The 144179-nt window shown below is 35.0% G+C and overlaps 9 protein-coding genes and 1 pseudogene across 12 annotated transcripts; 6 read left to right on the top strand and 4 right to left on the bottom strand.

Moving 5' to 3' along the window:
* Positions 1–16505: 16505 nt before the first annotated feature.
* Positions 16506–17203, top strand: LOC140808316 (mavicyanin-like). The gene is made up of 3 exons (XM_073165409.1): positions 16506–16617; positions 16740–17080; positions 17195–17203. The coding sequence occupies exons 1-3, from the start codon at positions 16506–16508 to the stop codon at positions 17201–17203; spliced, it is 462 nt and encodes a 153-aa protein (XP_073021510.1).
* Positions 17204–36624: 19421 nt separating this feature from the next.
* LOC140831648 (DAR GTPase 3, chloroplastic) lies at positions 36625–39863 on the top strand. The gene is made up of 9 exons (XM_073195396.1): positions 36625–36765; positions 36940–37083; positions 37183–37299; positions 37536–37679; positions 37766–37852; positions 38233–38348; positions 38477–38658; positions 39161–39218; positions 39363–39863. The coding sequence occupies exons 1-9, from the start codon at positions 36625–36627 to the stop codon at positions 39493–39495; spliced, it is 1122 nt and encodes a 373-aa protein (XP_073051497.1). The 3' UTR covers positions 39496–39863.
* A 460-nt stretch (positions 39864–40323) lies between these two features.
* Positions 40324–41063, top strand: LOC140831636 (photosystem II reaction center W protein, chloroplastic-like). The gene is made up of 2 exons (XM_073195384.1): positions 40324–40534; positions 40633–41063. Exons 1-2 carry the CDS (start codon positions 40441–40443, stop codon positions 40953–40955), a joined length of 417 nt encoding a protein of 138 aa, XP_073051485.1. The 5' UTR covers positions 40324–40440; the 3' UTR covers positions 40956–41063.
* A 9365-nt stretch (positions 41064–50428) lies between these two features.
* LOC140831620 (NADH dehydrogenase [ubiquinone] flavoprotein 2, mitochondrial-like) lies at positions 50429–54722 on the top strand. 2 transcript variants are annotated; one of them, XM_073195373.1, is made up of 10 exons: positions 50429–50645; positions 50762–50794; positions 50889–50954; positions 51634–51750; positions 53241–53318; positions 53413–53518; positions 53651–53697; positions 54053–54130; positions 54222–54287; positions 54354–54722. In XM_073195373.1, the coding sequence occupies exons 1-10, from the start codon at positions 50580–50582 to the stop codon at positions 54459–54461; spliced, it is 765 nt and encodes a 254-aa protein (XP_073051474.1). In that variant the 5' UTR covers positions 50429–50579; the 3' UTR covers positions 54462–54722. The 2 variants fall into 2 exon arrangements, with proteins under 2 accessions (XP_073051474.1, XP_073051466.1); XM_073195365.1 differs by having other exon boundaries at positions 50889–50963; positions 51643–51750.
* Positions 54723–55271: 549 nt separating this feature from the next.
* On the top strand, positions 55272–70314 carry LOC140831609 (tryptophan synthase alpha chain-like). The gene is made up of 9 exons (XM_073195354.1): positions 55272–55528; positions 55853–55999; positions 56116–56181; positions 68449–68557; positions 68878–68954; positions 69310–69387; positions 69645–69722; positions 69840–69899; positions 69986–70314. The coding sequence occupies exons 1-9, from the start codon at positions 55340–55342 to the stop codon at positions 70118–70120; spliced, it is 939 nt and encodes a 312-aa protein (XP_073051455.1). The 5' UTR covers positions 55272–55339; the 3' UTR covers positions 70121–70314.
* Positions 70315–70669: 355 nt separating this feature from the next.
* On the bottom strand, positions 70670–80581 carry LOC140831577 (uncharacterized). Of its 3 annotated transcripts, XM_073195321.1 has the most exons (16): positions 80217–80580; positions 79359–79461; positions 79032–79101; positions 78905–78943; positions 78703–78820; positions 78536–78593; positions 74714–74911; positions 74540–74600; positions 74275–74334; positions 74162–74181; positions 74015–74080; positions 72591–72758; positions 71924–72181; positions 71640–71852; positions 71294–71565; positions 70670–71162 (listed from the first exon to the last, which is right to left on the bottom strand). In XM_073195321.1, exons 1-16 carry the CDS (start codon positions 80303–80305, stop codon positions 71030–71032), a joined length of 1926 nt encoding a protein of 641 aa, XP_073051422.1. In that variant the 5' UTR covers positions 80306–80580; the 3' UTR covers positions 70670–71029. The 3 variants fall into 3 exon arrangements, with proteins under 3 accessions (XP_073051422.1, XP_073051430.1, XP_073051437.1); XM_073195329.1 differs by lacking the exon at positions 74162–74181 and having other exon boundaries at positions 74015–74100; positions 80217–80581; XM_073195336.1 differs by lacking the exons at positions 79032–79101; positions 80217–80580.
* A 12371-nt stretch (positions 80582–92952) lies between these two features.
* LOC140831566 (uncharacterized) lies at positions 92953–95167 on the bottom strand (annotated as a pseudogene).
* Positions 95168–104259: 9092 nt separating this feature from the next.
* On the top strand, positions 104260–105453 carry LOC140831555 (histone H2A variant 1). Its single transcript, XM_073195304.1, has 2 exons — positions 104260–104380; positions 104944–105453. The coding sequence occupies exons 1-2, from the start codon at positions 104267–104269 to the stop codon at positions 105238–105240; spliced, it is 411 nt and encodes a 136-aa protein (XP_073051405.1). The 5' UTR covers positions 104260–104266; the 3' UTR covers positions 105241–105453.
* A 425-nt stretch (positions 105454–105878) lies between these two features.
* Positions 105879–107762, bottom strand: LOC140831546 (berberine bridge enzyme-like 8). The gene has a single exon (XM_073195296.1). The coding sequence runs from the start codon at positions 107743–107745 to the stop codon at positions 106159–106161; it is 1587 nt and encodes a 528-aa protein (XP_073051397.1). The 5' UTR covers positions 107746–107762; the 3' UTR covers positions 105879–106158.
* Positions 107763–125777: 18015 nt separating this feature from the next.
* On the bottom strand, positions 125778–128889 carry LOC140831535 (uncharacterized). The gene is made up of 4 exons (XM_073195286.1): positions 128639–128889; positions 127155–128552; positions 126853–127045; positions 125778–126475 (listed from the first exon to the last, which is right to left on the bottom strand). The coding sequence occupies exons 1-4, from the start codon at positions 128786–128788 to the stop codon at positions 125877–125879; spliced, it is 2340 nt and encodes a 779-aa protein (XP_073051387.1). The 5' UTR covers positions 128789–128889; the 3' UTR covers positions 125778–125876.
* Between the last annotated feature and the right edge of the window lie 15290 nt (positions 128890–144179).

Here is a 144179-nt window from a genome sequence, read left to right as displayed (position 1 = left end):
TCTTTCTAGTTGTGAGATATGGAAAATATGGGTGAAAATAAAAGATTTTTGAGGGATGATAGGGGTGTATTAGATCGAAAATTGAGTCTAGGTGCGAAGGAAAAATTGTTTAATTAGGGATTGATAGTGATTTAAAAGTTGAGAGAATATATCCATCTAGAAAAGTTTAAGGGGGAATAATTAAAGAATGAGTTGAAAAATCACAATTAAATCTTTTAAAATGGGGAGAGGGCCGATTTTCTTATCAATCAAATGAGATGGAATATTGCTTAAATATTAATTAAGTGAGGATTTAAATTGAGGGAATTATTTACCATGAATGGATAGGGAAAGCTATTAATTAAATGGGTTGCCAACAAATTTTTAAATTAAATTAAAGGGGCCGAGAATTTCATATAAAATGGAGGGAAAATATCTCTTAAATATTGCATTTTTAATCTTTAGTGTTTCGTATTGTTGCGACTTTGATTGTTGCACTCCCAAGAGCAGGTTGTCCACAAGTAGTATAATTCGGTGAGTCCGAATATCGTATCCACAGGGAAGCTAAGGTAATTACAAGTCCACTACAATGTCTTTTTGTTTTTGTTTTTGTTTCTTTTTAATTTTAATTGAATCTTTAATGGGTAAATTTTAATTGTTCAAATTTAAATTTAAGTAGTTGAGATTAAAGGATCCACTCTTGGTATTTTAATAAAGTTAACATTAACGAACAATATTGAAATCCACTTAATAAAATGGTTCCAATATATTAAATAATCATATTTATATTATGTTATAAATTATAATCTTATAAGTACATAATATATACCAAAACTTATAAATGTGGTCAAGTATTTATTGTGCTATATATATTTGTAAACACTAAATCAAGGTTCCCACTTTAAATGGTTGGTAAAACCAAACAAACATTTAAATGGTACCAATAAATTAATACTATAATATATTCATATATAATAAATCAAGGAATCCAAGTTAAATGGTTGGTAAAACCAAACTAACATTTAAATGGTTCCAAGAATTTAATATTATAATATATTTATATATAATAACTCAAGGCATCCATTTTAAATGGTTGGTAATACCAAACTAACATTTAAATGGTTCCAAGAATTTAGTGTAACATATAGCAACAATAAATCAAAACTCCCACTTATAAGTAGGGTATAAAAATGCTTAAAGAAATAAATATAACATAAACAATAAATAATGATTAAATAATATAAAACATAGATTCTTACCTTATAATAACCTTATTATCATGCCAAGAGCTTCACCTTATCATCTCAACTTTAGGAAGTTAGCTATTCATTATTCAAAGTGTAAAACTTTGAATATGAAATTAACATGCTAATTATATTTAAATGAAGAAATAAAAGAAAAATATAGAGAGAAATATTATGAACTCAAAGATTTGTTCATAGAATGAGGGATATCTCAATACATTACAATGCACCCCTATTTATAGCCAAATTTGGGGAGACAACCACAAATAAAATATTATTTTTTACACATAAGTCTTCATTGGTGTTCCAAGAAATTAATATTATATTGCACATCACTTTTGACAAGCATCTTCTCCGAATTTTCTTCTTCACATAAAATGAAACATGTGGATAATTGAGTTGTCTAGTTGTGGTATTTTTTTCAGAATATTTGACCAAGTAGTTTGAGAGATATGGTCAAAATACTAGAGCATGGTAAAACTGCCACTCCTTCGGTAACTTTAATTGTTGCTTAATTTGATCCCAATTGTGAGAGGATTTTTATCTCATGCTTGCCACCAATATTGTAGATATTAACATCAACTTTCTACAGGTCCAAGAATCATCTTAATCCCATTTGCAACGCCAAGGTTATTCTTGTTTTATCGAACCTGTAAAAATAGTAAAAACTTATAATTACACAACAACTTATATTTTATACAATTTATTATAAAACATATAATATTTAAAAATTTAATAAAACAAAAACTATATATTTATATTATAAAACATTTAATTAATGTACAATTTTTATGTTTATCACACCTCCCAACCAGCTTATTGCTAGTCCCTAGCAATTTAAGCGTTAATAGCAATACAAAACATATTGATTAATTTAAATAGAAATGTAATCAGAACTATCTAAGTGTTTAAATAAAATTTGAAAACTGTCAAAGTTATATCAAGATCATCATAATTATAATTTATGAAATAATTTGAGATGATTAATTCAAAGCTTATTTTAGGTAGTTAAATGTACACGGCCTTCAGAAATTCCTAGTAAGAGTCTCAACTCCATATCCTCACAGGTTAATAAATGTTTCAATTTATGGCAACGATTTCTCTCATGGAGTTGGAATACAGATAAATGCTCAGAAAAATGGTTTACAGAATGCAGACAGACAAACGAGCCAAACTAATCAAAAGATAGAAAATCAATTGATTTAAAATCCAGTTGTTCTTATTATATTTTTTTTTTCCTGATTTTTTTTTTTTTTTTTACATCATGGAATCAGACTAAGTTTATGCTTTTTGACCACATATTTATTTAATTTGTACAATGTATTTCTCTCTTTCTTTTTTATTTTTTTTTTTATTTTTTTATTCTTATGAGAGAAAAATGGGTCGCAGCATATAACTTAAAAATTACATAGATCTTCAACATCTTTCTTTTTGTATTTTTCTTTTTTTTTCTTTTTTTTTTCAGGAAATATATATTTTTTTTTTTCAAAATAAGAACTCAAGATCTAAACAATAGATAGTCTCTCTCATGATCAATAAAGGCTCGAAAGCTGTTTTCTCAGTCCTCTCCACTCACTCACAAAATATGTGTGAGTTCAAAAATTTTAGGCACTCTTATAAGGTATATCTTGGGCCATATACTTTACTACCTAATTTTATCACAATGGTTAATCACTCAAAAAGATTTCATAAATCATATTTTTATATTGATCAGAATATTAAAAATGACCTTTTTTCAAATAAAATTTAAACATTCTTAAGTAGATTAATGCATGTTCTAATTTAAATCTTTCAAATATGTAATGTATGACATTTTTGCAAAAAATTACTAAGGTACAAACAATAAACATGGTTTTATTTTAAAATAATATTTAATTTTTTTTTAAATTTGTTTTTTTTTTTTTTATATGTGTTCTCCCCCCAATCAGAATATGACATTGTCCCTAATGTCAAAATAGCTATTAATAAAGAGTACATAATGAAAGAGATATCACCTGGAACTTTATTGAAGATAACAAACTGAAACAAACGCAAACCAATCCACGACTTTTGAATCAATGATCCAACTTCCTTTTCTTACTGCTTGATTGCGACCAATTGATCTTTGTTATCATCGGATCAGGCTTATGAACAAAAGCTTCCAAATCATCAATTAATTGATCGGCAGTCGAAGCACAGATGAGCATCCGTCGTGAATTTTCTGAAATGAAATTCTGTTCCACAGCTTTATCAAGAAATGTCAACAAACTGTCATAATAATTATTGATATTCAACAAGCCCACGGGTTTATTATGGATATTAAGTTGTGCCCAAGAAACAGTGTGAAAAATTTCTTCTAATGTACCAAAACCACCTGGTAGTGCGATAAAAGCATCAGAATTTTCAATCATTTGAGTGATTCTTTCATACATAGAAGAAACTTTTAATTCCTCCCCAATCGTAACACCTGTAATATTTCCTTCAGCTAAAGCTATAGGAATAATACCCAATACCTGACTACCTCCAAGATGAGCAGATGTTGAAACAGATCCCATTAACCCAATATTACCTCCCCCATATACCAAGTGAATTTTTCTCTCAGCCAATATCTTTCCAGGATTATTCGCTGCTTCTACAAACACTTCATTTTTTCCAGGACTCGACCCACAAAATACACAAATATTTTTCAATGTTTGTGCAGAGGATCCAGTCATGTTTTTACTTTCCTTTTTTTTTTTTCTGCGAAAGTAGAAAGAAAGATGAGAGATTTTATAGGGGTAATATGTTATCATGACAAAACTATGGGTCACAGCTGTAAACAGAATAAATAGTAAAAAAAATAATGACACACATGCTTATAAACAGTAGTGTGATTGTGGCTCACAATTTTCCTCTGGTTTTACGTCCAGAAACGGCTTCAACGCCTTCTATGAGTCGAGGATATGCTTCCCATCCAATTTTCTTATAAATTGGCAAACAGGGTCTTTTTTAGTCAGATTCCCAAGACTATGACGCTCATCTTGAAATTGTTTCCATAAACGGAGAAGTTCAATATGCACATGTCCACTAGAATGCGTCTCAAGAGTCAATAAGATGTTATCTAAAGACTCCTTACTCAGCCCATTCTTAATGAAATCAATTTTATCTTCTCTGTTATTGGAAACACATCCCAAAGATCTGCATCGTTTGTCACAAGTCCATCTTGCACACTTATGACAAACCCCTAAACTTTTGGCTCTTCGTTTTTTCGCATAAGTGCTTTTTCCTAATCCAGGCAAATACCGAATAAGCAATGATTGTGGAACTTCTCCTCCTAATCGGACCTTAGCTTCTATTACAAGACGAATATCTTCTGGAATTCCTTTTTGCATTAGTAATCTCAATCTTTCACACCTTCCTGCATAAATTTTTCTTAGAACATTTTCAGAAACAGAGGGAAAATATTTACAAATTTTTGAGAGAATTTCATCCATTTTGAAAAGAAAAGAAATGATTTTTTTTTTTAAAAATTTTTGTATCAGCAATTGTGGGAAACTGATTTAACCGACTATGAGAGTCACGGAGTACCGTTATCCGCCATTTAACCGGGAAAATAAAAAGATTAAGAAAACCTGAAATAAAAACAAACAATAATCAAATGCAACACAAAAAAAAAAATCAAGGATCAGAAAGGGAAATAAACTCTTCTTGAAAGATTTCATTTTCCAAAAATGGTTTAAGCCTTTGTCCATTCACTTTAAAAACATCACCATTTTTAGGATTTTCAATATCCACAGCTCCATAAGGATACACATGCTTTATAACATATGGGCCTGTCCATCTTGATCGTAATTTTCCTGGGAATATGTGAAGTCGAGAATTATAAAGCAAAACTTTTTTACCAATCTCAAAAGATTTTCTAAGAATTGTTTTATCATGAAATGATTTGATTTTTGCTTTATAAATCCTTGAATTCTCATACGCATCATTTCTGAGTTCATCAAGTTCATTAAGTTGCAATTTACGCAATTTGTTGGCATCATCCATGCTTGAATTTAAAGTTTTTATCGCCCAATAAGCTGTATGTTCCAATTCCACAGGCAAATGACAATGTTTTCCATAAACCAACCTATAGGGAGACATATTCAATGATGTTTTAAAAGCTGTTCGATATGCCCACAGTGCATCATTAAGTCGCAGAGACCAGTCTTTTCTATTTGAGTTAACAGTTTTTTCCAAAATTTGCTTTATCTCCCTATTAGCTAATTCAACTTGTCCATTTGTTTGAGGATGATAAGGAGTTGTTACTTTGTGAGTAATACCATATTTTTTCATTAATGAAGCAAATGGTTTATTAACAAAGTGAGTTCCCCCATCACTTATCATAGCTCGAGGAATTCCGAATCTACTAAAAATATTTTCTTTCAAAAATTTGATGACGATTTTATGATCATTTGTTCGACATGGAATTGCCTCTATCCATTTGGAAACATAATCAACTGCAACTAAAATATACAAGTATACAAACGACGGTGGAAAAGGTCCCATAAAATCTATTCCCCAACAATCAAATATTTCAATTTCAATGATAGGATTCAAAGGCATCATGTTTCTTTTTGAAATCGCACCCAATTTTTGACAATTTTCACAGATCTTGCAGATTTCGTGGGTGTCTTTAAACAAAGTGGGCCAATAAAATCCACACTGCAAGATTTTTGCAGCTGTTTTCTTTGAAGAAAAATGTCCCCCGCATGCTTCTGAATGACAAAATTTAATGACACTACTTACCTCATTGTCGGGTATGCAACGTCGAAAAATTTGATCCGGACAATACTTGAACAGATACGGATCATCCCAATAAAAGTTTTTTACCTCATTCAAAAATTTTCTTTTATCTTGGGAACTCCATTGCGGTGGCATTTTTCCTGTCACAAGAAAATTTACTATGTTAGCAAACCAAGGTGTAGTAGTAACTGAAAATAGATGTTCATCAGGAAAATTATCGTTAATTGGTGTCATTTCAAAAGATGATCCTGTTACTAGTCTCGATAAATGATCGGCTACGACATTCTCGGTTCCTTTTTTATCTTTGATTACAATGTCAAATTCTTGGAGCAACAAAATCCATCGTATCAGTCGTGGCTTTGCATCCTGTTTGGTCAACAAATATCTAATAGCAGAATGATCAGTAAACACGATAGTTGTTGATCCAATCAAATAAGAACGAAATTTATCTAATGCAAATATTACAGCAAGTAGCAGTTTTTCAGTTGTGGAGTAATTCATTTGAGCATTGTTTAAAGTTCTACTTGCATAATATATCACATAAGGCTTACCGTTTCTTCTTTGACCCAATACTGCACCGACTGCATAATCACTCGCATCGCACATGATTTCAAATGGTAAAGACCAATCAGGAGGTTGCATGATAGGAGCTGATGTTAAATGTCGAATGATTTTATCAAAAGCATTTTGACATTCTTGAGTCCACTCAAATGCACTGTCTTTTGTTAAGAGGTTACAAATGGGTTTAGAGATTAAACTAAAGTCCTTTATAAACCTCCTATAAAATCCAGCATGTCCCAAAAATGAGCGAATTTCTTTAATGGTTTTTGGAGGGGGTAAATTGGCAATGACATCAACTTTTGCTTTATCGACTTCAATTCCATGAGATGACACGACATGTCCCAAAACAATTCCAGAAGTAATCATGTAATGACATTTTTCCCAATTTAAAATAAGACCTTTTTCCTCGCATCTTTTTAAAACTTTTTCCAAATTTTCAAGACAATTATCAAATGTATTCCCAAAAACAGTTAAATCATCCATAAAAATTTCCAAACAATGTTCAACCATGTCGCAGAAAATGCTTAGCATACATCTTTGAAATGTTGCTGGGGCATTGCATAAACCAAATGGCATCCTTCTGAATGCAAATGTTCCAAAAGGACATGTGAATGTAGTTTTTTCTTGATCTTCGAGTGCAATGGGAATTTGATAATAGCCTGAATATCCGTCAAGAAAACAGTAGTAGGGATGACCTGCTACTCTTTCTAAAATTTGATCCAAAAATGGTAATGGAAAATGATCTTTTCTAGTGGCGTCATTTAATTTTCTATAATCAATACACATCCGCCAACTAGATGGGACTCGACTTGTTAACAATTCACCTTTTTCATTTTTTATCACTGTGATGCCAGATTTTTTTGGAACTACTTGTGTTGGGCTTACCCACTTACTATCAGAAATAGGGTAGATAATTCCAACATCAAGTAGTTTGAGAACTTCAGTTTTCACAACATCTTTCATGTGTGGATTTAATCTCCTTTGTGGTTGTTGAGATGTTTTTGCATTTTCTTCTAAGTGAATTTTGTGTGTGCAAATTAGTGGATTAATGCCCTTAAGATCTTTTAGTGTCCAACCAATTGCATTTTTATGTCTTTTAAGCATATCAACTAATTTACCTTCTTGATTACTTGAGAGTTTGGAAGAAATTACCACCGGATATGTTTCATCTTCTCCAAGAAATGCATACTTCAATTCTTCTGGCAAGGGTTTTAACTCCAATACTGGTGGTTCGTCTTTGTTCTCATATTTTTCATCAAATTCTTTCTCTGATCCTGGTAACGAGTGATACCTGAAAAAATCGTCAAGATCAATTTCAATATTTTCTTTAACAGTTTCAATTGAACAAATATCTAATTGATCACGAGTACTCCCTTCTTGAATGTTTTCTTCCACAAGAGTTTCAATAAGATTTTCATCTTCACTTTCATCTCCTTTGTCATGTGGTTGCTTACAAAGATTAAAAACATTGAGCTCCAAGGTCATGTTACCAAATGACAACTTCATTATTCCATTCCTGCAATTTATAAGAGCATTAGAAGTTGCTAAAAATGGACGACCTAAAATTACAGGAATTGCATTACAAGCTTCAATAGGTTGTGTATCTAAAACTATGAAATCGACAGGATATACAAAGTTATCAACTTGGACCAACACGTCTTCTACCATACCTCTTGGCACTTTAACAGATCTATCAGCAAGTAAAAGTGTTACCGAAGTAGGTTTTAACTCGCCTAGATTGAGTTCTTGATAAACTGAATATGGAAGTAAATTCACACTAGCTCCAAGGTCAAGCAAGGCTTTTTTAATCTTTCGTTCTCCAATAATACACGAAATAGTAGGACAACCAGGGTCTTTGTATTTCAAAGCATTATTATTTTGAATGATTGCACTTACTTGTTCGGCTAAAAATGCTTTCTTTTTCACATTCAATTTTCTTTTCACAGTGCACAAGTCTTTCAAAAATTTGGCATATGATGGTACCTGTTTTATTGCATCTAATAAAGGAATATTAACTTTTACTTGTTTAAAAATATCATATATATCAGAATTCAAATTTGATTTTTTTGTATTTTTCAATGCATGAGGGAATGGTGGTGACACTGTCTGTTGAACCTCCTCTTCGCAAGTTATGGGTTCCACTTCCTTACCCTTTGGAGTTGATTTATCATCATCTTCACAAGGTTCAAGAATGGATTTTTCCACAACCTTACCACTTCGAAGGGTAATAACAGATTTTACCTGATCCATCGGTTGAGTTCCAGAAGTTCCAATTTGTGTATGATGATCCTTGGGATTAGGCAGAGGTTGTGAAGGAAATTTACCTTTTTCATGAACATTAAGTGCAGATGCAAATTTAGCAAGAGTATCTTTCAAGTCTGTCATGGTTTGAGCAGTTTGAGTATTGATAGACTCTTGCTTTGCAATGAAAGAATTCAATGTATCTTCCAAATTTCTTTTCGGCGGAGGAACATAAGGTGCATAATTTTGAAAATTTTGTTGATTTTGAAAATGTGGTTGCGGAAATTGTGCAGCATTATCATTCCTCCAACTAAAATTTGGATGATTTCGCCAACCTGGATTGTAATTTTGAGAAAATGGTTCAAAATTTGGCCTTTTGAAATTGTTCAAAACATTGGCTTGCTCATGGAGACATTCTTTAAAAGAGGGCAAAGTGGGACAATCTTTTGTAAAATGATCACTTGTATCACAGATGTGACACACAATTTCTTGAACAGATTTTAATTGACCATTCTTTTTCAATTCAAGTGCCTCAACTTTTCTTGCCAAAGAGGTAAATCTAGCTTGAAGATCATGTTCATCTTTGAGAGTGTACATACCTCCACCAGATGTAGGAGATTGAATCTTGTTTGATGGTTCGATTGTACCTATAGTGTCCCAATTTTGAGCATTTTCAGCTAATGAATCGAGATACTCAATTGCCTCGTTCGGATCTTTATCTTCAAATGTTCCATTACACATAAATTCAACCATTTGCCTATCTTTAGGTGTTAAGCCTTCATAAAATTGAGAAACAACTCTCCAAATTTCAAAACCATGATGTGGACAAAGATTAAGCAATTCTTTGTATCTATCCCAACACTGATAAAAAGTTTCTCCTTGTTTTTGAGTGAAAGTGATGATTTGCCTTTTGAAAGAATTTGTTCTATGAGATGGAAAAAACTTTTTCAAAAATTGTTGTTGCAATTCATCCCAAGTTCGAATGGATCCCGATCTAAGATTTTGTAGCCAAGTTTTAGCTTTATCTTTTAAAGAAAAAGGAAAAAGCTTAAGGCGAATGGTGTTCATGCTACAATTTAGATCATTATATGTGTTGCACACTTCTTCAAACTCTCGTAAATGCATGTATGGATTTTCAGAATCTAAGCCATGAAAGTTGGGTAAAAGTTGGATAATACCAGGCTTAAAATTGAAATGAGATGCATCAGGGGGAAAAACTAGACATGAAGGTGCACTAGTACATGTAGGATTCATGTGATCTCTAAGTGTTCTTCGTCTATCATGATCATGTTGAGATTGAATTTCATCTTCATTTTCTTGGATGGGTTCTTCCGCCATGTTTTGTAAAAATAAAGGGTTATTTCGAATGAGTCGACCACTAAGTATACGTGACCAAATGCTCATGCAAATGCAAAACAAAAAGAAAAAAAAAAAAAAAAACACACAAAAGCAATAAAAAGAAAAATAAACTTTAAACAATATTAAATAGACTTGAAATTAAATTATACTTCCCCGGCAACGGCGCCAAAAACTTGTTGCGACTTTGATTGTTGCACTCCCAAGAGCAGGTTGTCCACAAGTAGTATAATTCGGTGAGTCCGAATATCGTATCCACAGGGAAGCTAAGGTAATTACAAGTCCACTACAATGTCTTTTTGTTTTTGTTTTTGTTTCTTTTTAATTTTAATTGAATCTTTAATGGGTAAATTTTAATTGTTCAAATTTAAATTTAAGTAGTTGAGATTAAAGGATCCACTCTTGGTATTTTAATAAAGTTAACATTAACGAACAATATTGAAATCCACTTAATAAAATGGTTCCAATATATTAAATAATCATATTTATATTATGTTATAAATTATAATCTTATAAGTACATAATATATACCAAAACTTATAAATGTGGTCAAGTATTTATTGTGCTATATATATTTGTAAACACTAAATCAAGGTTCCCACTTTAAATGGTTGGTAAAACCAAACAAACATTTAAATGGTACCAATAAATTAATACTATAATATATTCATATATAATAAATCAAGGAATCCAAGTTAAATGGTTGGTAAAACCAAACTAACATTTAAATGGTTCCAAGAATTTAATATTATAATATATTTATATATAATAACTCAAGGCATCCATTTTAAATGGTTGGTAATACCAAACTAACATTTAAATGGTTCCAAGAATTTAGTGTAACATATAGCAACAATAAATCAAAACTCCCACTTATAAGTAGGGTATAAAAATGCTTAAAGAAATAAATATAACATAAACAATAAATAATGATTAAATAATATAAAACATAGATTCTTACCTTATAATAACCTTATTATCATGCCAAGAGCTTCACCTTATCATCTCAACTTTAGGAAGTTAGCTATTCATTATTCAAAGTGTAAAACTTTGAATATGAAATTAACATGCTAATTATATTTAAATGAAGAAATAAAAGAAAAATATAGAGAGAAATATTATGAACTCAAAGATTTGTTCATAGAATGAGGGATATCTCAATACATTACAATGCACCCCTATTTATAGCCAAATTTGGGGAGACAACCACAAATAAAATATTATTTTTTACACATAAGTCTTCATTGGTGTTCCAAGAAATTAATATTATATTGCACATCACTTTTGACAAGCATCTTCTCCGAATTTTCTTCTTCACATAAAATGAAACATGTGGATAATTGAGTTGTCTAGTTGTGGTATTTTTTTCAGAATATTTGACCAAGTAGTTTGAGAGATATGGTCAAAATACTAGAGCATGGTAAAACTGCCACTCCTTCGGTAACTTTAATTGTTGCTTAATTTGATCCCAATTGTGAGAGGATTTTTATCTCATGCTTGCCACCAATATTGTAGATATTAACATCAACTTTCTACAGGTCCAAGAATCATCTTAATCCCATTTGCAACGCCAAGGTTATTCTTGTTTTATCGAACCTGTAAAAATAGTAAAAACTTATAATTACACAACAACTTATATTTTATACAATTTATTATAAAACATATAATATTTAAAAATTTAATAAAACAAAAACTATATATTTATATTATAAAACATTTAATTAATGTACAATTTTTATGTTTATCACGTATCATTTCTATATTGAGGTGATATCGTAGAAGCAAAAGTGATATCGTATAAGGCTATAAGCCCATATTGAGGTGTTTTTAAATTTATTAGCCCATACGTTTTTTTAAGCCCATATGAAGTAAAATGAGAATGGTAGAAGTCTAAGTCTTCCGGTCATTATAAGCCCATAGGTTTTTTTTTAAAAAAAAATCGGGTACCTGATCGTGTAATTCGGGTACCAACTCAATACCCGAACCCGATCCGACTAAAATATAGTCGGGTTCGGGTAATACCCGAACCCGATTATTTACCCTATTTTACCCGAAATTTACACCCGATCGGGTTTCGAGTCGGGTGGAACCCGAAAAACCCGACCCGATTGCCCACCCCTAGTTCCAGCCAATATACCAAAGCGAAACCCTAAGTAAGAGTTTCAGATTCCGATGAACCGAAGGCGACAGCACGACGGGCAGTAATCAATGGCTCTGATACCACTGTTAGGTGCCCATCGGTGATGCCGTATCTTCTAATCTCTCGCTGGCCAACCTGCAACTTTCAACACAACAGGAAACAATAGAATATAATATGTTAGGATAAAAAATGGGGTTTAGAAAAACTGATTTTGGCATCTCCAAAGATGCAGTAAACCAAGGCGAAGACTACAAATGTTTCCCAACTGAAAAACTGATTAGTTCCCTCAACTCACGCTCTTGCTATCTCACTTCCAAGACGGCCAGCAGGTTGGGCACACACAGATCCTCCCCTTACTGTAACGTGAACAAACGAGAGAGAAACACACCAAATAGCACAAAGCAAAGAAAACACCGAAGACACTCAGTCACCGAAGAAAAACGCACACGAAGCAACCTTTTACTTTCTGTCAAGTCTCAAGCTTTCTCTCTTTTCAATTCAGCAGCTCCGATCTGTTTTATAAGAAATGATCTAAGGAAGCCAACTAAAAAAGGAAAGGAAGAGAGGTATTAATTAAGCCCTATAGCCCAGACACGCAAAAATGGGTTGGAAGGGGAAGGGGAAGGGGAAGGGCCATGGTAATGGGCTGGAGGAAAGTTGGGTCAAACCCAACAGATATGTTTGATTCTCAATCAAATCTCCAAGTGTGAGAAATGTTGCGAAATTATGAATGGTAGCAGACAGCACATTGATGGTGGTGGTTGTCTATCTTTATGTAGCGAAAAATTCGGTAGCTTTGTGTAGCAAAATTGACGAAAAAAACACGTTGTTTCACATGCATAATGGAGCTCTATAAATAGAGCTTCATTCCCTTATTTCACAACATCTCATACTCAAGTTCTTTTATTATCTCAATGTATTCTTATTCGAGTGTGTTGTTCTATAATATTTTTGAGGTGCTTTGTTTTCATGTAGTAAGAGTGTATTATCTTTGAAAACAAATTGAGTTGTTATATGCCATAAAATATCGGTGTCCAATTTAATTTTTATTTTCATATTTATATATCAAAATATCGCACCTGAAACCAATTCCATTGATTTTTTGCATCCCAAAAACTTAAATTTCTTAAACTTATATTCCAACCACAGTTGACAATTAAAAGTAATTTTCAATTTTAGTCTGCGCTTTTGGAGTCAGGACTTCAACTTCATAGATTCATCGGACGGTTGTTGTATAGTAAAGCGATGACTAACAGACTCAACCATCCGTTTTCTTGATGCAAATAATATGCCAACAAGTAGGGAAAAAATTGATAAAATATATTTATTAATGTGCTTCGTAAGTGCAAATCTACTTAAATTTTGTGATTAAAATGGTGGACTTGGTTCACCGTTAGGGAAAATTATAATTTTAATCAGTTAAATTGATCTATTTTGAATTTTAATCATACGACTCGTCAAAGTTTGATTTCCATCAAATAATTTTTTTTAAACCCGAATCACTAAATTCATTGATTATAGTTTATTTGACAATGATAATGTCCTACGTAGTTACGTGTCACATGTGACGATAATAAATTATATATATTATGTCATTAAAATTCATTTAAACAAAAGAAGAACATGAAAAAAAAAATACGCCCATTATTTCAAAATGGCAGGGAAAAATTTTGTTGATTCCTTTTATTTTTGTTTATGAAGAATTTATTGCGTATCATATGAGTCTTATTCTTGTCACATGAACCACATAGAATATCTCGGTGTCAAATAATCAATAGTTAGTATATTTACTCATTTCGGGCAGAAAAATTGCCAAAAAAAATTCAAATTACTAGATGAAAATCACACTTTGACAAATTACATTACTAAAATCTAAGACATGTTAATTTATTGGACTAAAATTGTAATTTTCCATATAAATTTATTACTATTAGTCCCAATAAATCTTTGCTCATAACGTGTATATTATATTAAATTTGAATATAACAAATGATTTACACATATATGTTAAAGTGTAATTATATAATTGGAACATTTTTTCCCATGTTAATGTATTTACTTTTAATTTTTTTTTTTTTTTACACAAAAGGATATTATGAGAAAAGGATATTTCGGAAGATAAAATTAATTGGTATGTTTGGAAGAGCAAAAATTATCAGTATATGGATCTTAAACTATATATATAGATGCATAATATTTTTCATATTATTCAATTATAACCAAATTTAAATTTAATTGAATTTATTTCATCTACATATTCAGCTTATACATCTTATTCTTATCCTAGTATGATTTAATTAAATATTTGAATTAACTATGTTATTTTCTTAGATACATACAAAGCATATATCCATATGTATGACTATTTACACAATTTAAAGTTTATAGAATCATAAATAAGGTCGATTAATTGTTTTTTCACTAATGTTTAGTCTCCCTTAAAATATTTTTTTTAACAAAATGAAGCCTCCAATCAAATTAGCACACTCATTTTTACTATTTATGTTTATATTTCTTAAAGCAAAAACTTGTGTGAGACAGTCTCACGAGTCGTATTTTGTGAAAGAGATCTCTTATTTGGGTCATCCATGAAAAAGTATTACTTTTTATGCTAAGACTATTACTTTTTAGAGTAGGTCTCTTGTGAGACGGTCTCACGGATCTTTATCTGTGAGACGGGTCAACCCTACCCATATTCACAATAAAAAGTAATACTTGTAGCATAAAATGTAATATTTTTTCATAAATGACCCAAATAGACATCTGTCTCACAAAATAGGCCTCGGGAGACCGTCTCACACAAGTTTTTGTCTACTTTTTATTGTGTTGTGAAGTATGAAGTATCTAACGTTTACGTTATGTATGTGTGTGTGTGTTATATAATTTAGTGATATTTGAAAGATAAAGGTGAAATATATATAATAAATAAACGATGCAAAAATATCATGCCAAACCAACTCTATTATAATCACGCATGTGCTGTGAGCCATCTACAGCACAAGTACTATGTGAAAAATGACATTTTACTTCGCCAGACGTTACTTCGGCAAATATAAATTACGAAGTAATACGTTACCAATAACTTCATTAATAACACAAGCGAAGTAAAATAATATATTTTACTTCGGATGTTTAAAAACACGGGCTTCACTATATTTTTTTTTTTATATTTTACTTCGGCATATAAATTTTGATGAAGTAAAAAATAATGAACCGAAGTAAAAAGATTAAACCATGCGACGGTTTTTATAAACCGTCGCTAAATGTAGCGACGGTTTAAACAACCGTCGCCAAAATTAAAATCGGCGACAGTTTACTTTAACCTGTCGCTAATTTTAGCGACGGTCAAATAAAAACCGTCGCCGATTCAAATTTTTGCGACAGTTTTTAATAAAATTGTCGCCAGTTTCAAAAAAATTCATTCCCGCCTATTTTTCCCTCCATTTTCTTCCACCACTCTCTATAAATACTTACAAATTCTCTCCAATTTCTTCCACTTCACTTCACTGCAATTAAAATTTTTTCTCACTTACACGATTTTACAACTTCACAACACTTAAAATTTAAATTTCTTACACGATTTTACCACTTCACAATACTTAAAATTTTTATCTCTTACACGATTGTACCAATTAATAACACAGATTTATTAAATTATTAAATTTTTTTATTTTACCGCACCTATTAATAAAACAGATTTATTAAATTATTTAATTTTTTTTTATTTTACTGAACAAATTAGCGACGGAATTCATACATAGACCGTCGCTAGGTAGCGACAGTTTCTAACATGAATTCCGTCTCTAATTAGCGACGGTGTTAACATTCCGTCGCAATATAGCGACGGTGTGTAACATGAATTCCGTCGCTAAATTTAGTAATTTCGTTACACGAAAACCAGCCAAAGACTTCAGTACCAAAGACTTCAGTATTTTCAATCATACAACTTCGGTTATTGTATGAAGTAAAAGGTCATCTATTACTTCACGTCCATATACTTCGGCACTTAACTACCCTATTACTTCAGATAATATCCGAAGTAAAAAGCCTTTTTTCACATAGTGAAGCCTCGGGCATTCAGCTTCTCCACCAGATATCTGTACTATCTCTGCAAAATCCGTTATGCATTAATCTTGTTTTTCATTTCCTAAAATTCCCCGACTGTTGGGCGTTTTTGAGATATCGGTTAGGCAATGAATCAAATGCTAATCTTCTTTATGATACCTTTTCTTGGATTTTCCATGGCTGCGACTGTTTACGATGTCGGCGATTCCGCTGGGTGGACCATTATCGGCAACGTGGATTACAATCAATGGTCTTCTTCCAAGATTTTCAAAGTTGACGACACTCTCAGTGAGTTTGTTTTTCATGATGATCATCGTTTTCTTGCAACAATTTCCAGTTTCTTGAAAGAAAGAATTAAACAAAAACCGAGCTGTTGAAATAGAAAATTACTGCGATTCTTTTACGTGTAGTTTTCAATTACGATCCTCAATATCACAACGTCCTGCAAGTGAGCCGCTCGGACTTCCACTCCTGCGACGCCACTTCACCGATCGCCGCCTATTCCACCGGGAACGATTCCATTCCCATCCGGACGTCCGGCCATTACTTCTATATCTGTGGATTTGTGGGCCATTGCCAAGCGGGTCAGAAGGTTGATATAAGGGTGCCCCGGCCAATTCAGCCCACTGGAACTCCAAACGAAAGCCCAGATGGAGGCCCACAGGCATTATCTGCTCTAGGGCCTGCTCCCATTGGGAGGCGAATGCCAGGCCCATTCATGAATAGTGGAAAGTCCATTTTACTCGACTTTGTTTTGTTGCTGATTTCTTTTCTACTATGCTTTTTATTGTAATCGATGTCTCTTAATAAAAGGCTTGTAGGCTTATATTTGCTTTTAGGAGTCTTTGGCTTGTGTGATTTTCAGGGACGTTAACCATGTTTTAAAGTTGTTTGGCTTAGGATGCTACTTTTTTGGTGAAAGTGTTTCAACAATTCTTTTTGTTAGCATCAAAGATTGGCTGTTAGGTTGTATTCGGGGCGATGGATTTGAAATCCATGAATTTTTATTATAGTTTCAGTGTTAACGATGAAATAATAGATTAAATTTTAAATTCATATGTTACTTATTTACGTATTAGTTACACAAAGTAGAATGAATTTCAAATCCATCAATTATTGGGTGAACTTGAAATTAATCATAATTAACGTGAAACACTACTTAAATATGTAAAAGGTGGATTTGAAGTTTATGGTTTCGTTTCTTCAAAGCTACAAAAATAAATTTGAATATATTTGAAATCTATGGATTTGATATATTTGAAATCCATCAATGCATGTACAATATTAGTTCTTTTTCAGCTATGAACCTTGGGTTTTGGCTATCCAAGTTTGTGTCTCGGATCAGCTTTCACAGGAAGAAGCCAATCCCATAGAAAGAAGTTCCGTAGTTGATCACCTTTCAGATATGAATTGAGCACTTTCTAATTCTTTCCGTATGACTTGATAGTGTTAAAACCTTTTTAAAAAAAAATCAAATTATAAGCAATCGAGTTTCGAAATTTCATACAGGATTCACGTCGTTTTGTTTGTTTGGTGACAAACAATGTATTGCAGTATCTGAGAACAAGAAAATCGTTATAAACAAGCTATATCTATAATGATTTGATAAACATGTCGTGCACTGGGTAAATGATAATTGATACATATCAATGTCATATATCTATAATCTATAATATTAATTAAAGTTAAAACCCTTGTACTAACCAACTTTTTGGTGAAGTTTTTTCAAAATTCCAAAAGTGTCATTTATCCTTTCCATTTCAAATTTTGATAACTTTAAATTTATTTATTTTTTAAAAATATTTCGTTCAACTTTTTTATGGATTGCACGAATAGAGTGAGCCATGACCCACTAATATTATTAAATCCCCTAAAATAATAGATTATTTTAACAGTCAAGACACAAAGAAGAAAAAGAAATATACTCAAACTCTGTAAAGTCTTAAATTGCATGACATCTGTTTGGTAGATGAATACATTATGTTATTAATTAAATATAGATGTGTTAAAGAAAATATAGCAATGCAAATTTTCTTCGTCAAAATGTCAAGTCTCTGAAGAGAAATGCTAATTAGGGAATATGTCCTTAGTAATCCAGATACTTTGGCACAAATGACCTCTTTTCTCATAGAAAAATTAACAGAATGATATCATATGGTAGCATCACAAAATAATTGAAAATGATTAATGGGTATTAATAAACGTATTATTTTATGTTAGAAAGAAAATGATCTTCCAACAATCATTGTAATTAAGCCACAAAGGCAGAAACCAAGAACATTATGGTCTAGAAAAAAGTCAGATCTTATAATCTGAGCAATGAAGTGTACTCTCAAGAAGTAGGATGTCATTCCAAATATCGAACGCATCTTTAAGTACATGGTGTACACCAACAAAGAAAACTTTCAGAAGAGCTCGAACCCGAGAAAGTGAAAGTTCTAAGATTGTAATTATTGAACATGTAGAGCAAGAAGTCATATTTCGACGAACTGTCTAGAAAATGACAGAAAAGTGATCAAACACTTCGAATCAACTCTAGATATTGAAGAAGAGGTTATTTCAAAGATCTAGTTCAAGTATATCAGTTTGAAGATATTCGTTCAACGAAAGTATATATAAAGAAGAAAAAATCTTGAGTCACGAAGAAATTGATGGAACATAATCAGAATCTACCTGAAGACGATGTGTTTCAACACGAATCACATGAAGACTTGTCTGATTTTTTTAGCAAGACTAAAATATCTCATAACATGGTCCAAAAAAGATCACGAGGGGAAATCATATCCTACAGAGATATCAAGGATTCTCTGTAGGATAGATATAAGAATTCTGAAGAAATATTGGCCTAAGAAACAGAAAACACCATCTAATCTATAAAGTTTTCAGAAAATTAAAATGACAATCTCAATGAAACTTACGAGAAATCGGTTGGATATGCAATTAATTCTTTTTGAAGAAATTAAGAAGGAGTTACAAAAACTCAAGATAGAAGTAGCACGAACATGTTCTGTATTCATATTGGAGCAATCCAAATTATGTTGAAAGCTACTTTTAAAGAAGGAATAGATTTGCCTATTGATATTGCTATATTCGATAAACTAATGGATAGTCTTCAAGATTCAACACATGGAATAATCTCAGGGAATCTTTGAGTAGGAAAAATTGTAAGAGTAATTTACCCAAAAATTGCCTACAACCTGACAGATCGAGATTTCAGTCGATCTTTAACAATACATTAAAATTTTACAGAAAAGAAGCTGACGAAAGATAGTAATAGACTATATTTTGTTGCCTGTCAAATTTCATATGCTTTATATAATCCACATCACTCAAAATTGTTTATTATAAATGAAATTATTGAAATACGAGAAATATTTAGAAAAGTTTCAAAGACGATTTATCTAGAAAGAATCGAGTTTCCTTTAATACAATAAAAAAAATATTCAGATCCAAGACAAATTGATTATACCAAGGAATCAAAGTATAAGACTGGAATCCAGAATACTATCTTTTCAAGGAGATAGAATAATAAGTCACAGGTGGGAAAAAAAACCTGTGCAGGAAGCCCAAAAGGTAATAAAAGAATGTTTCGACAATAGGGAAGCTTAGCTGTCCAGAATGGTGGAGAGAAATCGAAATAGTATTTGATATTACAAGACAAATAAATCAATTTCCTTGTAATGTTATATACTAAGAAACTTACCAAGAAATTATCAAATTGGTGAATTGGAAGTTTATATCAAAGGAATCACCGGAAAAGTACCAGGTCAATTGGTTTTTAGGCTAGAGTTTCTCGAGAAACACAAACCTTGGAAACGTCTAGAGAACGAAATGAAAATCATTGCAGATGATAGAATGTGAAAATTCCGATTACCTCGAGCACATTCTCGCCCAGTATGGATGTTATATGAAAAATATAACGCATAATATTTTGTTGCTTATATTGATTGCGGAGCGGGAATCTGTACAACAAAAAGAGAATTATTTCCAAAAGTATTACCTCAAATTGATAGACCAGATTTCTCCAAGCATATCTTAATCTTATGTCAAGATATTAAGATGACATAAATATTAATCGAATGTGATGGACAAAGACATTGGCACAAGGTAAAAACATCATCGATTTATTTTTGTGATATATGAGCATATATTCTGCTAGGAAATAATTTCTTTTAAATGTTTAAATCATATGCACAAGAAATACAACTAGAAGATTAGTGTTCACAATACCATGTGATCACAAATTCATAGTCCAGAGACTCAGATAGGCATTTTACATAATATTTTCAATCTACTTTCGCAGCAAACATGGTGATTAATGAAAACTTCTGAATCCAAAAATGAAGGATTCTAGACGATTTATAGAAACAATGTTTCAATTAGGAGTAAATCAAAACCTCCAACCATGAGAAATATAATTTCTCAAAATAACTTTACACCAGAAGGATATAGAGTTCGAAACAAAAGTATACCTAGAAGATGTCAAGAAATGATCGAAGAAAATTACAATGAATATCACTTGACACTGTGTGACAGAAACCAACTTCAAGCAGCCTTAAAATTAAGGAAGGCGATGAATATGAGTTCATTAGATGTAAGTCTATCCCGATGAAGATAAATGATCACAAAGATATGCATATTATTATCAATGAACATTTAAACTTTTGTTTAATCAAAGAAAAAAAATATCACCATATATATGTCCAGGATTTCTTGTAAAAAAAATTATGAAATTAAAAGGAACAAATCCATATTAGTTATTAATCATCAAAATATTAATAAAACTCTGGAGTTTGATGGGTATTTCATATCTAGTAGAGATCATTTAATCAATTGTACACGTAATGCAAATATCATTAGATTCAGATGAAATAATATCGCAAAAAATTCACAGTTTTCTCAACACCGCAAGGTCATTATATTTGGGAAGTATTACCGATAGGTTTGGCTAATGCACCCTAGATATTTCAAAGGAAAATTGATAATATGTTTAAAGTTTAGTTTAATTTTATGTTAGTTTATATTGATGATGTTTTAATAGCATCGAAAAATATGGATGAGCATAATAAACATTTAGATATTTTTTATAAGGTTTGTAAAAAATAAAGACTAGTCCTATCCGAAAAAAAGGTAGTCATCGTTGCATGGAAGATTGAATTTGTTGAAATAAAAATAGATGAGTCAGGAATAATTCCGTAAGAACGCATAATGAAAAATGTGCAGAATTCTCCACATGAAATACAAGAGAAGGAAAAACTTCAAAGTCTCCTGAAAGTTGTTAAATTTGCTAGAATTTTCATTAAGAACCTAGCAAAACAAGAGAAACTATTTAATACATTACTGAAAAAAGATGCAAGATTTATATGGACATAATAACACACAAAGAGACTTTTCCAACTAAAAAAGATTTGTAAAAATCTTCCAAAAACTTTTATTTCTCAAAATGAAGATGATATGGTATTAAATACAAATTTCAGTGATCATTTATAAGCAGTGGTTCTAAAAAGCTCATACTAGATGGGGAATGGCCATGTAGGTATTGCAATGGAGTATTCTAAAGTACAGAAGTCATACAATGACATATCAACAAAATTAAATTTATGTAGTAAAAAATGGCTTTTGAAAAATGATCATTATTTTTACTTGCAAAAAAATTTACCTTAAAAGTTGATAATACATAGGTAAAAACTTTCTTGAAAAATAGAATTGAGTCTAAACCCGAGAAAACTAGATTATTGAGATAGCAATCCTTGTGTCAAAATAATATTTTTGATTATTATTAAATCTTATGAAAATATTCTTGCAGATTTCTTCATAAGAGATGGACAATGCTAATGTTGATGTCATCATGAAAATGCAGAGACATTTGAGTCAAAACATTGAAATGCTTCAAACCGAGTTCAACGAGATTGCTCTAAATACAAAAGTTGTGGGTAAGCTACACCGAGTTGATAAGAGCACTGTCTCTTATCGAATAATAGGTTGTTTACATGCTTATACTCAGTTATAGTCTATATTACCAAAGTCGATCCTCCAGGCTATTGAGAAGCTACTAGTTTCCCAAATAGCGAGTTTTCGAGTAAATGGCTCAATATCTGGAGCAGAAGATTCAAGTACCCTTAGCGCACAGTCAGGATCATCTTTAGATGAGTTGGCCAAAACAAAAATTGAACCTCCGGATCTTTATCTTGAGCCATCAAGTCAACCCTTCATCTTTGGGATTGAAGAGGAATATATCAACTTCAGTCTCAAATTGACAAAGGAAAATCTAATTGGTACTAACGAGTTTATAGTTTTTTCCATTTTCAGTTATATCAACAGAACTGGGAGAAATTGGAAACAATAATATGTATCAATCCAGCCACAATCTAAGTTGATAATTCAAGAAAGTACCCTAGGATATAGATGGAACCAAATTCATATCAAAATGAGGTAAAAGCATGGTATGAATTTAGGACTTTTGCTTCAGTTTATACTACATCACCTAGCATTTCAGAAATCTCAACACTACCAAAATAGATCCACGAAGCTGTGGGGACCCGGACGCTAATCCAGTTCTTAATCATCATTGGGACTAATTAATCAATTATAAAACAGGGTCTAAATTTTTTTTTTAAAATGCGGAACGTAGTGAAATCAAACTCATATACATATCAGTATCAAATACAATACAAGTCCTGTACTGCATGCATTCAAACTAAACTAAGGTTTAACAACTAATGTCAAGTGTTCAAACCCTATTATACATCATAATCAAAGTCCGTAGTCTCCACTCTATCACGATCTCTCCTCATCTCTTGGACCCTGATCCTGTCCCACCTATTGTCATGTATACATACAGACAAGACAACAGCCGGATAACTCCGGTGAGAATAAATCCCAGTATAAATCAACGAAACATGCAATCATATAAACAACATACAACATGTAATCAGGTAACAATATATGTATCAACATCTGAAACATAATCAATATCAAACTGTCGACAATGCTCGTGACTCCACGACTCAGACTAGACTCAATCCTAGCCTAGGGGTCCCGGTTTCCAGACATTGGCATTCCATATCGACCAACAGTAATAGAAAAGACTCCAGTTCTATCCACGTCGATATAGTATCGATCACCAGTAATAGAAGAAACTCTATTTCTATCCACATCAGTATAGTATCTGTAGTGACCCGTTCCAGGATCACCTACTAAGCAAGAACTTAAGCATGCACTTTACTTAATAACAGTAATCAGAGATAACAGCGGAAATAGTCAACAAACTATAAATATACAACCAAATCGAAGTCTATAAAAACTCAAAATAGAATATCCAATACAACCATAACGAAACAAAACAATACCGAAACTAAACCAACCGGCTACTCAACGTCCTCCTCCTGCTCCTCCTGAGCTGTCCAACCTGAGGCCTGCCCCGTGGGAATGGGGTGTCCAAGAATAAACAAAACCGAGGACGTGAGCGATAAGAACGCCCAGTACAAAAGTATGAGTATACAGACCTATATGAAATGCACATGCTATGATCATGATACCGGGGTAGTCAAGAAACAGGAATCACAAAAGGATCTCAACAATGCTCAGTCTAGAGGCGCCAAGTGGATAGTGCCGCGCGGTACACCTCTGGGTCACTGCATCCACTACAAGACAGACGTGGACCTAAAATATCCCGGACCACCGAAGCCCTCCCGACCCGTCGGCCACTGTGTACTCTCGGTGTCCATGCGTCCACAAGACAGGGCTGAGCGGTCCCAAGATATATAGCTTATCTCGAAAGAGATACAGCTCAACAGCAAAGGCTATCTCGAAGGAGAATACGGCTCAACGTGAAATGCAATGTGCAGTAATAAACGTGACATAATAACATGCATCATATGACATATATCAATGCACCACATAATCATGCAACACATATATGAATGTATACTCAACCAGGATATCTCGGATAGTACTTTCGTACCTCTATCACAGCAATCCTAAACCACTGGAACCACCAGACAACAGGTCTAATCCAAGCCTATTCATCAAAAACATACCCAATGAACAATACTACCATGCTCGGCTAGCAAAACCAGTACTCCCTATTACTACCAAAGGTTTAGGGTTTACCTTCGTCCGACGACAGCCCTTTGATGTCGATTGCCTCGAAACTCCGGCGCTGCTATGCTACCAATCCCGGCAGCTCCCCGCTAGTGCCCAAATCTCGGAACAAGACTAGAACCTGTCAGAAACGACTGAAATGCTATGGAACTCTCTGAATTGGCGAGTCAAAATGAGGAAATCCGACCACTATTTATAGGCCATGTTCGGATCCTCCGAACACCACTTCGGAACGTCCGAACTCTACGTGTCCATTGGCTCTTGACAGCTCATGATCGGATCCTCCGATCATACACTTCGGACCGTCCGAACTCCCACGTGTCCAGCTGCTCTTGACACCTCATGATCGGATCCACCGAACCTACACTTCGGAACGTCCGAACTCCCACGTGTCGATCAACTCTTGACACCTAATGATCGGATCCACCGAACTCACTTCGGACCTTCCGAACTCTTCGGTGCTTCCGAACCATCTTCAGACCTTCCGATCATGATCAATCACCATTAGTCCGTTAATTACCCAATTCGGAATTCGGGCTACTACATTCTCCCCCTCTTAAAAAGATTTCGTCCTCGAAATCAGGCTTAGAGAATGAACAAAATGAAATAACAATCATTGTTATTACATCTCAGACACACCAAACACTTGGCTACAAACTGATAAACACTTCTCTTCATACCTTTCCACCAAAACTTGGTTTTCAAATCCTTATACATTTCCATGCTTCCAGGGTGGATACTCAACTTACTCCTATGAGCTTGAGATAAAATCTCGTCTCTCAATTTAGAATCTTCTGGAACTACGATTCTTCCTGACAGACACAAGGTTCCATCTGTTTGGATTGCAAAACCAGATGTGTTGTCTCCGTTAGCTAACCTTGCTAACTGTTGTTTCAACTCTTTCATCTCTGTTGGTGCCAATCTTCATTAAATCCATAATGTTGACACGGTTCCTACGTCTCCTTTCATCATGATCTCGGTGACGTCCTCCGTCACGATCTTTACGACGATGTTCTCGGCCAGCCACATTGTCGCCATAACGGCCATGTCCCACACTACCGTGACTGCTTCCATCTCCTGACATCTGAAAGGAAACTAAAATCAACTCCTAAATCCTCAAAACAGAATTACTAATGTCCCAAAAATCTTTGCATTGCTCTGATACCATAAATGTAGTGACCCGTTCCAGGATCACCTACTAAGCAAGAACTTAAGCATGCACTTTACTTAATAACAGTAATCAGAGATAACAGCGGAAATAGTCAACAAACTATAAATATACAACCAAATCGAAGTCTATAAAAACTCAAAATAGAATATCCAATACAACCATAACGAAACAAAACAATACCGAAACTAAACCAACCGGCTACTCAACGTCCTCCTCCTGCTCCTCCTGAGCTGTCCAACCTGAGGCCTGCCCCGTGGGAATGGGGTGTCCAAGAATAAACAAAACCGAGGACGTGAGCGATAAGAACGCCCAGTACAAAAGTATGAGTATACAGACCTATATGAAATGCACATGCTATGATCATGATACCGGGGTAGTCAAGAAACAGGAATCACAAAAGGATCTCAACAATGCTCAGTCTAGAGGCGCCAAGTGGATAGTGCCGCGCGGTACACCTCTGGGTCACTGCATCCACTACAAGACAGACGTGGACCTAAAATATCCCGGACCACCGAAGCCCTCCCGACCCGTCGGCCACTGTGTACTCTCGGTGTCCATGCGTCCACAAGACAGGGCTGAGCGGTCCCAAGATATATAGCTTATCTCGAAAGAGATACAGCTCAACAGCAAAGGCTATCTCGAAGGAGAATACGGCTCAACGTGAAATGCAATGTGCAGTAATAAACGTGACATAATAACATGCATCATATGACATATATCAATGCACCACATAATCATGCAACACATATATGAATGTATACTCAACCAGGATATCTCGGATAGTACTTTCGTACCTCTATCACAGCAATCCTAAACCACTGGAACCACCAGACAACAGGTCTAATCCAAGCCTATTCATCAAAAACATACCCAATGAACAATACTACCATGCTCGGCTAGCAAAACCAGTACTCCCTATTACTACCAAAGGTTTAGGGTTTACCTTCGTCCGACGACAGCCCTTTGATGTCGATTGCCTCGAAACTCCGGCGCTGCTATGCTACCAATCCCGGCAGCTCCCCGCTAGTGCCCAAATCTCGGAACAAGACTAGAACCTGTCAGAAACGACTGAAATGCTATGGAACTCTCTGAATTGGCGAGTCAAAATGAGGAAATCCGACCACTATTTATAGGCCATGTTCGGATCCTCCGAACACCACTTCGGAACGTCCGAACTCTACGTGTCCATTGGCTCTTGACAGCTCATGATCGGATCCTCCGATCATACACTTCGGACCGTCCGAACTCCCACGTGTCCAGCTGCTCTTGACACCTCATGATCGGATCCACCGAACCTACACTTCGGAACGTCCGAACTCCCACGTGTCGATCAACTCTTGACACCTAATGATCGGATCCACCGAACTCACTTCGGACCTTCCGAACTCTTCGGTGCTTCCGAACCATCTTCAGACCTTCCGATCATGATCAATCACCATTAGTCCGTTAATTACCCAATTCGGAATTCGGGCTACTACAGTATCGATCACCAGTAATAGAAGAAACTCCGATTCTATCCACATCGATATAACATCAATCAACAGTAATAGAAGAAGTTATAATTCTATCCACATCGATACAATACTGATCACCAGTAATAGAATGAGCTATAATTCTATCCACATCGATAGCCAATTATCCAGTAGCAGACTATGGCACTTCCGCCAATACAATATCTCATGACATCGTGCAATGTGCCCGTGGTGATCCCACCACTATCAGGCACTTCTGTCATAAGACTACTCGTCTAATACCTGCTATCTATAATCAAGAGAACAAGTATATCAATCAAATCAATGCAATATAAATGCAATAAAGTAAATTATGTGATTTAGCGAAACTCAAGTCTAACCGACTCAAGTCGATCTCCCAATACCACATTGACTTATACCTTTCTTTCGTCGGTTTCTGGCTCAGTCGAAGTTCTGAACTCACAGCCTGTCTGGCAATGACAATATCAATAATCTCAAGTCAATATACCTTTCAAATCAATAACAATCTGATCAATCTGGATTTAATTCAAAATCAACGGCATAACGGTACAATTTCAGTATCCCCGTCAATACAATATCCTCATATCACAGTTACAATCCATAACCCATATCCAATACAATCCGTAATCCAATCACAATTCAAATCTTTCTGGTATAAATCAATATACCCTAAAAATTCATAACAATTCTATAATCAGTCTGTTTCTCAATCTGACTTCGATTCTACGATGTCTAATATGTCAAGAACATCATATATGAGTTCCGTTCAATTCTGAAAATATCATAATTTCAAAACATGTCAAAACGTAGTAAAACTTACGTCCAGTTGTAGCCTACGTCGAGAGGAACTCGGTACCGAAGTCGGATTCAAATTTTGATAAATGGTTGCGGCACAATCAAATTTCTAGCAACTACAGAAGCTTGAGGGAATTCTGAGAAAGTTGCTCGGTTCTCTGGCAAGGAAAAGAATGAATTTGCCAACTTTATATACCTCAATTGCATGGCTAATCCACGTGGCATCCTCTCAAATTTTGGCCCCATTCTCTCAAAATTACGAAAATGCCATCCAGTAATTACGAAAATGTCATCCAGCAATGTCATTCAATAATTACGAAAATGCCATTGTCATCCAATAATTACGAAAATGCCATTGCCATCCAATAATTACGAAAATGCCATTGCCATCCAATAATTACGAAAATACCCTTAAATTTAAATCAACTATTTTTCAACTTTATTACAAAAGTGCCATCAACACGATTTTATTTTCGGGGTCTCACAAAAATGATAACATCTCGGGCCTTACAATTCTCCCCCTCTAAGACATGATTTCGTCCTCGAAATCACAGGCAATCAATCATATCCATAAGGAGTATATACAAAAACTGTATAAAAATTTACATCAGCGAAACAATGCTGGGAATTCTTGTCTCATGTCCGATTCAGTTTCCCACGTAGCTTCCTCAACACCATGACGAGTCCATTGAACTTTCACAAGAGGAATCGTCTTTGTTCTGAGCTGTTTTTCTTTACGATCGATAATTCGAATCGGTTTCTCGACATAACTCAATGTCTCATCCAGCTCAGTCTCGTCTGGTTGAATCACGTGGGAATCATCGGGGAGATACTTCCGCAGTATCGATACATGAAAAACATCATGTATTCCAGATAATGAAGGCGGCAAGGCAAGTCGATAGGCACGATCTCCTATCTTTTCGAGAATCTCATAAGGACCTACGTATCGTGGAGACAATTTCCCTTTCTTTCCAAATCGGACAACCCCTCTGAAAGGAGAAATCTTCAGGAATACTCGGTCTCCTACCTTAAATACCAACGGTCGTCGTCTGAGGTTGGCATATTTGGCTTGTCGGTCTTGAGCTGTCTTCATTTTCTTCTGAATCAATTTCACTTTCTCAGTCATATCTCTGATCATATCAGGTCCAGTTTCAGGGACTTCAGAGATATCATCCCAGTAAAGAGGAGATCTACATTTCTTTCCGTACAACGCTTCAAATGGGGCCATTTCAATACTTGTTTGATAGCTGTTGTTGTACGAAAACTCGCAAAGTGGCAATGCATCTTGCCAATTAGTGCTGAAATCAAGCACTACAGCTCTCAACATATCTTCCAATGTCTGAATCGTTCGTTCTGACTGTCCGTCAGTCTGTGGATGATATGCGGTACTTAGATGTAACTTTGTACCTAGAGCTTGCTGCAAACTCTGCCAGAAGTGCGAAGTAAACCGAGGATCACGGTCTGAAATAATCGACTTTGGCACTCCGTGCAGTCTTACCACTTTCTTGACGTAAATATCCGCCATCTGGTCATATATGTACGTCATCTTGTATGGAATAAAGCATGTTGATTTGGTCAATCGATCAATCACGACCCAAATCGCATCGTAACCTCGGGAGGATCGCGGTAACTGTGTCACAAAATCCATGAAAATGTGATCTCATTTCCATTCAGGAATGGACAAACTCTGCAACAAACCTCCTGGTTTCTTCCTCTCAGCTTTCACCTGTTGGCAATTTAGACACTTGGCTACAAATTCAGTGACATCCGATTTCATTTGTTTCCACCAATATTGTGCCTTTAAATCATTGTACAATTTCCTGCCACCAGGATGAATGCTAAAACGACTGTTGTGCGCTTCTGACAGTATTCGCTGTCTCAAATCTGAAACATTGGGCACAACAATACGATTATTCACATACAAAACACTATTCCGAACCTGATATTCCGATTGATGACCAGCTCTGACCATTGCAATCGAATTCTGTATGTTTTGATCAACCTTCTGTGCCTCTTTTATTTTTACTATCAATTCTGGTTCAGCTCGAATCGCACGTAATTTCAGAGGCTGACAATCTGTTTCAAAAGCTAATCCAGACAAACAGCAGTCTTCTACCAAATTCGAAACACCTATCGTCGATAAGGATAGTGCACATACCTTTCGACTCAGCGTATCTGCTGCTGCGTTGGATTTCCCTGGATAGTACTTGATTTCACAATCAAAGTCTTTCAGTAAATCCAGCCATCTCCGCTGTCTCATATTCAGCTCTGATTGCGAAAACAGATATTTCAAGCTTTTATGATCAGAATAGATTTCGAATTTCTCACCGTAGAGGTAATGTCGCCATATTTTCAAAGCAAGACAATGGCTGCCAATTCAAGATCATGAATTGGGTAACGAGTTTCATGGGGTTTCAGCTGTCTCGAGGCATAAGCAATCACATGCCCTCGCTGCATCAATATACAACACAATCCTCGGTAAGATGCATCACAATACACAACAAATCCACCAGTGCCTGAAGGAATCGTCAATACAGGCGCACTGGTCAATCTCTTTTTCAATTCAAGAAAACTGGTCTCACATTCCTCAGACCATACAAATGGAGCATTCTTCTGAGTCAACTGTGTAATCGGTTTAGCAATACTCGAAAAATCTTTAATAAATCGTCGATAATATCCTGCCAAACCCATAAAATTGTGTATCTCTGGTACAGATGTTGGTCTTGGCCAAGAAATCACTGCCTCAACCTTACTGGGATCAACAGATATACCATCTCCGGATATGATATGCCCCAGAAACACCACCTGTTTCAACCAGAACTCGCATTTCGACAGTTTAGCATATAACTTTTCAGCCCTCAAAATTCTCAACACAGTTCTTAAATGTTCAGCATGCTCCATCACATTCTTTGAATAAATCAAAATATCATCGATGAAAATAATCACAAAATCATCGAGATATTTCTGAAAGATACGGTTCATTAATCCCATAAATACCGCTGGTGCATTCGTCAAACCAAATGGCATGACAATAAATTCATAGTGTCCATACCTGGTTCTGAATGCAGTCTTAGAGATATCAGAGTCCCTGACTCTCAATTGATGGTATCCAGATCTCAAGTCAATTTTGGAATACACAGATGAACCCTGCAACTGATCAAACAGATCATCAATACGAGGCAATGGGTATTTATTCTTTACCGTTGCCTTATTCAGTTGCATGTAGTCAATACAAAGTCTCATTGACACATCCTTCTTTCTCACGAACAGTGCTGGAGCACCCCAAGGAGATACACTCGGTCTAATATATCCCTTGGCCAGTAAATACTCCAACTGTTCTTTTAACTATTTCAACTCGATCGGTGCCATCCTGTAAGGAGCCCTCGAAATCGGAACTGTTCCTGGCATCAATTCAATGCTGAAGTCTATCTCTCGAATCGGAGGCAATCCAGGAATCTCGTCTGGAAAGACTTCAGCAAATTCACACACCACTGGCAAATCCGTCAATGATGGACTCTTCTTCAGTACAGTAGGGTCCGGTATAACTCTGACCCTGACCAGTCTGTCTAGAGTCACTCGAACTGGATGAACTACTTCCAGCTTTCTTAAATTTCTTCCCTTTAGCTTTCAGGAAGTATTTCTTCCCACTAACACTGCCGCTCTCAAATCGGGGAGCTGGTGGAGGCAGCTGTGATCTCGGTGCTGAAGGCACAAACGAAGCCTCTCTCTGTCTCATTAAACCGGCTTCGGCTCCCTTGGCTCGGTTCAAGGCATCGGTGAAATTGTTTGGCCTTCCGGTATTCACCAAGGTAAAAATTTCAGGATTCAGGCCATTTATGAACTGATCCGCAACGGCCTCATCATGTTCAGCCACATGAGAAGCAAATCGGAGCAGAGTAGAGAACTTAGCCACATATTCCTCAATGTTTAACTGGCCCTGTCTCAAGTTGGCAAAATCGACTCCCTTGTCCTTCCTATATGAAACTGGAAAGAACCGTTGATAAAATTCAGTTCTAAACACATTCCAGGTAATGGCCGTACCTCGTTGTACCAATGCCCGTTTCGTCGTGATCCACCAGTGTTTAGCAACGTCATGCAGTTGGTGTCCTATCAGTTTCACCCTCTTTTCCTCCGTATATTCCAAAGATTTGAACATCGATTCAATATCGTCCAACCAACTTTCACATTCCACGGAATTCTCCGTACCTTTCAAAGTCGGTGGATGAAATGACTGAAATCTTTTCAACAGTTTCTCCATCGATGTAGGAGTCACATCCATGGGAGGATTCGATGTACTCCCCTGTTCTGGTATTCTTCTCGGAGGCATATCTGATAATCAAAGAGGTTAGCAATCCCAGCAATAACCCCGTTTCAATCATCCTCGGATCATCTTACAGCTGATCCATTCCGAATAATACACAATACCATATCAAAATCAGATATTCAGGCAAATATGTATTAAAACAGGAATTCATGCTAGCAATCAAAAGCAGGAAAGAAAACACATTCTACCCCGCTCACTAGCTCCTATCTCAATGTCAAGGATCTATCGCTCTGATACCACCTGTTGTGGGGACCCGGACGCTAATCCAGTTCTTAATCATCATTGGGACTAATTAATCAATTATAAAACAGGGTTTAAATTTTTTTTTTTAAAATGCGGAACGTAGTGAAATCAAACTCATATACATATCAGTATCAAATACAATACAAGTCCTGTACTGCATGCATTCAAACTAAACTAAGGTTTAACAACTAATGTCAAGTGTTCAAACCCTATTATACATCATAATCAAAGTCCGTAGTCTCCATTCTATCACGATCTCTCCTCATCTCCTGGACCCTGATCCTGTCCCACCTGTTGTCATGTACACATACAGACAAGACAACAGCCGGATAACTCCGGTGAGAATAAATCCCAGTATAAATCAACGAAACATGCAATCATATAAACAACATACATCATGTAATCAGGTAACAATATATGTATCAAAATCTGAAACATAATCAATATCAAACTGTCGACAATGCTCGTGACTCCACGACTCAGACTAGACTCAATCCTAGCCTAGGGATCCCGGTTTCCAGACATTGGCATTCCATATCGACCAACAGTAATAGAAAAGACTCCAGTTCTATCCACGTCGATATAGTATCGATCACCAGTAATAGAAGAAGCTCTATTTCTATCCACATCAGTATAGTATCGATCACCAGTAATAGAAGAAACTCCGATTCTATCCACATCGATATAACATCGATCAACAGTAATAGAAGAAGTTATAATTCTATCCACATCGATACAATACTGATCACCAGTAATAGAATGAGCTATAATTCTATCCACATCGATAGCCAATTATCCAGTAGCAGACTATGGCACTTCCGCCAATACAATATCTCATGACATCGTGCAATGTGCCCGTGGTGATCCCACCACTATCAGGCACTTCTGTCATAAGACTACTCGTCTAATACCTGCTATCTATAATCAAGAGAAGAAGTATATCAATCAAATCAATGCAATATCAATTCAATAAAGTAAAGTATGTGATTTAGCGAAACTCAAGTCTAACCGACTCAAGTCGATCTCCCAATACCACATTGACTTATACCTTTCTTTCGTCGGTTTCTGGCTCAGTCGAAGTTCTGAACTCATAGCCTGTCTGGCAATGACAATATCAATAATCTCATGTCAATATACCTTTCATATCAATAACAATCTGATCAATCTGGATTTAATTCAAAATCAACGGCATAACGGTACAATTTCAGTATCCCCGTCAATACAATATCCTCATATCACAGTTACAATCCATAACCCATATCCAATACAATCCGTAATCCAATCACAATTCAAATCTTTCTGGTATAAATCAATATACCCTAAAAATTCATAACAATTCTATAATCAGTCTGTTTCTCAATCTGACTTCGATTCTACGATGTCTAATATGTCAAGAACATCATATATGAGTTCCATTCAATTCTGACAATATCATATTTTCAAAACATGTCAAAACGTAGTAAAACTTACGTCCAGTTGTAGCCTACGTCGAGAGGAACTCGGTACCGAAGTCGGATTCAAATTTTGATAAACGATTGCGGCACAATCAAATTTCTAGCAACTACAGAAGCTTGAGGGAATTCTGAGAAAGTTGCTCGGTTCTCTGGCAAGGAAAAGAATGAATTTGCCAACTTTATATACCTCAATTGCATGGCTAATCCACGTGGCATCCTCTCAAATTTTGGCCCCCATTCTCTCAAAATTACGAAAATGCCATCCAGTAATTACGAAAATGCCATCCAGCAATGTCATTCACTAATTACGAAAATGCCATCCAGTAATTACGAAAATGCCATTGCCATCCAATAATTACGAAAATGCCATTGCCATCCAATAATTACGAAAATACCCTTAAATTTAAATCAACTATTTTTCAACTTTATTACAAAAGTGACATCAACACGATTTTATTTTCGGGGTCTCACAAAAATGATAACATCTCGGGCCTTACAGAAGCTGTCTATGAAACATGGACAAATAATGATTATTTGTGAAGATGATATATTCTAAAGCTTTACTTTTTTAGTGCAGCACCAGAACCAGTAAAGAAAGACTCACATGAAGCTTTTCACTTCATCAAGTTGAGAAGACCAGACATGAACATTCAGAAGTTTATCAAGGATCCTCCGGAGAATGAAACACTTCTTGTTTCATCACTCACTAAAGACGACATCTCCACTATATGGGCATGTGGATCATGTGTATGTCTCACAGAGATGAACAAAGTGAAGTTTTCATTTAAGTTTTATCAAATTTATATAAATTTATATTTTCTGTTAAATATCATGACATGAAAAACTACAAGCTTTGCAGAAAAATACTTGAAAAGAAAAGAAATCTTCTGTGAAACAGCAGGCTGCCGAAGAGTAAAGAAACTTGTCGAAAATTCTGCATTATGGCTCATTTGGGATTTTGGTCAGAAGAAATTTGCCGAGAATACCCAAACCAGAAAGAGCCATAATTTGGTAAATGTTTCGGCCCAGATTAACCGACAACATAATGTGAATACAAGTCCAAGTGGTGAAGGTCCATACAAGTCACATTTTCCCCGGTGACCATACAAAAACAAAAGATTCTCTGATAAAGGTAAAGAAGACATGTGATCCAACCACTCCATTAGTGGATGATGAACCATTCAACCACCACAACATGACAAACCGCTAACCAGTAGTACACCAATCAAAAGATGTTTTCGGCTACAACTGACAAAGCAATTCACAAGTTCGAAGTCCATATTTCAAATCCATGAAAACTTCTATATATATCATAACAGAAGAAATATGAAGACATCATTCAACATCTATATTTTTCTTTCAAAATAAAATTTGTAATATTTTTTCAGTTTATATGTATTGTAATTCCAACTACTATAAATAATTAAACAAGTTTATCATCCTCTATAAGATGTTATTATGTAATAATATAGTATATATTTGAATAAATTAACCAAGGATTACGTTTCACCTCATATATTATTCTAAAAATTAAACTTTTTTGCTATACACCGTAAGGTAGGAAAAGATACATGGTTGTGCTAAATGTTGTTGAAGGGAACTATGCTAGGAACCACTTGTTCCGACTACGTGGTCAAGATGTGAAGAGCAGTCTGTGGAAGGGATGTACATCAAAGAGGTTAAAAAAGTATTTATTACACAGAAGCACGATGTGCTATTTAAAAAAATTCTCAATTCATGGTATATAGAATGAAAATATTGCGTAGCCCTGTGCCTTTAGACAAATTCAATAAGTATAATAACATCATGTACCAAAAAGAAGGTTCAAAAATGATTTTGTAAAATCTTAAATATAGTAGAGAGTCTAAACTAATTTTTTATGAACAAATGTGTAAATTTTAAATGAAACTATAATTTGATGATTTATTTGAAAATTTTCATTTATTTACTCTTTTGAGTTCGTGCATATAAAATCAATTTCTAAAATATGTCACATGATAATTTTAAGACAGAAATTTTTATATTAGTAGTGATAAGTGGATTCAATCATATATTATGCCGTTTTTTCTGGAGCAAAAATTGAAATTCTCAAAATTTATGTATGAATTTAAAATATTTTTATTTCGACCTAGAAATTTAGCTATTCGGCCACTGATAAATTATGGATGACAATGTGACGAGGCATGGTTGGGTTTGACATTCTCATCCTCGTCCCCTGAATTTCATCGTCGCTCTCATACTCACCTCATCCCTGCGTTTTTCTCGAACTCGAACTCGAACGCATGAGGATCAAATCATCATTTTTGTTTCAAAAATATTAATGAGACGATGCGAGAGTGAGGACGGAGATTCCTAAACCCGAATTTATTAGTATCTGTTTGTATTAATGATAATAATTATAATATTATTATTACTATTATTTTCGAGAAGAGTTTCTTATATACGTCTCAAATCCAAACCCAAAAAATCGAATATCTCCATTCTCATTTTGAGTTTTCCTCACGAGGTTTTAAACCCATGTAAAACATCGTCATCTCTATTTATAAACCCATTTAAACGAAAATAGCTTAAACAAAATTAATCAAATAATAGTAATTATACAATACGAAAACCCCATAAAATTTAATTTTTTATGGCCCCAAATCTTATATACCCTTTTACTTTATTGGTCCAAATAATTCCATCGTCCTCATTGTGGCTATATTTTTTGGTATGATAACGCAGCCCTTCGGTGTTTGGCTTCATTGCCCAGCCACTGCGCTCGCCGGGAATTGCCGCCACAATCGATGCAGTGGTTTTCCGTCTGCATCTCTCTCCTCCATCCATCCGTCTACCTCTTCGCCAACTATTCAGGCAAGAGAATCCAAAGTTTAGCCGATTTTTGGTTGGATTTTTTGCGTACTTCGAACTCAAATTTTTGTGAACGAGTTTTTTTTGTTCCGTTTTTATGAATAAATAAATTTGTATAAGTTGAAGTTTGAGAAAATCTCACCATATTTTTTGAGTATATATATTTTACCCTTGCAGATTGTTGGTGGAAACCAATTGGGATGGCATGAAAAAGAGAGCTCAAAGCTTTGTAGCACTTTGGAGAGTGTCCACGAAGATTTTGATTGGGTGAAATTGGAAGCTGATCTTTATCACTGGACAAGACCATTACGTCCGGTTCAGGTAGGAATTTGATATTACTCTTTCGGCATGATTGACCAATTATTTTCTGATGTATTTTACGTTTGCTTTTGTGGACATATTTCCGTGGAAATTCAATAGTGGTATCCTGGACACATAGCAAAAACCGAAAAAGAACTCAAAGAACAGCTGAAATTGATGGATGTTGTAATAGAAGTTCGAGATGCTAGAATACCCATGTCCACAAGTCATCCACAGGTTTATAAACAGCTTCTAGTTGATACCATGTCAATTGACTGCATCATTTCTTAGGCGTAATAACTCTTTTGAAGTCAAATGCATACATTGGACACTCGAATTCACATACTTGAAACACTTACTTTGCTAACTGCTTGAAATTTATGGTATTAGTAATTCGATGGAAATTTAATTGCTGACCACGTTGCATCGTTCCTATATTTGTATGGTTTTGTGACGATCTTTGAGCGACACAGATGGATTCATGGTTGGGGAATAGGAAGAGGATTGTTGTTTTAAATAGAGAAGACATGATATCCACAGCTGACAGAAATTCTTGGGCTAATTATTATGCTAGGCAGGGAACTAAAGTCGTATTTGCTAATGGCAAGCTTGGAACGGTATTTAGCCAAATCTCCGTCAAATTTTGGTTAATTTGTGAGTCTATTTGACTTTTTTAATGATGGCTATGTATTGAGAACATCAGGGTACCTTGAAGCTAAGCAGGTTAGCAAAGGCATTGGTAGGTGACGTGAACACCAAGCGCAAGGCAAAAGGACTACTTCCTCGTCCTGTGAGTTTCTTGTTGTGCTAATGGATTCTACAATAACTTGTGTTGCCAAAAATTTCTGGCCATAAATATATGTGTAGACACGACTTTGATTACTTTTGTTGTCACGACATTTAGGTTTTATATCGTTTAATTAGATAATGTAAATAAATTTCAAATATGAAAAGGTAGTTTGGCTAGGGTCAGCCTCGATATTATGAGCTAAAAATGCTTTTCTTAATTTTTCACGATAAAAAGTAACAATCTTGTACTTGTGAAGCAATCTATTTCTTAACTTATCAAAACCGAGGTAAACTACACTAATGTTCTGCAAATTACATTTTTGAAGACTGCTAAGAAAATGTTACATGTTTCATTTCTGTTGTTTCTGCATCTTTTCACAGGTTCGTGCTGGTATCATTGGCTATCCCAATGTTGGTAAATCATCATTGATAAACCGATTGCTCAAGCGTAGATTGTGTAATGCAGCTGCAAGGCCAGGTGTTACTCGAGAGTTAAAGTATGTTTTATATTTGAAGTTGTTGATGAATTGCCTCAAAAGGAATATGAGTTTTTCCTTGAAGATTTAGGGATTCCAAGTTTCACCATTTTGTTTTTGACCTGGTTTCTTTTCTATCCTGATAAAAGATGGGTGCGCTTCGGGGATGACTTGGAATTACTGGATTCCCCTGGAATGATACCGATGAGGATCAATGATCAATCAGCTGCTATAAAACTTGCAATTTGTAATGACATCGGGGAACGATCTTATGATGTTCCTGATGTTGCAGCCATTCTTGTACAGATGTTGGCTAGGGTTCCAACAGTGGGTACGTTGCACTATTTTCGAGCATATCACTGTTACTTATTATAGCTACTCGCAGCAATAGTACAGCATCTGATATTGCATGACTGTGTCCAGTCACTATATTGCAACAATATTTTCCGAGTCTTCCTGGTTAAGAAACGGTTTTCTTTCCTTGCTAGAACATTCTAAGATCTTGGAGGGTGCCAATCATATACAAAAGAACCAGAAGAGATTATATTTATTTTGTATTAGGGTGCAATTTGGCATTTAAAAGGCAGTACATATTCTTTCACCATTGATGAATCTCTTTACGAATGGTCCCACTGGCCTCTCGTCTAATTTCAGAACTCGCTATTTTCCATTCTTTTGTCAATCTATTTGCCAATTGTGAATACTTACCTAGTCCATTAAAACACGTTCATGCATGAATGGGAAATGTAGCGGAAGCCAAAGGAAGCAAGGAAAACTTTAGAATATAATGCTTCTTTTGCTGAACCCTGTTTGTTGTCTGAACTTTGGAACAGGTTACAAAGCTCTTCATGATCGCTACAAGGTTGAGGCAGATAGTTTTGTCGGTAAAACGTAAGATTTGTTATGTAATCTTTAGTGCAAAATGCAAATAATGTCCTAGTTACTGATAGGACTTGATCAATTGCTGAAAAACATCTTGTTCCTTTAATTCTCCTTAGTTTTATAACCTACACTTCCACGTTTCTTGAGTTGCAGTTTTGTTCAGAAGCTCGCTCTCCAGTTATTCAATGGGGACAGTCATCAAGCAGCCCATCGTATCTTGTCAGATTTCCGGAAAGGAAAATTTGGTTGGTCGGCGCTAGAGAGGCCTCCCAGATTTTATGAATGACAAACTTTTGGTGTATGATCAAAATTTGAAACCATTCAACTCGACATGCCGTTCCTCCAAGTAACTTTCGAATGTGAACTTTGGAGATAACACGATACCGAGAATTAGCACGCATATTGGGACTTGGTATTACTGTAGATTTGAAAGTTGCAACCTCCAAGATGGGAAACTTGCAGGCATAGCTCGATGAGGTTTCTGGGATAATGGGTGGCTAAGTTTCTGCAACATTGACTCGTCGTTCTTTCTTTGATACATGTGTCCCTTGGATAATTCTGTGAAAGAATTTTGAGACATTGACGTTTGATTCTCTATATATGTATTAACATCTAATCAATATGTATAATATAATCTAAGGCGAATGACTGATAGATTACCCCTCAATGATATCATGAATTTAGGATGCATTTGGACCAGTGTATTAAAGATTTCAAATTTTGAATTCAAAGATTTGAAATCCTTTTAGTGCTCCAATACATTTTTTTTCCTTAGATTTCAAATATACTTGCAACCTAGTTAGTTCGATATCGAATAATCTCTTCACAAATCCGAAAACCTCAGTCCCACTACAACGTTGTCATAATTAAATGATGCAATTGCTGATATATCAAGCTTTTTATGCAAAAATGGTATATACTTTCTCTTATAAATTGTGTTGATTTTAATATATTTATATGCAGACAAATCTTTGACAGTGAAATGTTACGTACTGAGTTTGTAAGTACTAATTACGAGTGAAAAGACAAATTTGCCCTCGAAACGAGATAGGTAGGCCACGTGGCGAAACGTGGTTGGGTTATTAAAGATGAGGGGCTATCCATCTGATCCAACCTGTGTGGTTCACTTTGACACAGAGGTATTAAACGTCCACTCACCACCAATAATCACACCACCTTGATTTTACTCAACAGTCCAACACACACTCGGAGTCGGGCAATCGAAGGAAAAATGGCCGCCATCTCTGCTTTCACCTCCACCTCGCCGATCGCACGCGCCGCCCCCGGACAGAGAACGTACGGCTCCCGGGCTTCCGCCATCATCGGTAAATTTAAGAAAAAACCACATATTTATCTGTTGTGTACAACTAGTTGTTCTTGCTGACGAATATTGATCCAAATGGGCATTTAACTTGAACTTCAGGGTTACCATCGATGTCAAAGAAGAACACCGGGAAAGTGAGGTGCTCCGTGGAAGGAGGAAAGGGTGCAGAAGAGAGTGATTCGAAGTTGGGTGTGGCGGCTTCTTCGATGATGGCATCGGCCTGCGCGGCGGCCATGTCTAGCCCAGCCGCGTTGGCGCTGGTGGATGATAGGCTGAGCACGGAAGGAACCGGGCTGCCGTTCGGGGTGAGCAACAACCTTTTGGTGTGGATTCTTGCGGGTGTGTTCGCTCTGATTTGGGCACTCTATTTTGTGTACACCGCTTCCCTCGTCGAGGATGAGGAGTCTGGCTTGTCCCTCTGATTCCGACCATCATACCTCAGTATCATAAGTTGTTCTTAGTCATTATATTGTGTAAAACTATGTTGATATTGTGATTTTCGTTTCGCATCTAAGCAATGTTATAATCTACTTTTCTGGAAGAAATCATATATTATACAGTCTGATTTTATGTAAAACTAGCGAATATAATATATATAAATAATGAGGGTGGTGAAATATGTATATCTAATGTTAAAATATAAGATATCTTGCATCTGGAGTTCACTTTATGATAGAAAAGATCAATTGGAGACGAGCTTAATCAGTTTTAGCCCTCACGGGGCTTCGTTCTACTTCTAGTCCATCTCCACTTATTATAAACTTCATTGATTTTTTTTAGGATAATGGTCAAAATGGTGTTCTAATATTTATATTTTGTAAGTTAGCAACTATCCTATGGGCTATCTGGAAACAAAGGAATTCCGCATTATGGAACAACTATCTAGATACCCCAAATAGAGTAGTAGTCACATCCATGAGTTTTCTTTACGACCGGATATCACTAGCCAGGAGCAACAAAGAAGTATACGACGCAAGCACAAGGAATCATTATGGTATTTGGACTCCACCCCATAGTGGTAGTGTTAAATGTAATATTGACGCAGCCTTTTTTGATGACATAAAATCTGACGGGATAAAAATGGTGGTACGAAATGATGAGGGAAGATTTCTTATGGCCAGAACTAACTTGATCAAAGGAACTAACTTGATCAAAGGACTTTGTTGTGTCAGAGAAGGAGAAGCAATAGGACTGCTGGAAGCTGTGTCTTGGATCCGCAACTCGAACTATCCAAAGGTTCTCTTTGAAGTGGACGCGCTTACAGTATACAATGCTATGACAGAATCAGCTGCCGACACAACGAAGTTTGGAGGTATAATGGGTAGATGTAGAGACATAGTAGCTCCAAACTCAGGTTTTTCGGTTCATTTTACTCGTAGACAAGCAAACAAGAAGCTAATCATTCTCGTTTTTACGCTAGTCCTTGCGTTTGGTAGAAACACCAATGTGTGTTGGTGTCTTTATGAATCTGTACTTTTACCAATCTGTTATTGAATGAATGCATTTTCTTGTCAAAAAAAAAATATTTATATTTTGTGTTAAGGTCTCGTATTCAAATTTGAGTTATAATGCTATAAATTTATTATTTTTTGGGTTTTTGTTTGTGAGTTCTAAGATGCCATAGAAAAAAAGTGACATGTCGTTGAAAAATACTGATGTATTCAAAACAAAAGACCAAAGTCAAGCAACAACAAACTTATAGGACATGTAAATTGTAAAACACAAAATAAGCAAATTCGGAAAACTATTTTGATCTTGTAAGTTGGTTATTTTTTGACAATTGGTCTTTTAATATTTACAAGTGTTACGTCAGTATTTTTCGTCACCACATCATTACCTAATCAAAAAATGGCCAAAAGGAAAAATAGCCAACTTACAATACCAAAACCTAAATTTCAATTCTTAGACATTGTAGGGGATTATTTTAGTTACTACCCAAAAGTTGATTCATCTCGTTTTCAAACATATGCATATATATTCATATTGCAATTTAGAAATTGATTTTATCTGTTATTATTTAATTTAAATAAATTCCACAAACTTTATTTTCATCCCTTTGAGACATTACTAAAATAACTACTTTTGCATGTTGTGTGCAGCAGACTTAGACCGATAAGAATAAAAATAGAATGTTCTTATTGCGATATGACTGTAAATTTCAATTTGCAAATACATACATATATCATAAATGATATATTAAATCAATATCAAATCAACAAATATTTCAAATAATTATATAAATATTATTCTTCTAACGGTTTTAGAGACGAAAATATTTATCAAATTTATTTAATCTTATTGTCAGACAATTTCTCACTCCACCGAGGACATAACCAGCCCATTTAGAACAATTCTTAATTTCATGCTACTATGAAACTATCGGTCATGACTATGACTATGACTATGAAATTATTAATTATCACGATTCTTAATTTTATGTTGTTAAAGGAATTATGCAAAAAATTTTAAAAAAAACCAGCAAGAAAAATGAAAAAAACAAATATATATATATATATGGACGGATCCAAAAATTACAGTTGATGTGGACGGATCCAAAAATTATAGTTGATGTGGGCTTGAACTTAATATAATAAGTTTATATATATATATATATATATATATATATATATATATATATATATATATATATATATATATATAATTATATATATATATATATTATATATATATGAGATATTAATATGAAAATAGTTAGAAAAATGATCTTGGTATATTTTTTTAAAAAAAAACCTATTGTTCCTATGTATTGAAAATAGGAGAGTTAATTTTCAAAAAAGAAGTTTAATCAATATTATTTTTCAAAATGTATATATTATTTAAATTAATATTTATCTCGTGTAATATAAGACAAGTTTCACTTAGATTCAAAATTTACATTATAAAACTATTTTTAATATATTTTAAACGTACTTTCAAAATTAAATTTTATTAAATAAAAGAATTGATAAAATAAATCTATTACTTTTATGAGTTATTTGCACCAAACCCCCTTTGAAATATCGAAAATCTATATTTATTCATTGTGAAAGTTAAATAGGTATTCTAGATATTAACTTTTATGAGTTATTTGCACTGTGATATCTTTTAAAAAAATTAGACTGTGCTTAAATCTTTATATATATTTACCAAAAAAAAAATTAGAATTGGCTCGAATGTCTATAACCCTGTAAAAAAAATTGAGCTGGGCTACAGCCCAGGATGAGGCAAGCATAGGTCCGTCCCTATATATATATATATATATATATATATATATATATATATATATATATATATATATATATATATATATATATATATATATATATATATATATATATATATATATATAACCCAAATTGAATTAGGATAATACAATTTTATGTTTTAATTTTCAAAGTGCATCACGCTTACTTTGAGATATGGAAAAACATATCAGATTAAACATATAAAAAGTAAGATGAATAATTTTACTGTGTTAATGTAATATTTTCTTCGAAATCACAATCTTAAAAAGTAAAATAAGCAAGAAATTAATCACCCCCCAATTCCAAATATGTACTAAATACTTGCCGGTTGCCCGTATTTCATAAAAATCAGATAAATTTTGTGAGAGAAAAGGAAATGAAGCAAGCAACCGAGATCGAGAAGGTATATGGCCACTTTTCAAACTATATAATAATGGGGAATCAAACTTGAATCGGCAACTCTCCAGTCCGGAGATATACATTGATTGATAACTCGTAAGTGTATGACGAACTTTTCACATGTACTAAACTATGAGCCTTTGCAGTTGACACCAGACTTGACTTTCGAGGAGGAGCAGCGTGAATCCTTGAAACGAAATCAAGAATGTTGAGAAGCATGATCATTCCTATGGTGAATGTCCAATGAAGGAACCATACTGAAGAGGGACGTGGGAGACGAGTCAGACATGCGAAGTTAAAACCCATAGTTATTTGGTAAGTCAAATTTCTAAGACGAAATTCATTTTAAGATGAGTAAAATTGTAACGCTCGAAAATTTCTAAAGTCCATCTACCTAGACCGCATGATAATTATTTTATTATTAAATAAGATATTTCAAGTAAGAAGCCATGTTTTGATTGATTTTCAGAAGTTTTCAGGTATTTGGTTTGGAGGGAAGAGTAAACATATCAGGTATCTGCAGAGAAGAAGGAACGAAAGGTAACGTGATGGTGCCAAGCTGAAGATGATGACGAGTGACGTGACAATCGATCTCAATGTGCTTTGTCCTCTCATGAAAAACTGAATTGCGTGCAATCTGAATTGTACTCTGATTATTACAATATAACGGAGTAGGATGACGAAGAAGAATACCGAAATCCGCAAGCAACCAACGTAGCCAAACAATCTCGCAAGTAGTTGAAGCCATAGCACGATACTCAGCTTCGGTAGAAGATCTAGAGATAACAACTTGTTTCTTACTTTTCCAAGAAATAAGAGAATCTCCAAGAAAAATACAGAAGCCAGTGGTTGACTTATGATCCGTGGGATCACCAGCCCAATCAGCATCAGAGTATGCACGCAGCTCTAAGGAGGAAGTAGAAGGAAACAAAAGACTCTGAAACTGAGTTCCCCCAAGATACCTGAGAATGCGAAGAACAACAGCCCAATGAACTGTAGTTGGTGTAGTGACAAACTGACTTACTACAAGAACAACATGCACAATATCTGGACGAGTCACAGTGAGATAAACCAAACTGACAACAATAGTACGGTATAAGGTAGGATCTGGCAAAGAAGGTCCATCTGACAGAGAGTACCGAGCATTGGTCTCAAGAGGAGTATCAACTATTCTGTTATCAGTTAGACATGCACGATCAAACAGGTCCGCTATGTACTTTGACTGAGATAAAAGATAATCTTTTGGAGAATAGGCAACCTCAATTCCTAGAAAGTAACGTAGCAAACCTAAATCCTTCATAGCAAAGCAGCGAGCTAACTCAGACTTCAAAGCCTCAATACCATCAATATCATCACCGGTGATTATCATGTCATCAACATATAAAGACAGAAGTATACGACCTGCACGAGTACACTTGAAAAATAATGCGGAATCATGATGACTAGGAATAAACCCAAGTGAAGTAATCACTATAGAAAATTTCTCAAACCAAGCACGAGGAACTTGTTTGAGACCATAAAGAGCCTTACAAAGTCTACAAACTTCACCAGGTTGGTGAGCAACACAAAGAGGAGGAGCCATCAAAACTTCTTCATGTAGATCACCATTCAAGAAAGCATTCTTGACATCCATCTGAGAGATTTTCCATCGAAGAACAGAAGCAACAAAAATTAGAGTACGAACTGTCGTCATTTTAGCAACGGGGGCAAATGTTTCCTCATAATCCATGCCATGCTTCTGAGAGTAACCTTTAGCAACAAGATGAGCTTTGTTGCGTTCAATAGATCCATCAGATTTGGTTTTGATCTTGTAGACCCAACGAAAGCCAATGGTGTGCTTTCCGGGTGGCAACATAACCAAATCCCATGTATGAGTCTGATGAAGAGCAGTCATTTCCTCAGCCATAGCCTTCTGCCAAAGTGGATTACCAACAGCTTCGCTATAGGATAAAGGCTCAGAGAGACGATGAACAGAGGCAACAAATGAAGCGAAAGAGCTAGAATAACACGAGTAAGCAAAATCAGGTAGTCGAGCAGACTTACGAACCCGAGTGGACTGACGGAGTGGAAGATTATCCGCGATGCCAGGATATGATTGGGTTGTCATAGGAGGATTTGGAGGAGCAGGAGTCTCAGGTGTGGTCGTGGGCAAAGTCTCGTCGGTGTCGGAGGTGAAAGGGTCAATACGAATAAGATCTGCATGTGTCATATTATGCGAACTAACAGGTATAGAAAAGAATGAAACATGTTCAAGAAACACAACATGACGAGAGACATACAGTTTTTGATAAATTTGATCAAAACAACGATACCCTTTTTGACCAATACCATAACCCAGGAAAACACATAGAGCAGAACGCGGAGACAACTTATTGCGCTCGATCTGTGGTCGGAGAACAAAACAGGCATAACCAAAGACACGTAAGGAAGAATAATCAGGAGCATGACCATACATTTTTTGAAAGGGTGACAAACCTGAATTATGTGAAGTTGGAATTCTATTGATCACATGAACAACAGTAAGAATTGCTTCACCCCAAAATGCACTAGGAACATTAAAAGACAGTAAGAAAGAGCGAGCTGTTTCCATGGAGTGTTCAGAGATGACTGATGTTGTTGTTGTGGTTTCCATGGAGTGTTGTGTGGTTGTTGTTGTTGCTGTTGCGGCTGCACTTTTCCTTTACTCAACAATAGTGGGCATTGAGCTTTCCATTGCCCCTTATATTTACAAAAAACACACTCATCTTGAGAAACCTTCGTATTTGACATGTTTTGGTGATTAGATGGAGGTCGTTGAGGAGCTGGAAAGACAGATGGTGTAGTTGGGATTGTCCTTTTGTCAACGTGAGACTTAAGACGAATCTCTTCAGCTAACAATTCACTTACAACCGAGTCAACAGAAGGAAGAGGGTTGCGATGAAGAATCGTCCCACACAGACCCTCAAAATCATTCCGAAGTGCCATAAAAAACTGTACCAAGCGATGTTCTTCTCTCCGAGCAATATAAGGTGAGAATGCTCGCAATTCTGAAGATTCTGTTAATGCCAATTGATCCCAGAGTGACGACATGGCAGAATATTAATCTTGAATGCTCATATCTTTCTCCTGAAGGGCAAGGATATCTGTCTCAAATTGATATTGTTTAAAATTAGACTGTGTATACAAGCGTGTCAGATGATCCCAAACCTCCTTAGCAGTCTCGCATTTTGCCAATTGAGCACCTATTGAGTGTGCAACAGAATTATTAATCCACGTGATAATCTTCGAATTATCTGCCTCCCAAACATCCAATGATACAGCATAATCAGAGTTCGTCTGGTCTGTAGGCTTGTCTCACACACCTGTGACATAGCCCCACATCGATTTCCCCTGCAAGAAATTCTTCATAACATAAACCCAATAAGAATAATTTTTTCCATCCAATTGAACACTAATTGACTGAAGAGAATCGTCTTTACGAGTAGCCATGATGCCAAAACCAAACAAAACACAATGCAGAGAAGAAATCGATTACCAAAAGAAACTATACGAACGAAAAGTTGTACGATCCGCGAAAGCTGTGGATAAGATTAACAGTTCTTCTCTACGATTGACAGATCTATGAGATAGAGGCTCTGATACCATGAAAAAATATAGAGTGAGCGAAAAGCTCAAGTCGTAGTGTTGTAAAACTGAATATAGAATATAAAGAGAATATGTTTATATACCTAGAGTAAATACAAAAATAATAAAATGACTAATCTACCCTTGAGAACTTACAATAATATATTCTAACATCGACGATATCATATTATATATTGTGACACCTCTGACCTCTTTTAATAAAACACAGCGGAATTTAAAATTTTTACTTGAAGGGAGGAAGGATTCAAAATACATTTCCATAAAACATTTAAATCCAAAATAAATACATGATCATTCCAATGATATAACAAAAACAAAAAAAAAATATCATTCCTATGATCATGTCCAAAATGCCATCAAAATATCTTCTCCCTTCCATCTCTCTATACATATGACTCCGGCCCACAATCAAAGTCCCGGTCTGTCGCTCTTATCTGCATCACATGAATAAACTGAAATGAGTATAAAACTCAGTAAGTGGAACTCTTATATAGCAATGTACATATCATACTCTGAAAACATGACTTTGAAAGCATTAAATACCATCAACTCTGAAATATGAATATCATAACATGAATAATAATAACGATGATATTTTTCTTTTCTCTGGTATGGATTGACATCTATATAGTATCTCTGTCTCTTACCTATATCCCATCGATATAAATCGACAACTCTGAGGAATATAGGTCTATGGTCGTTGATCAACTAATTGCATGCAATCTCTGACTATGTATCTATCAATCCATAAAACATTTGAACTCTCTCTTTGACATTTCATCAAACACTTTGAAGGCTTTAATCTCTTGTATTCCCTTTTCACAAATTGAAACATAAAATGCCTCCAATATATATAACAAGTGTATCAATTCATAATATGGATCAAATGGAAGGGAATAACACATTAAAACATTTGAAATACAATACATATAATATCATGTGAGCACAATAAATGAGATTCCACTTACAACCAACAAGAACACCTTCAATTAATCTCTTGGCACACCACCTACACAATAAACTAAGTATTGCACCATCAACATCTCAATAATCACAAACCCAACTCAATTCACCAACAACAATACCAAAGAAGCCATAAAACCAACACAATCAACAAACTCATATCATCTCTCACCCCAAAACCAAGAACAAACAACACCAAAAATTACCTTAGCTTCCTAGAACCAAGAAGAACCTTGATCTCTCAACAATAAACCAACTAGGAGCAAGAATTAAAGGAAGGAAATGAAGAAAATGGAACCCTAGCTTTCCCTTGAGAGGACAAATCGAGAATGAGGAGAAAAGAATGAGGAAAAGTGAACAAATCTATGCCTTATATCATAAAAATCTCGAAAACACGCTTTTGCTGTGCACGACCGCGGTTGCGCTCTTAACCTCACCGCGAGTGCGCTAAGCTCACGGCATACTAACCAAAATTCTTAAAATGACGACCGCGGGTGCGGTGCCAACCTTACCGCGGGTGCGGTAACATCTACACCGCGGGTGCGGTGTGTCTACGGCAATCCTACTCAAAATGTTGCAATGAAGACCGCGGGTGCGCTGCAGTAAGGACCGCGGGTGCGGTGATGTCACGGCAAAAACAAACTCTAAAGCAACTAAAATCAAACCGCAACGCTGAAACAATACAACTACCATCAATGAACATCAACAATGCCACAAAATAATGATAACCAACCATACTAAGACCCATAATCACAACTCTTAACATCTAAACCAAATAATCCAAAAACATACGAGACTTAAACCGTACCGTACACCAGGCTTGGCTATTACATATATTGAATTTTGAAGGTTGTATTTCGTTTTCATGATAGCAATTGATTATGAATATAATTTGTTTGATGGTTATGCAGAAAAGTTTAAGAATAGAAGCAAATATAGTAAATAAATTGTGAATTTGGGTGTGAAAATGATAGGTGTGTGAGTGGGACAATATTTTTAAAGGATATAATTGTCTCTGTGTGTGTATATAATTTCAAAGAAAATGATCTTTGGGCCTATAAAGGAGATATGAGATTTCTTTTCTTTTTTTTTTCTTTTATATAACAACACGCATATGTAAATCAAAAGGAAAGTTTTTAAGATATTTTAATGATATGTCAAATTTTAATGGGCGTGTGGATGTCGGTCTTCAGATCAGGGTGCTCCACCAAAGTTGATGGTCTATTATGGAGATTTAAGTCAGAAACTTTAAGATCCATTCTGAGGAATTAAACCAGAAATCATATGCATTATGGGAAGTTAAGCCAGAAACTTTAATATATATGCTGATGAGTTAAGTCATAAATCATTGTAAAGTTTTGTTCATATATATAATCATATATATTTATATGGTAGATATGCTATGATTTACCTTCTTTATTTTTACCAAAATTTTAGTTTCAATTTTTTTTTTCATTTTTTGTCCCTAAAATATAATAAATAGCAAAATTTAGTTCTTACTATTATATTTAAACATAAAATTAACAGCGAGGAATAATTTTATTATAATTTTAACAAAAAAATAATATATTTATGTTTGTTAACATGAGCGTGGTGGGCCGTTTGGCACTTCACCTGGCGGTCCAGGCCCAATGTTTGGAATTGGCCAGCTCAATCTGGTCTTGTGTCTATTAACCCGGTGTGGCGTAATACGCACTCCCGTTTACGATAGGACATAGCGGACCTCGATCTTCTGTAACAACTGGATTCTGCCCCCAAATCTCTATTCTCAGTGTCGGAGCTGTATATCTCAGGATCCTCGAGTTCATTCGGAAAATGTTACGCCGCCTCGCCTCTCAACGCATTCTCGAGATACGTCAGGCCTTGCGTCAATTCCCCCAGGTTTGCTCCATTTCAAGAATTTCTTCTTTGTATTTATCGCACCTATCAATCATTCAATCTGTTCGAAAATTTCGGTTTTGTTTGTCCTTTCGGGTTTATGAACGACGTTTGTGCAGCCATCGCGATCGTTTTCGACTGCGCTGAACTATGTAAGTTGATTATTGTTTTCCTCGGAATCAAAATATTCGACTTTATATTATGTTAGAATTTGTTCCATTTTTTTTAAATGGCCGAGGAATGCAGCATATTGATGGCCCAGACAATAATCCGGACCTTCCATGGGAATTCACCGATGCAAACAAAGAAAAGGCTAGTGATGTTTATTATTTGTGATTATTGAACACACTCGAATTTTTGTGTGATTTTAGTAACACTGTTTTGATGTAGGCGTATATTTATCTGTCATTCCTTTTTTTTTTATTCAGCTTCCAACTTCACTTTTCGCATTGGTTTCAAATTTTGTATCTGGGAATCAATTTTTCCAGCAACAGATTTAGCTGATAATTTTATCATCTGTTTGAAGGTGTGAGGTTATCTTAGTTGTGGTTCTTCCGTAAATAGCATATAAATTGGCTCATTTGAAAGGAATTAGACATTCATCAGTGCCCTTTGTGTTAAACATAGACGGTCATGGGAATCCAGGGACTGGATGACTGCCAAGAATAGCAACTATTTGGCATGTTTGCTGAAATCAATGCACATTTCGTGATAATATTTGTTTCATTGATGTCTTATGGAGGACTCCACCAGTCATTAATTTTGTAGATTCACTAATCTGCTTTGAGGAATTTTTTTAGAATCAACTTAAGATCATAAATGTTGCATTCTTGATCATTTTTTTTGTGCCTATATCCTTGTAATGCAATGGAGCTTTAGTTTTGAGTCATGCAAGCTTCGCACTCAGATACGCGTTATCGTGTGAAAGTTCTCTCAAAAGCTAAGATCAGGCTATTCACTGGTTAGCTACTGTTGTGTTTGATTTTTACAGGTTAAGGAGATAATATCTCACTATCCTTCCAACTATAAGCGATCTGCTGTCATCCCTTTATTGGATCTTGCACAACAGCAACATGGAGGGTGGCTCCCAGTTTCGGCTATGAATCATGTATGTTGACATCATTGCATTGTATTGCCATATTGATTCATCTGATTTGAATAGGATGGCATTGACAATTACCATCAACATAAATCATGAATAAGATTATTGTCTCTGATCTGGCTTAACTATCAAATAACTTGATTCTCATGCAATTTAATTTTAGTAGCTTGTCATCATCATGATTTGCAGTAATGAAGGTTCCTTGCTACTTGAACCGTTGAAGAATTCCTCTGTTATTGTTTAAGGAGCATATCTAATTTCTAAAATGGCAATGAAGTCGTCTACTTTCCTTTAGCTTTTATGTGCATAAGTGAATGTTAAAATATAAAGTGCTTCAAGGACTCAATGCTTTTGATTTCCCTTGGAAAGAAGTAGGGATGCTGAACTACTATCACATATCGGACCACTAGACATTTAGGTACCGTTTGTTCATGGATGAGATAGATGAGTGAAGGATGTATTATAAGTGTGATAAGAAAATGAAAGTTAAGGATAATGATATAATGTGATAATTTATATGGTGTTTGATAAGATTATAAAATGGTCATGTATTAATTAATTAATATTCTTGTAACAAGTTAATAAATAATTAAATATTAATAAAAGTACTTTATTAAAACAAATTTAATCGAATATTAAATAAATTTATTTAAAGATATAAATTAATCATTAAAAATAAATTAGAAAATATGAAACCATTTAAGTTTTTCATAGAGTTAATTAATGAAAATATAATTTTATATATATTTAATTTTATAGATTTTCATTGTATTATTTATTTTACTGGTCGTAAAAAAATGTAATTTATTTTGCATCAAATTATTTATTTTGCTGATTGTACAAATGAATTGATGTATTTTCAAAAATAATTCAAAATTGATATTACTTAATCCATTTATTTTAAAATTTTAATAAAATAGTGTTTCAACAATATTAATGATTTGTTTTTGGAAAATGGCGCAATTAATATTAATGATTTTTAACGTTGAAAAGAATCAAAATAAATACAATCGAGTGAAGAAAAAAGGTATCATCCTGGATTAATATCTTCGAAGCCGTCAAAACTCCATGGACAAGACCACCAATCATAGATTTTTATTTTTTCCAAGTTTTAGGTGGGCGTTAATTTGTGGCAATATCCCTACTACTGTGCAAAATGGTGTGAATTATACCGAGGGGAAAGAGGATGCCTTCTACATGGAAAACAGTATTTTATAACGGGCCTGGGCTTTAGAAATAAGTGAACCGAACGTAACATATGGCTTGCTAGAAAACTATCCTGCACTCATAAGCCATACCGAACGGTGCCTTAGGATATGAAGCATTATTGAACAGGTAACTTGTGGAGCATGTGTTGATATTAAATGCTTCCGTATTCAAATGGTTACTGGCACATATAATGGCAAAAGTAGACAGTGGTCATATTTAGCAAAAGCAGCAGACGTGATCATGTTTAATGTTTCTGTAGTCTTGTGATTTTTCTTCATTGCTTAAAGGTGGCAAAAATTATTGAAGTTGCCCCAATTCGTGTATTTGAGGTTGCAACCTTCTATTCGATGTTCAACAGAACAAAGGTGAGATCTTTTGCATCAATTTTGTGATAATTAGGATTTTTCATTGTTAAATTTGAAGCTCGCTTAACTTGACAAATTACTTTGGTGATCTTAGGTTGGCAAATACCATCTTTTGGTATGTGGTACGACACCTTGCATGATACGTGGTTCTAGGGAAATTGAAGAAGCATTATTGAAACATCTAGGAGTAAAGCGGAATGGTAATGTAATGAATGGCTTGTGCAGTAATTTTGCTTTGTTTGATTTCGTTTGAAATAAACTTGTTTTGGTGATTTTGATCTCGTCAAAACCTAGCCTGATTTATATTTGGAATCCTTAATTAATCTTTTCAGAAGTAACCAAGGATGGCCTATTTTCTGTTGGAGAAATGGAATGCATGGTGAGTCGTCCTGATGATATATTCTATCTGGAATAACCTCCTTTTATGTAATGTACCTATGGTCTACCATTGATGCCAAGTAGTAGTGATGGACTTCACTTTTGAGTTCTTGGTCTGTTGTCCCAAAAGATCTGTTTTGGTATTTCAGATTCTTTCCCTTGTGAAAGTAGGTGATTTGTTCTTGAATCAAAATATGACATGAATTTTCTTAAATGTAACATGAATTTTCTTAAATACCCGACCCGTATCTTTATTTTGAACTTTTGTTGTCTAAATTACCGAACAGCTATGAAAGATGGTTTGTTTATGTGTTTTGACTGAAACGTGATCTGGGATATATTATTGTTCTCCATAGGGATGTTGTGTAAATGCTCCGATGATTACAGTTGCTGATTACTCTAATGGATCTGAGGGATATGCATACAATTATTATGTAAGCTCATTTGTTTCTCATTTTCATGTGGTGACACCTCTAATTATTTGAACCTCGTATGATATTATGTCTGCGTCTCTTTTACTCACAGGAAGATGTTACTCCTAAGCGAGTCGTTGAGCTGGTCGAGGCTTTGAGAAGAGGGGAAAAGCCACCGGTAAGACAAATCAGTTGAAGAGGCATAATTCATAAATTCATTGATTTAAATATTTAAAATTTTCAGCGTGGCACGCAAAATCCAAATCGCATCAACTCTGGACCAGAAGGTGGGAACTCTACATTGCTAGGCGAGCCTAAGGCTCCTCCATGTCGGGATCTTGATGCATGCTGAACAAGTTGGTTTTTTGCAATATTTGTCCATAATAATCATGCAAATTTGTTGGATTTGAGAGCATCACAGGCTATAAGTTGTTTGGCTACTTAAATATATCTGTATTTAAACCTTTCACTGTTAGTTGTATGGCTGCCTTTGTAATGGATAAAATTTGTTGTTTCGTTTTATGTTAACATTTCCCCCTTGCACAAATATGATTCAGAAGCAATATGTGTAATAGTGTTAGTAATCCGTGATATAGATATTACGTTCTGATGATACACGAAAATTTATATATACTAATAGATATATTTCATTTAATTCAAATAATCTAAAGAAATGATTATTTCAAAAAGTAGTCCATAAATTTAAATTACTCTGCTCTGAAACGACTTCAACAGGAGGAAATTGATCTTCATTCTATCAAAAAAAGAAAGAATCTTTTGTGGTTTTACGAATCTTTATCTGTTAGATGGGTCGATAAATATTCACAATAAAAAGTAATATTCTTAGCATAAAAAGTAATAATTTTTCATTGATGACTCAAATAAAAAATTCGTCTCATAAAATACGATTTGTGAGATGGTTTAACATAAATTTTGCAAAAAAGAAAAAGACGAAAAATCACAAAATGTATGTTTGGAAAAAGAAATTTGAACTGTTTTCTAAAATTATATCATTTTATATTGAAAAAGAAATTTGAACTGTTTTCTAAAATTATATTATTTTGTATTGAAAAAGAAATTTGAACTGTTTTCTAAAATTATATTATTTTATATATATTGAAAATGAAATTTGAACCGTTTTCAAAAATTATATTATTTTATATTATTTCCTCGTCCTGAAACCCTTTAGTAGCAGTCGAAGTAGCGTGAGAGAAGCATGAAAGCGGATTGATGGCTGCGGCGGCGATTGGAGCCTGCTCCCTCCAACTAAAGACCAATCGGAGTATCTCCAACCGCCGTTCTTCTCTCTTCTCTTCAATGAAGAAATCACTCAAGCCTAGGCCCATTATGGCCACCATCTTGTCTTCCCCAACTTTGGGAATATCCGAAACTTTTTCCAGATTAAGGGAGCGAGGAAAAGTGAGCATTTGGGTTCTTTTTTCAATTTTTTTTTTGCTACACCTAACCCGTTTGAGCATCAGGATCACTGTTAAATGTGTTTTGTGTTACGGCTGGGATCGCGAATTATTGGTGATTCCGTTCATTGTGCAGAAGTGAAAACATCTTAAAATGGCTTTCTTGAATAAGTCAACCTCGATATTCTTTCAAAAATTTAGTCCATGGTCATGCCGGCATCTATTGTTCCTAAAGATTTCGATTTTAAATAGTGTGCGCGCTTGTGTTTGTCTCCGTCCATTCTTTAAATAAATAGATTATTTATTTGTATTCTTTTTTGTGGGAAAGGTGGCGTTAATTCCATACATTACAGCCGGTGATCCTGACCTTTCAACCACTGCAGAAGCACTGAAGGTCCTCGACTCCTGTGGCTCAGACATCATTGAATTAGGAATGCCTTATTCAGACCCTTTGGCCGATGGTCCTGTGATACAGGTTTGAAAATGTGGTGGCTTGTAGTCTTAGTAAAACATTTTTTTGATGTGAAGCTTGAAGAACTGACAATTTTATTATGTCTGGTTGGTTCCAATTCATTTCATCTTCTTTCACAGGCAGCTGCCACTCGATCATTAGCGAGAGGAACCAACTTCGAGAAAATCATTGCAATGTTGAAGGAAGTAAGTGTTTTTCTTAACTGGATGTGAGACCACAAGTGCTGCTAATTTGATATGTCAATGAAGTTGGGCTACAATTGTGACACCCCAACTCATGACTGAGCCCTCGAGATATGCCACCTTATCTAAGTATATCTCGTGCGGAAATAGTCTTTTGAAGTATTATAGACAGTAAAAAAAATCTACTAAACTTTATTAGCGGAAGCGGATCGAACAAAGCACCAGTAAATTTCGATGGAGTTATTACAAGATCAGACTAAAAACATAAAAAAAAAGATTTATTATAAATATTTCAGAGAACCACTACTAGATCATTCACTGACATTTCCTTCTTTATCCAATTCCGGTATACCTGCCTCTGGAAATTACCATGGATAAAGAAAATAGAGAGATTAAGTCTTTAAGGACTCGGTGAGATTTAAATAATAATCAATATGATATTAAATTTAACAGAATGATATAATAGACAATAGGGCGAGCATCCGACTTTATGAATGCACAAGATAGAAAATATGATTAGCAAGAATAACGAGCTAAGTGAACTAATATACTCGGATCAAAGTCACGTTGTTCAATGGACTCAATCTCCAGACCAAAGTCCGTTGTCCAGGGCTCCGTCTTGGTCAATCATTTTATCATTCATTCATTCGTTGATTAACCAAGACCTTATTTGGTGAAAGTTCGATAAGAATGATATGAGAACTTTTTAGTGAAGCATGCCATCATTATGTAATAACAATAATGAGTAAATTAATTAGAATAAATTTGACCATGATGTGATCAAGATGATGGATTCGATCGGTAAGAAGGATATAGTCATGATTGATGATTTATTATGATAGAAGGAGTGGCCATCGAAGTGATGCATCAACGAGATTACGAGATACAATAATTATGCACAAGCACAAGAAATCAATAAAACATGGCAATTATCATTTAATAAAATATCATATCATAATTTCTAGGCCAACTGCCAAAGTTATAGGAAGAACGGTAAAAGTAAATTCCTCACCTTAGTAACTTACTATAGATGAGTGTGAGAATCCAAATTTCAAGTCAATCCTATTGACCAAGGTGATTAACATTAGTATAGCATAATACTTCCTAATTCATTTTTAATATAGACTATCCCCAAAATTAGCTCATAACTTTATATTTTATTTGGTGACATAAAATACCATAGTAATAAGCATATAGAAAATCTTTGGACTCGTCTTATGTCTTAGTAAGAGTATGTACTTTAAATGTTCATAATAATTTACAAAATGTTATACCAAAAGTAACATCATAATTTTTATTTATTTATTTACTTCATATTTTAAATATATAAATACGAATATATTACTCACAAACATATAAAAAAAATAGCTTGCAAGTCCAAAAATTATAAAACTTCAAAATTACTTCTAGTGATATGTTTTTAAAGTATTGAAGACTAGAAACAAGTATATAAGATTCAAACGATCATACAAGTATCATATAATAACCGAAAATCATAGTTTTAACATTTAAAAATTTATAGTAAATGAAATACTCATCCAAAATTTACGAAACTTGCACATCAGCCTAGAATAATATAGAGCATGCTTCGAAAAATTGAATATTCATTTTTCACCAGCACGTGCGGCGGCGCGAGGCCGGCGTCATGCCACCACGCGCAGCCAAATTTTTTCCAGCAAACTTAAAATACGATTTCCTACAACTCTTATGTTATAAACTTTCTGAAATTCCCAGCTGAAACGTGCCAGAAAAGGAAAAACTAGTAAAACTCACACCCCGACCTCGGCTGCCGGAAAACACTATTTCCGAGGCCGATTCCGGGAAACCAAAGATATGAATGAGAAGTATGACATACAATGAACAATTTTCGTGTTTAAACTAAGGTGAAATACGGTCAGCAAAGGTTCGGAAATCGGGAGTGAAAACAGTACCTGAAAAGTGAGTTTTCCGGCACTATTTCCTTCTCGGGCAGTGGTGGTTTATGAATTTTGACGAAAAATGAGCTGCTAATTTTTCGACACCTCCTTCTCTGATAGCTTTCTGGGTAAGTAGAGAGTTTGAGGAATTTTTCTAGAATTTTTGAGGTATAGAAATGAATTTTTTCCTATTCTTCTCAACTATTGAAAAGCCTCATTCTCACACCACTCAAATCCAACTCTAGACCAGCCCTTAAAACTCGAAATTAGGCTAAGAAACTCTTGAAATTCATCAAGTGAATGGCTTCTTTTATAGGCAAGAAGCAAGGCTTTCCTCCAATCCATGTTGGACATCTTCCGATTGCCGGTTGGGCAAGAAGGGAGGTGGAGTGTTAGTTAAGCAAGTATGATGATGATACCTCCCTATGCATGCATGTATGAGTAGATAAAAATATATTTAAATATTTGACTTAGTTATTTCATTTTAAAATAAAAAAATTATTTGTAATATATAATAATTAAATATATACCTAATTATGGAGTATTACAACAATATTATGTTTGACATCTTGTTACGCATTTTAATAATATCACGGGCTTTAAATTGTTGGGCCTGCTTTGTGTATTGGAAGGATCTAGAAATGAGAATGGTAAATAAAGTGTCGTGGAGGGGTGGGTTCAGGATTTGGTTATTCTGTTAATTTGGGGTTTTGGGAGTAAATACTAGCATAGGCTAGGGGAGAGGAGTGATCCTCTTGTTGTCTTTGGGTTTGTTTCGATCTTCATTTCTTCTTCTTGTTTGGCTCTTGTCTATCTTTTCTGCGATATTATTTGTGGATCGTAACAAGTGGTCCCCGAACTGCCGGATTTGATGGAGGGAGAAAACATGACAACTAGAGAAGTGGAAAAATTGGAAGGATTAAAGAAGACATTGTTTGTTGGACATAGGAGGACAAATAAAATTCATCTACCGATCTATCGGGTCCTTCGTAGAATTGAATCCCTTTGTGGAACAGTATATAAATGGGAGGAGTCTGGGGAAGAATCGGCCTCGGCAACCGACAACATGATTAATCACCATCTCAAGAGAAGAAATCGGAGGAAAAAGAATCATGCAAGGAAAAGTGGGCTGAAGCAGAAGATTTGATTAGTAGAAGGGGATGTCAAAGCACTGGTTCCGAGGGAGTTAAATCCATGATGTGATAGACCCGGGTTTGATGTGATAGACCTGGGTTTGATGTGGTAGACCCAATTGGAAGGTCAATTAATGTTGAAAATTTAAAAAGAAATTCCATACAGAGGTTGCAAGTTTCTGACGGAGAAATTAATCAAAAGATATAGGTCGGAATGCAGCTAAAATTCTCATGAGGGCTGGGCACCATGGAGCCTGAAAGCTGACAACCCAAGAGTTTGACGAAAAATACAAGGGCTATTGGGCCGAGGATTGATTATTGGAAAGAAGAGGAAGCTAATGGCGCAATTACAGTTATTAGGGATAGGGATTTGAGACATGAGATCGAGCAGCGATTTGTAGCGAATGTGGGGGCATACGCAGTGGGTTGTGGAGGAGCAAGAATGCATGAATTATTACTTTTTGTGGACCTTAATTGAAGAGAAAAAAGCCCATAAGAATACAAGATCGGCCCAAATAGTTAGCTTTGGGCAATTAAATCAAAACAAGGAGAGCATGTTAATTTGTCTCCTAACGCAAGAAGAGGGAGGGATAGGGACAAGTTGGTTGCAAATGACAATGGGAGATAAATTAGATAATCGCCCAAAGCCAGGGGCTCACACCAACAGGGCGGCGTCCATTGTGGAAACTGGCTTGAGCAGGCGGGCGATGAAACCAGAAAGACCAAAACCGTGGCCCAAATATTTTAAAGAAAGAAGAGTAAAATGGCAAGGTGTTGAAGAAATTGAGGTAGAGCTGTCTGAACAGGAGTGGAAGGAGCTCAGAGAGAAAGAACTAAAAGGTGAAAGAGCGGAAGATTCCAAATCCAAGTTTTTTTTTATAGGAAACTAAAATTTTACTAAAATTTGAAATCTTTTACATAGAAAGCGGATGAGTGATCCGCGGAATAGAAGGAAGTACAACAAATATGTCAATACATTACGAACTTCCAATCCCTAACTACATCTGAAATAGCAAGATGCCCCATTTGATTGATATTTCTTGTTGACGCCGCGACCCTGAATTTGAGCACCTCCCATACTTTGTCAATCGAGTCATTCTAGTCATTGAAAATTCTGTTATTTCTCTCGAGCCATAATGTCCAGAACGTGTAGTGAACGACCATATACCAAAAGGTTCTAGCAGCCCCTTTTTGAATTCCAGGATCTAAGATGAACATATCTTTCGCCCTTCTCGGAAAAACCCAATAAAATCTCAGCTCTTGCATCACCTTAATCCATATGCTTCTCGAAAATGAATAATGTATCAGTAAATGATATTGATCCTCTTCGTTGTTTCAACATAGGTAGCACCACTGTGGCCTTAAAGCACAAGATTGCCATCTTCTTTGCACCAAATCAGAGGTCGGTAATTTGCCCAGTACGACGATCCACGAGAAAATTTGAATCTTTTGCGGGATAGGTACTTTCCATATATGATTAAAAGGTGGAAAAACAGGGAAATTATCTAATGGAAAGAAAGACTCGTAAAAAGATCGGACAGAGAACAAACCCGTAGAATCCCCCAACCACACCCTAACATCCTCCGAACCCAACTCTAATCTGACCGACTCTAAGACCTCCACAAGATTAGCAAACTCACCCAGTTCTAGATCACTAAGATTTCTCCTAAAGCGCACGTCCCAACGATAATTATCACTGACTACCAAATCAACAACCTCAATAAAATTACGAATTGGTTTATTGACGACGGTGCAAATCCTAAACAAAGACGGAAAGCGTTCTTTGAAAGAAGGACCCCCTCCCCCCCCCCAAACATCCTCCCAAAACCTGATGTAATTCCCCCCTCTCAAAACTTCACTCAATAGTTGAATTGCCGGGAAAGAACTTGGAAATAAATTTCCAAGGGCTTCTGAAAGTCGCGTTCCTGGCCAATCCCAAGTCCCATCCATTCTCTTGAAGACCATAAATGCTTTTAACGACGTTCTTCCACAACTGCTCTTTTCCATCTATACCTCGCCACCACCATTTCCCAAGTAATGCTTTGTTCCTCAAACCAATATTCCCCAATCCTAATCCTCCCCTCTCCTTAGGTATGCATACTTGATCCCACCCAACAACGTTACATCGCTTGTCCCCGTCCGCTCCATCCCACAAGAAATCTCGCATTAGTTTTTCCATGATTTTTGCAACTTTCGCTGGCACCCTAAACAAGGACATGTAATAAGAAGGCATTGCGCTTAACACAGATTTTATTAGGGTCAACCGACCACCTCTTGATAAGAAAGATTTCTTCCAGCTTGATAGTTTCTTAGACATTTTTGTAAGGACAGGTTCCCAAAAATCGAGAGTCATAGGTTTCCCTCCCAATGGTACCCCAAGATACTTGATTGGCCAGACATCATTTTTGCACCCAATTGCTTGTGCCAAACCAACAACTTCCTCCTCCTCGCAATTAATCCCCAACACAACGCTTTTTTCAAAGTTAATCTTCAACCCCGATTTCTGCCCGAATAAATTGAGTAATTCCACTATCTTCCTCAAATGTCTTTCCGTTTGTACCAAAAACAACGTATCATCTACAAATTGAATATGCGAGATTTCCAAATTTCCCCTGCCAACCACCAGTCCTCTTACCTCATTCAATCCCTTAGCCCTGTCAACCAGCCTTCCCAAAGCGTCAATGACCAAGTTGAAAAGAAAAGGTGACAAAGGATCACCTTGTCGTAGTCCTCGCTCCCCTCTAATTTTACCCCTCGGTTTTCTGTTTATAAATATCGAGAACGAAACGTTAGACATACACCCTTTAATCCACTTCCTCCATCTTTCTTCAAATCCTTTTTTTTTCTAGCACATAATCAAGAAACCTCCAATCTACGTTATCATACGCCTTCTCCAAATCCACCTTCATCACCCAACCTTTTTTTTCTTCTTACGGTGTTCCTCAACCACTTCATTTGCAACAAGGCAACAATCCATAATTTGTCTTCCTTTGATAAAAGCACACTGATTCTCGGATATTGTATCGCTCAAAACTCTTTTAAGTCTGTAGGTCAACACTTTGGCCATTAGCTTGTACAAACTCGTTGTGAGGCTAATCGGTCTAAAGTCATTGACCTTGATGGCATCTTGTTTCTTGGGAATTAGGCAAATGTAAGTTTCATTCAGTAATGCCGTTCACAACGCCGTCCTCATAAAATTCAGCAAATACCCTCATTAAGTACTCTTTTACCGTATCCCAATTATTTTGGAAAAATGCCATTGTGAATCCGTCCGGCCCCGGAGCTTTTGATCCTTCACTCTCGAACACCGCTTTTTTAACTTCTTCCTCGGAGAATGAAATTTCCAGCTCGTGTGCTGCACTTGTAGCCAAAGGGCTCCACTCCAACCCATCTAATCCTCCCCCTTCTGATTTCCTGTACAGATTCTTATAAAATTTTACTATATTCGCTTCAATCTGTTTCTCATCCGCAACCAAAGTTCCATCCTCCAACTCCATTTTATCTATAATTGATTTACTACTTCTGTTTCTCAACAATGAATGGAAGAACTTAGTATTTTGATCACCTTCCCTCAACCACCTCACTTTCGCTTTCTGGCTCTCCAATTGGAACTTTTTAAACCTCAGATTTTCCAACTCACATTTTGCTGCTCTTCTTTCGGAAATTAAGTATTCATTGCATCCTCCCTCGGTTTCTTGCTCATCCAATTGATTAATCCTATATGTCAACTCCGCAACTCTGACACCAACATTGCCGAAAATGTCTCTGTTCCAACTTGAGATATCCACTTTCATTTTTTTCATAAACTTGTACCCCTCCCACCCTTGATTCTCCCCAACATTCCACCAAGTGTGGACCAGATCTTTAAAATTTTTATGTGAAAGCCATACGTTCTCAAATCTGAACGGAGCAGGTCCACATTCCGACTTGTGGTATCTAAAATCACTGGATAGTGATCCGATGTAATTCGGGGTAAAACCTTTTGTCTGAAGTGAGGGAAAATGTCCCTCCAACCGTTCGAAATGAGATATCTGTCTAATCGGCAACATATCGGATCATCCCTGAAGTTAAACCATGTGTACTTTGCATTCAAAAGAGGTGGGTCACAAAGTCCCAATTCGCCTATCAACGTGTCAAAACATAACATGCTCGTAGTATTTGAAATCCTGTTCATCTTTTCTCCCGTGTTTCTGACCACATTAAAATCTCCTCCCAAGCACCACTTATCCCCGCATATAGAGCTCAATCCTGCCAGTTCATCCCAAAATCTCTCCCTCTCCCGGCCTGACTGGTCTATAGATTGCTGTGAACCACCACCTGTTGTCATCAATAGGCTTAATTTCAATTGACACCGAGAATTCACCTAACAAATTATTACTAACCACCACCACTCTCGGATCCCATATCACAAGTATACCTCTCGATCATCTCTCCGACGGTAGACAGAGCCAATCCACAAATCTGGACTTCCACAAACCAGTCACAAACCACTTGTCAACAAGTTCTTTTCTAGTTTCTTGAAGCACCACAATGTCAGGATTTTCCTTACGTATCACCATTCGTACCAACTCTCTTTTCTTTGCCGTCCCTCCACCCCTGATATTCCAAGAGAAAATCTTCATAACAAAATTCCTTGACCCTTCGAGGACTCTTCTCTCTCATAATTAATTCCACACTTCAACCTATTCAACTCTCTCTTCAACGTACAGCTTGTAAACTGCCCCGCCACCCCACATAAGCCGTCTGCACAAGCTGCCACTTTATCCGTTTCAACCACCCCTTCGTCGACCCTTGTAGCCCTTCGGAGTTTTCTTTCCCATAGCCCGGCAATTCAACTACCCTCACCCCCACCGCCTAAAAGACCACGAGACAACCCCAATACAGAGAATGACGAAGGAAAGATCGAAGCTTGACATAATGGTTTAGAATAGAAGAATGAAAATTGGTTAGTACCTGTCCCATAGCAGATGTCACATTCTCATGATGATTTAATTCGGCATTTGATACAATCCTCTTTGGTGAAGAGAACATCTCCTTCATGATTGTTACCTTTTCTTCACCTTTGGTTGAATCTTCTGACTGTATAGTACCATGACTATCAGTGTCTGAGCATTCAAAATCTAACTCATTTTCAAGCAGATCATCATCCAAGTCGTCAAACTCCATTATTGTTTCGCTATCAAATTCTTTAATCCCGCCATGCTTGATTCCATAACTGGTGCCGAGATCTGTGGCCTTCTTCTCATCATCGTCGTGGCCCTTTTCTTTTATAGCACCGTTATTTTTATGTTTACGGCAATAAACATTCCCATAAGTCTTTACTGCATGTCTGCTGGTTCCTTTACTCCCGCTTATATGCTTGTCCTCGTCTCCTCTGTTATTGATTGATTGAATTGGCGATTGTTTGAAATTTGAAACTTGTTTCGGAACAACTCTCCTCAAGATTTTGTATACCTTGCCTCCATATTTTTGTGTTCCGGTTTCATTATTTCGCACTGGAAGGCTCTGTTGTTCCTTCAGGTATGTTGACACCTGCTGCTCTTTTGTGTTCACCCTGCTGTCCCCATAGGTCATCCCGTGTTTTCCTTGCGTCGGTGGTCAATGATGGTTCGCATATCTCCCTCAATTCTTTGTTCCCTTTGATAAGGACTGTTGTGGCCAATGTTTCTGTTTCCCCATCCCGCCAGCTTCCTCTTACCATTAACCACAACTTGTGCATAAGTTTGGCGTTGGTATTGTTCATATGCCAATGGATCAAAAGAAACCACCTGGATACTTATCTCTATAATCCCCCCTTCCAATGGAATACGCATCATGCTCCGAATAAACCCTCCTTCAAGGCCTTTAACATTAATCTTAGCCGCTTCCAGGTTATGGAAGAATAAAGTATCATCACTGATGGCCAGCAATCCCCCACACTGTTCCCCAATGATTTTGAAAGTATCATGTGACCAAAGGTTCGAAGGTACCCCTAAAACTTGTAACCAGCTGTTGCAACATTTTTGTATTCTTTCTTGCGTATTAATATCCGGTCTCCACTCCTCAAATTCCAAGGTTACCCCTTTCTCAAAGAATCCTCTTTTCAACTTAATATAATAAGCTAAATCTTCCGAGGTTGATGGCCACCGCACTGCCTTGTTAGCCTGAAAGGGAAATACCTCAACCGGTTTTTTGGTGGATTCCCATAATATTTCTTGAATAAGTTCCCAAGAGATGTTCACCCTTCCTTTAGTAATCACAACTGCTTCCTGCCACTTCCTCTTCATTGATTGATTACCATGTACCTTCGTAACTGTATGCTCCTTGTGGCTAATACTCCTCTTCATTTCCCTGTCATTAATCTGGCCATGGTTGTTCCTTAGCGGGTCGAAGCCACGGTGTAGCACGAGTTGGTGGTTTTTCCCTTGATATTTCCCTTACAATAGCACCCTCGATGAGGACGATATACTCTTCCATCCCCCTGAGTTATATCCGCTGGGCACTATTGTAGCTTGCTTCCTCCCATTCGAACTGAATTTTGACACTTCAATGAATCTTCCTCGTTTGTTTTCAAATTTCTGGAATGTGAAAACCGCATTCCGTCCCCTATATCTAGAGAACTCCGAACCTGGAAAGGGATTAGTGATGAACTCTTCAAATTTCAGGCTCACCCAGCGCGCTTCGGCACGATCAAAATCCATCATGTAACTCGACTTCCTGGTTCGTTCTTCCCACCAGATGGAACCGGCCCGATTTCCCAACCGTAACTTGAATAATTTGTGTTCAATGCGTATAATTTCATCGCAAACTGATTGCCCGGAACCTGTTTCATACCTCCATGTCTTCATATCTCTTACCGCTAGCTTAACTGTCTTGTAATCTCTGTAACGCCGCACTATTGGGGAACTTGCTGTGAGCTGCGTGAAAGATCTAGCAAATCGACGCGAACAGGTGAGAAGTTAAATCCCGCCGACGGCCATCGGCCAGCACCGGAGCCTGATTGGAGAAGCGATTGACGACACTCAGCAAAAGGAGAAACCGATTGAACAGTGGATGGCCTCGAACGGTTGAAAGCTAGGCGAGATGGAGAGCATTTTCAAATTTTTCTCTCTCTATTTTCCAAATCCAAGTTACTGAGGCAATTGCTTGATTTGGTGGAGAGTGCAAGAAAATCACGTGACCTTGCTGTTAATTTGATACGTTCAGGGGGAGCTGAACCAGCAGCTATGGAGGGTGGAGGTGAGGCAAGCAGAAAAACAGAAGTTCAGAGGAGGCTGGTATTGAAAAGGTACCCCGCTAAACAAGTTGGTAGTAAGGCAGTTTTCATAATATATGTCGGTACTGCTATTGAACACCCTCAAAGAAAAGTAATCAGTCTGGTGCTTGGTGAACTTCAGTTTTTAGTGTCAAACTTGGTCGCTTGTTGCATTCCGTACGCATCTATAATGAGAATAAATCAGTAACTACGTTATCTCAAGCTGTTTACGTCTGCAACAATTTGCTAAGTGGTTAGGTTCAACCAGGGTTGAGTACATAAAAGAACTAGAGCCCATTCCTGAATTTGAAATATATAATGAAATACGATACTTCCTGCAGAAAATACATCAAACCTACCTACTAAATTTTGTGAAGAGACGTCACTACGTTCCGCCAAGATTGCTTCATTGCAGTCTGAAAGTGTTGCATAGGAATAGTGGGTCAATGAGGTGTTTCTCAGAGAGGAAACCATGACAATGATTTGAAAAATGCATATTGGCATTTGGACAATGAAACTGTTCATGTTACTTGGAATATTGTTCCATTGACCATTGTGCAACTTAGATAACACAATCAATCTAGGTGCGATTGTTTCTGATTTTATATCCTAGATTGGGTTGTTCATCCCCATCAGGTGTTCCATCTTCAAGACGAGTATTCTGTACCTGTCTTTGGAATTACTATTGGCATAGCAGAGACAACCTGTATCAATAAGGGCCTGAATGAAGAAGCTCTTCTAGTCCTTGTGGGGCTTTTAAAGAAGTATCTAATGTATAATTCTGTTGAGATGGACGACCTGGAAGTCCAAGTGACGAGAAGAATTATTTCAACTGAAAAGGATCAACGGGCCTTGGGGCAATTGGATTCTTATGAGAGCTCTCTTGTTGAGGTCCACTCAAAAGGTGCTATTTTTGACCTTATGAGGACTCATTTCCATTATATGAAGAAAATTCAAGACCAAATCAATTTCTACTAACAACTCAAATGTGAGGGGAACTTTGGATAGAGCATTTGATGCATGGATCTGTCCAGTTGTATATTTGGTGATAGGAAATTGCAATGACCTCATTCTAAGATTATGTGAACCCATTGTGCTGGTTAAATCAGACGTTTTTTTATTATCATACATTATTGTTGATGTAGCTGGAAGAACGGGTTTAGATGTGTTTACAAACTATTCTCTTTGAAGGATGGCTCTCAGGTTCTTGCAAAATCGCGTCCACTCCAGTAGTTTCCGGAATAGAAGTTGATGTTGGATGGGCATGTTTTGCTTATGAGTTTGACCTTTCTATTGTTAAGACATCTAGGAATCTCGGTTTCCCAATCCTTTCATTGGAAAAGCTTCAGCCCAACAATTTTTCAGACTGCCAATCTCAATTTCTCAAAGCAGTGGTGATCATGTATAGAGGGAAGAAGAAAACTGGGCTGGACTCGTAGAAGTTCGAGTTTCAAGTCTCAGCCTTGAGGACAAGGGTGATTTTCCAGAAGACGGTATTGTTACAGATCGTAATACTATCATGGGCTTTAAATTGTTGAGCCTGCTTTGTGTATTGGAAAGATCTAGAAATGAGAATGGTAAATAAAATGTGAGGGAGGGGAGAGTTCAGGATTCATTCGGTTATTCTGTTAATTTGAGGTTTAAAATACTAGCATAGGCTAAGGGAGAGGAGTGATCCTCTTGTACATAGAGTTGTCTTTGGGTCTGTTTCAATTTCATATCAGTTAATATAATTTCATTGTCAATTTCTTATTCTTGTTTGGCTCTTGTGTATCTTGTCTGCGATAATATTTATGGATCGTTACACATCTTAGGTAATTTCCCCACGGGTTCTTTGTGTAACCTATTCTTTTGATTTTCTGGGAAATTGGGCATTTTGTCCACAACATTTGATTTTATTAGCAGAATAGCATCCGCAGCTGATTTTTAGCTTATTCTTGGTGACAGTGACATCATTTCTTAATTTAAATTTTTTGTTACATCACAGGTGGTACCTCAATTGTCTTGTCCGATTGCACTATTCTCGTATTATAACCCAATACTCAAGCGTGGTGTGGAGGAATTCATGACTACATTGCAAGATACCGGAATACATGGTAATATCGTTCACTTTGCATTCTTTTCCGTTTCACCATATCACGACACTCATATAGCCTGTTTGCCAAACTTGGAAACTTTCTTCTAATCGGTTAAATCTTTGTAACCAAAAGCCTCACGCGGTGCCTTGTGTAACCAAAACAATCATGTATTTTGTGCTTGATTACTCGTGAATTCCTCACCTTGATTTTCTACTTCATAAAATGTAACTACTCTGTGCATGTTTAGTTTGGCTTTGCCTCTGTTACATTTCTTTTGCTTCATACCCAGCCTATTTATTATTATTTTCCTATATAAAAAATGGGGGTCTTGTTTTCAGGGCTTGTTGTTCCCGATGTCCCTCTGGAAGAGACAGAGATATTGAGGAAGGAAACTGCCAACAAAAATATTGAGCTGGTTGACCTCTCCCATCAACAAATTTCTTCCTGACTTGATTTTGTTAATTCAAATGGTTATTTTTGTATTTCAGAAGTTTCCCTCTGGATGATGCTGTACAATAGAATTGGGTATATGGAGTTGTAGGAGGAATGTCCTGAGAGAATTGAAACACAAGTAAAATAGTACTGATACTAAAAAGTGTCAACAAAATTCTTGGACATTTTTTTGCTATGCTGTACATTAGGAAACAATTTGTCTTAATACTATTGCTGTATCGAGTCATCTATCAATTTCCAAAAATGCCCTTTTGGCCACAGTTAGCCATTTGCTTTTGGGGGCTTATCCAATGATCCATTTGAGCCTGCTATTTCAGGTACTGCTTACCACTCCAACAACTCCTACAGGACGAATGAAAGCCATTGTTGAAGCTTCCGAAGGATTTGTCTATCTTGTAAGATTCATTTCTTTTTATTTTAATTTTTGTTTCTTTTCGAGTTTTGGGTGGTTAGTGGTGGAAAGAGTAATCTTGTGAAGTATGCTTCCAATTTTTCTTTTTCAACCACAGCCATTTCTGTGTCAATGCAGCATTGACAGTGTGTAAAAAAAATAGCATCTGGGTATTGCCACCACGAGAACTCCACATATTCTTTTTCAAAAAATACTGATGCAGCCATAATTTTCGTTCTTTTTAAACTTATCTTCGAATAGGTGAGCACAGTGGGAGTCACTGGAGCACGAGCGTCTGTTAGTTTAAAAGTGGAGTCTCTCTTAAAAGAAATTAAAGAGGTAAGAATTTGTAGTACCTTGCCTTTTTTATTTTTTGAACATAAATACATTTCATGGTTCATCGTTGTGTTTTTTATGGTTGAGCCTTTTCTATGTCTATGACTATCTTTTTCACAGGCGACAAGCAAGCCGGTAGCGGTTGGGTTTGGCATATCAAAACCAGAACATGTTAAACAGGTTTGAATTGGTTGGTCAAAATCATAGTTAAACATCAATTACTATCTATTTTCATGTATTTAAATGTTTTATGTTGATTGTTTCAGGTGGCCGGATGGGGAGCAGATGGCGTGATTGTTGGTAGTGCTATGGTAAAACTATTGGGTGAAGCAAAATCTCCTGAAGAAGGGTTAAAAGAACTGGAATTGTTCACCAAAAACTTAAAATCTGCACTGTTGTGATGTGTTTGTCGTAGTTCTGCCTTTGTACCTTAAATTAAAGCCTTTCAGCATCGAGCAGAATTGGATGCAGCAATTGATTTGGCCTTCGGGAGAATAAATGGTTATGCTTTTTTCAGATAATTAAATGCATCTTTTGTGTAATAAATATATTCAAAATCTTTCAGCAATGGATACCTATCATTTGTAATTGTCCATGCTGGCTGTTAGATGTTTGACCCCATCATTTGTACAACACATGGAGAGTATTCGGTTGCCATAGCCAAAAGAAAGAATATTCACTGGATTATTCGCATTGTTCTGGTAACGAAAGGAGAACAAAGTGAACTACGTAAACCTGGAGCAACAAGACAAATTTCTTTGACCATGCTCTTCCAGAAATATAGTATTTTTTAACTTCAATCCTCCGGTTTTCATTGTATGTTCCTTTTCATCGTAATGAATATTCATGTCATTTGTATCCATCCGAGGAATCATGAAATGAAAACCTGTGATTGATTTCAAATGAGTTCATCCAAATGCACCCTTGATAAAAACCAATAACAGAGATGGTGGAAGACTAAACATTTTACTCTTGATCATAGTTTGTCAACATTGTTAATCTATCCAGGCTCTGAATATCCCTCGTCACCATCCAAAGACAAATATCACCCTACAATCTAAATACTATATATGAAACAACCTAAGAGTAAACCGTATCATAAACCAAACAATTCTGCCTGCATCCCCAAGTGAACATGATCGTCTGGATATAGCTGTACAATTGATATAACTGTTACAACATAAAAGGTCTCTCTTCAACCTGCAACGCCAACGTAATCGCCCACGTATGCTTTGTGTCAAAATGTAGAGCGTGGTGAGGTGAGGATTTGATTGATAGAATAAGAGTTTGCGTATCATAAAATATTTCTTCTATTCTGATCTTCGACTGTCTTTCTGATTATTGTATAGGGGTAGCATCCAACGTGAACCGTGCTTTCTCTTCCCGTAACATCGCCAGTAGAGCACCAATAATGCAGCTATTACCACAAGAGGGATCACCCATCTGTTGGGAAACACAATCATTCAGCACAAGAGTTCAAGTAAAATAATTGTAAGCAATCGATAAAACCGGAAAAGTGAAAAGTAACCCATTTTGGGTTACGGTGTCAAAAAAAACCTCTATTTTATCGATACCTGTCTAAATCAAGAATGGGGCTGTACACCAGAGTTTCCCAAGTCCCCACAATAACATGCCATACTGGATTGTAATAAAGAGATTCTGCAGACCAAAACAACCTTGTATATGTCTCTAAGAATATAAACATCATCCAGGCTCCAATCTCGACCAATATAAATTTAATGATAAATCGGCCAACCACCACCATAACAAGGGCGAAAGCCACCAGCCAATTGAAGAGCCTATGATTGTATTCTTTGATAAATAGAGATTTTGACTTCCCCAACATCTGCATTTACAAGCTGCGTGTTACAAAGATACCATCAGGAAATTAAATATCAAAATATCAACAAAATCACAAACCTTCATCATCCGCAGCTCATAGCTGCTTTTAGAAGGCCCGACACATTCTCTTTCGAAGCTTTGGTTGCAATGAAGAAATCCTGCATTGAATTTAGCCATCGATGGCAGTCTGAGGACTTGGAGTTGGTCCATTTTGTCCTCACATCTTGTATAAAGAGCCTCACAGAGTTTCGAGGATTGATATTCATTTGACAATATAAAATTCTTGTGTACCTGAGTAGATAGATAAATTAGAACGTTTTGTAAAAACCCCAGTCATCAGATTCTTGTTCCAGAAATCATACCTCCTCTATTGCTTCAACCAACTTCTCAGCGGATCTTTTTGCATGGTAGCGTCCAAAATGTTGCTCATCGAAAGCTTTCATAGCCACTTTCTTGGAATCCTCATGGCCTTGTTGCAGCGACTCTTCTGATGTGGGTAAACCCAGATAATTCATATGTTCTTGGTAAAGTTTCAAACAACGCTCCAGTATACCCTTGTTAAATAACTCCACAAGGGATCCAGTAGATGGAATCTCCCCTTTATTTATGGCCTCTAGAATCTGGGATATAGAATCATCATTTATAAAAAGGAGTCTCAAAGAGGCAAGACCATTATCCGCTGGATAAATCATACTAACATTTGATTTACAACTAAAATCCTAAATTGGATTCATTTGACATTTAAATCCATCACATATCATATGGAACTGAACCCATATATTATCCAACGGCATCTTTAGCCATTACTTAGGTGGAAATTTTACCAAGAATAGTTTAGACCTTTGAGCAAGAAATTGAATTGTCCCTACCAAAAGAAAACAATTATTTAACTCTTGACCGGTTATAATTGATTACATTGCTGGTTTTCTGAACCATTACACGATCAAATTAGCACAAATTGGCTATAAAATCCAGAAAAGTCCGTGAGGCTACATGAGTAACATCATGAATGGATTAGAAAATTTTCACCTGTCCAAGAAAAGATACGAACTCCTTGCCATTGAGAGGTTTGCCCTGGACAATCTTTGGACGGATGATAGAAGAAACAACTTCTTTCAATTTTTCCCTCTTCTTCACATAAATAGGATCAAGCTCATCATCCTTCATGTCACAAAGCTTTGTGCGTTGCAGATGAGGCTGTACCAATATTCAGATTGAGCTACTATTTTATGTTGAGATTATATGAATACGTGTGTAATGAGAGTAAAGACTAGGGGTGGGTACGGTACGGTATAACGTACCGAACTACGGTACCGTATACCGTACCGAAAATATCGGTATGGAAAAATTCCATACCGATACCGATACCGAAAATTCGGTATACCGCACATTCGGTATACCGAATTTTCGGTATGAAAAAAATTCATACCGGTACCATACCGACACCGAAAATTCTGTCGGTATACCAAAAAATTGTCGGTATACCGAAAACATTTCCGGTATACCGACATTTTTTCGGTATACCGAACTTAAATTTTAAAAAAATAATAAAAATAAATTATTTTCGGTATTTCGGTATATACCGAAATACCGAAAAAAAAAATATCACGTACCGATACCGATACCGAAAATTTCGGTATGGTATCGTACCGTACCGAAATTTTCGGTATACCGATTTTTCGGTAAGTTCGATATTTTTTCCGGTACGGTTTTTCGGTATTTCGGTATTTCGGTATTTTTTCCCACCCCTAGTAAATACCTATATGAGGAAAAGTCTTGTCGAGAAAAAAATCCATTATATGAAGCTAATTAACTAGCATGGCTCACTTCATACAGGCACATATATAAACCAAAAATTCACCATGAAAAATCTCGCCTATCGAGTTAAAAAAAAAAAAAAAAGTTCTTCCAAATCCCATAAATGTAAAACATTTTCCTGATTAAATTTAAGCCTTGTCTGGATATTGCCTGTTTACCAGTTAGATAATTCTGATGCTAATACATTGTCATGAAAAAGAAGAATGGAGACATGAAAGAAAACCGAGATTCAAGAACACCATGCCAACACAATTATTTATGTCAACAAAGTTTATAGCCAACGACAGAATGAACAGAAAAGTCTGAAGTAGCCTGCATCAGTTATTCGCTATCTTAAACTATTTGACATAATTATTTCTTTTACATAAATAAATAGAAAAATAAGCTGAGTTCAAAATTAATGGATGATAAAAATTATGTAAACGAAGGAAGACCATCCTATATTTCTTTCCATTTCAGCTCGAGCATGCTATTTCACTCTTAAAAAATGCATATGTTTCTGCAAGTAAAAGCATTGCATGTTACAAGCGAGCATTGCAAAGGCATCTTTTTTTTTTTGATAGGAAACAATAGCATTGCAAAGGCATCTTACACCAAGAAACACAAAGTTGAAACATATAGTAAAAAATGCAGACCTGGGGTAAGCTGAAGGCGGTGCTGTTTCCGCCCATGATAGCTAAAGAATCACGGATTCGGTTCACCTGAAAATAAAATCCAAAACCTGATGCGCGTATTTAGCATAAAATAATTATTATTACACTGTAAGTAGAGGATTTACATACCTGATCAATATTCTTGTCCCCTGTTCAAATTCAAACTCGCCATTAATAATATTATCAAACAGATTCTTAGCAAATTAGTGCCAAATTGCCTACGTAAGCAGAGATAAACTCACCATCAGTATTAGGGACTCTTTGGAGAGCCTCGTGGACCATTTCTTGCACTGACTTTCCTTCTAATTGTGCCAACAAAGAGCATCAAGTCCAGAAATTGATAAAACAGTCAGAAGAGTAGCATAAAGGGGATAATATTACAAGGACTTCCAATGACAAAAAGAAGTTCATGCAAAGTAAATTGAGTGTTGGCGGGAAACAGCTGGTTGACTATTAAGTGCCTAAAACTTCTATAAATGAATACCATAGTTTTGTAGGAAAACCTACGAAGAAAATCGCGCTGGATTAGCCATAACAACTTAGCAGGTTCAAAAGCCACATCTTCTCCCTGCAGAAATAATATATTAAACCTTTAGCATCTCATCTTTTCTTTTTTGTTTGTTTTAGGTGAAATAATTATGAAAACATAATGAAAGGAGAAAAAAGAAATGGGCAAATTACCTTCACTCTGTTCCGAATGCATATGAAAGAAACAACAAATAACAAAGAAACATCATCAGAATAAATCAAGTTGAGATGCAAAATTAAAGCTGATAGGCACCAAATGTTGATCAAGTGAGATGTCAACACAAACCTTCCATAAAATTCTTCGGCAAGTTCAACGGCAAATGACAGCCGAGACACATCTGCTTCTCGTATCTAAGCTTAAAACAATAAGAAAAGTTGCCAAAGTAAATAAGTTTTAACATCTAAAAACAAGTGGTCGTAGATCTTTTTTTTCAAGTGAATGGAGCAAGAGGCATAGAGAGACATGCCGAGGAATTTATGGGTGGCATGCAGAGTGCTGAGTTTTTTTAGCAGTAGAAATATAGTGAAATAGAACACAACACAACATAGGACTTACATGATTCAGTGATAGTTGCCTACATCTACGACAAAATAAGAGCCGTCAAAACAGACTAGTGGGGCGGGCTAGCCGAATTTTAGTTATAAAATGGCGGGTTGCGGGCCAACATGCCTAAATGTCAGGGCCAGCCCGCCATTTGGGGAAGCTAGGAAATTGCCAACCCCTCCCACATATTTGGTGGGGCGGGTCTAGCTCATTTTGACGGCTCTAGACCATAGTTGTCAAAAGCGAGCGCTTCATCTTAAGCACAAAGCGCCACGAAGCTCAAGCCCTGCCTCCTCACCACCTCTCGTCTGACTCGATGCTGCCACCGCATGTTCTGCCCTCTTATTTGCTACCAAGGGTAAGAAACTAAGAACTCGTCTCTTCTGTTAGTTTACTTTTTTTATTGTCTTGTTTAACTTTTTTTTTCAATTTATTGATTGATTTTTGAGTTGGTTTAAGTCTTATTCATGTCAAATACAACTACCCCATCAAATCAAAAGGATATCGCTTGAAATTTTGCAACACTTTTGGATCCTAAAAAACCAAATGTTGTGAGTTGTATTTTTCATGGTAAAATAACAAATGGCAGGATTTATCGACACATGCTGCATTTAGTTGGGGTATAGAAATGCTAAAGTTTGTATGAAATGCCCGAGGCGTGTTAGAGAAAATTTAGATAGTTAACGAACAAAAAGAATAAAATGAAGAATCCGATAGATTAAATATTCCTCGTTCTGATGATGATATTGTTGATTTGGAAGAACATAAAGTTGATCTTCAAACTAAAGATAAAAAGAAAACGATCAATACCCAGTTCAAGCATCCACTGCATGGTCCAAGGTAAACAATGTAAACAAACAGGACCTATTAATCTTTGTATTTGTTTTTGAAAGATTTTGATGAAATTTCCAAACAAAGACATGCGAAAAATAAAGGTCTATTTGATGAAAATAAAAGGAAATTAAGAGATAATGCGGTTGAGATATTTACTGCATGGATGTATGACGATAGAAATCCTTTCAATGCCGTTACATATGTTTTTTTTTTGGGCATTGTATAGACGTTATTGGGAACTTTGGGTTGGGAAAGAAACCTCCGTCATATCATGAAGTCAGGGTTAAATATTTGAAGAGGAAGTTGACAAATACAAAATTGCATCTCAAATGCCCGATAAAGATCATGCTAAGTATGGGTACACAATCATGACAGATGAGTGGACGGATAAAAAGAGCAGGACTCTTGTAAAAATTTTGGTAAACAATCATAAAGGAAGCATATTTATTGAATTAGTTGATACTTCAGGTATTCTCACACATATGACAAGATGTTTGAGATCCTTTCTAAATTTGTGCTTAATTCGAGTTGTATAATGTAAGTTTCAATGTCAATGCTATTTTAATTTTATGTTACTTTCAATTAAGAATTAAATATTTTCAATTTTTTGACTAAATGTACTGTGTTTTTTCAGGTTTGTCTTTTGGAAAACAGATTTTCACCCTTGTGTTGGACTCCTTGTACAGCTCATTGTTTAGATTCGTTGCTTGATAATATATTCAAAATTATTCCTTGACTCAGAAATTGCATGAGCGATAATTGGTGGTGAATTGTTATTTTTACAATAGACCACAAGTATTGAGCATGGTGAGGGAGTTTATTGTACAAAGAGACATGGTAAGAACCACAAAGACAGGTTTTGCAACTGTTTTTTACTTTAAAGTGGTTACAAGTACAACAGGCAAATATAATAAACATGTTTACATCTGAAAAGTAGGCAAGCACATAGCCGATTTTCTAAAGAGGCTGGAAAACATATAGCAGAAGTGATATTGATGCCTTCTCTTTGGAAAACTATAGTTCTTTGGTGAAAGTATTAAGGTTGATAGACAGTGAAAAAAAGTCTCATATAGGTTATATTTTTTAACATCACTCGCTCTTCTTCATGTTGTGAACGTAATTGGAGTGTTTTTGATAATGTAAATTGGAGTTTTCTTTTTATATATATTAAAATTTATATTATGGACTGGATTTATTATTTTGAAATTTTTGGTAGATACATTGTAAAAAACAAAATATGTTGTCTCAACACAGAGCTTTGGGGCGAAGATATGTCATTCGAGATAAGATCAATCCTATTTCGTTGTCAAATATAGATGATAGTAATGAACGGTTATTGGGAGAATTGGATGACAGTGATGAAGACAATGATGATAATGATTTTGTCTATGAAGATGAAAATTCACATTGGAGTGAATCAAGTTTAGTAGCACGAGTGGCTGAGAAGGTTGTTGAAAGTGTGTACGGCTTTCGATTTCGACATACATTTACTTCAAAAAGAGCATCATCTTCTTATTCAGCAAACAAAAAAAACTCTCAGCTCGAACTAGTCTTGATGAAGAATATATCAACTCTAATGATTGAACTTAAGGAGACGATATTGATTGATACAAATCAAGCCATGTAGCTGATGATGTAGATTAGGAAGATGAAGATGAAGATTGTTTTGATATTTGATATTTCATCTTTCACATTGCCAAAGACTTTTGATTTCTTTTATTTTTTGGATAATATTTTGTTTATTGCACTTTTTCCTATAAAGTGTGCAATTCGCTTTGAGTTTTACAGTTTAAACACCAGACATTTGAACGCATTTTTCCGCCTCGTGCTTTTGACAACTATACTCTAGACACGATGAAAATACGATGGGATATCTATGGCAGGAATTATATAACTAGATAACCATAAAACTTTTTCTCGACTACTCAATGCAGGTGTCGAGAAAAGGGAAATTGACTGATATACCTAAAAGAATGGTCATCATCCATATTAAAAATCAGAGGTAATCTTGACTATGTCTGTGGGAATGAAGAGGAAAATAAAATCAATAGGGTACAGGAAAAATGATTCTTGTTTGACCAAAAAAAAAAAGATTAGTATTAATAACTAGAAGAGTTAACTAATATAAATATCTCTAGGTTTTGGAGAAAACTGGGACAGAATGGCGCCAGGGTAAGTGAGAGTACCAGACTGCAGAAGAATATGAATAGCATCTTCCAAAACACAGCATAAGCGCAGAAGCTAAAAATTATCAGTTAAAAGTATCAAACAAAGATGCTTAAGTTCTATTTAAAAAGACATATTTTTTTATGATTTCGATTACTTATATGTGTAATAACATTCTAGTTCTAGAGTTCACAATAAAGCGTTCATCAACACCCAGGATTTATTGGACAATTCCAACAATCTTGATCATACGATCGATTTATATAGCACGTGCATTGCGTTCTATTATATATGTAGATCATGAGTTCTATAGTCTCAGGATGGATCACTGTAGGTTTATTTCAAAAAAAATTTAAATGGCCAAGATTCATATTAATTCCACACTAATATGATGCAGTAAAAGTGAATTAGAGTTTGGGAGAAGAACAAACCGTCTCAGGAAGGTTATATACAAGCACAGAACTCATGACAGTTGCCAGGGCAAAAATCCTGTAAAACAGGCGATCAGAATTGATAAATCCCCAGAACCGATTAAATTGGTAAGAACTTACATATTGGTTAATTAGTTTAAAATGAATTGCAACTACTTCAAAATCACCTATCATCATATACATTTGACTTTCCAACACTTTCAAAGCCCTCAGTATCAAGATAGATGACGGAAGTTTTAACTCCACCAATATCCATTTCAACTGGAGTACCCCACACCCATATACCTACATAAACAAGAAAAAATTATGAGCACAGTTTAAAAAACATTGCATCGATCCTCGTATAAAAAAGGAAATTTCAGTATACACCTTTAGTTTTAGTATCACGCATGTGGCCAACACCAAAACCTGTCAAATTCGAACTTCACTATCAGAATTTAGAACACTTGAAAGGAAAAATGAAAGTCGTCATCAAACAAAATGTGATAAAATGGACCTTCATAGCATGAAAGAGACAGAAGCTGGTTAAGTAAAAATGATTTTCCAGATCTATATGGTCCAATAACCTGTAAAAGTACACCGCACAATGAGAAGACTTTAGGAATAACAATCATTGCTTAACACACAAACAGATGTGAAAGTGGCATGTGGAAATCCAACTAAATCATGGTAAACAAACATTCTTCAAGCACCAACAACAATAAAATAAACTGCCTACAAGTTTTGCTTCGGCCATTCAATCTACCACTTAAAATGTACCCCACACAAAGATACTGTTTCAATATAATGTTTATATGATAATCGTCGTGAATCTAAAGCTTACAGCAACAGCTGCAATAGGGGTTGGGATTCTTTCAATTGCATCCAAGCCTTCTCTTGAAAGACGAAGTCTTGTATGACCAGGATCGGGTTCTATGATAGGAAACCTGTGCCATTAAATTGCACCATCAATTGAACTGTAAGCATAGAAAGTCAACTGCAAGTAATATTTGGGCCTTGGCAGTTAGTATGATACAGAAAGAAGATACAGCCAAAATAAAGCAGTTTAAATGAAGAGGACAAAATGTCTTTGGAAATATGCGAACATGCGATATATTATTTATACATAAACAGTAAATACACACATACATGTAACACACACACACAAAAGACCCTTAATCTATTGATTGATAGCTAACATTCTGATTTTCCACTGAGAAAATATTTTTGGACTCGAGAACCATGATGACCTTTGACCTCACTTTTACATAAAACCTTATTTAAATCAAGAATTCGAGAATTCCCCATCAGCACATCTTCAAAAATAACCAAGGCTCGTGTTCGAATAAAAAAGTGCATGCATCATCGACAAGAAACGTGAAACGGCTAATCAAGGAAGTAAATTAGCATCATCGACAAGAAACGTGACCACGACAGAGGAACATGGATATAAACATAAAATAACAAGCAAAAAGGCACCCACCATTTACCTCCCTTTACATAATAACGAGTAATCAAACAAAAAAAACATGAAAATTTCCTAGAATTCATTTTCATCATAAACCAATGAACAGATTTCGAACTAAAAATATACAATGCACCATCAATAATATACAAGAAAAATCCAAACCAGAGAGCAAATGCGCGTAACTGCTGGCACATAAACAGTAACAGAAAAACAAAATCTAAAAAAGGTACTCACGCTTGACGAAAATTTTCAATAGCGAACGAACCAGATACGAGTAAACCAACAAAACAAGAAAAAACCGCAACCGCATTAAAACCCCGCATCTCTGATCCGCCAAAAAGCCGTTACATCAAGAATGCAGTGCTTCCTTGTGAATGAAATGCACAAGATTGCGCGGGAGAAGAAACCATACCCAAAAAAAAAAGATATTGAATTGAGCGGAAGCAAAAGAGGGGGGATCTCAAGAAGCCATTACTGAGGGAGCAGGTTAAGAAGCGTGGAGAAGCAATAGCAAACAGGATTTGGATCTTGAAAGTGGGAAGACTTTAGGAAGAGCAACGAGTTTTCTTGATTTGAGGAAGACCACAACGGACCGCAAAGCAGGGGATTCTTACCCTCCCTGCAAAACTTCCCAACTGAGATGGGCCCATATCTCCAAGCCCAATTGTATTTAGACAGACGAAACTCAACGGCTAACTGGACAAGCTTCGTGCTTCGGAGCCCATATTTACTTTTACTTATCCAAAAACAAGAGTTTATGTAGGCCCAGTGTTAGGTCCAGTGTAAAAAGCTGATCTAATTTAAAATTTTAAAAAAAAAAAAACAAATTGAAGCATGCTCTCTGTGCTCGACTCGCACTCACTTCGGGACGAAACATCTTCGCCGCACTCTCCGTTCGCTATCATTCCTTCAAAGATCCTCGTTAAGTCGCTAAACTGAACCAAAATCCTAGCTCTGTCCCTACGTACAAGCAACCATTTAAAGTCCAGCAAGTAATTTTGACGGAAAAAAAAAACACAAAGTAGTTCAATGTAGATGAACCATATTCCCCTTTTTATTCATTTAGTTCGAGTTTGAAAAATAAGGGACTGTATATCATTTTATCTCGACGTATGTCAACACCCTGCATTTGAAGCAAAACGCGACTCAAAAGAAAACGTGTTTATATGAGATATTTAATATATGTTTTAAATTGAAAGCACGTGTTTCCATAGCAATATTTTATTCTTTGAGAGACCTCGGGTTTCCAATTTTCTAATTAAATCAAAGTATCGAGATGTAATCTAAAAGGGAAAAAAACGGGAAATTGTTTTCAGTCTCCGGTCGTCGATTTTTTTTGTCGTCAGTCCTTAGGTATTTTTTTAGTACCACATGAAGTGTACCACATTTCCACATGAAGTGTACCACATTTTGTATGACATAGTACCACAATTTTGTGGGTAGGGAGTGAACCCATAGAAATGTTTTGATTGGGGATTTTTCACCAACTTCCCAAAAAAAACCATATTTTAACGAATTTTTAAAAATTTTTACTCTTTTTTAATAAACAATTATGTTCACTCGCAGCAGAGACGGATTTATTCTAGCCCAGCCCACTTTTTTTTAGCGACGGGTTTTCAGCAACCGTCGCTAATATTTGCGACGGTTTTAGTAAAACCGTCGCCGATGTGGATCGGCGACGGTTTAAATTCAAACAGTCGCTATTAGCGACTGTTTTTTGAAAAACCGTTGCTAATAGCGACGGTTGTTTCAAAAACCGTCGTACATCAATGTCTTAGTCCAATCAAGTTGTTATGATATGTCTAGCAAGTTTGATATAACAAGGAAACCAATCCAAGATCACACTCAGCAACGATTTCACAATTCCAGTAACCAAGCACAAGAAATAAAAACAGAGCAATTACGTGGTTCGATCACAAGTGATCTACGTCCACGGGAAGGAGGAAACAATTTTATTGATGAATCAGAGAATATTCACAGGTTACAACTCAACTCTCTCTTGATCTTTCTTCTCTCTATCACAAACCCAATACCCGAGAATCCCAAGAAATTTAGAGCCCTGTGACTTCCCAGTAACTATTCTCCTTTGCAGCTTGTGTAGGTGTATTAATGGAGTATTTCAGCTTGCCTGGACTCAATCTCAGTTGGTGAATTGAATTGACCCTCTCTCTTCCTCCTTTACTTGAGCGTAACCGTCAATCAGAAGAAAACCAGAATTCTCTCCAACTGTATTGGCGTCTCAACTGATATATCCGTTGGCCTTGACTTCCTTATTTGGGCCCCCATCTTGACAACCGATTTATTAGGCCCAAGCCTTTCAAGTCAACTGAACAATTCTCCACCTTGACTTGCAAATGGCTTCATTTACAAAAAAATGTTCCTCCTTCCAACCAGCCCCTGTGGGCTTCATGCTTTTTGCATATTGACTAGGTTCAGGCAATGCCTAAACTTAGCTGTAGGTAGAGACTTGGTAAGTGCATCTGCTGGATTTTCTTCTGTAGGTATCTTTATTACCTTCACACATCCTTTGCTGATAACATCTCTCACAAAGTGCATTTTCACATCAATGTGCTTGGACCTTTCGTGAAAAACTTGGTGTTTGGTTAAGTGTATGGTGCTTTGATTATCACAATATAACTTAACACCACTTTGTTTTATTCCCAATTCTGCAACCATCCCTTGTAGCCATATTACTTCCTTTATGGCTTCTGAAACCGCAATGTACTCTGCTTCTGTAGTAGAAAGAGCCACAACCGACTGAAGATTTGACTTCCAACTTACAGCTGTACCAAACATAGTGAATATATATCCTGTTAGAGATTTCCTTGTATCAATACTCCCAGCAAAATCTGCATCCACATATCCTGTTAGAGCATTCTCTTTTGTTTCCTGTTGCTTGAACATTAACCCCAGATCAGCTGAGCCTCTGATATATCTTAGTGACCATTTCAAAGCCTCCCAATGATTTCGTCCTGGATCTGACATGAACCTGCTAATGAGACTCACAGCATGTGCCAAATCTGGCCTACTACACACCATACCGTACATGATGCTCCCAACACCACTTGCATATGGCACGGCTGCCATATCTGCTCTTTCTTGTTCACTTTGTGGTGATTGGTCTGCTGAGAGTCTGAAATGGTGACCAAGTGGAGTAGTTACAGCTTTAGACTTGTGCATATTAAATCTATGCAAAACCTTTTTCAAGATACTGCCCTTGTGTAAGAAAAAGAGTCCTATCTTTTCTGTTTCTTATTATTTCCATGCCTAGAATTCTCTTGGCACTTCCCATGTCCTTCATTTCGAATTATCTGCTGAGTATAGCTTTGATTCCTTGAACTTCTGATTTACTATGACTTGCTACTAACATGTCATCTACGTACAAGAGTAAATAGGCCATTATCCTATCATGATCTCTTTTTATGTAAACACAACTGTCGTGGTTGCTTCTAGTAAAATCATTCTTCAAAATAAAATCATCAAAGCGTTTGTACCACTGCCTTGGACTTTGCTTAAGTCCATACAAAGCCTTTTTCAGTAGGCAGACTTTGTTTTCATCTCCAGCCATGGTGTATCCATCTGGTTGGCTCATATAAATTGTTTCTTCTAACTCACCGTGTAGAAAAGCTGTTTTAACGTCTAATTGTTCCAGCTCAAGGTCAAATTGAGCAACTAAGGCAAGAACTAATCTTATGGAGGTGTGTTTAACCACTGGTGAAAAAATTTCATTGAAATCAACTCCTTCCACTTGTGAAAACCCTTTGGCTACTAATCTAGCCTTATACCTTTCCTTTTCAATTCCTGGGATTCCCTGTTTTATCTTGTAGATCCATTTGCATCCCACAATCCTTTGGTTTTTGGGCCGATTCACAAGTGTCCAGGTTCTGTTTTTGGCTAGTGATTTCATTTCCTCATCCATGGCAGCTTTCCAGAGCTTTCTTTCCTTGCTGTTTAAAGCATCATTGTGAGTTTTTGGTTCCTCATAATCAATGTACTCTGCCACATTGAATGCGTAGGAGATAAGATCAGCATGTCCATATCTCAATGGTGGATTAATAACTCTTCTCTGCCTGTCTCTTGTAAGAGCATAAGTTTTGATTTCATCAGTTCGCACATCAACCTCACGTTCTTGTAATTTCTCTTCTTGAGCTTCAGCTTCTGTTCCACTAATATGATCATTTTTCTGTGGACTTAACTCTTGAAGCTCCACCTCAATTTGGGATTCCCTTGAATCTGTCTCATTTATGGGATTTTGTTTCTGGTTATGTGTAGGATATCCCATCTTAGTTTCATCAAATATCACATCTCTACTTATGAAACATTTTTGTTCACTTGGTTCTAAACACCACAGTTTATAACCCTTGACTCCTTGAGGGTAGCCAATAAAAATAAACCTCTTTGCCCTAGCATCAAGTTTTCCCTGTCTTGTATGAGAGTATACCCTGCATCCAAACACTTTTAAGTGGCTGTAGTCTACTGGTTTACCACACCACAGTTCCATTGGTGTCTTGCAGTTTATAGCTACAGAGGGGCATCGATTCAGCAGATAACCTGCTGTTACAACAGCTTCACCCCAAAAAAATTTTGGTAACCCAGCATTTAATAGCATGCACCTCACCCTTTCCAATAGTGTTCTATTCATCCTCTCAGCTAGGCCATTTTGTTGGGGGGGGGGGGGTGTAGGGGACTGTTTTGTGCCTGGTTATACCCAATTTTCTGCAGAACTCATTGAATTCATCCGAGACAAACTCTAAGCCATTATCCGTCCTTAGGTGTTTTAGCTTAGATCCAAGTTTGTTTTCATTCATTTTGTGTCACTCCTCAAATTTTCTAAAGGTTTCTGACTTACTTTTCAAGATCATGACCCACACTCTTCTTGAGAAATCATCTACAATGCTCATAAAGTATTTCCCTCCACCATGAGTTTGTGTTTGAGCAGGCCCCCACAAATCAGCATGGACATATTCAAATGGTTTGGTAGTTTTGTGAGTTCCTGTTGTGAACTTGACTCTTTTGGCTTTTCCCAAGACACAGAATTCACAAAACTCTAAGCCATTTACTTTGTCACCACACAAGAGGTTTTGCTTTGACAATTCAACTAATCCTCTTTCACTAACATGGCCAAGCCTCATGTGCCAAAGCCTTGCCATTCCAGTTTCTGAATTTTGTATGGTGGCTGCATTTCCTACCACTGTGCTTCCCAGTAATGAGTACAACCCATTTTTCCTTATTACTTTCATGATGGTCAGGGATCCTTTCATGACCTTTAACAGACCATTTTCTGCTTTAAATGCATGGCCATTCATTTCTAACATGCCAAGTGAGATGAGATTTCTCTTGAGTTCAAGAATGTACCTGACTTGTTGAAGCAATTTTTCAGTGCCATCATGCAGTTTCAATCGGATGTTACCTGTTCCATTTACTTTACAACCTTTGTTATTTCCCAGCAGTACTAATCCACCATCCCCTGGTTCCAAAACTTCAAACCAGTCCTTGTTTGGACACATGTGAAAACTACAACCCGAATCAAGAATCCACTCCTTGTTTGTTGCAGTTTGATGAACCACTAGTGCGTCTGCTGATTCATAACCATCTGAGATTACAGCATCACTTTCACCATCCTCCTTTCTTTCATGATCTTTCTTCCTTTCAGGGTAGTCCCTTTTAATATGACCTTGCTTGTGGCAATGATAGCATTTAAAAGGTGTCTTGTAATTCTTATTGCTGCTTGTTCTTGATGAGTTTGATCTTGATCTGGACTTAGCCTTCTTATGCCATTTGTGTTCACGCTTTTCTGGCCTACCTCGCACAAATAGGCCATCAGCAGCATTCGATTATTTTCCTTCAATTTTCTTTTGCAGTTCTTTAGCCTTCACTGCAGATTGAACTTCATCAAGGGATATGGTTTGTTCCCTTCCATAGAGCATAGCATCTTTAAAATGATCATAGCTCTTTGGAATCGAATTCAGCAATAGCAGGGCTTTATCTTCATCTTCCAGTTTTACATCAATATTCACAAGATCATCAATGATCTTGTTAAACTCATCAATCTGCTCTGAGATAGTCTTATCTTTTGTCATCTTGAAAGAACAGAGCCTCTGTTTTAGATAGAGTCTGTTGGCTAGAGATTTTGTCATGTAGAGAGGCTCAAGTTTTGTCCATATTGCACTAGCAGATTCTTCCCTTGCCACTTCCCTAAGGACTTTATCCCCTAGGCTCAAGATTATGGAGCTGTGCGCTTTATCAAGGATTTCTGCTTTCTCCTTTTCATTTAGAGATTTTGGAAGAGCTGCTTCTCTCTTCAATGCTTCAACAACTCCTTGTTGAACCAGCATGGCCCTCATCTTTACCCTCCATAATCCAAAATCATTTAGCCCTGTGAATCGTTCAATATCAAATCTTGTAGACCCCATCGATATGGATCAATTCCCACATACGGCGCCACTTGTTATGATATGTCTAGCAAGTTTGATATAACAAGGAAACCAATCCAAGATCACACTCAGCAACGATTTCACAATTCCAGTAACCAAGCACAAGAAATAAAACAGAGCAATTACGTGGTTCGATCACAAGTGATCTACGTCCACGGGAAGGAGGAAACAATTTTATTGATGAATCAGAGAATATTCACAGGTTACAACTCAACTCTCTCTTGATCTTTCTTCTCTATATCACAAACCCAATACCCGAGAATCCCAAGAAATTTAGAGCCCTGTGACTTCCCAGTAACTATTCTCCTTTGCAGCTTGTGTAGGTGGATTAATGGAGTATTTCAGCTTGCCTAGACTCAATCTCAGTTGGTGAATTAAATTGACCCTCTCTCTTCCTCCTTTACTTGAGCGTAACCGTCAATCAGAAGAAAACCAGAATTCTCTCCAACTGTATTGGCGTCTCAACTGATATATCCGTTGGCCTTGACTTCCTTATTTGGGCCCCCATCTTGACAACCGATTTATTAGGCCCAAGCCTTTCAAGTCAACTTAACACAAGTCCCGTCCATTTACAAGGATGAGACCAAATTCATCCCATATCCTCTGATCCGCCCCACCTCAATTCTACAAAATTTCTCTCCCAAGTCCCAAGCCCTTTAGCGACAGAATAGAATTGCGGACTCCAGAAGAAATCGAATTGCACATCGGCAAGGCAACAATCCAGGTAAGAATCGGCTATACATTTTTTATTTTGTTTTTTATAGCTTCTCTGTGCGTGATTTGTGGTTTCTTGATTGTTTGTTATTGAGTTGTTGATTGACTATTACTTGTTTATTTGTTTAATAATTATTTTATTCTTGTTTAGGATTATAACTTGAACTATTTCAAAATGGAACATCAATAGAACATCATTACCACTTTGATGTTTTTAATGCAGTAATAGATTTCATTTTGATGGAGTTAAATACTCGGTTCAATGAGTCATCGATGGAACTTCTTTCTCTTAGTACAGCTTTATATCCTAAAAATTCATTTGACTCATTTAACAGTGATGGTATTTGCAAGCTTGCGAAGAAGTTTTATCCTGGAGATTTCACAGCTCAAGAAATTGTTGCTTTGGAGTATGAATTGATACATTATAAACTTGATCTGATGCAGAATTTAAAGGTTTCTACACTTGTTGAGTTGTGTCAGCAATTGACCGAGAGTGGACGGTCAAGTGTTTATGTTATGTTGACTAGATTGATTCATCTTGTTTTGACATTACATGTGTCTACTGCCACTACTGAGCGGGCTTTTTCAGCAATGAAGCATGTGAAGACGGCACTTCGCAATAAAATGGAGGATGACTTTCTTGCCGATTGTTTGACACTCTATATTGAACGAGATTTAGCTAAACATATTGATGTAAAATATATTATTGATGAATTTTATGTTTTAAAATCTCGTAGGGCACAACTTCGTTAAACGATATAATGTAAATTTTTTTTAATAATATATAACTTATCATATTGAGTTCAAGTCCCCCCAACTTTTATTTCTGGATCCGTCTCTGACTCGCAGTGTTATTTACCTAACCCAAAAAAGCAAAAGAAATCTATGTAATTTTGTTTCCATTTCTTTGTTTGTTTGTGCAGCCCGTAATTTGTTCTGTATATAATGTTTTCTAAACAAATTTTATGTTGGTTTTATATTTTCCAAACAAATATCCAATGTAATCACTTCTCACTACATTGGAGTCCCAATTACGAGCATGACAAATATGTTAGAATATGATGAGATACAGAAAAAAAAAATCAAAAATATTAAAAGCTTCGTATTTATATCTACGTACAATTACAATGTCTGTTTTAGACATACGTACTATGTAATTTAAGTTGTCGCCTTTTTATATTATAACTTCTGATATGTGAAAGTTGAGTTATTTTTATATAACTTTGTTTTTTTAGTTGTGTACTACAATACGTCATCTAAGGACCGCATAGGTAGTAGAAGATATATCACCGGCCTTGATTTTTATAAAAGTGATAGTTCGGGAAGTTGTTACATTAATCGGTCGTCTAGACAATCTGGTCGCATTCTAGACGACCTCGATTCTAGATTAATAAATAAAATTTTAACTTTTAAATTTTTATAATATTGGCATCCGATCAATTTGTATCGAATGAATAGGAGAAATATGACATAGATTTTGAGTTTGAATCCTACATACAAAAATTGTTGAAGAAATATGAAAATTAACAGAAGAATTATATATTTAAGTTTGAATAACCGCCTAGACGTTAAGCGGTAGGTGACTATCCACCTCTTCTTTTTAAAACACTGGCTTTTATTCCTACTTCACATGAATGTTGACGTGACAACAAGCACGTCTACCATTTTTTCGTGCTATATCAGCAGTTTTTATGTTATATCGATATTTTTCAGGTCATCGCTCTAACGAAGTAGGACTAAAAACAACAAAAAAAACACAAGTTACGTAACTAAAAATCAGCTTCGACAAGTCAGAACATGAAAATAGAAAAACTTGAGAACTTACTTGATGATTCTCGAGTAGATTGGATGAGCTGGGTGGATAATGTATCAAGCAGAGAGGTGTACGTTCCCTGTAAATATTTTTGACTTGAGGATGCGTCTGACCTGACGGGATGAGCCGGGTGGCCTGGCCTGACCTGAAGGGAAGATCTCGGGTAGGCTAGTCTGATGGGATGAGCCCGGGTAGCCTAGCATGTGAGTACCCTTGACCGGGTAGGATGGGTTCAAGGTTAGATGATCTGAACACACTCAACAAGAAAATGTCAGTGGGGCGTCAGAAGGGTTTCCGGTGTAGCAACTCTGACGCTCAAGTCAATTCATGATTCACTAAGTAAAGAGATAATTTATAGAATTCAGTACAATGTAATATCTCATGTCTCAAATGATTAGCAAACATAACTATTTATATGAGAGAAGATGACCTCGATTATGGTGTCTGGACATTGTTCCTGATTAGACATGTGTCCATGTACCTATGATGGCTGCCAATGCCCTGTCCTTTTACACTAGACATAGCAGGACATACTATTCTGGTCTTGTCATGGAAACTGATTGTCATACTAATGAATTCGAGAAATGTTGGCACATACTGGTGGGCTCATCTCCTTACGATCAACCCAAGTGGAAAGGAAGCCGATTCGGAAAGATCTTTGCTGGTTATTAAGTGAGATGAACCCTGGTCCGAGAAGATGAACACTAGTCGGACGAGATGAACTTTGGTCGGATAAAATGAACCCTTTACTTACCTTGACTACTTCTACACGAGCTCTACTTAGTTTTTCCGAAAGCAATTTGGAATCTAAACTTGTTTTGATCTTCTCCAGGGTCGATCCTAACAATATTTGGGCATGAATCTAACTTTTAAAAAGATGTATCTGAATTATAATATGTGCTCATATTTTTTTTAGTTCCTATAGCAATTTTTCAAATTAAATCAATACGTCAAAGATAAAAAGAAAAACTAAAATAATAAAAATATCAAACATGTTCAACATGATCATTAAAAAACACTCGTCTAACAGTTTTAGAGCTAAAAATACTAATTAAGTCTGTATAATCACTGTTGTTCAGTAATTTCATTCTCAATCGATAACATAGCCAATCCATTCAATCTTTCTCGTGATATGGTTGATCGGAGAAAAAGTTTTGATTAGCTTTATCTTTGAGAAACTTCGCTCTGCACTTACTACTGTGACCGGGACAGTCAACAAGATTTTATAAGCAATATGAGCATTTGAAAGCCGGATAAGCATTACATCCACCAAAATTTCAGTCAAAAAGCGTAGATTATAGATACCACATAAAGCCCCGAAAAGTAAAAAACTACAATAAAAAATTAGAAGTCTGAACAAAGCAAATACAAGAAAATAAACTTACAGCTCCTCACGAGTCTTTTAATCAAACCTAGAGACGACGTCACGACTGGAGTCGATTAAGACTTGTCTGCAAATGAATATTAGGGAAGATTGGAGAATAAATCGATAACAGGCTAAGCAAATTTCATTTAATAAATACTTGATTTTGAGCTATCTAGTAACTAGTATTATATATAATAATTTTTTTTAAATTTTTGGAGTTAAAAAAAAGATGGATCTGAGTCATTAGACTCATTTACCTCTTAATAAGCACAAGCTCTAATCCTCTCTTTGTGCACTGAATCCAAAAATGACCCGGGCCTTTCCAGGAAATCACCATTACTAAATCTCATGGTAAAAATGTACATTTTAAAATTACATTATACTCAGGAGAAAAGATATTCCAAGTACCATTGAATTTATTTGTGGGGTACGCACGAAACGTGAGGCTCGTGGTTTGGAATTAAACATGATTTGTTGAATTTGAATTATTAAAGAAGGCTCTATATTTCCGTTCAATGATGCATAACGAGACAACACTGCACGGAAAACGAAGCGCTTGGGATTTAAAACTAAAATTTCATGTCGCGATTTCCCATAAAAGATACTTTGCTTGAGCAGCCTTTTGGTGCAACTTACACTAACTTAAGCCAAACTATTCTCTGCGCCGAAGGCTGAGTTAGGCAACACCAAATCATCATCGCCCCTAGCTAGACTACTTCGGAGGAGCCTCAATAAGTTATTATTATTATTAGAAATAGATTATTATGATTTTTTAAAATTAATTTGCGAAACTTTTTAAATAAAAATTCATAATCATTTTTTTAAAACATTTGTAAACATTACAAAATAGAACTAGGAATTTGATATTTCAATAAAGTAGCTTAAGTTTAAATCAGATCAATGAATGTGTTTTTAGACAGACTAAAATAATGTTTCACCACTTTATTTTGAGTGTTTTTTTTTTTTAAAAAAGTTAGCAAATAAAATGTACGAAAATTGCATGTTGAAACTAAAAAATATTTAAAATAAACTTTTACAAATACTATTTAATATTTGTTCATTTAGAGATTTGTTCAACACCAATGGTGTTAGTTTTAAATTTTTACTGACATCGTCTATTAGAGTAAGTCTCATGTGAGACCGTCTCACGGGTCATAATCCGTGAAACGAGTCAACCCTACTCATATCCACAATAAAAAGTAATACTCTTAGCATAAAAAGTAATACTATTTCATGGTGATCCAAATAAGAAATCCGTCTCAGAAATACGACCCGTGAGACCGTCTCATACAAGTTTTTGCCGTCAATTTTAAAAAAAAAGGGACGAAACAAAATCAGCTATTGCGGGAAGTATGGTAGAATGATTGTAGTTTAAGATCAGGCATTGGACAATTTTTTAAGCCCGATTCGTTGATTAAGAGAAACAACAGTTCCAACTTCTAACCACTCTTGATTATTTATTTTATATATATATATATATATATATATATATATATATATATATGAGTGAGTATATATATATTTTATGAGATTTTAGGTTACTATATTTAAATACTAGATATTTAATGATAGTATAGCAAATCATCAATAAATTTTTATCTCAATAATAAAATGTGTGTTCAGATTATGTTAGTTGGGTTCTTTTTATGAAGTCATTGACTAATTAAAAAAAATGTTTCCGCATTCCTTGGCCTTATATATATTTTTTCGGATGAAATTTAGTATAAAATATTTAAAATTTGGAATAAATATATGATATTTTAAAACTAAATATTTTAGATTTTACACTAATATATGATTTTGAGTCCTCCAATAAGTTTAACATATTTGGATATTAATGACATGTCTTTTTTTTCGAATGAAATTCGATACAAAACTTTAAAAAAAATCTGATATTAATATATTATATTCGAGTGTTTCAGATGTGTCATTAACATATAATTTTTGAGTACTCAAACATATATAATAAATTTTGTTATTGTTTACATATTTTTTTAATATGAAAATTAGTACAAAATATTAAATAAGGATATTACTATGTGATATTTCAATATAAACTCTTTTAAATCAGATATTAATATATATTATTCGAGTACACAAACAAATGTGGTAAATATTGATATTTATATAGTTATTTGAATTTTATATTTAAAGTTTTATCTTTTGTACAACATCTAAAACAAATTGTTCTGCTACAATATCATATATGACAAAAACTTGTGTGAGACGATGTCACAAGTCGTATTTTGTGAGACAGATATATTATTTGGGTCATCTATGAAAAAAATATTATTTTTTGTACTAAGAGTATTACAATATTATTTTTTATTGTGAATATCGATAAGATTGATTCGTCTCACAGATGAAAATTCGTGATCTGTGAGACGAATCAACCCTACCCATATTCACAATAAAAAGCAATACTCTTAGCATAAAAAATAATACTTTTTCATGAATGACCCAAATAAAAGATATGTCTCATAAATACGACTTGTGAGACCGTCTCACACAAGTTTTGCATATAAATTATTGACCAAAAAAAAACAGATTTAAAAATAGTGAATTATTTTAGTTTTTGAATATGCATTGATCTTGAAACAGGAGAAGAAGAATCAAAGGATAAATAACACAACATAGTTGATATACAAACAAGAACATTGAATTTATTCATGTAGGTATTTTTTCTTCTTGCTTTTCTTTTATATTATTTATTTTTCACACCCTTACGATAAAAACAGAAGGGGGATTACATGCAAGCCGACTATGATCGAATAAAAACACAGTCAAAATTTTACGATTTATCTTGAATTATTGAAGCCAGACCAGCCACAATCTTACTTCCTTTGTGCGAAATCTTAGGCTTAATCTCCGGCGGCTCCCACGGCAGCGCCGTTGGAGTTGCACTCTTCTTTTCGTCGTGGTCACCGCCGTTGATTTCCCCGACGACGGAGCATTTCTCTACTAATATGAACTCAATTTCATCACAAGAACTTGTCTTTTCAACCAATCCCTCCTCTTTCTTGTCAGTATCGTTGTTCAAGTTATGGCGAGTGTGAGGAGAAAGCCATTTGGATTTTACGTAATCTGCTTTGCGCCATGGAGGAAAAGGCATGCCCTTCTTGTTCAAGCTCTGTTTAGCTGATTCTGATACGATGTCGATGATCTTCTCGAGACGATCGGCCTTCCCTACGAATATGTTGGGAAGTATTTGAAGGACCAGTTTGTACGCCTTCGTGGATCTTGCAATTTCAAATTCTGCTCTGAAATCAATGTCGATGAAAAATCTCTCGGACTCGATTACCACATCTACATATTCGTATTCTCCTGAACAAAGAATGCATGCCTAAGCAACGCTGTATATTTTCTAGGAATGATAAGAGAAAGAACAAGTTTTGCAAAACATTGTTCGGTACCTGCGGGAAAAGAGGGCGATTTTCGCCCATTTTGATTTGCAGATTGAAGCATTGTATCCAAGCGCTGCCAGGCTATCTGTCAAGATTTCTCTGCAAAATCCATCTTTGCGCTTACCGATCTTGTTTTTCTCGACTATTCTGGCAGTGTCAGCCAACAGATTTCTCTCAGAGACGCATACAGAGGGTACCAAACTCTGATCAATGAACGGCACAAATTTTTCAGATGCATTATCCATGAATATGAACTACTACGTAGCGAAAAATCTGCCCACAAAATCATCACTGTATATAAGAAAGCTAAAGATTACCTTAAGGATGTCGAACGCATCCACGGGGGAAGAAGCCTTGTACGAATCATACTCATCATCACAGCCGTCAGAACAGTTTCCATTGAAACAATTGCATAGGTTTCTACCGCACTTGGGCTTCTCGTTGTTCTCTTCGAGGAAATTCTGAACCATTTTCGCCAGGCAGATTGAGCTAGGCTCAAACTCCTCCGATACATCCTTGTTGCAATAATTCGGCGGCTCATCAGCGCTGGGCGGCTTATCTAGCACAGAAATTTTCAGGACACTCGAGAATTGCCTCTCGAAAAGACGTTTGATCCGGGACTTCACTACTGGCTTTAAGGGCTCGAAATTTGCCGGAACCTGTTTCTCCGGCAGCGTATTCAAATCGACGGGCTGAATTTTCAAAGGGAAAGGCATTACTTCCAATATGCTATTTCCTTTCGAACTATCTGGAGTTTCTCTCAGTTTTACGTCTCCATTTTTTCATCCAGTCAATCGAGAAGACAACAAATCTAATATCTAACAGCCTTATTCCTCATAAGATGTTATTATCTCATCTACTTCGCAGTAAATCGCCTGCCTAAAAAACGGCGCCAAATTGATGATGATGATTTGAGAAAGAAAGAAAAAACTACTCGATCTAAAAATATATATATCAATCGACACAAGAACAGAGAAGTTAAGCTAAAAACAGACCCAATCTTCAAAAATTAAAAGGGTTGACGACAATCAGATACCAATACCAGAGGATAACCAAAAATTTCAACAATAATCCATCTCTAATTGCAAAAGAAAGCATGGAATAACTTCTAAAGTCTGCTACATAAATCTTTAAAACAAAGCTTCACTTTCGCGTAGCGCGTTCAAATTCAGAAAAACCTCACCTTACAAAACAAACAAAAATATAATCCTCTCTAAGAAACGTGAAGACTCTGGCAATCGGAAACGGAGACACGATCATCAAAAGCCGGAATCTCCATTTTCCGGACTCAAAATCCGGAGAGAAGATCAAGGGAGCACCCAAAAAAAAAAGAGAGAAAGAGAAAGAGAAAGTACACGTAGAAACACGAGAAGTGTGTGAGAAAGTGTGGAAGAAATGGTAGTTGTTTTGGTGTGATTTCCTTTGTTGTGTACTTTGTGTGACGCCTTAGGAGGCGACCGCGAAGGTGGGGGGCCATTTTTATAGAGGAGAAATGGGCGAAATAGCGGACTAGGATTAGATTCTGCCACGCTGGAATATGACGTGGCAATCAATCCATTCGTTTGTGGGCTACGTGTCGCGCGATTAGGGATGTTCAGCTCTCAACTAGCTGCTTCACGACGCCACGTAAATTCACGGAGACGCGTCGAGGGGTTCCGATTGAATTGTCCAAAATACCCCTCGAATTTGTGTGAAATCTCACTGTTGTATGAAAAAATGAGCCCATCCTATTTATTACCCTTTTTTATTATTATAAAGCATAAAACACCATCCAATCCCCTAAAATGTCCAAATATTTTCTTGATTTTTAAATATTTTCGACGATATAAATTTCATATAGGTGGTTGATTTTATACAATTTTGTTATGATGTGAAAATTACAACCGCTATCTTTTTCTAGTATAATTGAATTAATATAATAGTTTGTAAATCATATGAGTCAATTAATCATGTTAAACAAATTATATGCGACAGACATATCAAAAAAAATGTTGATCACTCGATATCACATAAGTGAGAAACTGAATTTTATATGTTTTACCATATATATGTATATACTAATACACCTCCTTAAGGTATTTAACTACTTATAAATTGACCTACTATTGCCCCAAAAAACCCTTGCCGGCCTACCAATGATATTTACCTTGTTGGATCATTTTGCGACCCTCGGACAAAATGTTTTTGTGTATATGTGTGCACATAGGGATGTGTGTATATATATATATAAGAATCTGATAAAATGAATAATTCATGCATCTAAAATACATTTTCGACAATTTCAAATATGCATGAATTATTCATTTTATCAGATTCTTACTTTATTTAATACTAATATGAGATATGGTTTTGTAAGAAAAAGAATTGTTAATGTATTGGGGAGAAAACTGGTACGCGTTTCCTTGAGCATAGGGCTATCAAAAAGGCGAAAACACCACAATAAAGTCGATGAAGTTGAAAGAGGAAGGATCAGTCTACATCAAAATATTTTGCCTCCGACTAAAGAAAATATTGCATTTAATAGAACATTTATACAATATGAATCTAATCCTCGTTGTTTGTACTCACTACAACAATAAATAGCTACTGTGACACTTTTTTGTAGACACTTTTAATTAAATGTTGTTACAAATACTTAATAATGACACTTGTAAAAAATTAATAATATGTAAAATAAAAAAACATATTAGATTAGTTATCATGACATTTTTAATTGATGTCATCTTTTATATGGAGGGAAACAATTACTTTTCCCACATCGTAAAAAATCGTTAAAAAGCTAAAAAATTTCACTATAAATAAGTGTGAGAATATTTGAGTTAGATAAATATTGGAGGAAGGAAAATAATTGTCTCGCTCCATATAAAAAATGACATCAATTAAAAATGTCAAGATAACTAATCTAATATGTTTTTTTATTCTCACATTTATTTTATCTAATTTTCCTCCTCCTATATTTATCCAACCCAAATATTCCCACATTTGTTATTGTCACTATAAATAACATACACGACACTTTTAGTTGTCATTATAAATGATTTTAACTGACATATAAATTTGTCATTGTTACTATAATAACAAGGCATCTATAAATGTATTTAAATATGAGTTTTCCTGACATTTAAAATTGTCATTATATGAATTATTAGTAACACGTATAGTGTTGTCATTAACATCTTATAATGACATTAAAAAATGTCAGTAAGTTTAAGACGACATTGGAATAGATGACATTTGTTGGAGGTGTCACTAAAACTTAAATGCCGCTAAATATTGAATATGATGACATTTATGAATGTCACCATAAGCATTTTTTCTTGTAGTGACTCACATACGCCGTAACTTGATGTAAATTATATTTAAGTTGGCAAATTAACATAAAACACAAACAATGCTTGGATGTTATATATTTTGTTAGATTTATAAATATCGTAAGGGATATTACTATTTCATGCAAATTTAAATGCAGATAAATTTTAAAATTTTGGTTTTCATGCTCAAAATTTGACTTCAGTGTCGCATGATTATAAATCCATTCATATCGTCTATTGAAAATTTACCTTTAGCAATTAATGTTTGCTTCCAACAATCTCGGTTTTTAGGCGGTAATAGCTCTTCTTGTATTTCCCTATGAATAATCAACTGGATTGCACATTATTCTTCAATGGTATTAATAAGTCCATGATCGAAAACTCCGTTCCTTTTTTAGATTGTATTTGTAGTATAAGCAATATTTTTCGTTGAGATCACAGTAAAGCGGCGGCGGACGACGGAGTGGTGGTGAAAGAGGGAGGTGTCGGTCGTGGCTTCTCGTCCAACAAATTGGTCAAGATTTTGGTGCGTGAGGGGGGTGAGAGTAGAGAATCTAGGTTGATAACATATATTTATTGTCTCTCAATTGTATGTTAATCCTTGTAGAACTAGCAGGTTTTCCCTTTTCACATCTCTCATGTTTATCTTATCAAATTTTGAGAAGATTTGATAGTATTAAATATGTCTTTATCTATCAATGAATTTATATAACCTTCTAAATTTCTCATTGGGTGATTTAACAAATCAGAAATCTAATAGTCATTGTTTGATTAGGAAATTACGAGTTTAATTAATCAAACAATCCATGATTCTTGTTTCACCATAATTTTGATTGATGATAAGACATCGTCGATGTGACAATAATAAAAAAATCGTTATTCTGAAGCAAAGTGAAAATTTCGGAGACCAAATTTTCTACTAATTCATTTTTTGCAGCTCTTTCACTAAAGCAACCATTTGCGCTATCATCACAAAATTAGTAGTCAAACTAACTTTTACAACTTCCAAATATGAAATCTACTTATAAACTTCTTTATAAGTCATATATCTGGTCTCCATAAAACTTGATCATCAAATTCAACTTCTTGAATTTGACTATGTCAATGGAAATACAAAATCCAATTCTTTTGTGACATCAATGGTTCATAGATACAACTAATCGTGGCTTTATAACTCATGTGATTCAAGACAACATTTATTTATATAAATGTTTATCCTTATTAGCCTAATATGTACATAAACCTTTTGATCACACGAACTGCGGAACTCAATTCCAATGCACTCATCGAATCATGGTAAGAGCATATAGTAGTACCACATTGTGATCTTCTAGATATCACTGACAATGTCTGCAAGAACTGGTAGAGTATAGTTAGCTTACAGTAATGTCTCTTCAACACATATATCCGATCGAATCTGCAATCATTGTTATGGGAATTATATGTAAATTTGATGGCGATGTTATGTATTTTTGAGTAATCAGAGTGACATCGTGTGTACAACTACGAAGACACTTTTTTTCTTAAAGTACGACTCATACTCTGATCAGAGATTCATTGCACTATTAATTCATCATACGATATCCATATCCATAGATGATAGGTAAATCTCTGACTACAAGACATCGGCTCCTACGTATGTCAAAATTACACTCAATCTCGTCACATGATGACCCTCACAGATTAGGTAAACGAGTCAAAGTGCATCACTAGCATGTAAAGCTTCTATGTTGTCTCGAGTAAAAGGACTGTTGTTGTACAACCATAACCTGCTGACTTAATACACTCGATAATTGATAGCCACTTAAAAAATTCAAGGGATGGTTGTTCAGTTACTCATCGTATGATCATTCATCTGTATGTCTGGACATATTCATGTTCATACCAATGAAACATGACGTTAACATCACATATGCTAGTCTCTAACTCGAGCGACATTTATCCTTATTTTAGGCCGCTGAATTGACTATGAACGAGTTTATAATATACACTATACATCTTATGAATTGTATGATCAACGTGATTTATGAACCTCGTGGTACTATAATATATTCAAGAACTTTATTTATACGGTTTTCATGGATACATAAATAAAGTAAATGTCATAATTAGATAAAATATTATTAAAAAAAATTTTGTTGCATAAAAATCAATAGAGCTCAAACCACAAATTGACTTATTGGGCACTACTCTAACCATCTTTCACTTTCCATATAATCAACTACCCATAAATCTCGAACTCATTGCTTCATAGTGCTTTTCAAAATGGTCATGGCTGGGTCTTTGTAAGTTGATCAGGAACGTTGTGTGTATAAGCCACTCTCTCAATTGATATGTATCTTATTCACACAATCTCTTGGATGATGTACAACTTTCTCAGTATATGTTTGGATCACTGATGAGATCTTGGCTGATTTGTTTGCACAACGACACCAATGTTGTTGCAGTACACTAGGACTAGATCAATTTCATTTAAATGATGCCTAACTCTTGGACAAAATTTCTCGCCCAAACAGCCTCCTTTTACTGCAACTAATGCTTGAATACAAACACCCAACTATTGGACAAAATTTCTCAAGAAAAAATACCACTATTGAGCTTGAATACAAATCTAAAAATTGATTTTGTATCGTTCACATCTGAATAGAAGCTAGAATCAATATGACCTTCTAATTTTAGTTTCTCACCCCATAGACCTTGGAATTTTTTTAGTCCTTCGAAGTACTTAACAATGTCCTTCATGCACCGCTTGATACGTAGGATGTGATTAATAATTGAATGATAATATCAGGGATAACAAAGTTGAGAACGTGGACATTTAGTACGACGTATTAAATTTCAGTCCTATTTGGTAGTATTTATTCGTTCGTGAAAAGCACAACTCATTATTTAAGTTCCCTATTTTACCCTTGTCACAGTACATATGAGGTTTCTTCTTTTGTACCCAATGTGCAGATCTCTGTAACTATTCTCTCACTCAACGCTTGTCCTTGGCATTTCTTACATCCCACAGTTGAGGTAAAACCGAAGTAGATCTGTGAAAGAAAGGTAAGGATCTGGGTTACAAATAAATCTTACGGCACTTTTTTTATATGTTCACGATGTGGTGTAAATTCGAAGAACGAAATCTTTTCATTTCTCTTGTTTGTTCATTAATTTTGATTCTTTACTTTTGAGTGAAAGAAACCTTTGCAGGTTCGTCGACCGTTGCTTAGTCGTTGTACACCGTACAAGGTTATTTTGGAGGAGAATATAAATCCATCAACGGCGCAGTCAGTTCGGACGTCTATGTCATGGTGATTTATTTCTATCTTCGAGTACTTTCCGTCCTCTAACTAATGTATTATGATATCAAACTTTTAATCACGTAAAGGTCGCTGCCGGAGTTCATTACTTTTACCGCACAACTTCAAGAAAACGTGAAGTGGCAACATTTTGTTCCAAAAAAGGTTCAACAGGTAATTATATTGTTACAAAGTCAAAAAAATTCTTTGTGTTTTGTCAAGATTTTCTTGGTACTAAAAATTTACCTGGAAATAGGAACTGTCTTCGGAGACAGTTTGCGAGATGGAAGTGGACTTCAATGAACAGTGATAAGCCTCAACCAAAGAAGACGACTGCCATTTTCAGTAGGAGAGAAATGAGTGAGAATTTGGAGGTTTCGGTTATATTAGGGCGAAGGGTATTTTTGGCAAACTAACTATTTGTCTAGCGTACTGTACAAATGAGGACTGAGAATACCTTCCTCAAATTGGGATCAGGATCAGTCTTGCGTTTTCAAGGTTGAACAGTGCACATTTCACGGGTCCCGGGTTACTAGTGCTTGACTTAAAAAGGTACCAAACACTTGACTAAAAAGGTAATCCTACCCTAATCCTAACAACCAAAGGTGGCGTCACGGTTTTCCAATACAATGGATCAGGATTCGCCTGATATTTGCTTGTAATACTCAGTGCAAAGGCTATATCGGGTCGAATAAATATTATACCATATATAATACTACCAATGACAAACACATAAGAAATGTATATCATGATTTCTATTTCTCACCAGTCTTAGGGCATATAGATTTGGATATAGCCATACCAAAACGCATTGATATATATCATATCTTGGACTTTTCCATAGAGAATCTCCTTAATATGTTATCGATATAAGTGGCTTGGGTGAACCATAATACACTCTTTGATCTATCCATATAGATTTGTATTCCTAATACGTATGTCCACGTACTTCATTTTAATATGAGAAGGCCACAAATTAATTCTTTCATGTTATATTTGTGATTTATGTCTTTCATGTTATCAAATTCCAGTTTTAATATTATATATATAATTTTAGTTTGTGATTTGTGATTTATGTCCTTCATGTTATCCTATATATATATATATATATATATATATATATATATATATATTAACAATTTTAGTTTTTTTTCTAGTGTCTGATACAATGTTAATGTGTCAATAAATACTTTCCTGTATAAAGGATTAAATTTTGGAAAACAACGAATTTTTTTTATCAAAAATCTATTCTAATCGTATAACGAACCAACTTTACAAAATGTCGAATATAAAAGACAAAAAAGCTACTTTTTTCTTTGAATTTAGCTAGTGATATATGTACACGTAGAAAATGAAATAAAAAATGGAAAGGCATATTAGAAAATGTACATCAAACAAGTGAACAAGCATAATGTGAGATGGTCTGACGAATATATGTGAGATGAGTCGACTCGATTCATATATAGATTGAAAAAATAATACTTATGACATACAAAATAATAATTTTGCATGAATTAAGTCGAATAAGAAATCTATATCTCAAAATATATCCATGAGACGGTTTCACTTGAATTTTTGTGTAAACAAGTTGTGTATGAACAAACGCTAGCCATTTTCCAAAACTTTCTATCTGCATACTCTGATAATACTTGCTTAGCCGTCCTTGATTGGGATACTCGATAACTTGGTTAAGAGAACCCATCGCAGCTGTAGCGAAAACGAGTCTTCACGTGATAATTGTCACTGCTTATGAACTCTATTCCCATGTTGCTACTTTAATTTCAAATGGAACAAGAGAATAAAGGTAAGGACCATTAAAAATTCTATATTTTTTAACAAGGTCTAAACCCAACCCCAGGGCGACTTTAATACTAGACCGGTTTAGATTCAGTCCATTGCTATTTTTAACAGTAATTATAAAACTTAAAATTTTAAATTACACAACAACTCAGGAATCATAATTCCCTTTTTATTGCACGTTAATAAGTTGTATTTGAGTAGTGGCTAATACCGAGAAAAATCTCCAAACTTTGAATACAATTATATTTAATATTCAAATATATTGTTGAGATAGAATCCCATATATATATAATTCGTTTCTTCATTCTTAATTATGTATCAATCAAAATTTGTTCTCTAATTGTTTCCGATGAATTTATACGCTTTTTTGTTTATAAATTATATTTCTTATTTATTTTTTAGGCAAAAAGTTGTGTGAGACGGTCTCACGAGTCGTATTTGTGAGACTGATATCTTATTTAGATCACCCATGAAAAAGTATTACTTTTTATACTAAGAGTATTACTTTTTATTGTGACTATGAGTAGGATTGATCCGTCTCACGTATTATGACCCGTAAAACAGTCTTACATAAGACTCACTCTATTTTTTTTTATACGCGTTGGAAACGAAATTTCATCTCACCATATTTATCTGACATTTTTTTAAAAGTTATTCCTTTCAATATTAAATGAATAATTTTTTTTGAAAAGAAAGTGGCATGATTGCGTCTCGAGAAGCGGGAGTCATACACACGCTTTTAACCATTTCCATTGTCCACTTTTGTCAAAGGAATCGTTATTCACCACCATCGTTTTAAACATTTTTAGCTTAAATAATTTAATTGAGAGTGTGACGCGTTTGTTTTGATTGATTGATTGCCCCCACTCACTTACCCATTGATACTAAATACTAATGCCACAAACACGTTTATGTGAGCCTTTTGGTTTCAATCCATTCTTACATTATTGCGAAACATGTTTATCTAACAATCCACGTTTATTCTTTATTTTTTTTGTAAAATTCGTGATTTGTTACGTAAATATATATATGAAAATGTAATAAAAACGGTTTGATACAACTTTAAGTGTAACATGTCCATCAACCAAATGATTTAATCTACGTCTGGAAATTTGGTAGCCGATGTTAGTAAAATGTTTGATATTTAGTGAAACTAAAATTATAGAGTTTTCATATTAAATTGATTTTTCCACAATAAGGGTCACAATTTTGGCAAAAAAATAATTTGAAAATGACATTGGTCAAACAATCTTTTCTTTAATGGTGGTCTTTCTTAATTTTTTATTTTTTCATTCAAATTTTAATAATTAATAATGTTACATTTCAAATTAATGGTGACACAAAGATCATTTTCTTAAATTTCTCAAATGTGAATCATAATTTAATCTTCCGAATTTATCATTCAAAGAAAATAAGTAAACACTATGCACTTTGTAGTTTTAAATTTTGAGTGAGTCTCATGTGATCCGTGAGACGGGTCAACTCTACTCATATTCACAATAAAAAGTAATACTCTTAGCATAAAAAGTAATATTTTTTCATGGGTGACCCAAATAAGAGATCCGTCTCACAAATACGACCCGTGAGACCGTCTCACACAAGTTTTTGCCTTAAATTTTTTATATGGTAATGATTGGATAACAATTTAAATGGGCTATTCCTGGCCTAACCCAAATATAGTGTGGGCTACAAAGATTAGATTGGGCTGTTTAAAATCCGCTCAACTGTGGCCGAGTTCAGATTCCAGCAGAAAAAGGACTTTTTAGTAAAAACACAGCGGGCCAAAATTTTCGAAACCAAAAGCGCGTTCCCGCCAAAACCATCCTCTCTTTCAGTTCAAAAAATAGCAAAGCGATAAATTCACTTCTCCCATAGCAATTACTTACTCCTTGCCGTCTCCTCTCCTGTTCTATCCCTCCGCTGCTGCAAACTTTCTGAGGTACTCTTGATTTTCATTCTATGAATTGTTTTTCTTTATAATTTGCATTTTCAGATCCTTAGATTAATTAATTTCCCTTCCCCTTTGTGTAATCATGCCTCGGAGATTCGTTTTTTGCTATCTAGAAGTTCGATTTCGATGGAATGCTCAGATCTGTTTATAGTTCTGTCTAGTAAACTATTTTTTTTGGTTCTCTGAGACAGCAGTTAGGCGGGAGAAATGGCCGGAAAAGGTGGAAAAGGGCTTGTGGCGGGGAAGACAACTGCAGCTGCTGCCGCTAAGGAGAAGGATAAGAAAAAGCCTATGTCTCGGTCAGCTCGAGCGGGTTTACAGGTATGGATGGATTTATTTTTTTTTCCAAATACTGGATTGATGTGGAGCCTTATTTACGTTACAAGTTTCAACTAATTGAATAGAAGTTGCTGAGGTCAATCATAGTTTGCACATTTCTCCGATTTGAGACAAAACAATATACGTTTCGTTAGTAACTTGCTCTATGTTTATTAACTAGGGAAAGACGTCCACATGAAGCTCAAGAATAGTTAAGTGGAAAAACTGCGGCATCTTTGTGAAAGTTTGGGAGTATGTAGTTCTAAATGTGAAAAAATTGTTAGCAAATCCCAGATTTGATGTGTATGTGAGTAATCTATGCGACACATATCTTTAATGGGAGAAAAGGCAGTAATTTGATGGTTTTCTTTTGCTTATTTTGAGTGAAAGATAATATCAGTACAGGAAATTGGTTGCATGATTCACTTCTCTTGTTCTTGTTGACTGTTGTTGCCACCAAACTATCTTTGTAGGATTAAAAGAGTAGCTTGTTTTTCGTTCTTCATGGTTGAATGCAATTTAAGTATCCATAAACTTACCTTGGTGTTTTCACCTCGTGGCTCTAGTTTCCTGTAGGAAGAATTCACCGCCACCTCAAGTCAAGATCCAATGCCCATGGAAGAGTTGGAGCCACCGCCGCAGTTTACACTGCTGCAATTCTAGAATATTTGACAGCTGAAGTGCTTGAATTGGCTGGAAATGCCAGTAAAGATCTCAAAGTTAAGAGGATAACACCGAGGCACCTGCAGCTCGCCATTCGTGGGGATGAAGAGCTTGACACCCTCATCAAAGGTACCATAGCCGGTGGTGGTGTTATCCCTCACATCCACAAATCCCTCATCAACAAAACCACCAAGGAATGATTTGTTTCTTTCTTGTATTTCTCGTCTCTTTTAGGTCGGATGTTAGTAATTAGACTTCATGACATAGTTGAGAACCTGTAACTCTCCTTGGTGTAGTTTTCTTTATCATTTAGTGTGATGATACTCGTTTGATTTTGTGACTGTTTCTACTTCGGCTTGTGTAGTGTTTATGGACACTTAACCAATTCTCCTAGAAGGTTTACATACAAAATTTACCCAGTTTTTTAAATTTGGATGTCAGAAAATTGCTATATAAATTTGATTTGCGTATGTAACTGATCAAAGTAACTAAGTTAGTGAGAAGTCTTTGAAAAAGGAAAATCGCTTTTGAAACTTTGTTGTTTGACGATTCAATCCTAATGATCAACTATGTATTTGACACATTAAAAATTTTGTTTTAATGTTTAGAATATTGAATTTAATTTTTCATTGTAAATATATAAGTTAATGTTTGATGAAATATTAATGCTACTCTTATCTTCTCCTCATTATCCAGTACTATTATTGCCGCTAGTCATGGTTAGCCAACAAAACGACCAACCCTTGTATTCCTAAAAATTTCAACCCAAAGCACATTTTATTTGGTTAATATATCACAGGATACACCGATGACTCCAAAATACTTCCATCTCCGGCCATTAATTCAAACCAACAAGCGAAACAAATCTCAATCTTCGCTACTTGGAATGTTCAAAGACAAAACTCATACAACATGCCGTATAAAGCAACCAGAGTTCAAAAACAGCTAATCTATCATCACCAACTTCTTCAAGCAACTGGTTCTGCAAATGATTCATGTCGGCTTGGAATCATCTTCATAATGTGGACAATTTCTCCAACCACTGCTCATCCAAAATGTCATTTGAATTTTTCTTTTCTTTTGTAAATTCAAACTCAAATTCTTAAACTGATATTTAACTAGGCCACCTCTAAATTGTAATATTCAGGGGTCCTCGGGGGAATGCTTTGCTCATTTCTGAAGAAGTCTTGTGGATCAACCATCGTCTTAATTTTGACCAGCCTGTGGTAATTATCCTTGAAGTATTTCAACCCAAAACTATCCCTTCCATCATCGTTATTTCCAATATCAAGATCCCTGTAATTGAGAAACGCTTGCCTTGGATTCATGGACACGAATGGAGTCATGTGATTATGCAGCGCTCTTGTCAAATTTATGTAATAATTCGCAACCTCGATTCCCCCTTCGTTCCAGTTAGTCACATACTGAAGTTTGAAGAGGTTTCCTGCTCTATGCGGGAAGGGTTTTGCAGAGGGTGGGATCCTAGCCATTTGACCTCCGTAAGGATTGAACGCCAGCATGGGGAATTGAAGTTCCACCATTTTCTTGAATATGAATTCAAGCCCTGGTTTTGTCATGGGTTTCTTCACGTAATCAGATTTTCTTTTCAGGTAACTGAGAGCTGGAGGAACCCTGCTGAGAAGGGTGTCAACTGGTGTGCCTGTCGGGTAATCGTACCAGAAAAGAACTGATTCCACCCAGCTCATCTCAATGCAATCTTTCTGCTGTATTCCTAGTTCTGGAAAACTTGCTTCTGCCAGAGAAAAAAGGTCTTTCGAACTTCCAAGGTACAGAGCGCGAAATGTCGCCCTGTTGGTTTTTCGCCCGGAGGTGCTGTTTACGACGTCCAGCGTGAGTCTCACGAATAATTCGTCTGGGAAATTGGGTGCGACTTCTTGGTAACGATATATCAGGTTTGTGAAATCTGAGTCATAAGTTCTACGAACCCGGAAAACGGTCACCGCTGGAGGAACACGGGGGAGTTTGATTTTGTACGACAGCACGACTCCGTAGCTTGATCCTCCGCCGCCTGTAATGGCCCAGAAAAGATCCTCTCCCATCGACTTTCTGTCGAGAAGCCCCCCGTTGACGTCGATCAATTGAGCATCAACTATATTGTCTACCGAAAGGCCGTATTTTCGCATCATGTTACCATACCCTCCAGCGCTGAAATGGCCACCGACACCAACAGTGGGGCAAACTCCGGCAGGGAAGGCGTGGACGTTGCTTTTCTCCGCAATTCTGTAGTAAACTTCGCCAAGAGTGGCGCCACATTCAACCCAAGCCGTCTCATCTTCGATGCTGACGCTAATCGCCCGCAGGTTGGACATGTCAAGAACGAAGAAGTTCTGATACTCAGACACGTATGAAACTCCATCGTAATCGTGTCCGCCGCTTCTGATTCTCATCTGGAAATCATACGCTTTAGCGCAAACAATGGCTGCCTGGATATGAGAAACATGAGATGCCGCGATAATGAGACGTGGTTTCGGTGTGGTGGATTCATTAAACCTCAAATTTCTTATGTAAGCTTGCAAAACAGATGAAAAAGATGAATTATCCGGAGTGTAGAGTACATCTGAGATTGGAGAGGAAGAGGGTTGAGGGTAATTTTCCAAGCATTGAAAGAAAGCTTCATATTGAGACGGATGCCAGGCGACGCAAAATAGTAGGGACAGAGAGAAAGAAAATGTTAAAATTTTCATGATTCTTTTCCCCGAATTCATTTCACATATTATGATGATTATGAAAAGGTGGCCTTCTTGTAGTATAGAGACAAATTCAATCATTTGAAAATGACACATGCAAATAACAGAAATAAAAGCTAACTCTCAAATAAATTATAAATATCGTGGCAAATTTTAAATCCAGAGATTTGCACGAGTAAACATAAATTCTAGAGAGAAGATAACAAACATGGATGTTCAGCGCATATCTCACAATATATCGATGATGAATATGCTTAACACAAGAATCGATAATGCGACGTCGGTGAGTATTAACTTGCGACATCTCAAGCCTTACCAACTTGTTGATGATTCTCCAGAAGCTACTTCACCATATTCACCCATATTTTGATTAATCTTTGAAGATGTCAAGATCTCTTTTGTTTGAAGATCAACTAATCATATTATTTATGCATTAGCTAGGAGTTTTTTTGTCTGATTTAGAAGGTAGGTCGTTCCTTTGTATTCTCTAAATTTTTTAAATATAATTTATTTGACCTAGCATTTTCTTGTCACTAATTATTATCTAGGAAACGGGTCAATCCTATCAATATTCACAATTAAAAGTAAAATTATTAACATAAAAAATAATATTTTTTTCACTGATGATTTGAATAAGAGATTCGATATACTAAATTGATCGGTGAAGTCAATTTTTTATAAAAATAGTTTTAATGTTGATAATGTCTTTTGAATGCTTTTCCACGTGGTAGGTTTGGTTTGTAAATACAACCTGCATTGCATTAAAGTGCTGTCCCCGAGTTGGACAATTCCGAAAACGAATTCACGAGAGATGTGAAATCAATGATTTTACATTATTTTAGTGCAAAATAATTTCAAAATATTGTAATTTTTATATCGAATATAAAATTTACGTCCAACCAATCTTTTTAAGTTAAAAAGTGTAAGTGGTTGAAAAAAAATAATAGAATTTTTGTGAACAGTTTAAATGGAATTATGAATGGAGGAAAATTGTTATGTATCCAAATGACATTTAGAATCAAAATAATGATTTTTCAAAAACACAATAAAATGAAAAATATTTAAAATAAAATCAAAAAATTTAATTAAATCAAATCAATCTTCTTCTTTTCTTTCTAAAAAAAATGTTAAGTGACAAAATATATATTTGCCGAAATATGATAAAAAAACATGTTGCCGAAATTTGAAGTAAAATAAGAAGAGAATGATAAATATATTATATTTGTAATGTTTGTATGTTTTAAAAAATTAGATTTACACTGTTTTAATTAGTTATAATTCAACCGTTTGATTTACAATTGATATCACAGTCAAAGTCACACGTTTGATTCTCATTAATTTTGAGAACTAAAATTGTTTAGGAAATTGATTGTTGGAAGACCAGGTTGTCAAAAGTAGGGATGACAATGGACCGGGACGGGGGCAGGTTTGTCATTACCATCCCCATCCCCGAATTCCATCCCCACCCCCATCCTCGCCCCGATCCCCGCTTTTTCGGGTTCGGGGAATCCCCAAACCCGAAACTTCGGGGATCAACTTCTCATCCCCGTTTCAAAAATATTAATATGGCAAGACGATGACGAATTCGGAGATTTTCTCAAAGCAAAAGTTATTATTATTATTATTATTATTATTATTATTATTATTAGAGATAATATTAATATCAATATCAATATTAATAATAATAAGATTTTTAATATTTTAAAAAATAATAATATTATTAAATTATTAATATTAATAATACTATTGTTTTATTATTGATATTATTTTCGGGGCGGGTTCGGAGATTTCGGAAATGAGGATAGTAAACCCATACCCACCTCGAATTACATCGGAGATTTAAAAAAATCCCCGAACCCGAACCTAAACCTGAAAAAATCGGAGATCCCCATCCCTGTTTCGGGTTTTCCCCGCGGGGCCTCAAACCCGTGGGGAAAGTTGCCATCTCTAGTCAAAAGAGGCCTGACCCAGTTCGATATGAAAAAATCATGGTTTGGTTAGGTATTTTCGGGTTGGACATGATATCCAACCCGAAAAAGTAACCAGGTTTGCGTCGTTGGTTGACTCGAAAATTTAATTTTTTTTAAAAAAATTTATAATTAAAAAATATTTTCTTCATTATTTTGAATAAACAATCACACTAGTTTGTCCAAATTTTGCTTGTGATAACAACTTTGAAATTAGTAATTCTCTCCAAGTCAATGTCAGTTGACTAATAAGATAAGTTATGTGTGGAAGGAAGCAAAACTGACCGATTGAACACTAAAAAATGACTAAGTAAGAAAAATAATTGAGTTATCAAGAATATGCTGACTAAAATATAAATAACACAAATATGTTTATGGATGTTCGGAGATTGGATTAATTCTTACATCATCCATTCTTCTTTGTGGTAAGGATGCTCTGTCACGACCCGGGACTGGGGTTGGTTGACACCGGCGTTGCTCTCGAATTTACATTCGAAAACAACAAGCCTCAGAAGTACAGAATTTCAGAAACCAGTTTTTGATTCATAATAATCATTGTCTGTTACAACTCAATGACAATTGTTTTAAAGCGGAAATGTAAAACCATAAATATTTTTTAAAATATATATTTGCCGAAATATGATAAAAAAAAAATGTTGCCGAAATTTGAAGTAAAATAAGAAGAGAATGATAAATATATTATATTTGTAATGTTTGTATGTTTTAAAAAATTGGATTTACACTATTTTAATTAGTTATAATTCAACAGTTTGATTTACAATTGATATCACAGTCAAAGTCACGCGTTTGATTCTCATTAATTTTGAGAACTAAAATTGTATAAGAAATTGATTGTTAGAAGACCAGGTTGTCAAAAGTAGGGATGACAATGGACCGGGACGGGGGCAGGTTTGTCATTACCATCCCCATCCCCGAATTCCATCCCCACCCCCATCCTCGCCCCGATCCCCGCTTTTTCGGGTTCGGGGAATCCCTAAACCCGAAACTTCGGGGATCAACTTCTCATCCCCGTTTCAAAAATATTAATATGGCAAGACGATTACGAATTCGGAGATTTTCTCAAAGCAAAAGTTATTATTATTATTCTTATTATTATTATTAGAGATAATATTAATATCAATATCAATATTAATAATAATAAGATTTTTAATATTTTAAAAAATAATAATATTATTAAATTATTAATATTAATAATACTATTGTTTTATTATTGATATTATTTTCGGGACGGATTCGGAGATTTCGGGGATGAGGATAGTAATCCATACCCACCTCGAATTACATCGGAGATTTAAAAAAATCACCGAACCCGAACCTAAACCTGAAAAAATCGGAGATCCCCATCCCTGTTTCGGGTTTTCTCCGCGGGGCCTCAAACCCGTGGGGAAAGTTGCCATCTCTAGTCAAAAGAGGCCTGACCCAGTTCGATATGAAAAAATCATGGTTTGGTTAGGTATTTTCGGGTTGGACATGATATCCAACCCGAAAAAGTAACCAGGTTTGCGTCGTTGGTTGACTCGAAAATTTAATTTTTTTTAAAAATTTATAATTAATAAATATTTTCTTCATTATTTTGAATAAACAATCACACTAGTTTGTCCAAATTTTGCTTGTGATAACAACTTTGAAATTAGTAATTCTCTCCAAGTCAATGTCAGTTGACTAATAAGATAAGTTATGTGTGGAAGAAAGCAAAACTGACAGATTGAACACTAAAAAATGACTAAGTAAGAAAAATAATTGAGTTATCAAGAATATGCTGATTAAAATATAAATAACACAAATATGTTTATGGATGTTCGGAGATTGGATTAATTCTTGCATCATCCATTCTTCTTTGTGGTAAGGATGCTCTGTCACGACCCGGGACGGGGGTTTGTTGACACCGGCGTTGCTCTCGAATTTACATTCGACAACAACAAGTCTCAGAAGTACAGAATTTCAGAAACCAGTTTTTTATTCATAATAATCATTGTTTGTTACAACTCAATGACAATTGTTTTACAGCGGAAATGTAAAACCATAAATATTTTTTAAAATATATATTTGCCGAAATATGATAAAAAAACATGTTGCCGAAATTTGAAGTAAAATAAGAAGAGAATGATAAATATATTATATTTGTAATGTTTGTATGTTTTAAAAAATTAGATTTACACTGTTTTAATTAGTTATAATTCAACCGTTTGATTTACAATTGATATCACAGTCAAAGTCACACGTTTGATTCTCATTAATTTTGAGAACTAAAATTGTTTAGGAAATTGATTGTTGGAAGACCAGGTTGTCAAAAGTAGGGATGACAATGGACCGGGACGGGGGCAGGTTTGTCATTACCATCCCCATCCCCGAATTCCATCCCCACCCCCATCCTCGCCCCGATCCCCGCTTTTTCGGGTTCGGGGAATCCCCAAACCCGAAACTTCGGGGATCAACTTCTCATCCCCGTTTCAAAAATATTAATATGGCAAGACGATGACGAATTCGGAGATTTTCTCAAAGCAAAAGTTATTATTATTATTATTATTATTATTATTAGAGATAATATTAATATCAATATCAATATTGATAATAATAAGATTTTTAATATTTCAAAAAATAATAATATTATTAAATTATTAATATTAATAATACTATTGTTTTATTATTGATATTATTTTCGGGGCGGGTTCGGAGATTTCGGGGATGAGGATAGTAATCCCATACCCACCTCGAATTACATCGGAGATTTAAAAAAATCCCCGAACCCGAACCTAAACCTGAAAAAATCGGAGATCCCCATCCCTGTTTCGGGTTTTCCCCGCCAGGCCTCAAACCCGTGGGGAAAGTTGCCATCTCTAGTCAAAAGAGGCCTGACCCAGTTCGATATGAAAAAATGGTTTGGTTAGGTATTTTCGGGTTGGACATGATATCCAACCCGAAAAAGTAACCAAGTTTGCGTTGTTGGTTGACTCGAAAATTTAATTTTTTTTAAAAAATTTATAATTAAAAAATATTTTCTTCATTATTTTGAATAAACAATCACACTAGTTTGTCCAAATTTTGCTTGTGATAACAACTTTGAAATTAGTAATTCTCTCCAAGTCAATGTCAGTTGACTAATAAGATAAGTTATGTGTGGAAGGAAGCAAAACTGACAGATTGAACACTAAAAAATGACTAAGTAAGAAAAATAATTGAGTTATCAAGAATATGCTGACTAAAATATAAATAACACAAATATGTTTATGGATGTTCAGAGATTGGATTAATTCTTACATCATCCATTCTTCTTTGTGGTAAGGATGCTCTGTCACGACCCGGGACGGGGGTTGGTTGACACCGACGTTGCTCTCGAATTTACATTCGAAAACAACAAGCCTCAGAAGTACAGAATTTCAGAAACCAGTTTTTGATTCATAATAATCATTGTCTGTTACAACTCAATGACAATTGTTTTACAGCGAAAATGTAAAACCATAAATATTTTTTAAAATATATATTTGCCGAAATATGATAAAAAAACATGTTGCCGAAATTTGAAGTAAAATAAGAAGAGAATGATAAATATATTATATTTGTAATGTTTGTATGTTTTAAAAAATTGGATTTACACTGTTTTAATTAGTTATAATTCAACCGTTTGATTTACAATTGATATCATAATCAAAGTCACACGTTTGATTCCCATTAATTTTGAGAACTAAAATTGTTTAGGAAATTGATTGTTGGAAGACCATGTTATCAAAAGTAGGGATGACAATGGGCCGGGGGGGCAGGTTTGTCATTACCATCCCCATCTCCGAATTCCATCCCCACCCCGATCACCGCTTTTTCGGGTTCGGGGAATTCTCAAACCTGAAACTTCGGGGATCAACTTCCCATCCCCGTTTAAAAAATATTAATATGGTAAGACGAGACGAATTCGGAGATTTTCTCAAACCAAAAGTTATTATTATTATTAGAGATAATATTAATATCAATATTAATAATAATAAGATTATTAATATTTTAAAAAATAATAATATTATTATATTATTAATATTAATAATACTATTATTTTATTATTGATATTATTTTCGGGGCGGGTTCGGGGATGGGATAGTAATCCTATACCCGCCCCGAATTACATCGGGGATTTAAAAAAATCCTCGAACCCGAACCTAAACCCAAAAAAATCAGAGATCCCCATCCCCGTTTCGGGTTTTCCCCGCGGGGCCCCAAACCCGTGGGAAAAGTTTCCATCCCTAGTTAAGAGAGGACCTGACCTAGTTCGATATGAAAATCAGGGTTTGGTTAGGTGTTTTCTGGTTGGACATGATATCCAACCCTAAAAAGTAACCAGGTTTGCGTCGTTGGTTGACTAGAAAATTTAATTTTTTAAAAAATATATAATTAATAAATATTTTCTTCATTATTTTGAATAAACAATCACACTAGTTTGTCCAAATTTTTGTTGTGATAACAACTTTGAATTTAGTAATTCTCTCCAAGTCAATGTTAGTTAGCTAATAAGATAAATTATGTGTGGAAGGAAGCAAAACTGACAGATTGAACACTAAAAAATGACTAAGTGAGAAAAATAATTGAGTTATCAAGAATATGCTGACTAAAATATAAATAACACAAATATGTTTCTGGATGTTCGAAGATTTGATTAATTCTTACATCATCCATTCTTCTTTGTGGTAAGGATGCTCAGCAGAAAACTTTTGAGATTACAACTTTTGTCACAACCCGATTCAGTAAGATTTTATCACTGTCTAACTGAAACTTCTAGTTTAGCTTACTTATTTGAACAACACTGAACATTACACCAGCTATCAGTTTACAACTATTTCGAGATGAAAAATATTAAGCACAAATTGATCCTCAATGATTTGATATAATACCTAAGCTTGTGCTAAGAAGTCTTGATAGCAGTTGGACTATTTAAAGCTTGAATATTTGAACTTTTGCAATGATTCCAGATAGCCTAACTGATTTAAAAGTTTATTTATTTATAGAATTGGATCCAACAGTCAGTAAAATCAAATATTATAATGGTTCCAAATATGGTAGCTGTTAATTCCGTATTTTTTCACGTCACTATATCTTTTGACAATTTGTACAATATAGATAGTGCTTGCGGATTCTGACAATTCAGAGGCTATTGGTATAGAAGACTTTATCCAATAATTCAACTATGTAAATATGACTTGTTTAACTGATTCTTCAGATAATGTCTCTTCAGTTTTGCTCAACTATCTACTAGTCCAGTTGGTCTTCAACTGTCAGTTCGGTAGAATTAGATATAAATTAAGCTTCAAACAAATTTGTCTTACAAAACTTTCAGTTTAGCTCATGTTCAGTTTAGTTCAGCTGCGTAGACACTGAATCAATTTTGGAGGATAAATCTTCATGAACTTTGTTTACTTTAACTGCTAGCTCATGACTGGAGGTATAAATTTGTCTAAAAAGAGCCCGAGCAGTAAGAACTTTATCAATTTTCAGTTTGTACAAAGAGATGTACACACTAATAACCTCATTGGACAAGTGTGCCATTTTTCTTAGAAGTTTGTCTAGAAAGATATCAAGAGAATTTTTAGTATTGACCAGACTTCTTCACAGAGTGGGGAGACTAAAAGTGATGGAAGGAAAAATAACAGTGATATTATCCAAAATGTGGTCTTCAGTGATGTTTAGTTCTGGATACAGAGCAACACTTGTAATGTCCTTAATTGCTATAGGTTGAGATACAACCATGGATTGATTTTGATTTGAACTGAAGGATGATCCTTGTTCAATCATCACAATTGGTTGAGCTTGAAAAACTTGTTCAGTTTGGAAATAAGATTGAGTGACTGCAAGTTCAATCCCTATCTGATTCACTAACTCTTGAACAATCTCAACCAATATTGTTTGCAGCTGACTCTTCAACAATTCATCTCCACTTACTGGTTCAAAAAAGGCTACATCTCTAAATTGTTCCTGTAATTATGCAAGAGTTTCACAAGTTGATCCAGAAATGTTGAAAACTTCATGGAACTAGGCCTATTCTTCAGCTCCTTCTTCGTGCATATCATTAATATGTTGTTGTGCAATAGAGTTCATGACTTCATCAATGATATCTTAATTAGAGGAAAAGAGGCTAGACTTTGATTATGCTACTGGATGATGATTCATCCTCATGTGTGTCTTCAGTTGGGTGGATAAGGACCATATCAAACTCTCCTTTAGGATTGGTGTCAATTAATATGAATAACTGATGGACACAAATTTCATATGCAAAGTGATAGATCTTTGTCCAGTTGATTAAGTACAACAATTCATCGAATGCATTTAAACTGATTGAATCATAGTTGGCTCTGAGTTCCGCATAGATTGCAGTGAGCTTCTTAATTTGCAAGAGATCCACCATGTAGTCATTGCGTTGAGTGCTTCTGCAATCACTACAGTCTTGACTTATTTCAGAAGTGTCTTTTCGAGAAAAATAAACTTATTTAGATTAGTCTTCTTCTTCAGTTTCTTGGTGAAGGTGACTGTTCTGAACTCAACCCATTCATCACAGAACTCAATCTTGGCTTCAGCATACAAATTTGCTGCATGAATTCGTAAGTTAATTTTAGTTTGAACTGCAGATATAGACTCATTTTTTGGAGCATCAATCACGTTTTCCTTTCCTTTCCCAGAAATTGGTTTCGTGGTAAAGATGGAATCCGGTTCCTGACTTGGTATACTCAGCTGGTTCCTTAATCACAACTTCTTTGCATGGAGTAGGAGGTGGGAGAGCAGATGACATGAGAATAACCCTTGCAAAGGCAACCATGACTATTAGCTTCAACTTCTCTGCTAGCTTGGCAGTTGTCTCGTCATTAGTTTTCTCAACACGTGGTTTTTGGGAGGGAGCAAGGCTCTTGAGTGGAGTAGTTTGATGTCTAGTTTTCAGAGTCCTTGGCTTCTTTGGATAAGGAGTAAAGGTGGACCAATTTTCTTTTTGTCTTTGGAGTCTCATTCTGACTGACTTTCTTCTTTGATGCCTTTTTGGTCTCAGCTAGTTCTTTTCCTAATCTCTTTCTTAACAACCAACATCCCAACTTTAGAGATGTTCTAGGATTGTACCTTTGTCCTGAGAGATATAATATTGAAGGTATTGAGATCCTTGAACTAATGGAGAGTGGCTGGGTCTCTGAGCAGTTTGCCTACGAACGATTTTTTTAAATGTACAAATCAACCAATGAATTTTATGAAATAAATAAAATCAAGTAGTTAGGTAAATCTGAAAAGATTTAATGAGGAATAAAATAAATCATTAAGTTAATTATTGAATGATAAGATTAGTTAGACTAAGAGTGTATCTGTCAGTTTGGCTATAGAACTAAATTGACAGTTAAAAAGAATCAAAAAGTGCTGACTATTGTCTTATCAGTAAGGCTTTGAGACTTAATTTTCCTGAGTGAAATAATAACACATTTTAAATAAGTCAATAAAACATTGCTAAAGTAGGAAAACTTATTCTCTGCAAGTGGTTTTGTGAAGATGTCTGCAACTTGTTGCTCAAATATGAAATGATGACGAATGCTAATATGCTTAGTCTGAGAATGCAAAACTAGATTGTATGTGCTATCAATTTCATTAGTGTTGTCACAGAAAATTGGCGACTCTTGAGCATTGATCCCATAGTCTCTTAGTTGTTGTCATATTCCTTTTGAAGTTCTCTTATCACTTTCAATACAACTTCCCTGTTGCTATATACTTTTCTAATAGCAGTTACCTTAATTACAATGCTACTGACTCTTTCATCAAAGTCTGACATAGACTCTCCAGGCTTCATCTTGATGCTATCATCTTCTGTGTTGCGATAGATAATTTTTCTCTTTAGTTTGATCATTGCCTTCACAGAGTTGAATAAGTTTCTCCCATATTTCTTTGCCAGATTTTTATATCTTGATCTTGCTGAATGTGTGTTTTTTTTCTCCAAAGTATTGTACAATATGTCTTTAGCCACATATTTCAAGTTTGATTTCTTGTTATCCTCACTTGTCCATTTAGTTGTGGGATCGGTAACTACAACAGATGTATTAGCTTTTATTATAGTAATTGGTCCATCAATAATGATATACCACATATCATCGTCGTATGCAGCTAAGTCTTGCATTCTAATTTTCTGATCATCAAAATAATCTTTGGAAAACATGAAGATCTTATTGAAGGAGACCATTATATAGATATCGTTCAGAAATGAGAATTAGCTTTTCTACGATACCACTTGTTAAGATCGGATGATTGGTTATAAGGGGTTTGACTAACAATAACACTAGTGTGTCCAAAATTTGGCTGGGTTAACAATTTTGAATTTTGTAACTCTCACCAAGTCAATGTCAGTTGGTTATTCAGATAAGTTCTCTGCGGAAGTAAGTTATACTGATAGTTTGAACACTCAAAAATGGCTAAATTATAATGATGAGTTATCAGTAGTAGACTGACTGAAATGAAAATAATACAAATATGTTTGTTGATGTTCGGAGATCTGAATAACTCCTATGTTACCCTTTCTTCCTTGTAGGAAGCATGTTGACTAGAAGACTTTGGAAATTACAATGTAAGGACCCGATTGAGTAAGGCTTTATCATTGCCTAACTGAAACTCGTAGTTTAGCTTCCTAACTTAAATAACACTGAACAATACACTAATTACTAGTTTACAAGTATTTCAAAATGAAAAATATTAAACACAAATTGATCCTCAATGATCTAATATAATATTTAAGTGTGTGCCAAGAAGTCCTGAAAGCAGCTGAACTATTGAAAACTTGAATATTTGAACTTATCTGATGATTCCAGATAGCCTAACTGATTTAAAAGTTCTTCAATCTACAGAATTGGGTCCAACTATCAGTAAAATCAAATATTATATCCGTTCTAAATATGATAAGACATTAATAACGCCTTTTTCACATTACCGTCCTTTCTGACAATTCGTACACTGTAGCTAGTGTTCACGGATTTCTGACAATTCAGATATTGTTGGTACGAAATACTTTATCCAATAATTCAGCTTAACTCCAAGTAGCCTAACTGATTTTTCAGAAAATATTTTTTTTTCATTTACTCAACTATCTTTTAGTCCAGTTGGTCTTCAGCTATTTCTTCGGTAGACCTATATATTGGTTAAACTTCAAACGAATTTTGTCTAACAAAACTTTCAGTTTAGCTCATGTTCAGTTTAATTCTTTAGTAGTTTATCTCAATATCAGTTCAGTATGACTCAATTTGTTAAATCACCAAACTAAATTGATCCAACATATTGTATGTTTCAAAAAAATTATTATTATCGTATATTTATATCATAAATTTTCGTCATTTAATATTTATTTTATAGATTGTTGGAACATTTCATCTTCGCAATCTTGATTTTGATGATAACAAAACTTGTTTATTTGTTTATAATGAGTTACCTAAGTGCGCATATACGGGAACTGATCAGGATTCGAACTGATCAGGTATCAAGTCAAAACTGAAGCTATCGAGACGCAAACTGAAAACGTCAATTGATTACCCAAACTAAATCAGTTCAACTGATACATCAAGAGTAGTTCAACTGATTGTCCATCTGATAGACAGTTTAGCAGAAGACCTTCAAAAGCCCGGCCAACTGATGAAGAACCCAGCTGACTAGTTCAACTGAAAGAGTGAAATCAGTTCCACTGACGAGTCAACTGATTTCACCAGCCCAACTTGAAGCGTCTGCTTATTCGTTTTGCTTAAAAAGTACTAGAATTTTTTTTTTAAAACCTTACATAGCATCGGCCGAACCACGTACAAAATTACTTAAAATATTTTTGACATCATTTTAAAATAAAACAACTAACTAACATTTTACTAAATATAAAAATAACATTTGAAAAGTATAGCCCATACTATAACCTCTCAAAAATCACTCATAAATAAATAAAATTCATAAAAATATTCTTAACATAACTTAAAATCATAAATCATAACTAGTGCGGAAAACTAGCGTCGGTCCTCGGGTTATGTGCACCTTCAGTCCAGTCAGATCAACCATCAAGACCTCCAAAAATATAATCATCATAATCACCTGCATCAATCACACCTAGTGAGTCTAAAGACTCAACACGTCATATCCTTGATAACAAATACTACATATACAGATAACAAACAACAGTGAAAAATACTTGTACTTAAAATAACATTTTCATGAAGATGCATAAACTTCAAAACATAAACATTTTCGTAAATATTTTCATTATGCATAAAACCTTAAATAAAAACATTTTCATAATCTTATGCATAAACATTTTCATATGAGCATAACATATTCATATTTGTATCCATATTCATATCAACATATTCATGTCATCATATTCATGTTCATGTTTGTTGAATTCAGATGTGATTGTGACTCGTATTCTTAAACGTATTGGGCGATGGATCCATCTAAAGAAAACCACAGTACTGGGCGGCGGAGACACCAGCAACACTCTCACCGGTCAACTGGGCCTTGGCCTACGTATTAACATATTCGTATTCGTATTCATATTCGTATCAAGGAAACACGATCGTCGGGCTCCCACTGGGACCATAACCCTCACAATATTTCCAACATGTAGTAGTCACAATCCCTTTACATCCTTCAACATATTATCATCACTTAATAAAAACATGCATATAATATCATTTTTTATTTTGAAACTAAGCATTCAACATGTCTTTTAAATGCCCATATTAAAATCATAAAAATCATAGACATTTAAAAATCATAACTTAACATATTAAAAATCATAAACATCCATGAATATTTTAAAATAAACAATTTTACATCATAAATGTTTAAAATAAACATAAACATTTAAAATAAACATTTTAGCATATTATATCATAAAACATTAAACATATTAACGTCTTAAAAATCCATAACATATACAATTGAAATATTATCATATAAACATCCATAATCATTGAAAATAATCATATTAGCATATAAAACAGCATTACGGGCACTGCCATGACGTTTACTAATTTTTAGGTGTAAAAAGACTGTTCTACCTGTAGACATAAAAGTTTACGTTTTTGACTTTTTATTAATTCCATTGACTCTAACATGTCCCAAATAATTATTTAAGCTTACATAAATATTCTCGTATTTTTATTTGACATAAATCGATGACTTTTAATTTATTCTTTAAATATAACATATTAATGCGTTTTAATCCCGAATTAAACAAAACCTTAATATAAATTCCCAAATTGAAAACTTAGACTTATAATAATTATTTAAGTTTAAATATAATTTTTCATAATATTATAAAGCATAAAACTAGGCGTTTCAATCAACTCATTAATAAGCGTTTCGTGCGGCGATTAAATCCCAAATAAATCCAAAACTCATTATTTTGATTCCAATTTTAAATATAATATTTTTAAGATTTATTCTACCCTTCCAAGTCATGAACCACCCCCGTGGACCCATGGATTCATTTTTAGCCTTTTAATATTCGTTTTTGACACCCTACCGAACGCACCGAGCCATCTCCTAATTTACTCGAGTCACGCCCGAGCCACCTTGAGCCAAAACCTAGCCAACCCATCTAGGCACCTTCCTGACCAAGCCCAATCCCTAGACCAGCCCCTTAAACCCTCGAAAAGCCTGCTGCACCCTACACCAGATTGCATATGTGTGGGTGTGTGAGGTGTTTTCTTGTATTGGGACTCTCCTCCTCCTAAGAACCTTACAGCCACCAAACCATCTACTAGAACTGACCCTCACCGAGCCTAGACCACCCTCAGACCCCGCCTAACCCAGCCCAGGCCCTCGAACCACAACCCTCAACCCACGCACAAACCCAGCAAACAAGTACCAGATTTGCACACACTTTGTGATCTCCCCTCACGTTTTGCACCTCCAGCTGAGCCAGCAGCGAACCCTCTGGAACCAAACTCAACCTAGACCCCCTATTGACCCTACTGAACCCTTAGAACCTATGGACTTGACCCCAGTTGAAAACCGAAGCCACACATCCCAGCAACACAACCTGGCCGAGAAACCCGCTTGCACTATAACTCTTGTTTCTGTTGCTGGGCCTCTAACCATAGAGCCACTCCTTGAACCAGCACCCCAAGCACTCTCTTAGGACCCTAACCAATTGACCTACCCCAGCTCAGAGCCCCCAGCCTGAGCCAAATCTTCCTGCCATGTTCCTGAACCCTGCGCAACTACCTAACAGCTCACGGGTTGGAGTCCTGGCTTGCTAGGACTCCTTCCCAGCCTCTTGTATCGAGTCCTAGCGTGGCTAGGACTCTTCCCTTGACCCCTCACGGACCCTAGCCATGCCCTGGTCCCAACCAAACCCAAACCAAGCCTAGCATCAACCCTTGAACTTGATACGATCACCCTAAGACACACACATACGTGATTACTGATTCCAGCTTCTATCATGTCTCGTGTGCAGCATGTTAGTGCATCCTAGGACTCTTTAAATTGTGTAAAAACAACCCTTAGACAATCCCTAATCATGGCAGCCCCTTTGTGTATGGAAACAACAATTTTTGGAATCAAAACAATGCCTTAAAAACTCATGTTTGAACAAAAACGAAAATAATTAAAAAGTGCAGCTTGTTTTTCATTAAAAACATAATTAAATAAATAATATGGTGTGATGGACGTTTGAAGGAAAGAATGTGGCGTGCCTTTGTGTATTTAACGTACGAAAAAAACGTTGACGATTGAAGAACGACGACGAGGGACGACGCTTGAAAACTCTAGCAAACTCTGATGCTTTTCCCTTGACTAACAAAACTTTTCCCATGCCTTTTGCTTGTGTGTGCCGTGTAAATTTGAAAGAAAGAAGAGTTTTATTGGTTGGGGGAAAGTGGGGGCGTGTAGTTAAAGGGTTTGGGGTTGGTTAATTACATAATATATAGTTAATTAAACACTAATTAATCTTTGGCCCATTAAGAGCTTAATTAGGCCCATTAATGCTTAATTAATATATTTAAAAGATTTAAAAATAATTTTGCTTAAATAAGTTTGTGAATTTATTAGCCGGGTTGTCAAAACGTTCGTATTTTTGTTGAAAAACCAATACCGATAAAATTTACGTCCCGACGTATAAAATCACTGCAAAAACCCCATATTTTCAAAAATAAGAAAAAGTATCGCCCATATATTAGATAATTAAAAACAATTATTTATTAAAAACATTTTCTATTTTTCAGCCCTCGGTATCCGTTCCTCGATCGCAACTCGATTAACTTTTTAAAAATACATTTTAATGCAATCATGTAGAAAAATATATTTTAAATATGCAAGTATGCACAACATAATTAATTCATGCAATTAAAACGTTTAATTAAAATACAAAAGAATTTAATAATTGCATGCACGTGGTTTGCGTGGACTTTAAAATTTTTCGGGGCGTTACACAACTAGAGATCAGTTCAGATGACTAGTTAGGTGCATTAGTTAGGAATCAATCAGTTTACATAACACGATAATCTTATTCAACGGAATCCAGCTGTGTGCACTGAGAAAAAGTTATTGTACGATCAAATGTACAATAATGAACGTTGCAGCAAAGCTTAAAGACAAAATGTTCCAGCGTAGATGACGGAAAAATCGAGACAAAAATCTCAAGGAACACATTCAAGCTGCAACAGATATAATTATTGAGTCTCACTGTACGATCAGTTTTCTGCCTATAAATAGAAGATCAGTGATGACCAATACAATAACAAGTGTGTGAAGATACAGAGAAAAAAGGGCACACTTATTGCATATCAGCTTTCAAGAAGCAATCAGCCCAGAGGAACACTTCATCGTGTTATTAGCTTAGATTAGAAGCACAGTTTCCTCAGTATGTGAGATCACTTTCATGTTATATCAGAGATCAGTTCTCTCTCACACACACACCACCATTCAAATATACTCTTGCACAAAGATAATAAACTTGTGTATGTAGTATTTGAAAGACAGATGTTAAACAAGTGTTGGCTGGAAAGTAATGCCTTCAGTCTAGACTAGGAGTTCAGTTAGACAGTGGGTAAGTCCTAAGCTGGGTGGGTTTGTACAAGGGGTTGTATAAATCAAAGTCTTCTATTGGATCCTACCCGAGGTGGTAGAAGGGATGACGTAGGAGCAGTTGAAATATACGAACATCCATAAACATATCTGGTGTATTTAACTGCTTAACTTTCGTCTTAAAACTTATTTGATCAGTTCAGCTGATATCAGTTCAGTTCTCACCATAACTGAACTGATACACACTATAACCGATCACCCTTATTTCAGTTATTTACTTGCACATGATATAAAATATATCAGTGTTTCTTAACGAATGATTATTTCGAGTATTTTTTCTTTGGTTTAAAACCAAACTCGATCTAATTCATCGATATATACATTCTTAGAACACGAGCTATTGCAGCTCTTGGAGAAAATTGTGTTTGAAGCACCTCAAGGTACCTAGCACACGATCCTTCATACATTTTTTATTTGTTTAAATAAATTTTTGTTTGATTTAGTAAATATATTTTTAATTTTCCATAATTTGAATTTCAAATTTAAATCATATATAAGGGATGTTTTGTTATAATGTGTTTTAATTTTATTATTATTATTTTTTTGAATTTTTATTTAATTATTTTTTAAAAATAAAAAATAAAATCGGGTTATGTTGAATTGATCAGGTTGAGTTGAGTTAGTTAGTTTCGGGTTTATTTTTAGAGCTTTCGGGTTGGTTCGGGTTTGGTCGGGTTCAGGTTGAATTGTTTTTAATACTATCATGTGTCAACTCGACCCGCACCCACATGAATTGATATCCCTAAAGAGCAGGTCTCCTATGCAATGACCTCACATATCTCTATATATGTGAGATGAGTCGATCTGATTCATACATGCAGTAAAAATAATAATTTTGACATAAAAATAATATTTTCACTCAATTTAACATATATTACACAATATACTTTTGACATAAAAGTTAATATTTTTCATCCAAATCAACATATAAAACACCATATTTCTTAATAAAATAACTAAAAAAATGATAATTTTGTAGTAAAAAAATAATACTTTAGATATAAAATATAATATTTTTCTTGAGCCGAGTAGAAGATCCGTATCATAAAATTGATATGTGATACATGACATAAATTTTTGTATTGTTGGCTTCCAATAATACACCACTTAAGGGAGCAGTTAATACATGCCGTTTGGTTTATGCTATTTTAAAATATTAGAATTGTATCACTATCATTAGTTATAATTTTTGATAAAATAATGGAGACTTAATTACACACATATTTTGTATTTACATGTCACTTCCGTCGTTTCAAGCGGCGGATCCACTATTTTTGTTTGCTATTTTTTTTGTTTGTTTTTAATTTAAGTAAAACTAATAAAAACATGTTAAAACTACGAAAAAATAAGTAATAGGAAATGAATTCATGATAATAATAATAAGTGTGATATTGAAAATAATATTAATGATAAAATTTTAAAAATTCAAGGTGGTTTTTCTATAAGGAAAAATAAATAATAGCTAAAGCTTAAAAAATTCGATTAATATTGTAATTCACACAAACAATCTAGGAAGTTAAGTTGATTCCCGAAATAAAAAATTGATATAATAATCACACTTTATCATCTATATAATACGTCATCAATCACATATTATTTTAATATAAAACATAGTACTTTTTATTTAGTTATTTTTGCAAAGAATGAATTATTTGTCTAATGTACTGATTTTTTTTCCTTGTTCAAATAATAATTGAAAGAGTTTTCCCTTTCCATTCTAAAATTTTAAAAGTAAAATCCCCTTCTATCTTTCTTGTTAATTTTTTTTTTCACAAGTAAGAAACATCACACATGCAATTCACCAGGAAAAAAGGGCTTCTACAATCTTGCCTTATTGCAGATTTGTCCCACCACAAAAGGAAATAAAAAAGAAAGATTTTGATTTCTCTTTTTAGACATTTTTTTCGGATGAGTTTGTCACATAACCTGTTTAATATAAATTTATTTGGCTAGCGTGATTTGGAGGTTATCGTGTTAGCCTGAAAATTTACTTAATGCTCACAGAAAAATAGTGAATGTGGGTTTTCAATTCATTAAAAAAAAAACGAATTAACGGAAGAAAATACTAAAAACTCAGTTGAGATTTTATAAAACCAACTTCCTCCTAGGCTTTTGGCAGGACATTGAACTACTTCTGCACGCCAATGCTGCCAGATCTTCTATAGTCTCCCCAATCAAATCCTTGAATATCATCCGTTCCGTGTCCAAGACAGCCCCCGATTTCTCCGTTGGGCCATCTGCCCAACTGGTGGTCGCATCCCCTGCTGATAAGTCCTTCTTCAAGACACCGCAAATTACACCAAACAAATCCTGAGCTGTGTTTGGTTCCCTAATTCTTTGAAATTCAGACCAAACTTTGTTGAGCGACGACTTAGTAACATTGTGATCATCCCGAGAAGCAGTGTTCCATGGAGGCAACTGTCTGTTTCTGTCAAGAATTTCAGTGGTTGTATCGAAAATAAGTTTCCTTTGGACCCTGGAGGCTTTGGATGTGTCCTTTCCCTTGAGATACTGTTGCTTCTCCAGAAGCTGGAAGACATCGGATTTGTCGGATAGGGAACGGGACACCCTTAGGATATCCGATATGTACGAAAAATCAGAATCATCCAAGGTTTCTCCGCATTTTGATCGAATAGGCGAAATAACAGGACTCCATATCTCTTCCACCAAATCAATAGATTCATCTGTTATATTGTCCAAAAGCAAATAAACTAGATCAGACAGAAACGAGCCTTGGGATGTAAAGCACACAACTCTCAAGTCTTGATCAACATTGTAGATATAGTACTTGGAATTGGAGACACTAAAGTACTTTCGCGATGTGATAACTCGTAATGCAAGAACAAGCTTATTCCAATATAGTTTTCACAACTATTAAACTATTACATTTGCATGAAACCCGTTTTCTTGAAATTAGCTGGAAAAGTAACTGTGCACCCTTATCAAACAAGGACCAGATTAGTATAGAAAATTTTCAATACAAGTAGACAGATTACCGATGACCTATGAATTTTAAGAATCAAGATTGTGTAAGAGAATCTTATTGGTTAAGTATCTATACCTTTGAAATCAAGATTGCGTTTGGTTGTAACAGGTGAAGGGGTTAATGATTCGTCCTTATAGAACGACGAATCAAGAACTGACACGGGACTCGGCTGTGTATCTGTTTCATTCATCTCTGCTGTGCTGTTAAGAAGCTTGTCGCATCTTTCCGATAAATTCTTCCCTTCTTCGTATACCGTAGTCTTCGACCTCTGCAATCAACATTTGTTTCGTGAATTATGGCAATAAATTGAAAATCTAATGTTAATTATTAATTGTAATTATAATAAAAAAAAATCACAAAATACTGATTTTCTCTACCTCTGTATCAGTTGATGTAGTGAAGCTGCTCCAAGAAATTGATGAAGATTCATCAGCTACAGCAATGGCTGTCGTGATTTTCTCTTTGTGTTTAGTCTTAGAGGCTGTTTTCTTGGTCCTATGCGAACCGCCATTGGCCGTTTGATCTGGTCTGGTTCTTCTTGGTTTTCGCATCGGTGACTGGTTTGGGGCGACTCTCTGATTCTCCATCGACTCGTTCAGCCTTTTTTGGATTCCGACGCTCGAGGGTTTCGGATTGGTTGGGAATTCTGGCCGTCGCGTTTTCGCACTGCCTTCATTTCGTGTTGTTGGACTCGACACGTAGCGCTCCAGGCGGGGATTCACCGATGGTGAATTTTCTCCGGCGAAACTAAAATGCCGGCGAACGTTACGACCGTGATTCCCACCTTTTAACGGCGAATAATCACTGCCATATCCCGTAGACAAAGTTGAAGTTGGCAATCGCGAAGGTCTAATTAAGACGATCGGTGACTCGTCGTAAACAAAGATGCGGCGGTTGGCTTGATTTGGGCCCGACGGTTTGTTTGAATGCAGGAGACCTTTGAGCTGCAAAGCTTCAAGGATTTGTTTCAAGGTCTCCAAATCTTTTGACGCCTTGTCGATTCCTCTCATTTTGAGTCTTTTGCAAACCTCTCCATATTGGATTGATACAGTTTGTTTAGGCTCAGGGAAAATGTCTGCCGAGTCGAATAAACATTTGCGGTGCTGCGAAGCTCTCCATGGAGTTGGCGGGGAACCGGAGCTGAACAGTGCAGTCTTGTTAGAATGCTTCCACGATTGATCCCTCGGATCTTCATAATCTGCATTCAACTGGGTATTTTCTTTCACACCGTCGATCATAAGGGAAGATTTCGATCGACTTGGCAGCTTGGACAACGTATTACCAGCTTCTGTGACGAATCGAGAGTGAAAGATATCTCTCGAGGCTCTTGATTCGGAGGCGGATCTCCGGAGCTCAGGCTCAACTGAAACAGGCTGCGGCTCCAGACCCATGAGCCTGGCAATGACACTGGGAGACCGCTGCCGATATCCATCAGATGTATCATCGCTTCCAATGCCACAGGACCGATTCGCCATAGGCAAAACGGAGGCGACTGTGCGGATCTCTTTGGGATGGAGGCCTCCCTTTGCATCCATTGTAGCTCTGCTGTCGAGCGACAGTCTGGGGGAATCTCTGTAGAAATTCCACGAGGACTTACTGACATCTTTCAAAGTAAATACAGGCAGCGGAAGAGGTGATTTAGGCGGCAACACAGCAACATCCAACTCCGGACTCGTGGGTGCGGATGAATGCAACTGTTTCGTGTCACCCAATTCCCTCGAATTCGCGGGCAGTGAGGGAGCTGATATCTCTAAATCCAAAGTTGTATCAACAACCTTAAAAGCACAAAAAACATAATGAATGCAACAAACTTTCGATCGACAAACAGAACAATAAAACGTAGCCAAGAACACAACAATACCCGTGAAGAAGGGAGGCGCTTGGTGGAATAGAGGCGTTTCCCGGTCAAAAACTGATGGCGATAAAAAATTTGAAGAAAACCCGCCATGCAACCCATTTGTCTCTCTGTTTGCATCTCCAGATTCTGCTCTTTTGCATGCCCCACAGCCATTCCCAAAACCCTCCCGGGGATTTTCCAATCTCTTTTACAAAGAAGTTTACTTCACATGTGGACTTTCACTCTCTATTTTTCTACACTTTTGCTGTTAATGACCAACTCCAGCTTTATGCTCATTTTAAGCAAGGTTGGAACAAGTCATTAGGGTACGCGAAACTTACCAGCCGGTTATTTTAACTTTGCTCGTTCGTTACCATGTGCAGTGTTGAAATAACAACAATATCCCCCCTTTATCATTTTATTTTATAAAATAAATAAATATATATATATATATATATATATGAATTAAAATAAATAAATATATATTTACATATATATATATATATATATATATATATATATATATGAATTAAAATACATAAATTTATATTATATACTCTATTTTACACAAGAACTTGGGTTTTTTCTTTTTAAAAAAATTAATTTTAAAAATAAGATATATGGTGGAATTTTGCAAAATTGATGACAGTGTCCACCGCCAAAAAAAATTGAATTTTAAAAATAAGATATATGGTGGAATTTTGCAAAATTGATGACAGTGTCCACCGCCAAAACTCTGCTTTATTTATTTTATTTTTTCATCATTATTATTCTATTTTTTTTTTCGAATTCATATAAGAGTAGGTCTCTTGTGAGACGGTTTCACGAATCTTTATCTGCAAGACGGGTCAATCCTACCAATATTCATTATAAAAAGTAATAATCTTAGCATAAAAAATAATACGTTTTCATGGATGACCCAAATAAAAAATTCATCTCACAAAATACAACACGTGTGACCATCTCTCACATGTTTTTACCTTCATATAAATATTTTATTAGTAAAATATGAAGATTATATACAAAAAAATAGAGTTGCAACTCAAATTTAATAATTTTAAAAATATAGCACTTTAAATGGTGCCCTCTCAACTAATTTTTTTTTTTAAAAAAAGTGGATCGACACGCATATACATCTTTTTTTTTTAATTTTATTTTTAAAACTAAATCAACATATATTTAGATAAATAAAAGATTTTGTTTTAAAAAAATAAAATTTACAAATTCAAAAATTTTACATATGAAAATTCAAGAATTTTAATATTTCAACTATTATTAATATTTTTTTATTAATCATACTACTAATAATAATAAAATAGAAAATAAGTTGATGAATGCATATATAATTTTTTTTTCGCAAAATTAAATTAACACATATTTAAATAATTATTTTTTTAAGAACAAAAACAAGTTCAATTTTTTTAGAAACATAAATTAATCAATATTTTAGAATAATATATTTTGAAAAAAATTGATTGACTGACTCATCATTAAAGCGATCTAATTTTCAAAGAGTATGTTTATTATGAGACGGGTCAATCCTATTGATATTCACAACAAAAAGTAATACTCTTAGCATAAAAAGCAATATTTTTTAATGGATGACCCAAATAAGATATCAGTCTCACAAAATACGACCCGTGAGACCGTCTCATACAAGTTTTTGCCATATTCAAATTATTGAACTTAACTCTTATTTTTTACTCATAATCTTCCTATTTTATTAATAAGATATGTGTCTAAATTCAATAAAAAATAATAATAATGAAAAAATAAAAATAATTGTTGTAAAATAATAGTTGATACATTTGAATTTGAAATAATAGTTGTAAATATTGAAAATTAGTGTGTGATGATATACGTAATGATGAGTTTATTTTTGGATAATTTTCAAAAAAATTCTATAAATAGGTCTTTCAATTTGTGAAGAAAACACAAATGAAGTAGAGAAAAAATTTTATAAAGTTCAGTTTGATATATTTTGTGAGTTTGAGATATTTACTTTTTTACCGTAAATTTTTACTTTTAACACATTATCAGAACGAACCTCGAAGGTTCGGTTCCATATTTTTTCAAGCTCCAAAACACAAGAAACAAGTAAAAATATTCAAAAGTAAAAGTATTTACTTTACTGTTTATTTATTTTTTATTGTATATAGTATTTAATGTATAATATCATATTATTTTATAAAAGAAGTCTATGACACCTCATTATAATAACGTGATGTCATTACATTGCTTATATAATTTTATTATATTACTGCTTAATTATTGTTTATATATTGGAATAATATCATATTATTATATAAAAGGAGTCTATAATACCTCATTATAATAACGTGATGTGATTATTTCACTATTTATATATTTTTATCGTGTAATATAATAATTATATATATATATATATATATATATATATATATTTATAATGTCACAATATTATATTAAAGGAAAAACTGACACCTCATTATAATATTGTGATATGATATACATAATTATTTAAACATGATTAATATTATATACATCATACTATTACCATAAAATTTACATATATATACATTTATTTTTAAAGATTTTGTAACGGTCATAAACAACTAGTTTTTACCCTATAAATATGACTTCACAAACACATTCGATCACTCCAAACTTATTTTTCCTCCCTAAAAATTTTCTTCATCAAAATTTTCGAAGAAGAAGAAGATGGCTCTTTCAAGGATATTTTGTATAATTTTTGGTTATTATACTCACTAGTCTTATATTTATCGGAGAATATCCGCATCACATTTTTTCTTTTTTTCTAAGAATGCTTGTACTTATAATCTATCTGTTACTTTTTATTGCCATATTAATAAATTTAGATCTTAACTAATAAAATGCATTATTATTTTATAGTACCACATTGTCAAACTTGACAAAGCTCGAATTTGTTGAGCTCGACATTACAGGAAAAATTATATACCATGGACTCTCGATGTAGAAATGCATCTTGAGTTATTGGGTCTAAGCGAGACCATTAAAGAAACTGGTATATCTCATCGTAAGAAAAAGAAAAAGCTATAATATTTTTACGTCGACATCTTGATGAATGTTTAAAATGTGAATATCTTATCGAAAAGATCTCATTGCTCAGTGGAAATGATTAAAAGAAAGATTTGAACATATAAGAGAAGTTATGCTTCCGACCGCCCGTGATGAATGAAATATGTTGAGATTTCAAAATTTTAAGAAAGTCAGATTACAATTCGTCGATGTATCGAATAATCTCGTAATTAAAATTTTGTAGACATGAAGTTACGGAATCAGAAATGCATGAAAAAACATTTTCACATTCCACGCATCAAATATATCTCTACAGAAACAATATAGAGTTCGTGGATTTGCGAGATATTCTTAACTTATTGTCTGTCTTCTTGTGGTGGAAAAGAACAACGAGATGCTAATGAGAAATAATCAGTCCCGATCCACTAGATCAACAACATTTCAGAAGTAGATGCTGTAAGTAAAAATGAATTTATACCTCGAAACCAAAATCAAATTCAGAGACAAGGTTTTGGTCGAGGTCGAGGTCGTGGATGTGGACGTGGAGGTGGTCGCGGTCGTGGTCGCGGCCTTGATCGTGAAAACAATCGAGATAGTTATTTTTATAACTCATCTCAACAGGGCGTCACGAACAACCCACTGAAAAGGCATCTTGAGAACATGAGTTGTAATGAAAATCACTCAAAATGATTTGATAGTTCTTGTTTTAGATGAGACACTCCAGGACATTGGTCTCGTATTTGTCGAGCCCCCGAGCACCTTTGCAAGCTCTATAAAGAATCGATAAAGGGAATAGAAAAAGAGACAAACTTCACTGAACGCAGTGACCGTTTGAGTGATTCAACTTATTTTGATGCTGCAAATGATTTCTATGGAAATGATCAATATGCTGGTGGAATATAAATGAAAATATTGATGCTGCAGATTTTCTCTTCGTTTTCATGAAAACGAACAATATATTGGTGAAATGTAAATGTAAAATAATTTATTTTTCATGTACTCATATAATAATGTTTTATTGTACAATTATGATATGTATTATATTTTTCAATAAATTACATATATATTGTTAGTAATTTTTTCATTGCATATTTTTTTTTGAAGTTCAAATATCGAAAATGCTATGAACAAAGCTAAACAAGGAACTAATCCTAATGGAAATTTCCATACCTGATAGTGGTATGACACACACTATTCTTCGAGATAAAAGATATTTCTTTGAACTAAAACCAACAAAAACAATCGTGAATACAATATCAAGTCCTGTAGACTTGATAAAAAGTTGTGGTAAAGCACATTTTTTGTTACCGAATGATTCATATTTTTTGATAAATTATGCTTTGTATTCACCACAACCGAAAAGAAATTTGTTGAGTTTTAATGACATATATTCTCATGGGTATAATACTCAGACAATAAATAAAGGAAATGAGAAATATATGTGTCTTACCATATATAAATCAGGAAAGAAATATGTAGTTGAAAAACTACCAATGATGCAAGATTACTTGCTCAAATAATAAAATTGTAGAATCAATTTCTCGATCATACAATCAAGAAAATTATACTTGATAATGCTGGTGAATTTACTTCTCAGACTTTCAATTATTATTGTATGTCAATGAGAATCACTGTTGAGCATCCTGTTGCTCATGTACAAACATAAAATGGAATAGCTGAATCATTGATTAAACGTCTACAACTGATTGTTAGACCAATGATTATGAAAACAAAACTCCATGTTTCTATATGGGGACATGCAATTTTACATGCTGTTGCATTAATTCGCATCAGACCAAGTGCATATCATAAATACTTTCCATTGCAGCTTGCATTTGGTAAAAACCAGACATTTTTCATTTGAGAATTTTTATATATATGCTATATGTGCCTATTACACCGCCTCAACAAACAAAAATGGGACCTCAAAGAAAGATCGGAATTTATGTTGGTTATAATAGCCCATCGATAATTCGATATCTTGAACCTCAGACAGTAGACGTGTTTACAACACGTTCTGTTGATTTTCATTTTAATGAGGAAATCTTCCCAATGTTAGGGAGAGAAAAGAAAAATATCGAAAAGGAAATTATATGGTATACATCATCATTGTTACATCTGGATCCAAGAACTAAACAATGTGAAATAGATGTACATTAAATTGTGCACTTGCAAAGAATAGAAAATCAAATACCAGATACATTTACAGACACAAAAGGGGTAACTAAATCATATATACATGCTGTAAATGCCCCTGCTCGAATTGAAATTCCAAAGAAACAAATTGAAGACACTCATGATGTCATTAAACGCTTGAAGCGTGGAAGACCAATCGGTTTCAAGGATAAAAATCCTCGAAAATATAAATGGCATAGAGAAACACGATGATCCCAAAATAGAGAATGATATTCCAGTAGAAATACATGATGATGAAAATATACCGTCAGAACCACAAACTGATGAGAATCGTGAAATATCTATCAATTATGTTTAGGGGTGGGCGTCGGTCGGTTCGGTCCGGTTTTTCTCTACCATGGTTCGGTTTTTCGGTTTTCGGTTTTGAATATCTCTAGTCCAAAACCAAACCATTTTATTACGGTTCGGTTCGGTTTTTTCATATTACGGTTCGGTTTAGACGGTCGGTTCCATACGGTTAGCTAAAATTTTGTTAAGAAATAAAATTATACGTCACTTTATGCCTCTAAAATCTAAATCATAGTATTTGTCAAACATTTAATTTGTGAGACTTAATCTTATATATATAATGTGTTGTGTGCAAACATTTCATGCGAATATAATAATAATATATAACTAATTAACTATGTAAACACCGAAATGCTTGAATCCAACTGAATATTCAGTAATAGGAAATGTAACAAAGTGTCAACAAGATCGAATGAAACTCCACGTCTGACAATCCCAAAACAGTTCGTATGGCCATCTCCTTCAAAATATTTGAACTTCCAATTCTCAAACTCTAAAATCCTGTTTAGCAAAAAAAAAAAAAAAACAAAGACATTAAATTCATTACAATTATAAATTGATTATGAATCACAATTTTGAAGTAATAACTTAATGTAACTAATTGCAAAGATCTTCAAACAAGAAAGATTGGTTTTCAGAAAGAAGGAGATGGCCAGAAAGAAGGAGATGGCCATACTCAAACAAGAAAGATTCAAAAAATCACGAACCTTTTAGTCTATATTCTAAGCTCTGCGCGATGGAAAGTGAAGAAATCCAGAAAGAAAAATATCGTCAACTACTCAACTCCGAATTCCGATTACCACTCACTGTGACGGGGTGTGGGAGAAAAAAGAAACGATTGGTTTTCTAGGGTAAATGATATTACCTAATAGGCCCATTATATATAAACAATCTTATATTTAACAATGGTCAATGGCCCATTAACATAAAAACCCAATATTTAACAATAATACGGCCGGTTCGGTTATTCGGTTTTTTCGGGGACTAAAACCGAAAACCGAACCGAAAAACCGAATTGCATAAATTTTAAAACCGTAACCGACCGAAAAACCGATAAAACCGAACCATTTAAACCGAATTATTCGGTTCGGTCGATTTTTTCGATTTTTTCGGTTTTATGCCCACCCCTAATTATGTTGGAACTTTTCAAGTTCACAATCTTGATTTTGATGTTAACAAAACTTGTTATTGTGTTTCTAACATATTTACCCAAGTGTGAAGTTGTTAACACAAGAAGCAAATTGAAACCGAATTCTGCACAAACTGAATTTCTGGCGAGCTTCGGTGTTTTGATGATATCTACCAGCTGGATGATTCCAATGACAATCCGCTAATTGGACTCATCAGAAAACTCAATTTAGAACAAGTCTATTTCACGTAAGTTGGGCAAAATCGGATGCTATCATGGTCTAACTGATCGCTCGATTATCGAACTGATCACACGAAAACATCAATCAGTTGGGTTTGAGAAGCTACGGTATTTTGGTCATATCTCTCAGCTTGGGTATCGAAATAAAGCGATTCAGTATACGTTGGAAATATAAGACAAAGATCTACAAATCATTTTCAGAATTCAAAGACTGAATCGAAGCTTACGATGCTGATAAATGACGATGAAGCTACTGGTTCTGCACAAACTGAAATCAGCCAGCTGAAACTGAACCAGCTGCTGACCAGCTGACCAACCAACTGAACTGAATTGAACTAGCTGCTGACCAGATAAACTTAACTAGCTGCTCACCAGCTGAACTGAACTGAACCAGCAGTTGGCCAACTGAACTGAACCAGCTGCTGACCAGTTGAACTGAACGACCAGTTGATTTGACCAGAGTTGACCCGTTGACCAGCAAGCTGAATTTGACCGTTGCAATTTCAGAAACAGTACAAAAACTTTCCAAACGATCATATTCTTGTGTCTAACATATATATAATTATTGGTGCTTATAAATGCAGCATATTGAAGCTCAAACAAGAGCTTTTGAAGAGGATTCAAAGCATGAGCAGTTAGTATGAAGAAATCAGTTAGTTGAGAGCACAAGCTCTTGTGTGAGGTTACATTTGAGATGTATACTGTAACTGACAAATTCCTCACACACGATCACTCACACATATACAAGAGAGTTGAAGTTCAAAGATTAGTTGAGTGAGTCTTGCACAAAGACGTAAAACTTGTGTATGTAGTCTTTGCATATGAAACATTAAACAATATGCTGATTGTGAGGTGCTGCCTACAATCTTGAGTGCCAGGAGTTTAGTTTAGGCAGTGGGTAAGTCTTAGCTGAATGAGTTTGTACAAAGTGTTGTATAAACAAAGTCTTCTAGTGTATCGTTCCCAAGGGGAAGATGGGGTGACGTAGGAGTATTTAAATCTCCGAACATCCATAAACAAATTCGTGTCTATTTGTTTATTGCATTTACTTATCATTTTCATAATTTTAAAGATGCATTGTTGAAGCATTTTATGTGTTCTTCAAATTCCAAAATATTGTTTACCAAGTGTTTGATAAAATGCTTCAACAAAATATTTTTTCTCATTCAACTTGCATATATTTTAAATGCTTTACAAAATATTTAATCGGTTTCTACGAAGGATTATTTCGAGTATCTTCCACTTGGTTTTTAACCAAACTCGATTTAATTCATCGGTGTTCAATATTTCAAAAACCGAGCTATTGTAGCTCAACGATTACCCCCTAGTCGATCCCAACAAATTATATTAATACTGGAAAAATATGGAACCGAAAAGATATAAAAGAAATTGATGAGATATTTTCATTACAACGTGGCATTTGGCATCATAAATGACAATGAAGATCATGAACCAATATCATTTGGTGAATGTAAAAATCGACAAGACTGGATAAAATGGAAAGACGCTATCCAGTTTGAATTGGATTCGTTAAATAACGTAACGTTTTTGGGCCTATGGTCCTCACACCTGAAGGTGTAAAACCTGTTCAGTACAAATGAGTCTTTATTCGAGAACAAAATGAGAAAAATGAAATAATAAGATATAAAGCTCGACTTGTTGCACAAGAAGTTGTGTTGTACTTGAAGGAAGAATTTGAAACGAAGGACCTTGGAAAAACAAAATATTGTCTGGGTTTGCAAATTAAACACAGAGAATGTGGAATATTTGTTCACCAGTCAAATAATACAGAAAATGTCCTTAAACGTTTTAATATGGATAAATCAAATCCTTTAAGTACTACAATGGTTGTTAGATCATTAAACATAGAAAAGTATCCATTCCGTCCATGTGAAGATGATGAAGTTATTCTTGGTCCAGAAGTACCATATCTAAGTGCTATAGGTGTCCTTATGTATCTTGCAAATTGTACAAGACCAGTATATCTTTTGCTCTAAATTTATTGGTAAGATTTAGCTCATATCCAATAAAAAGACACTAGAACGTAATTAAATATATATTCTGTTATCTATAAAGAACGATAGACTTGGGACTTTTGTATTCAAAATATACCAATCAAAGCATAATTGGTTATGCTGATGCTATGTATTTATCTGATCCACACAAGGCACGTTACCAAACCAGATATGTATTTACTCGTGGAGACACTGCAATTTCTTGACGTTCACAGAAACAAACACTTGTAACAACTTCATTAAATCACGCCGAGATAATTGCACTATATGAAGCAAGCCGTGAATGTTTGTGGCTAAAATTAATGACCGAACATATCCAAACCTCATGCGGATTATCATTCGACAAGAAGCCTGTGACACTACATGAAGATAATGTTGCATATGTTGCTCAAATGAAAGAATGATACATAAAAAGCGACAGAACTAAACATATTCTCCTTAAGTTCTTCGCATTCACACAAGAGTTTGAGAAGAATAAATATATTGATATTCGTTACATTCAATCAAGTAAAAACTTATCAGATCTCTTTACCAATACATTTCCTATAATAATATTCCAAAAAAAAAAAAAAACACACACACACACAGATATATATATATATATATATATATATATATATATATATATATATATATAATTGGGATGCACAATCTACGAAATTTGTGAAGAATCGTTCGTGTTAACATGAGGGAGAGTTTACGTGACTGTACTATTTTTCCTATACTATGGTTTTTATCCCAATGTGTTTTTCTTAGTAAAGTTTTAACGAGGCAATATAAAAACACGTAATGAAGAAAATCATTGTATCATGATCATCATCACAAGGGAGAATGTTGAAAAATAATAGTTGATATATTTGAATGTTGAAAATAAGAGTTGTAAATATTGAAAATTAGTGTGTGATGATATATGTAATGATGAATTTATCTTTGGATTATTTACAAAGAAGTTCAATAAATAGGTCTCTCAATTTGTGAAGAAAAACACAATTGAGTAGAGAAATTTTTTTATAAAGTGTAGTTTGATATATTTTATGAGTTTGATATTTTTACTTTTTTATCGTAAATTTTTACTTACAATAATAAAATAAAAACAGTGTCCATTGTCTTTGGCAGTGGCCTCTGTCATGTTGGCACTGATATTAATGGCCATTGTTGACCCGCCCAACTAATATCCTAAAGTTACAAGGTTCTAACCATTAGACTAATCAGACTATTATAATATTTTTTGAAATTTTAAATTTTAAACATGTACATTTATAGCATAAACTGAATAAAAAAATTATATCAAACTTGCAACCAGATATTAAAGGGAACAATTTATATATGTATGTGTATATATATATATATATATATATATATATATATATATATATATATATATATATATATATATATATATATATATATATATATATATTTATATTTATATATATATCATAGTGTTGATTAGTGTGTTGTTCATCAAGAAGAATTTTGGCTTCACAAACGGTGCATCCGTAGTCTTCGTTATTTAGTTTGATAAGTGTTTTGGATGCACTTTGATCCATCATTATGTCTAGGGAGTTATCTTTTCTTTATTCACTAGTATTGATTTTGTAAACTTACAAGTTTTTCTAGTGAATCTTTTGCTTTGAGGCACCTCACAAGCACGTTCACTTGTGTATAACTTCTTGTGTCTTGTTTTATTTACGTAAAGTTTTGTGTGTTGAAATATTCCGCTATATGTTGTGTTATAACACCACACACAACACTTAAATCTGAAACACATCGTCACTTTATTGTACAATTATTTTATGTCATACAACCACCCTTCAAGTGGTATTAGGTCTGACACTTGACGTTACTAAGTGAGATTCTGGTTATTTTTGTTTGTCAAGAAATAGTATTATGGACGTGACGTTGGTTAACACGACACAACGACCACCAGTTTGGATGGATCCAACTTTGTACTTTGGAAAGTTAGGATGTGGTTTTACATCAAATCCATTGAAGAAAGGACATGCCGACGTTTTATAGATGGTTGGACTCCTGCGAAGACTTTTGATGAAGATGGTGACAGTTTGGTTAAACCAGAAAATGCATGGAATATTGATGAAGTCTAGATTTCGAACTTCAATTTAAAGGCACTCAATGACATCTTTACCTTTGTTTACATAAACATGTTCAGTCTAATCACAAGCCCTGTCTCTGCCAAAGATGCATGAGATGTCCTTCAAAGACACTGGGAAGGATATGAAATTCTGCGAAGAACCAAACTAAGAATGTTAACATCAAAATTTGAAAATGTAAGAATGGAAGAAACCGAGTCTATCACCAAATATGATCGTTGAGTACGAGTCCAAAGAAGCTTTTAGTCTTGGTGAACCAATCTCTAAAGAGAGATTAGTCAGCAAAGTGTTAAAATCAATACCAGAACATTTCAACATTAAGATTTGTGCAATCGATGAAGCTCGAGACACCAAAAACTCAGTTTGGACGATATGATTAGTTCCATCAGAACCTTTGAGATGAATCTGGATCTACAGAAGAAAAAGGGAAAACAATTGTATTTCAAGTTTCTGATGATAATACAATTACTTGTTTCAGCTATCTCAGAAGTTAACGAGTCTGATTTATGTGAAGATTTCATCTCGTTGATTACAAAGAAATTCAGAGACTATCTAAAGAAGATCATAAACAAGAAGAAATTGGGTTAGCAGCTTAAATTTCCAAGCATTACTGCTCCCAAGAAAACTCAAAGGTTTGAACCTACTCAAGGACAATTTTTCTATCGATGAATGATGGAAAGATTCAATTATATTAAGAGACTAGTCCCGGTTCAATGCCGACAGTACTCTGGATTCAGTCATTATGCTAATAAATGTTTCAACAGACTTCACAAAAACATAGTTTTAAATGTCTCCCTAAATGATGAAGATTATGACGAAGAACATAAATCCAGTTAAGAGGAAAACCATACATCTTTGTTTGCAACTTTGGAGAAGAAACATTCAATGCAAGTTAATCCACTGAGTGTTGCCTCTGGTGTTGCAACACATGGTAGGAACACCTCTCCAAATTCATCAAGTTCTTTTTGCCTCAATGTGACAAATTCCTCTGATTCAAGTGATGTGGAAATTCAAGATGTAGATGAAGAAGAATTTACCTTAGAAAGTGTACAGAAACTCTATGAGAAACTATATATTGATTGGATCAAAAAGAACAAAATAAACTCGATCTTCTCAAAAAAAAAATCGAGTTGAAAAGTTATGTGGCCATAATTGAGTTGATTTTAAGTAAAAGGACCTAGAGATAGACAATATCAAGGCTGAGCTTGAAATATCGACGCAAAATCTTGCTAAATTCAACTCAAGCTCAACTAAGTTGGACTTCATATTGATGATGGGAAAAGAGAGGAAAGCTAAATTGAGATTTAACAATATTGTGTTTGAAGTTGGAGAATCGTCCAACTCTTAATCTCAACCAACAAATTTTGTGAAAATAAGTGTTGATACTATTGTTCCAAAAGACACTCATTTGGTCAAAATTCTACCAACAAAGAAGCCAGATACAAATCAAAAGCCTAAACGAAGGAGACACCGTCTTGTATGTCATTATTTTTTTTAAGCCTGATCATATCAAACCTTATGGTTTTAAGTTGAGGGATGACTACATGATCTGAGAGGCAAATCGGATGTTGCACCAAGTGTCTCACAACAACAACCACAACACCTTCACCAAGAAACCTTTAGTGAAGAAGATTTGGGTACCTAAGGCAAAAATTTGTTGTATAGTTTTTATACCTCCTTAAAAACTAATACTGCAGATATCTGATATTTCGATAGTGGGTGCTCACGCCACATGACAGTTTTGAAGGACCACCTTACTCATTATGTCGAATTAAAAAGTGTCCGAGTAACCTATGGAGGTTGTGCAAAATGAAAGATTAGTGGAAAAGGGATACTGAACGTGAATGGACTTCCTAAGCTTCAAAATATGCTCCATGTCGAGGGACTTAATCAAAACATTGAAAAATCTAGGGAAATATGATGTTGTGCAAGGTATGTCTAATTCAACCTCTAGAATAAATTATGTTTGTGGAGCATGCCATAAAGTTAAGCAAACACATCCGTCGCACCAAATGTTACACCACTTTGGGACAACACAATGTCTTGAAATTTTACACATGGATTTTATAGATCCAATGAAAGTGGAAAGTCTAGGAGGTAAAATATATTCATTTATTTGTGTTGATGACTTTTCACGTTTTACATGGATAAGATTTCTTAGAAAAAAAATCAGATACTTTTGATGCATTTAAAAAGATACTTGCAAGAATTACCAATTTGAACAATTTGTGGGTTGGTAAGAACATAACTGACCATGATAAAGAAATTGAGAATAAACACTTTTCATCTTTGTGTGATAAAAAAGGTATAATACATTAGTTCTCTACCCCAAAGACTCCTAAAAAAAAAGAACATCACTAAGAGGAAGAACCACATTTTGATGGAGATGGCTTGGGTCATGTCGAGTTCCAAAAATATTTCAAAATTTTTTTGAGCTAATGCTTTAAACACATCATATTTCAAATCCTTAGTTATTCAACAAATAATCATGCATATCGAATGTTTAACTTAAGAACTAGAATGATTATGGAATCAGTTAATATTGTGTTTAATGATCTTGCAGTTCTGCCATGAAAGACAATTTAAGTTGATGTAGATGGTCTGCTGTAAAAATCTGAGTCACTGGTCAACACAAATGTCTAAATGTATTTTTGTACAAAACCGATGAATCAGATAATGTTGTTAGAAATAAAGCTCGGTTGGCTGCTCAAAAGTATACACTAATTGAGGGGTTGATTTTGATGAAACATTCGCTCTTGTAGCCCGCATTGAGTCCGTGCGACTATTGCTTGTCATTTCATGTTATATGAGAATTAAAATTTATCAAATGGACGTGAAAAGTGGTTTTTTGAATGACATTTTAAATGAGGAAGCTTATGTAAGTCAGTCAAAAGGATTTGAAGATCCACATCACTTGGACCATATTTACAAGCTGAATAACGAATTGTATGGAATGAAATAGGCTCCACATGCATGGTATGGTAGGTTGACTGGTTGTCTACTTGACATTGAATTCAAATGAGATGATGTCGATAAAACTATTTTTATTTAAATGTCGAAGTATGATATACTCATACGTCAAATTTATGTTGATGATATATCGGTGTTTCTTCATAAAAACACGTGGATAATTTTGTTGAATGTATGTCTTCAATAATTGAAATGAGTATGGTAGGTGAGTTATGTTTCTTCCTTGGTCTTCAAATTAAACAATTGCATGATGAATTTTTTTTGTGTCAAAGCAAGTATGCTAAACATCTTGTGAAAAAATTCTCAAATGAACATTCTAAAACACATGAAAACTCCTATAGTATCGAACGAAAAACTGGGTAAGGACGATGTTGTCAAAGTTGTTGACAACACCATGTACCGCAACATCATTAGCATTCTTCTTTATTTAACCGCGAGTCGTCCAAATATAATGTTAAGCATTTGTCGTGCTAGACTTCTAATGTAGGTACTGTATATCTAGAATTATGGTACACAAATGAAAATAACACCAACTTAGTTAAGTTTAATGATTCTGACTGGGCTGGAGATTTTCATGATAGAAAAAGTACAACCGGTGGATGCTTTTTATTAGGCAATACTTGGTGTCATTGTACAACATGAAGCAAAACTATGTCTCTTTAAAGTACTGAATATGAATATGTGGCAGCTGGTAGCTTCTGTTCACAACTTTTGTAGATGAACCAAATGGTAGAAGACTACAGTTTCCATAGTGAGACATTGATTGCTTACTATGACAACTCAAGTGCAATTGACATTTTAAAAAATCCAGTATAACACTCTCACAAAAAAATGACATTAGATATCACTTTATTCGAGATTGGTTGAGAAAAGAATAATCCGAATGAAATTTTTTGGAACTGATAAACAACAACATATATTTTTATAAAAACCATTAGATTTCGAAAGGTTTTCAAACCTTAGGAAATATCTCAGTTTGTGTGCATAATAATCAGCCACTGATGATGTCTCGGATGTTGCAACATTTAGGACAACACCCAACATGCATATATTTTTATAGGATATTAATCATATTGCATTAAATCATCCATCTTGTTTTGTGAAATGTTTATACTGCGATTACTATTTCACGAGTTGCTTTCAATTTCCAGTTTTATTTCAATCAACTCACTTGACCATGAAATGTACTCTGCCTGAGTCATAAAGTAGTTGAAGGATGTTCGTGCACTCCATGATTTTGTCCCATGTGAAAATTGACTTGAGTATATTGAGCAACATAAAAAAAGAGGATTTTGTTCTTTATCAGAAGATAAAGAATGGAAAAATCTACCTAAGATAGTCCAATGAAGATTGCTCTTTCAGTGTGGAGCTAACTCTTCTAAATAAATAAAAAAAGAAATCATAACAAAAGAAAATCAAAAAATCTACTTAGAGAAGTCCAATGAAGATCGTTCCTCTAGTATGAGAGCTACCACTTCTAGATAAAGAAAAAAATGAAAGTATAAATCGTCTTAGTGTGTGCAGGGAAATCAAAATTCTTTTTAAAATTGTAAGTTCTGCTGATAGATGTTGCCAGT

The sequence above is a fragment of the Primulina eburnea genome, chromosome 1, assembly GCF_022965805.1.
Source record: "Primulina eburnea isolate SZY01 chromosome 1, ASM2296580v1, whole genome shotgun sequence".
Lineage (NCBI taxonomy): Eukaryota > Viridiplantae > Streptophyta > Magnoliopsida > Lamiales > Gesneriaceae > Primulina > Primulina eburnea.
This window is presented reverse-complemented; position numbering and strand designations above follow the sequence as displayed.

Bases quoted from the DNA above. Each gene is read 5' to 3' on its own strand.
- LOC140831546 (XM_073195296.1), bottom strand. From the start codon at position 107,745: ATGAAAATTTTAACATTTTCTTTCTCTCTGTCCCTACTATTTTGCGTC.
- LOC140831535 (XM_073195286.1), bottom strand. From the start codon at position 128,788: ATGGCTGTGGGGCATGCAAAAGAGCAGAATCTGGAGATGCAAACAGAG. The intron at 127,046-127,154 runs GTAGAGAAAATC...TGTTGATTGCAG, and splicing joins CTACATCAACTGATACAGAG to AGGTCGAAGACTACGGTATA. The intron at 126,476-126,852 runs GTATAGATACTT...ACAATATAACAG, and splicing joins ACGCAATCTTGATTTCAAAG to ATGAATCTATTGATTTGGTG.
- LOC140831636 (XM_073195384.1), top strand. From the start codon at position 40,441: ATGGCCGCCATCTCTGCTTTCACCTCCACCTCGCCGATCGCACGCGCC. The intron at 40,535-40,632 runs GTAAATTTAAGA...CTTGAACTTCAG, and splicing joins CCGGGCTTCCGCCATCATCG to GGTTACCATCGATGTCAAAG.
- LOC140831648 (XM_073195396.1), top strand. From the start codon at position 36,625: ATGATAACGCAGCCCTTCGGTGTTTGGCTTCATTGCCCAGCCACTGCG. The intron at 37,680-37,765 runs GTATTTAGCCAA...TGAGAACATCAG, and splicing joins CTAATGGCAAGCTTGGAACG to GGTACCTTGAAGCTAAGCAG. The intron at 37,853-38,232 runs GTGAGTTTCTTG...ATCTTTTCACAG, and splicing joins AAGGACTACTTCCTCGTCCT to GTTCGTGCTGGTATCATTGG.
- LOC140831555 (XM_073195304.1), top strand. From the start codon at position 104,267: ATGGCCGGAAAAGGTGGAAAAGGGCTTGTGGCGGGGAAGACAACTGCA. The intron at 104,381-104,943 runs GTATGGATGGAT...TCGTGGCTCTAG, and splicing joins CAGCTCGAGCGGGTTTACAG to TTTCCTGTAGGAAGAATTCA.
- LOC140831577 (XM_073195329.1), bottom strand. From the start codon at position 80,305: ATGCGGGGTTTTAATGCGGTTGCGGTTTTTTCTTGTTTTGTTGGTTTA. The intron at 78,821-78,904 runs GTGTATACTGAA...TTGTTTATGTAG, and splicing joins GCGTGATACTAAAACTAAAG to GTATATGGGTGTGGGGTACT. The intron at 74,335-74,539 runs GTAGGTTTTCCT...TGGCACAATTAG, and splicing joins AATCCAGCGCGATTTTCTTC to AAGGAAAGTCAGTGCAAGAA.
- LOC140831620 (XM_073195373.1), top strand. From the start codon at position 50,580: ATGTTACGCCGCCTCGCCTCTCAACGCATTCTCGAGATACGTCAGGCC. The intron at 53,698-54,052 runs GTGAGTCGTCCT...TGTTCTCCATAG, and splicing joins TTGGAGAAATGGAATGCATG to GGATGTTGTGTAAATGCTCC. The intron at 54,131-54,221 runs GTAAGCTCATTT...TTTTACTCACAG, and splicing joins GATATGCATACAATTATTAT to GAAGATGTTACTCCTAAGCG.
- LOC140808316 (XM_073165409.1), top strand. From the start codon at position 16,506: ATGGCTGCGACTGTTTACGATGTCGGCGATTCCGCTGGGTGGACCATT. The intron at 16,618-16,739 runs GTGAGTTTGTTT...TTTTACGTGTAG, and splicing joins CAAAGTTGACGACACTCTCA to TTTTCAATTACGATCCTCAA.
- LOC140831609 (XM_073195354.1), top strand. From the start codon at position 55,340: ATGGCTGCGGCGGCGATTGGAGCCTGCTCCCTCCAACTAAAGACCAAT. The intron at 56,182-68,448 runs GTAAGTGTTTTT...GTTACATCACAG, and splicing joins TCATTGCAATGTTGAAGGAA to GTGGTACCTCAATTGTCTTG. The intron at 68,955-69,309 runs GTTGACCTCTCC...CTGCTATTTCAG, and splicing joins CCAACAAAAATATTGAGCTG to GTACTGCTTACCACTCCAAC.